Raw genomic sequence first — 144179 nt, forward strand, 5'->3', positions numbered from 1 at the left:
AATCCCAATAATGGTTTAATACGTGTTTGACGCAAATTTCCCTACGTAAAAAAACTCCTCCACTCAATTTAATTATAATTAATATTTATTAATTTTATCATATTTTTAAATATCATGAATTCAAAAAAATTTTAAAACTCACGTGACAGTGACAAAGGTTTTTAACTTAAAAAAATATAATTTTTTTTCTTATTTATTACTCAGATCTATCACGTCAGTTTAAAATTTTTTTTAGATTTATTTGTTTCTCTCCTTATTGCTTCCCTAAACAATTAACATTTTAATAGATTAAATAAGAAAAAAAAAATTGACCAGGCCAATTTAAAATAAATTTTTGTTAAAAAATTATATGCTCAGATGAATGGAGACGAAGTGTCAGATATTTTATCATAAAACAAATAATGTTAGAAAATAGGGACGTATTGTGATGGTGAATTTACAATAATAACCCACGAGAAAAAAGGGGTCAATGTTAGGTAATTGTGTAAGACTCGAGGGTAGGGCAGGGGAATATGGCTGTATGTAAAGTAAGCGAAATGTCATGCATGGCCTGGTCCCGCCCCCCCGCGAGGGTCATCATCATGCAATGCAATCACGTAACGCTTACTTCTGCAGGGTTTTTCCAAATACACGCGCTTTTGTGGGGGCTTTGACAAGTGCTTTTCTGTTCAGACAAAGCTTCTTTCATTTTCTGGTTTGGTTTAGAAAAGAGTAAAGCTAAACTACCCATAAATAATTAACTAACCTAAGAGACATTGGTCTATGGCCTCCTTTATCATTTACCTCATATTTTAATTAAATATTTTACGTATTTTATTATTGTACTATATCACAGTCCTATAAACATTACTGAGTCTTCAAGGAATAGCTCAATTGGATGTGAACCACACTTCATGAAGCGAAGGTCACTAGTTCGAATCCTTTCTCCCATTCCCCTTTCTTTGTGTGGACATATTTAAAAAATAAATAAATAAATATTACTAATTTTGAAATAAGTAGTTTCATTCACGTAAAAGGCTACCTGAATCCTACATGTTTGGCCGAGCATTCCAAGAGTTTGAGCCTCACTTATGCGGGCTTTTAGCTCTTGCATGAGACTGCCCTTTCGTCGTTGTACGGGATCCAAATCCACAATTACAGCCATATGCATGCTTGGGTGGGCCCATTTGTGGGGCATGTGAATAATCAAACGGCTAAGAATGAGTTGATGATGGGTTTGTTATGTTAAGGTACGTCTATATATATAGTGTGTGTATGTGGATTTGCATGCTTCCTTTATAACAGAAGTAGTCGGCTCTAGGCTATGGTTGCAGTGGGAAAAGATGACGCAGCATCTTCTTTAAGCTTTTTGTGGGGTTCAAGAACAGTCATCTCATCTGAGCAGTGGAAGATCGTAGACGTTGTTTTCTGCACTGTATATGCAGTATTCACAAATGACAAACCCACTCCTGTTTAATCTACTTCTCTTTAAGAAAACAAGGGGCCCCATAATTTACTGCACGAGATCGTTCTCAGACTTCTCACAGTAACCTTCCGTGACATATATATATATATATATATATATATATGTAGAATCACAGTCCAAAATTACTCCCTTCATTCACGGGTCTGGTAAATCAGTTGCGTATAATTTTCATTATGTTCGGTTCTCATGGGGAGAGAAAGAGAAGGACACCATGTTTTTATTAAGTAGACTATTATATAATTGTCATACAATTAAGATGACGTGACATTAAAAATTAATTTTTATTATTATCGTACACAATAATAATAAATAATATGAAATCGAAAATATAGAAATCTCATTATGAGAGTCAAGATACAAATTTACGTGATTTTATAAAGTGCCTACGTCTACAGGAAATCGAAAATATAAAAATCTCATTATGAGAGTCAAGATACAAATTTACGTGATTTTATAAGGTGCCTACGTCTACAGGAGAGTACAGCTATATTTTACATATTAATGATTCAAGATTACAACAGAACATATCGAAAGGAAAATCCTAATTGTACCGAAGTATTTCGCTCTATTTACTCTGCTCCGTCTACTCGGTCAACCACTAATATTTCAGTATTACTTTCTCTTCTTTGAAGAATATGAGCCACTATAGTTCCAATCATCTTTGAATTAATAAAGACTTGTGAAAAAAGAAAAATCCCGTTGATTTTTATCGTTATATCGTTATAAGATTTGGTTTATATATGAAATGTTAGTCGTTGCTTGATGTGATCCATGCAAGTAGGTAGGTGTGAACAAATCTTGGAAAACTATGGAGCATGCAAGGGAGGGAGAGTCAATGCAAAGACAAAAAGGAGACAAACACCGATATAATTAGATAATGTTTGTCTATGATGTGGTAAAAACTAAATGGATGAGTCATGAAGCTAGCTAGCATTGATTGAGTCGGACAACACAATTAACTATGTTGTATTCCTTGTTGTTTCGTTCCTAGGAGAATGCTAACAAGTTTACAATAGTATAGTGAGCATGGGCGGACAGCCACATGGATATATATCATGATTTCCTTAATTATTATTATTATTTTATAACGTAGGAAAACTTTACTCAAATTAATTGTACATCGTAAACGTATACTGTATAACAATCATCACCGTCAATCAAACTCCTACAGGTAACTAACCCCACCTGCCAAAACCAGTTACCAGGTAACCTAAGAGTTTTCACCCCTGACGGACTAAGCAGTTTATCCTCATGTCCAAAGGCAAAATTATTTCTACTTGCCAAAATTAATGAGGTAGAAGGAACACAAAAATGCATTTTATATATGGAAAATGCTATGTGTTTTTCTAGTGTTTTCTTGATATCATCTAAAATGTGATGTAACTTTTAAAATTACCAATAGATTAAAAGTCAATAATAATAATTTCAAATTCAACGATAATTTTAAAAGTTATATCATAATTAGAAGAACATTTGAAAAACACCTAGCATTTTTCGTATTAAATATCTTGTTTTAACATTATTACTTTTTAATGGTATTGTACAAAAGGCTATAGGCTATAGCTTATTTATCGTGCAGATTATCCGGAAAAAGCAGAAACAAAAAGGTAGTCCTGAGAACTTTAGATGGGCATAGATAGGGTAGGCAGCATCAACACCCCAAATATCAATACTTTCTATGGGCCTACATTTCAACATTTAGACTTTAGATGTAACCTTGGGAAGCAAAAGTAAAGGGAGGCCATGCCCCCCCCCTCAACGATCTCCTTTCCGTAGTTGTTGCACTGCCTTGGCGGGCCCGGGAAGAGTCGCCTTTATCCGTGTCTTTTGTTTTATGCTTCGGTTACCGCTTTATGCAGCATTTACATGAAGAATTGAATCATTTTTTTTTATTAATTTCTATTAGTTATTTATAGAGGTAGCTTCACTGAAAATCTATAACATTTATTCAATTTGACAAATTTTTTTTAAACTTCAAAATTTTTCAATTTAGTCTATTGAACTCTTAATTTGAACTCATCCGTTAAATTTAGCCGCTAGAAATACAAAAAAAAAGACAAAAATATCTCTGATTTTCATTTTTTTTAAATAAAAAAAAGTTTTAAAATTAAGGGTAAAGTTAAAACTTTATAAAAAAATTAGGGTTATAAATGTCATTTAATATTTAAAATTTGACCGATGGGTCCAAATTGATTGCAATTAAAAGAGACTAAATTAAGAGATTTTGAAATCTGAAAAATATTTATCAAATCGAATAAAAATTCAGGGGTCTTCAATGAAATTAATTACCCCTTATTTATATGTTTTGCATTGTAATTTTTGTTTTTGGATTGTCAATCCAAATCTTTTTTGGTGTTTTAATTCATGTGACGTTTTCTTATTTACTTTAAAAAAAAAAAAAAAAAAACCCAAAATGATCAGTAGTTTCCATGGGCCTACATGTGAACATATATGTAGACTCTAGAGGTTAACCGAATAACCTTGGGAAGTAACAAGTAAAGGGAGGCCATGCCCTGCGGCTGAAATGACGTGGGTCTACTCTACCACAAATGTTTCGCATGAGGAACGGCCCGTAAATCTTGCCGTTCTGTTACGCTGTCTGTAGTGTGGACTGGGGTCCCAACGGCCAACGCACGCCATCCAAATTCTAAACCCCCGAGAAGAAATAAATACTTTTATTACACGTGACGCGACATTAGAAAATATATATATATATATATATATATATATATTAGGACAGTTTTTTTTTTTTTTAATTTAATCTATAAAAATGAGATGTGTCCCTTGAACATATGAGATGTACATTTTTTTTAATAACAGAGACCAAGTTGAAAGAAATTTTATTACAAACTCATGTGCATCTCACATATTATTAAAAAAAAAAAAGACACATGTTATTTTTATAGACTAAGTTAAAAAAAATTATTCCGACCTAATTTAGATGAAAACTTTATCCGATTAGATTATGTGTACAATACAATAATAGAGGAACATAATTAAAATGTCGGCGAACAATGATACGCGATATTTAGTTTACTTCTATGCTTCTTTGGAAGGTTTCACATCTTGCACGTTCTGCACGTGCTTTTTGTTCTCTCCTTAATGGGACAGCACAATAAAACTAAAAAAAAAAAGTTCCTTCTTCATGTGCATCACGGCTCCAAAGTATAATAGATTCGAATTCAATGTGGGGCATGGGGCATGTCTGCATGCGACTGGTTCTATGCAAAATCCACACCCATAATGAGGATGTCCGAAAGGCTAGGATCCACGTGCTTTTGAATAGTTTAGAATGTGAGTCTTGCAACTCTCGTCTCTTTGTTTGAATTTTAATAAAATTCGGTATCCCAATAGTAAGGGTTATTCCGATCCTCACATATTAACAAACTGGTAAACCTTTCACATTAGTTCGTTTGTTTAGGATCCACGTGCTTTGAATAGTTTAGAATGTGAGTCTTGCAACTCTCGTCTCTTTGTTTGAATTTCAATAAAATTCGTTATCCCAATAGTAAGGGTTATTCCGATCCTCACATATTAACAAACTGGTAAACCTTTCACATTAGTTCGTTTGTTTAGGATCCACGTGCTTTGAATAGTTTAGAATGTAAGTCTTGCAACTCTCGTCTCTTTGTTTGAATTTCAATAAAATTCGGTATCCCAATAGTAAGGGTTATTCCGATCCTCACATATTAACAAACTGGTAAACCTTTCACATTAGTTCGTTTGTTTAGGATCCACGTGCTTTGAATAGTTTAGAATGTGAGTCTTGCAACTCTCGTCTCTTTGTTTGAATTTCAATAAAATTCGGTATCCCAATAGTAAGGGTTATTCCGATCCTCACATATTAACAAACTGGTAAACCTTTCACATTAGTTCGTTTGTTTTTTTTGTTTTCAAAAAGATTAGCCAATTTAAAACTTTTCTAGAGGCATTAGTCATATATGATGGCATGTAGCGACACGTACAATGGTCCCTCCTAGCTTGGACTTGCATCCGCCATGTTATTTATCATTCAATTCACAATGTCGACAGAGGAAGAATAGTATATATGTATGACCTCCATTGTGGTCCAGCTGGCTGCTACGTACTCTTCACGCGGTTGGGAATTTCCACAATGAATGCCATCACACGAGTGTGTATATATATATATATATATATATATATATATTGTGCGTGTGAAAGCAATAAGGTGTTTCATGAATGCCCGACAGGCGACGACCCTCTGTTCATAAATGCAGACTGGTTTCCTAAGTGCAATGTAATAAACGAGTGATTAAGACAAGAAACTACTATGCATGCATGAAATCATGGTCTAGTTTTTCCTTCTTGATTGCCTGTCCTTTAAGGAATTATTAGGGTTGTTTTTTTTTTCCTAAGCAATATAGAGGATAGGGATAGAAGGGAAAAAGGCAAACCTAATTTTTAAGCCCATTTATATATAAGTAATTTAATAAAAAAAATTCAAAACCAGTGGCCATAACCCTTCTGCGCAAGCCCCTTGGTTCGGTCTAGCAGCCGGCAAATGCCTTACTCCAGCTAGTAGAGAAGGCTACTAACTTTAAATGGTAGATGTCATGACTTGTTTTCGTGATCTTTTTATGAATTAGTAATTATATTCTTAACATTCATTTCACACTATTGATGTAACATGTTTTAAGTAGCTGATACCTTTATTAAGCACCTAATAAAAAAAATAACTTAAAACACGTCACATTTTTCGTATGAAGAGTAAGATTACTCTCTACGCGCCATTGCTCATTAAAAAAAAAAAAAAAAATCCGGACTCAAAAGCAAAAGCAGTGAAAGAGGGAATCAAAATGGGCAGTTTTCACATGCAAGTAAGCTTTTGCGTGAAGTCAAAGTGCCACCACAAAATAGAGCACTTCAAGTTATTTGGAATCATACGTTATTTGGAATCATGCTGGCTTCCTTAAGGTTGCCCCTTGACTAGCTTATAGTTGGTCTAAGTTGATCCCTTAACCAAAATGACAGTACACATTCATACCATATGACTGTGATGCATTACCGACCCAGCATGAGAAGCTGTCTCCAAATCATAGCAGTAACAAACCCAAAAGTGAGGACTAGAAATATAATATTAAATTGTCGAGATTTAGCATCGCTACACAATTAGGTTCAAATCTGTTAGCCTAATTAAGTTTTTGGATCGAGTGGTATCCTGACATACTATATAATAATCACGTCAAAAGAACTCAATAAAAAATGAAAATCTTTCTAACCGTAGTATTAGAGTCGATGGTTCAGTAAGGCGTGTTTAACACAACGTGCATGTGGTGGACTCCTATTAGTTTCTTGATCTGTGTTACCCATGTAGGGTAGACTAAATGAAGCACATTTAAATAACTTCCGTTCGAGAAAAGTGTAATGATGTTCGAGAAAAGTGTAATGATGCAGCGATCTTAGTGAAAAACAATTAAATCCCATGTTAAAAACACAGCATAAGAATGAGAGGTTTCTTTTCATTTTGGGTTTGCTTTGTTTATGATGAGTCATTAGACTCTTTCGGCTATATATAATTGAACCTAGGACAATTGCGGTCCCCTAAAGTCTAAACTCAGTACATATTAATAATACTTCATAACAATTATCTTTATCTATCTTAAAGCCTAATTAATGGTAGAACATGTCCTTTCCAAGGAGAATGTCTTGGTTTAACCCATTAACAATGGTGGAGATATGTGTGGTCAGAACGTTCATTTCTTCGACCAAATGATCAAGAGTACATAATTTTCACATAGTGAATATATTGTCACATCATATAAAAATTTTAAATGATGTGACACAATATACCAAGTTAAATGTAACAAAACAAAATTTAAACTGTAAAATCAAATGGCAGATGTGAGTAAATTTATAAAGAAAGAAAATGATGATTCACCTTTATTTTTACTGTATACTTAAAAGAACTACGCATCAATTTTTTTTTTTTTTTTCCCCAACAAATCATGGACCGTAGATTTTGTTTGTGAAAGATAAAGATGTACCATCAAGTCACGAGACCATAACTATGATTCTTGTGAGACCCCAAAAACCTAACTGGCAACCAGTAATTACTTTTGTGAAATTGATAGAGAGATCATGTGATCTCAAACGTTGATGTGAGCTCAAGTGACATACAGCCTAGTTGATATTGTTCATGATACAGATCCAATCACATGCTCAAAATATGCTATGGGGTTCTATACAGGCAGAACAAAATAAATAATCCCCAATAAATTTCTTTTGAAAAAGTATCAGTGGACTGTCAAATGAACTCCATGAAAATATTAAAGAGAAATGCTACATATACTTCCAAAGAATAATGCTACACTTACTCCCACTTCTTTATACCCATTTTCTCAAACCCATAAGTGGCTTTTAAAACCACTATTGGATTGAAATCTAATAAAAATCTATCTCATATTCAATGGCGGTTTTAAAAGTCACTCGAGTGTGAAAAAATTGTGTAAGGAATTAAGAGTAAGTGTATCATTATTCACTTCCAAAAGCTTACTTTCTAACTTGGCAGTAAAAATCATTATTGAATTTTCGATGAGTTAATTTGTATATAATATATTAATGGTAAATATTTTTACTGCCACATCTGGTAATAAGCACTTGAGAGTATATGTAGCATTTCTCATACTTTAGGAGAAAATAGGGTAACTAAACCTTGATCCACAGTTATTTGAAGTTTATCATAGGCCATCGGTGCCTTCTGGTCACACTTGTACGTTCCTCTTCCTCTGGCCAGGACCTCACCATCTAAGTCTATGATCCCTTCCTTTGTTGGGTCGTCAGTTTGGAGACCAGGCTCCAAGATGAATGCCTTCACCTGTATGTTGTTGCAAGATACACAAGGAACAGTTAACAGAAGACAAAAATACTTTATCTATATATATCACCGAAAACCTTTCTCTCTCCACAAGTTGAGCAAATAATGGAGATTTGTTTGACATCATAAACATCTGCTCAACGGTCAAAAAGAAAACATAATGAAAACCAGATTAAAAATGTCTTATTATTACTTACCTTGAGGTAAGTGACATAGGGTGATCTGACATGATTTCCAGTGTTCATTTTCATCATCACTGATGATAGCAAGGAGAACGGTGGACAATCCTTAATAAGAATCAAGTCCAGATAACCATCCGAGAACTGCACATCAACAGGCAAAAGATAACTCAAAATGTCATTTATGCTCATAATGACAAGTACATTATTAGACATAATTATGCCATCATGAGTATTTAGAAGATATTTCTAAAGCAAACGCTGAGCAGCTTTCCAAAAAAAAAAAAAAACTAAGGGAGGGAGGAATGCCACATTGGTTAGGAAGACTGCTTAGAATTTCTAATGAAATACAAGGGTAATTTTTTGCTGACATATGTGCATGTGTTAAGCAATAAGCACCTTGTTCATAAGAATCTCAATTTAGTAAGAAAGTCATCTAACTGAGAACATAGGGATATAGAATCCAGAAGATGCTTCTCCTAAAACCACTGTGATGAAACTCTACCTGATCTTTACTAGATATCCCTTCACATAAAGTCCTCCAAAAAAACAAAGGGCATTCTACACTAATCTCCATATGGCCACTTAAGTAATTCAGTAATGATACATATGCATGCAGGTCCAGGTCACACAGTCAATGGAGAGAGAGAGAGAGAGAGTAATGATATATTGCAATATAGCAAAACTAAAAAGGCTGAAAAAACAAACAAACAAATTTTAATTCAGTAATCATATGACTTTACCTTGGCATCAGGGGCTGCCATGATGTCTTCACCCCCCCAAGGTACATTATGAAGCCAAATTGAGATAAATGGTCCATTAATAGTTCTCCAATCTAAATTCTCCAAGTCAATATTAGGTCCTTGATAACCATAATGTCGAACCCTAACAGGCTCCTCTTCACTTGGACTGCAGCTAGCTTGCTTGCCAGTAGATATGCCCTGGTAATTGGTTGACTCTCCAAAAGCTTCAAATCCAGGTGCAGGCACAAAAGAAACGCATCCATTGTAATGCCTCAAATGAAAAATTCGTTGAAAAGCCTAAATAAAAGAAACAATTAGCATTAGTGCCTTGATGCTGATTACTATTAAAACAAGAGAGTATAATCCAACCAAGCCATCTTTACATAGAATCGGCATTGTTATCACATCTTCCTCAATTAGGTGCCAGACATTGTTTACTACATGCATATTCCAACTACACCGCTGGTGGCACTAGAATATTTGATCACGTGATTAAAATTCATCATTTCCTATAACCCTAGGCTTTTAGTATTACTAATAATTTATCATGATATCGAAACATGTAATTCTGAATTCAAATATTGACTTCACTTAACCTCCCATTTAGAAAGTTAATATTCCACATATTGGGTTCTACTCATTGAAGTGTAAGCCTAACATAGAGGGGAAGTATTAGAACATTTGATTAAGTAATTAAGATTCACTATTTCTTATCAGATTAGGCTTTTGCAGTAACAGGTAATTTATCAACTTAGATGATACAAATCCACCAATAATGCTTACATTTTGCATTCTTACATTATATTCCCGTGTAATAAAAGAAAGGAAGATTAATAACAATGGAAAATATCCATGAGAAAAAACTAAAATGTATGTGTGAAACGAAATTTTGTTCAGTTTCTTAGTTTTCCTATTAGAATGAAGCTGTAGCTTATCTATGGCCATTCAAGTGTGTCAACGCAGCTATGAATCTCTCATCTGCATTCAACAAGGAATTACCTTTAGAAGGAAAACAAAAAAGATCAACTTTACAAATCTGCTCAGCATAAATAATTATAATGATACATAAGCCAATTTACATCCTCAAAGCCTTAATAAGTACTGCTCTCTTATAAAAACTATCACCATGGTAGCAACTCTAGAAATGGCTTTATTATAAACATAATGATGACTCTTTGCAGATACTATCAAGTTCTTAAAAACAGTAATGCAACTAATTCAACTAAATATTTATTCTGTTCAATCTGCTTGTAACTTTAGATTGCAAAACTAGATTAAGTGCAGTGACTAAAGACATAATGGGATAACAAGTCATATAGAAATACACACAAACAGACCAGCAGTAGAATAACCCTAAAATGATAAATGAGACATCACTTAAATCATACATAGAAATTTATACGAGCACTTCCCATCCACCTATACTTTTCCGATTCAATATCGATATCCGCCACCAGACCTGAAATAAAATAACATTTTGTAAGAAAAAACATGGAAATATTACAGGTAAGTAGTCCTAGTCAAATCCAGACAATTGCATAAAAATTATGCAAGTAAAACCCAGAGCATATTTTAGAAAGATCATATAGAACTCCACTTAAAATATAATAAGGTAATGGTATTTCCCCATACCCCACGCGAGCATCAATACACTAAAAATTTTGGTTTCTCCTTGTGTAATGGTAGCTACATCCAGTGAGCACTTGTGGCCTGACAATAATTAAAGCAGACAACATAAAATTTGTTAACATGATGAGAACAATGACAAAAGGAAACACAAATTAAAATACTGACAGACACCAATTGTAACCTCGGATGATGGCAAGAACAGCATTAGGTGCTGTACAATGATCACCAACTGAATCCATAAGGGATTTTGCCATGCCATTTCCTGTACCTGCAAGCAAAAACATTTGTCAGATATCAAAACTAAAAGAAGTCATTGATAACGTTCTATATATTAAATAAACAACCACCAGGCCCTCCTTCACTTTGAACAACAATGAGAATCCAATGGGAGGATAACTTGGTGGAAGATAATGATAAATATTGAACTCTCCATTAATTTGGTGGAAGATAATGATAAATATGCAACTCACCATTGTTCCTGCTCATTCATAATTTAGCTAATCACCACATAATATTACCCTTCAAAGTATTGGATAAATGATGAAGGTCCAAATTAAGAACAAATTAGAAATAAATCTTCTTATTTGGACAAGAAAATTTGAAGAAAGACTAAAATGGTCCATTCTCACTAACAAATGAAAATCTTGACGAGTGCAGATTTTTGTAAGTATAAAGTCCATGGCAGGGAAGGACCACAAAAGTTTACTGTATAAATCAGTCCCAAAAGATGATTAAAACAAATTAGCATTAGAATCTATCAGTTAAATAACTTATCCATTGCTCTACAGGTGAACTATCTCGAACAGAAATCAAAGGCCAATTGTGGCCTCCTAGATCAGAGAGACTCAGATTCAACTACATCACAGCTATAACCCCAGGTCCCAACAGCATCCACAACTAGTTGAGTCCTACCAGTGGAGTGTGTGTTAGACTTTTCCCACAAATAGATTATTGAGATTGTACATTATCAGAATACCTACTGATATGTGAGTGCCATTAAAATTTAACCCGAAAGAGGAAAGGAGGGGAGAGAAAGGACAACAAAGAACATTATATGAAAATACTATACCATTCATCAGATGATAACTTCATCTACCACGCTTGCCTACCATAGTCCAAATATCATTAAGAAAAACAATGCCAACAAAAAGTAACAAAAACATAAAAAGATAGAACAAACCTGCAGGAACTACTCCAATAGGCATCTTTATTGCAACATCCCAATCCTCTCTTTCGAGCAGCCCATTAACTACCTACTAAATAGTAAATAGTACAATGCTAGTGAGAGCAAGAAAAGGAATGGAGGTCAAAAAGATGCCGAGTTGGCCAATTAGAGAATTAAGTTGTACTAGAAGTGCTAGAAAGTAAACGCGATTCTTGTAAGTTACATAGGCCTTTATAAATAGTGCATTTAAGCCACAAATGCCATAGCTTTCATTGAAGTCAATACATAGACAATGTGATATCGATAAACAACCTGACAATAGCAGCATCACATTATGACATGCCTTTAGGCTTGTGGGCATAACCAAAAATTCAAAAGGTCAAACCCCAACAGTATCCAACAATAAAAAGTCAAACTAATATGGTTCCTTATAATTTTCTTTTAATTTATCCGCCTAACTGTCAAGGAAAAAACAATGCAAGGGACTGATGGCTATGGATAATGAACCATGACTTCAATCCATGAACACAATTCTTAATACAAGAACTTCAATGGCAGGAATACCAGAACCTAGTCAAATGAGAGTCCTTAATAACAAAGTCCTTGAATGCATGTAATAACATATAATCAATTTTTTGAGATTATAGATTGTGGTCCAGATTGTACTATTAATATATTCCAAAAATAGAAGCTCTTACCGCCTTAAATAATGAAGATATGTCTGTTTAAAATGCAAGTGTACAGATGAAGTCACAGACTAGCTGTTCACCTGCAGCCTTTTCTTATAGATAGATCTTAAACATACCTTTGCAGAGAGAGCTGGCGGCCATCATAACTCATTCTTTTAAGGGATAGCTTCCACAACCAATTAATGGCATTCTATGAATTTATCAAGTAGAAAATATAATACATTCTCGTAGCAACTAACCAAAGTCAACCTACCTCAACCAAGATTCCATCCCCACTAACACAAACAATGCCGTCGTACTTGGAAAGATCAAGTGAATTAGCAACTTCTTTTGCGTGAAGCTGATATTGGGTTTCTGAAAGATTGAATTGAGGGAAGGAAACCAAAAAATAAAAAAAAAAGGCATGAGGAACAATCCTAAAGTATGGATTAATGATCAATGTACACAGTTTAATGAATAATCCAAACCTTGCAACGTAATTTGGATATCAGCATCTTCCAAAAGAGCTTTCACATGATCGACAAAAATCTTGGACGCATATTTTTTTCCACCAAATGGGTTCACAAACACAAATAGCCGTTTAGGCCGTCCTGTTAAAAAGAGAAACAGATTATGCTATCCTGAAGGGAATCCCGATACAACAATGTGATCAAACAACCCACAATGAAATTCAAAAATGCAATAGACATTAAGCTCCATTCTGTCTCCCGAAAAGGAAGAAAACAAAGTGTGAAATCTTTTGACAAATTGGGGTTCGAGTAAAAAAAAAAAAACTATTTCTGTCTAAGCCGAATATCAAATTGCACAACTTCGAGCAAAGCTTAAACAGACTGAATCATCACAAAATGTTTAATTTCGCTCCTAACAGAGTTGGAGGGAAAATAAAGGAAATTCAAATCCTATAACGAAGCCAAAAGGCCATAACTTCACAAAATTTTGAATTCCTTTACTTTTCCTTTCCTGCATTTTCCCATCCCCAAACAAAACACAAACCGAAACCAAACCAAACAAAAAAAAAACGCGAAATTTACCAAGCGAGTCAATGTATTCACGGAGCTTCTCGCACCAGAGCCTAAGCGAGTCCTCGGACAAGGGCTCGAACACGTAGTCCTTCCTCACCGGACGTCCACTGCTCTCAAACATGCAGATTTTACCTCCGCCCTGCACAACCGCTCTTATCCTGATCTTCGGGCCCTCTGTCGCGAACCCGAGCACATCCTTCTTCACCGTCAAACACCGTTGCCATCCCTCCGTCCACCTCAGCCTGCCGTCGCTGGTGAGCGTCAACGGCGTTATGTTGCCGCTGACGAGGACCTGCTCCGATAAGATGGGCGGCGTGTTCTCGGGTCGGTCCATTTTCAGCTTCAAAATTTGCGTCTCTCTGGTTTTGTTTTATAGTTGATGTGACTGGGGCGGGAAACGGTCCGTTTCGGTTCGGGTTGGGTGGAGAGAACCAGGTTGTTGACTGGAACAAGAAATGAGTTGAAATCTTGAACGATCGAAGTTGTAGGCCAGGTGCAGGTTGGGTTTTTACTTCTGGGTTGACTTTATAATCACGCGCCTTTGGCCGGATGGGAAGATAATTTATTTGTTAAGCTTTTTATTTAAGAAATATGAAAATTTTAAATGAATTTCAAATTCTCTCGTAGGGTGAAATTCAAATTTTAAATATGAGAAAACAACTTTTTTTTAAAATAAAAAATAAAAAATAAAAAAGTAAAAATTTAATTTTAAAAAAATTATTGAAGTATTTTAAAAATTTTGAAAAATATTTAGAAGTTTGAAAGGGCTTTTGTCTCCCCGAACCTCTTAATAGTTCTGCACCAAATGAATGGTTACGTGGTTATGCATAAGACAATTCAAGCATAACCACATAACCATTCATTGAGTAAGTGTAGCATTATTCCTCACGCGTAGATTTGAGAGTAAGGATTTTTTTGAAAATTATTCATGATATATGCTTTTAACCTTAATTGCAAGAATCAAGTATGAAATTGTCTTAGCCCTAATGGCTACAACATGCTATTATTCAATGGTTACTATTTATAGGGAAACGGAGATAATACAAAATGACATGGTTGATAAAATCAAATCATAATTAAATACATCTGGTTTGATTTTATCAATTACAATTAATGTTAATATATTCATGTAATAACAAATCTCACACAATATATTATAACATCCCCTTAAACTGAAATAAGTTGACAACAATTGGCGGCGGAGGGAGTTGGGCCTCTAACAACAATATGCCGAAAAATCTTCAGAATAAGGCCAACTATGAATTAAGATGAAAGCCAACAAAATGCTGAAATAAAGGCATCTATAGGCCTAAAATGACAATGCAACAAAGCCCAAATATATTTGGCAAACAAAGGGTCAAAAATCGGTATGGGTCAACAAATGACAATAGACCAAATAATGACTGTGCTAACAAATAGCTAAAAGATGGTCAACTCTGTCTTTTTTTTGGGTTAATTTCTAAATCCAAGGATCCTTATTACATTGCAGTAAACACGATAAGAAAAACACTTTAGAATGCAAGACAAGCAAACCCAATATGTCGATTATCCCGATATCGACATCTCATAGACGAGTAGTAATTTTTAGTACACTGAGGTACTTGAATAATAAGTACGCTAATATTAAAATATTATTTTATTTACTATTTAAATATTATTTTAATAATATTTTAACACTGGCATGCTTATTATTTAAGCACGCCAGTGCGTTAAAAATTACTACTCCCCATAAAAAAATACTTGCCACGGCAGTGGGCAGCAGCAGATCCTCATCACCGGCGTAATTCGAGGGATCTCAACGTCAATGAAATCATCCGCTCGTTCAACTGCCGCATACCTACAGAGGAATCACGGCCTGCATGTGGCAACATTCTCGATCTGCAACATCGGTCAGCCCCGATGAGGAAGAAGATGACAATCTCATTTGAGCTGGGCTTTATTTTCGTAAGCGTTGAAGCAAGGAACAACGCTTTAGGTAAAAGAAACAAAACAAGAATCCACATGCTATTAACAGCAGCAAAATATATAAATTTTTAATTTAACTATTCATTTTTTTTTTTTTTTTATACCCTTAACAGATTATTTATATATTTTTTAAAAATAAATATTAATAATAATAAACAAAGTTTATAGTGTGAATAATAAATTGGTTAATCACCTTCACTCTAAAAAAAAAAAAATCTAGAACTTAACTATTATGCTGAAAGGAAAAGAAGCCTCATATGAAAAATGCCGGTGAACAAAATACAAATAAAAGCATAAATAAAATATGAAATAGAGATAAACGATGCTTACGTGTTCACATATAAAGCCAGAGCTACATTACGTTTTTATTCAATGGATCATTTTACAATACAAATTGTCTCTATTTATAGGAAGAATGAATTTGAGAGAATACAAAATAGCAGGGTTGATAAAATCAAATCAAATATATTGAATTATGATTTGATTTTATCAATTAGAATCAATTCTAGTATATTTTCATTCCCATAATATCAAATCTCATACAATATAGTATATCAAGAATAACACTCAAAGTCCCAAACCAAGTTGAATTTCTGGTGAAATATGATAGAATATGGACGAAAACTAAATAAGTAGGAGGGTATTTTAGGTTTATTCTTTTATATTGGAAGAGGGGGTAAAACTTTAAAAAATAATAATAATAATAATTAAAGGGGATACAAATATTATTTCAGGAGGACAAAAGTACCATTTTGGGATGACAAATTTATAAAATAAATATACTTTTTGACAAATTTTGAAAATTTTGGGGAACATTGGGCCTCACCCCAAGGCCTTGGTACGCCCCCAACTGGTTCGGGTTGGTGATTTGGGTGATGTACAGTGCAGCCTTTTAATATGTGTAGCCCATCATCCAAAACCCATTCATTTGTTGTAGGGTGGACCTAATAATAATCTTATAATACCCAAACTAAACCCACCCAAATCACCAACCCGAACCGGCCTATTTTACCACAAGCCCTGCAATTTAGCGTAGCAGCGAACTCAAGTACACCAGCCACAGCAGCGAGCTCTGAGGCTGCAATGGAAGGATTAATTGAAGTCGCACGCCCCCGAGGCCGGCACATAAAGAAGAGGGCTCTCAAGAACAAAGCTGTCGCAGTCACTTTCGATGAGAAAGATCTTAGGTACTATGTTTAAAGCAAACCCGAAATTTGCTTCTTTTTTTTTTTTTTTTTGTGAGGTTGGAGAATTAGTATTGTTAGTTTTTGTTTGATTTGGGGTTTTTGGCATGGGAAGCGACTTTGTGGGTGGGTTTCATAAGAGGAAGAAGAAAAGGAGAAAGGAAGCACAGAAGCAGCAAGGGGAGGCGCAGAGGCGAAAGCGTATTGAGCAGCGAAAAAAGGTTACTTTTTGCATTAAGTTTCGGGGTTTTTTCTTTTTTTCGAAGTTAGATGCTTTATCGTGTTTTTGGGTAGTGAAATTAGTCATTTAAGTTTTTATATAAGTTGTATTTTGTTAGAATATACGCAATGAGCCAATATTTTCATGCAAAAGTGGTTCAGATTAAGTACTAATTAAGAAATCTGTGTTATTTCGTCATAGCGATGTGTTACGATACTTCACTCGGGTTAAAGGTTTAACTAAATCAGTACCCAACAATCTTAGAGCTTTTTGGATCAATGGTTTAGCCTTAACAATTGGGATGACATCATAGGTGTGTTGAAATCATGTATGAGCATAGTGTTAAGTCATTGAATACGGACCAGAGTTGCTAAAAGAAAAACGGCTACTATAAGGTCAATGTCGATAGAGTGAGCCGTTGTGGACTACGGATTTGAAAGTGGGATAGAATGGTACGATCTTAAAGGGTTAAGGATTTAACCAAATCAGTATCTAATAATCCTAGGGCTTTGGATCAATGGTTAGGCCATTCACACGATGTAGCCACATTGAGATGTAATTTGATGTATAACATTGACTTATTGTCAATCGAATGTCCAAATCATTCCTTGCTTTTTAGGTATAAACATTTTAATACGGTCAAATCTGCTATTTTTGTTAGGGAGATTTATGTGGAGTGTATGATTTTATTGAAATATATTCATCCATAAAAAAACAAAAGAAACAATTGAGAGTAGAAGTGGTATAAAAAAAAAATGAGAATTTGATATAGGCAGAGACATGAACTATACAACCCGACACTATATACCATTCACAAAACTTAACTTTGTGCCTGAATACTTTCATCTGTAAACCCACTGTCACATTTCCATTAAATAAGAGTTAGTAGAGTATCAAGCCATGATGCCCACTTTGCCAGATGCTGTACATTTGGCAACTGTTCAACTTATTAGGAGCAACATAATGCGAGGGTTTAAACCCTAGGGATTTTTGGCTGTTAAAAGCCTCAAAACATCTTCTTTTAATGGAAAAGTTCCTTGGAGGATATTGACATAGAAGGCAGAGGGGAGAGGGTATTCATTAAAAAAAACAGGGAAGCGGGCCAGGAAGGTTGTGACGGATTAACTTAGTGGTTGGTCCTTCCTGCCAATATTCATACATCTCATCATGGTTTTCAAGATTCCTTCTTATCTTTTTTTACGTGTTGTGCCATATATGTATCACTCGTGGCATTGTGGATTATTGGTATTGTTTGATAATGTGTTTTGGGGGACTTTTTTGTTTTGTTTTTAGTTTAAAAAAATGTTTTGATGCGACATATAGATGAAAACTGTTTAAGTATTTTATAGTTTGGGTTGTTTGATAATGTTTTTGTTTTGAGAGTATAAAACAAAAGACAAGCTTTTTTTTTTCTTTAATTTTTTAATTTATTTTTTTTAATAACAAACATAGCCATCAAATTGTTATAAATTGGCTTATGTAGTTTAATTTAGGTTTTAATAGTCTTTTTCTTTTCTCTTCTTTTTTGTGGGTAAGTAGGTTTTAAATTGTTATATCTCTACTATATGTTACAGAGGAAACTGGAAAGAGAAATGGTCTATGGTGGAGCTCCACCAGCCACTGGTTCAGCACTTGATGAGAATGATGACTGCCAAGGAGAGGATGAGGAAAATGAGCCAATTCCATCTATTTCTGGTATTTTTCAAACTCTCCAATCCGCTGGATTCAAACATTTATAAGCTAATTTTGTTTGTCAGTACTCATTATAAAGCACTCATGCCTGCTGGATCCAGTACTTATGGGCTGCCAGGCCACTTGCCAATGATTCTGTGGTCTAAGGGGGTCTACTGATTTAGTAGTATAGTTGTGGATCTAAACTGTGATCACTTCTCTGGATTAAAATCTTAACAGAAGACATTCTTCTGATATTAACAACAAAGCTGGTGCTGAGAGGCACTTTTGAATTGGGAAAATTTGTGAAAATTACGTGCGATAACCACTTCATTGTTATTAATCCAAGGTAAGAGCGCCGGAAGGTGGGGCATGAGTACTTTGATGACTCATTTAATTCCACTCTGGATGCTCTAACTTTCCTCTGTGCTGACTCGGAGTAAGTGGGATATGAATCTACTGCAATTTCCCCCCCTCAATTATGTATTGTTAGATATGCAGTGGAGTATTCTGTATGTAATACAAGTTTATGTGTTTTACTCCTTTTAACATTTGGGTATTCTTTGAAAGGGACAACAACGTATGACCATGGCAACACGAAAGTCACAGTGACAACAAGTGAGATCTCTCCTGCAGAAGAAACCTTTCCAATTGACAAAACACAGATAGCAGTGCCCCAATTAATTGGAGCTGATAAGAAGCACAATGTGCCTGTGACTAAGAAGCAAGCATTCAAGAGAGTTGCGAAACCAAAATCACGCCCAAAGCCTCAGAATAAAAGAGACAGAAAGAAGGGAAAGAAAAAGAACAAAAAAACAAGATAGCCGTCTGTCTGGATCATCCTGATCATAAAATTAAAATTAATGAGCTTTGCTGTGCAAGGTTTTGGTATATGATAGCTAGCTGAGCTGCCAACCTTATTTTATGTATACTGTTTATCACGGGATTTTGTGTCGAAGAGTGAGCCTAATTCCACTCTTGGCTTTTCTGGGAACCTTCACAATAGTGTTTGGTATAATGATAGCTGAGCTGCCGACCTTGTTTTATGCATAATGTTTATCATGGATTTTGTTGTGAAGTGAGCCAGCCTAATTTCACTCTTGGCTTTACTTGGAACCTTCACAATAGTGTTGTAGTGGATTATTTCTCCCCTTTACCGTATCATGAAAATATGGTTATAGCCGTATGCTGCTGCTGTTCTTTTGCCGAGTTGTTTGTCCTCTATATCCGCATCGGGTGTTTGATCTAATTTAATGTGTGTCTTGTTGCCCTCTGCATTAGTCACTTTCCAAGAATCTCTTTGCACACGTTGCACTTTCGTCCAAGCCCTTGGGAATAGGATTCCTCAATTTCAAATGAAATAGACACTCCATGATATAAAATTGGTGCATCTAATTATATACATGACGACACGACAATGTTTGTCATCTAGTCTTTTTAAAAACGACAATGTTTGTCATCTAGTCTTTTTTAAAAATTAAATATATCAATTTGAAATCTTGCTCATAAAATAAAGATGATCCTTATCCAATTGATTTTGTTACTAGGGTATGTTGACATTATTCCTCTTTTCCCCGCTTTGAATTAAAAAAAAAAGAAAAAAAAAGGGTTTGTTGACATTGGAGTCTAGAATTATTATTATTATTTTTTTAGAGAAAATCAATTTGATTTCATTAATAGTGGTCAAGAGCATAAAAACTCTTATAATCACATAACATACAGTTCTGCAAAATTATAGTTGAAGTTAAAAGATTACACGTCAAAAAATCGAAAATATAACAGATCTTACAATGAAAAACCAATCTATGATGTCAAACATCCGCTATCCTAGCCCGATATTCAGATTATAGAACAAATCTGCTAACGCAGACTCCTTCCAGGAGCACAGGAAGTCATTTCCCAGGTATGAGCAAAATACTCATACCCAAACCATTCCCCTCTCGACCCGAAAGCCAAAAGCATTATTCACGTCCTTGGCCCAATGGCTAAGACCATAAAATTAAAAATAAATAAATAAATAAATAAATAAATAAACAAAAACCCCCACAAGCAGCAATGGAGAAGCACAGCATCGTAGACATCCCTTTGAAAGACATGTTTTGGCTGAAGAAAACTATCAAATCTAAGTTTGAAGAGACTAGATCTTGATTTAGATCTACGAACTAGATCTAAAGCTACCCGCCAGAAATGGAGACCGGTGGAGCTGAGCACTGCTACCATGAAAGGGGATGAGGGAAGATTTAGATCTAGATCTTCTCTCCTCTTAAAGTTTTTCTTAATGTTATTTAGATAAAAAGAAAAAAATTATAGAGAGAAGGCAGTTTGTTACTCCAACTACCCCACCGAAAACCTAAATGTTCTTGAGTCTAGAATTATTAGGCGGGTATGTTTGGTTCTATCCCCGGTTACGTATAATGTTTCATGTGAGAGGACATTTAACCCTTATCTTCTTTGGGTAGTAGTTAGAGTAAAATGGGGTTGGGCCTGGTCCTATTTCGTCGTTTCAAAGGTACTTTTTGTTTATTTTTTAGTAATTACAAAGCATATGGAAATGGAAGTATAAATTTATCATGAATAATCAATTATTCATAGAGGATGATTTTAATTACCTATACTTTTTATCTGGGCAATTACTGGATGAATTTTACCTATACTTTTTTCCAGTCAAAACAGTGACATGAAAAAAAAAAAAGGAACAACGAGGGGTCAAATGCTTGTGCCGCAAAGACGCCTGGAGCGTTATAGTGGACCACGTGGGGTTGTGACAGGTGACATTAGATTCATTCATTCATGCCCTATCTTTCGTCGGCCAATCGCTGCTGTGCCTTTTGCTCCAATCTTATACCTCGAGTAAATCTCGTTTTCCATCGATAATAATGCAGAGGATCTTTTCTGTGCTTGGGACCTTTTTTTATCTTTTTCTTTTTTCGTCCAGCAAAGGTTGATGATTACGTGGAGTGATGATGATGGATCTTTTCTGTCCCAAAAAGACGAGGAGGGGAAACCACGACCCCAGTAATGAGTAATTTTAGAAGGTTTATTATCGTAGTTATTAAAATTATTATTAAGTTTATAATTGATTATTATTAAGTTTTGATTTAAGAGTAATTTTAATAATTATATCATTTTTAGAAGGATACAAGTATGTCATTTATAATTACTCCTGTACTTCGGGTATATTGTCATTGTTTTGATGATTTGGAGGGTAGATTGTCGCAATTGATAATTTGAGATGGTAGTTTGAAGGGGTTAAGAGAACTTTACAATTTTTTTTTTTATTTTTTTATTTTTTTTTTATTGAATATGTGAAATTACCATTAAATTTATGTGTCATCTAGTTCATAAATTTAATGGTGTGTAACATGACAAATAATTTTTACTTTTACCATAACACACTTTATTTTGTACTATTCTTTAGATTTTATGAAAATAACAGTTAAAGTAGATTATTGCATCGCAGTTATATCTTAGGGTCTATTTGAGTTTGTGATTTTAAAAAGTGACTTGAAAATATAACTTTTAAAAACGCAGTTAAGCATTTGGTAAAATCACTATTTGACTTTTAAAATCGCAATTTAACCTTTAAAATGATGTGTTTTCAAAAAAGTACCTCATTACTTGTAATTTGAAAACGCATATATATATTTTTTAAAATGCAGTCTTAAACAAATCATTTTCTGCAATTTGGTTTAAAATATCATTTCCAAACACACCCTTAAATCTTAATAAAATGATAGATAAATATCATTTAAATTGTTATGTCAGCATGTAAATTATTATACTTACTTAAATAATTGACTTATAAACTATATTAAGGCGTGGTAGTATGATGTAAACTATATATATATATATATATATTAAAAACTGTACTAGTTCTACCCTTTGGCCGTTGTGTTCTACCACATTATCCATGTTAACCGGTCGAAGGCGTGTGTCACAACGAAAATATCAGAGAATGCTTTCCGAACAGAAAGAGAAAGGAAGAAAATGTATTTTATATTATATATTTGGGTCGGAAGAAAAGTAAATTTGAAATTTGATTCCTTAATCTTTTCCTTCCTCTTTATGGGACATTTCTCTTTCCTTGTCCTTTCCGCTTTCGTTTTCTGGGTTAGGCCAACGAAACCAACAAAAATCTCAAATCCAACGGCTGCCATTACCAGCGCACACTCGCTCCCCAGTCCTGACCCACACACAAACACCTCCTATCACCATCCCCGACATGTACGGTCATATAAGAAATTGAATATATTCCCAAGCTTTATCAATCCAACGGCCCGGATCCCCCGATTCCCTGCTCAGGAAGATCTCAGCCCACCGTCCAACCACCACTAAGAGATTCGCCACTGTTGAAGCCGTCACTGTGTGCACTCGGACAAACAAAATATATATAGAGAGAGAGAGAGAGAGAGAGAGGGAGAGCCACCTTCCGAGTCAGATTGCCAAAAAGCGTTGTATCAGCGAAAATTCGCAGACACTTCGGCGAAGCTTCTTGGATACTCAAAAACCACAAGGCTCTCCTAATTTTTCTCCCAGGCTTTTCACTTTTCGCGCTCGCCTTTTACTTTTCTTTCATTGTCTTTTGCTTTCTCATCCACTCGAATCCGAGACAAAGTTTTGTTCTCCCTTGGATTCCCAAACCTCAGTTTGGTTGCAGGGAAAGCGGAGGAAAATAAAAAGAAACGGAGTGCTCGAGTGTGTTTCTTTTTGTTGCTTTCTAGCTAGAGTTTGAAGGTTGAAGTCAAAGTAGTAAGTTTACTATTATTTAGTTGGAAAGGCTATTGTTTATTGTTTTGTTAGACTTTCTCCTTTGGATTTCAACCTGCGTTTGGTTGCTGAGAAAGGAAAGGAAAAGAAAAGAAAATCGAATTCTCGAGTGTTTTTGGGTTTGTTTGTTTCTAGAGAGTGAAAGTTGAAGTCGAAGCAACAAGTTTGTTATTATGTAGTTGGAAAGGTGGTTGTTTATTGTTTTGTTAGAGTTTCTCCTTTGGATAAAGCTTTGGTTGCTGAGAAAAAAAAAAAAAGAAAGAAAGAAATTGCGTTCTCGAGTTTCGCTCTTTGTTTGTTTGTTTGTTTTTAGAAATAGAGAGGAGTTTTGAGTCAAAGTTTTGTAACTGGAAAGTTCATATTGTGTAAGTTTCTTATACTTTCCCAACAGCCAAACAGGGCGGTTAGTTTGGTGGCATTGAAAATGCAAACGAGGTATATAGAAAGATCAAACAGTATGGTGAGGGAGAAGCGAGGTTTGGATTCAACTTCAGCTGAAGAAGGCCAGCCTGATAGGAAGCGACCTGCTTTAGCTAGGTATATCTTTTTCTCTTTCTCAGAAACTGAAATTTCTATTCATCTTGTTCAAATTTTGCTTCGTACTTTTGTTAAATTGGTTGCGTTTTTAGCTGAAATACTGCGTTGGTTTGGAGTTCTTGGTGTGATCTTTTGGCCTGAAGGGTTTGTTGCTTCTATGGTTCTACTTCAACAAGAAATGTAAAGTTCGTTCATGGTAACTTAACCAAGAAAACATTTTCATCAAATTAATTGGACTCTATGAGTTGTAGCAAAAATAACTTGGCTCTAGATTGGTTGTTAATTATAAAGTAATAAAAAGCTGTAAACTTTGTTGATAATTTTGATCTTGGCAATAAGTTGGTATTGTGAACTTAGAAAAAGGGTTATATGTCGAACTGATTTTGACGTTATAAGTAGCTCATGACTCATCAGAATAGAGCACCAAATCATGCTGCTTTCAAGGTTGTGGTGCTGGATGTGCCAACTGTATAACATAGGGGTGTCTGAATTTATTCTGTTTTAAAATTTTGAATTTATATTTGATTATTTTGTAATATTATGTAAAATCGGTTTACCTAGTTTTTTTTCAGATTCTTTATGCTTCTAATATTATATTTTTGGGTTACACACACACACACGTGTGTCTGTAAAACATCATTCCTTATCTACCTGAAAGTATCAATTGAATTTTGAACTTCTACTTTTGAACAGAAATATTTTGGAGTTTTTTTTTTTTTCAATTGTTATAGTTGAGTTTCTTTCCCATGCAATGTTGATGGCCTTCAGATAAGTTAATTGAAAGTTTTAATTTTGATGCAGTGTAATTGTCGAAGCCCTAAAGGTGGATAGTCTCCAGAAACTTTGTTCGACATTGGAGCCTATTCTTCGGAGAGTTGTATGATAAATTAACTTTCTTCTGGATTTTGTTACTCTCCATGAACGATATAGGATATCTTCCTTATTGTGTTTCATCATGAAGTGATTAATTGAATCAATCAGCTGCCCAGTCAGTTTGTTAAATGGCCTTCTTTTAACCTATCCAGGACAGCAGAATAAAATTATTTGATATTTATTTCTCTTAAAGGCTTTAATAAATATTTTTTTCAATACATCTCACACAAAAGCAAATGATATATTAATTTATACTTTTTTTTTGCATGATTTTAATGTTTCTTGCATTTACCGCTGAACAGGTTAGTGAAGAAGTGGAGCGTGCTTTAGCAAAACTAGGCGCTGCCAAACTTACTGGGAGGTATTATTATCATTGTTCTTCTCTTTGTTGCTAAGCTCGCTAAAGTAGTAATAAAATATAATTTTACTTTTTGAATTCTCAGATGAATTCTGTATTTGGTCTGTTGATAAAAAATAAATGTTCTCATTCATAAAATAAAAAATAAATGTTCTTGTTATGTGTGACTATCAACACTGTTCTGTTGTATCTTCAACTGGATGAAATGAAAGATCCAGTATTAGGCTTTATTTTGTGCTTCTGTGTTCTGGGTTGTGTCAGCATCATCACTCCATGGTTGTTGTAGATGGGGTCAGATTACCGCCAAAAAAAGGAGAGAGAAAAACAATTCTAAATATTAATATTTAGCGGATGGAAAAAATGTAAAAAACAAGATAAAGAAAAGCAGAAACCTCTTAGTTGGCATCTTAATCCACTAGCCTTATTTGCTCTTTGTTTAGTGGATTTTTGATCCTGGAGGTTTACTTCTTGATTGCTGAAATTTTAGCTCCATATCATATATTGTGGGCTCTCCAACCCATGGATTGCTTTTGTCCTTGGTTCATGTTAAGCCCCTCTCTTGCCACCAACTGGTCTTAGCTCTTGCTATAAATTGGCATGGAGGGGTGATGTGAGGCTTAGATCCTGTAGTGTAATAATCTGAAAACTTGATTGATCATGACATGCTTTTGAGCCAAATTTCACTGGGTCTGGATCTGAATATTTGTTAGCTACATAATTTTCTTTTTCAGCTTTTCTCCCATTTATCTGTTAATCTTGGCTTTTGACCACATCTAACTTTGTTGCAATAGTGTGATTGTTTGAATTACTAATGATGCACCCATGTTATTACTTTATCGTCTAATGATTGTGAAAATGCAGGACTTCTCCTAAACGTATAGAAGGGCCTGATGGGAAAAACTTGCAACTACTCTTCAGTTCCAGGCTGTCGCTTCCTCTTTTTACTGGTGGAAAAGTAGAAGGGGAGCAAGGTGCTGCAATTCATGTTATTTTGATTGATGCAAATACAAGGAACACTGTCATATCGGGTCCAGAATCCTCGGTGAAGCTAGATGTTGTTGTGCTTGAAGGTGATTTCAATAATGAGGATGATGATAACTGGACTCGAGAAGATTTTGAGGGTCATGTAGTGAAAGAGCGCGAAGGAAAGAGGCCACTTCTGACTGGGGATTTGCAAGTGACACTGAAGGATGGTGTAGGAACACTAGGTGATCTAACATTTACTGACAACTCAAGCTGGATAAGGAGCAGGAAGTTCAGGCTAGGACTTAAGGTTGCCACAGGCTATTGTGAGGGCACTCGGATACGTGAAGCAAAAACAGAAGCATTCACTGTTAAGGATCACCGGGGAGAGTGTGAGTTCATAATTAGCACCAATAGTTTTATTCCATACAACATGCACGTGTCTGTTGGAACAATTGTAAATTTGTAACTTTTTATTTTACAGTATACAAGAAACATTATCCACCTGCATTAAATGATGAGGTTTGGAGATTGGAGAAAATTGGCAAAGATGGGTCATTCCACAAGAGGCTGAACAAAGCTGGAATTTATACAGTTGAAGACTTCCTGAGACTTGTGGTTAGAGACTCGCAGAGATTGCGGAATGTAAGAATGCTGATTTGCTTGTAAAATTCAAATTCGTATATTGCAGTTTCCACTTATTTTTTTATTCTTATGTTGCAGATTCTTGGAAGTGGCATGTCGAATAAGATGTGGGATGTTCTTGTAGAGCATGCAAAAACTTGTGCTCTAAGTGGGAAACTTTATGTGTACTATCCTGAAGATGAGAGGAATGTTGGTGTTATTTTCAACAATATCTATGAGTTCTGTGGCTTGATTGCCAATGGAGAATATCACCCAGCTGATTCTCTTTCAGAAAATCAGAAGGTAATAGTTTATCTCAGTCTTATACAATTTGGATGGTCATTTTGATTTGTATTCCATCTAGTGGTTCACTAATGTTACTCTCAAGCATTGTAATCCGACTAATCTTTACTGCTCCATAATTTGTCTATATTGGTATCTTTTTACACATTGGAGGAATCTATTCAATTGTGGAAGAAGTTAATCCATAAGCAAGTTTTATTAGAATGTACATAACAATAATTACCCTATCTTCCCCAATTCCAACTTTCATGTCATGCCCTTTCTAGTTTCCTATGGGCTTGTAATACTATAGAATACCAGGTTTGGAATATTTCTCCTTTATCTCTAAAAGGGGAAAAAAACTCAGAACCGTAAAATATTGGGTAAAATTTTCTAGGTTGTGGGAAAAAGGATGAAGTTTGGAAACTGAGATTGATTTTGTTTCATGCAGGTCTACGTGGACACCTTGGTGAAGAAGGCATACGACAATTGGATGCATGTTATAGAGTATGATAGCCAGTCACTTCTGAACTTTAGGCAGAATAAAAGTCCAGGTGCTTCTCAAACTGAGGTCCCAATGAACTCACAAGATTATTCAAACCTGTTTGATCAGCAGTTCACCCTGCCAAGCCTACCCGTTCCAGTTCCTTCAGAGCATCCTTCTGTGGATTCAGCAGGCCTTACAGTTGGAGGTATATAAATTTTGTTATAAATCATAATAATTTTTTATTACATTTTGGTTGGTGGGTATATGCATAACAATTACAATAGTGTTACACTGTTTCAACAAATGAAAAAAAAATAATAATTCGAAATGTTTTAATTTGGCTCACTTATTGATTTTTTTTTTTTAAAAAAAATTTAGAGAGGTGGCATGACATGAAGAATACTGAGCTATTTGATGTGTATATACAGTATTAATTGCTCTTAGCAACCCTTTTAGAATGACTTTTCATTGTGGATGTCGGTGTCTGTTTTTAAGCCTTTCATTATGCCTATAAGACCAAGCTTGTGCCTGCATTAGCTCTTCTATTTGGTATCTGATATATGCTCTCTCTCTCTCTCTCTCTCTCTCTCTAGGATACAATGATAGCATGGCAACCAGATTCTCGCTACAGTCTCAGAATGTAAATCTCAATGCTCCTATTCAGTTTGATGGCGCTTCATTTCCTCTACAGAACCCTCTGATCAGTGCTTCCCACCAAGCCCAAATTCCAAGAAGTGAAAATGTACTGGCCCTTGGTACAACACAGCCGTCCACATCGGGCTTCCAGACCACCGTTGGTGCATCCAATCTTTCTTCTTACAGGGGAGTCGAAGACTATTTCCCAGAGGAAGAAATTCGTATGAGAAGTCATGAAATGCTTGAACATGAAGACATGCAGCATCTGCTTCGTATGTTTAACATGGGTGGCCATGCTCATGCCTCGGTTAATATGACTGAAGATGGATATCCTTATTCATCACACATGGGCACCCCTTCTCTGAACTACAACTTTGACGATGACCGTTCTCGTTCATCAGGAAAAGCTGTCGTTGGGTGGCTGAAGCTCAAGGCAGCCCTGAGATGGGGCATCTTTATTAGGAGGAGGGCTGCTGAGAGACGGGCTCAGCTTGTTGAGTTGGATGATTCGTAGACGTGGTCTGAGAAGCAAAGCTGATCCGGTTTCGATGTAATATTCTTTTTCTTCCCTGCCTGCCAATTCCTATCATGCTGAAGTTTGTAACATGACAAGAAATGGTCATGGCTTGGTCAAACAAGAAAAAGATTGTATTCCTGGGCTTTAGATTGATGGGTGGAGGCTGTGGAGCTTGACTCTGAGCTAACCAGTTTCCTGTATACTGCTAGCCTGTACAGTAAGCTTCCATCTTCTGTTAATAAGTACTCATAAAATGTTGTCCTCCCAACATTCTTGTCCTGCTAGTATCATAGACCAACAGAGCTGAGCTGTTTCTACCGAAGATGTTTGCCGACGTGGCGGTGATAGAAGATTTTAGCAAGGAATCTTCCAAAAGGTGAGAGTTAGCATTGGTCATTTTGAATACATTTGGAAATGACCAGGGTCCGTGATAGGTACATTAATTGTGTGTTAGTTTGAATAGGAAATGTATCTTATGCTCTTAATTGTAGTATGTTGGTTGAAATCCAACATAATTATTTTACCTTGTATGTTGTCGCCTTGTGACAGGAGAACAATAAGTTAATTGTAGTGAATTAGTGATAAAATTGCCGGATCATGTTTTGTTGACTCCTTACTGACTGTTATGTGCTGGGCTACCTGCATGCTTGCTCTGATTGGTTTGGGAAAGTTTTCATAATTATGTTGCACCAGAAGGCTTTATTATTAGAATATATTGTGTGTTAGTTTGAATAGGAAATGTATCTTATGCTCTTAATTGTAGTATGTTGGTTGAAATCCAACATAATTATTTTACCTTGTATGTTGTCGCCTTGTGACAGGAGAACAATAAGTTAATTGTAGTGAATTAGTGATAAAATTGCCGGATCATGTTTTGTTGACTCCTTACTGACTGTTATGTGCTGGGCTACCTGCATGCTTGCTCTGATTGGTTTGGGAAAGTTTTCATAATTATGTTGCACCAGAAGGCTTTATTATTAGAATATATTTTCTAACAAATAAAAGAAATATTATTGAAGGAAGATATATTTTCTAACAGAGCAGAATTTGTTTCCTCGGGGTGAAATGAGTTCATGCTTGTTTGTTGAACTTAAATCAGATGGAACTTAACGATCTATTTGCTTACCTCTTTTCTCTCTCTAAACACTTGAGAAAGCTATGCTTATATATCATCTCTTCTTGGGAAAGCATCATATCGGATCTCTCAAGGCTGTAGAATACACAATTCATAAATCAAGTAATTGTTTACCAAAAATTATTTCACAAATATCATCATACCATCCAATTCTATATCCATATGGATTAATTAAATTAAATAATGCTGAAGGTCTCTTTCACGTTAACCAAAAAGGAAGAAAATAATAGCCCATAGTCGATCGAAACTACATCTATAAAACAAAATTGATCAAATCCATACAATGTGTTTTTAGTTTTGAAGTACAATAATTAAAGATTAAAAGATATAAAACAAAAAGAAAAATATAAATAGATAATAAAATACGCTGTTATTCTGTATCTGAGACCTCATCTTCATCTTCCTCTAGGATGTAAACCAACGCCCGTTTTCTTACAGCAAAAACACAAGCAACACCTCGGGATGCTGTTACATTCAAATAACAAGGTCAGGACACTTACACAACCCATTCAAACATATCTACAACACTTGAATCATTGGTCACCATATTGCTTTTCAAATATTGAAATAATCACTCAACTATATCTTAATCCCAACTCATTGAATAAGTACATGAATCTTTCCCATTTAGAACACTTCCAGTGTACACAAGTACTTTCCTCTTTCTCATAAAATTTCTTATTACTTATCACAAGAAAATGAATCCTTTTCCATCATTCAATCCTACATGAGGCCTTGCGTCAAAATTATATTAGTGAAAACATTACAACGAAAGGCTTCGACGACATGTGAGGTTATAGTTGATAAATTTAATCTGAATGATTGACAAAATTCAAGAGAGTTCACATTAATAGAAGAACCACACATATAAAATAATAAGGTCCCACACAAACGTAATAATCCAAGATTCTGTAGCATTTTCGTGGAGGAAACCCCAAGAGTCAGTCATCATAGCGTCACTATTTCAATAGTAGTGAATATGATACCTTGAGTGACAAATAACAAGCTATCTGCATATTTCACGTGTAGGTGTTCTTGTTTTAACTTCTGCTATAAATCAGCCTAAAGATAATACTAGAACTTTTCTATAAGAAACAAGAATAGAATCTACTACCACATTGCTGCTATAAACTAGGCCTACATCTTACATCAATTATACCTTTCCTATTGAAAAGAAGAATATTCATTTCAAAATCTAGAACAATGCAAAAGAAATTTTACTCAAGAGTCAAGATGTTCACATGCATCGTATATAATTAGATATGTCAATCATAGAAATATCAGAAATACATAGAAATTCAATCAGTCAATTATACTATGGCAAAATAGACAGACTTCTTAAGGTTTTCAAGTAGTCTCTTCTTCCAGGTGAATCTAAAGTTTGATATCATATATATATATACACAAACACATACTTATATGCTCACAGCTTTAGGATGGCACTGACCCACTTGGTTTTCCGACAACCCATTTCTGACTTCTGACCCAACATGAGTCGGAAACAAAAAACTATCACTGACTACCAAGCCAACACGTGTTGGAACCAGATAATTTGAGTCAGATTGGAATAAGCGGGCCATGCTGGTTCCTCAGTTTATTGCACAGCCCTATTCACTAGCATGTGCAAACATACTCATACATGTTAGATCATTGAATTAAATTAATATTCTAACACTCTCCATCGTGTATGGACTCATCAAATGAGACTCAACACGTGAAATTCTCCAGGGAGGTCAATTACAGAGCAGTGTTCAAACGTAGGACCAATATTTTGGTACCAAGTTAAATCACCGGTTGTCTTAAAGACTTAAGTTGATAAAAAAAAAATGATAAATGTAATCATTTAACTAAATCAACATTCTAACAATACATACACACACACACACACACACACACACACACACACACACATTGAGTCGTATCATTAGTCCAAATAATTAATGCATCATCATGGTCATTGGTCCACCTGATAGAACCCCTACCAGGTTATTGTTCTTCAAAAAATTCGAAATGCATAATAAACCAATATGAAATGAGAAACACTCACTGCTAACTGCCAAGGGAGCAATTACAGAGTGAGGAATACTGCGAACTTTTTCATTCTCCATTTGCAGATTGACAGCAGAGCCCTACACATACAAATTTGCAGAGAAGTTGGTATTTTACCAAAAGCAGCTTAAGAAAATTCTTGAGAAAAGAGCGGCACATAAAGCAATTTACCTTCAGATATTTTAATTCTTACAAAAAACCAACATATTGGAACACAAGTTAAAAAGAACAAGCAACTAAAAAAGAAGAGGATATTGAGAGAAGAAAAATGAGATACTCAACTTGAGAGAATTAAAAATAAAGAAACAAGAAGTTAGACAGATTGTGCACAGGAAAAAGGTGTTGTCACATTGTAAGGACAGGAGTTCAAATAAACAGAGGAAGAAATCCAAAGAAATATTAAATCTACAAAAACTGAAAAATCTATAATGACATTGAGATGCACCAAAACTGCAAAACCATGGCATCTTTCTACAAGTATTCAATCCAAGAAATGGTGATGAAACAGGTAAGCTAAATTACCTTGAGTTGGTGCAACATCCAATTCTCTACACTGCTGGATCTTGAGATAGATACAAATGGAAGGTCACTTGCTTGTACAATCATCATACAGGCATCCCCAGAGCTTTCAGAAGAGGTAGTTGTTTCATTTAATAACAAAACAATTTGACTTTCCTGTTTTAACAAAATGAATTACACCCAAAAAAAAAAAAAAAAAAAAAACAAGAGAATGCACATGGAAATTCTAGGTCTTTACCTTATATAAGGAAAGATCCACACAATGATAACCATCAGGAACACACAGCAATGCAGCTTCCAATGAAGCATAACCCTTCTTTACATTGATCAAGTCATTCATAAACCCTCTTACTATACCTATAGAATTTGCAATCTCTGGAAAAGACTCATCGGGTATTTGGAAAGATATATAATCAATAAACCTACTTTCACAAGTCTGATAAGATGAAATGGGATGGGAGGCTTCCTGTGGATGTTAAAGAAAATATAAGACGATTACAATGCAGAGTGATATTCATTCATAAAAGTAAACAAAATAAACAAATCTGGTTGCTAACCTAGGATACAAATGCAGAGTGCGCGTCAATATTAGAAGTTCTTATAGTCTAGAGCATTTTAAAGAATGATTAGATATGTAAACACATAGAACCTACATCTGCTTTTACAGGATAAACAATGAATAAATCACCGAATGACCATACAATTTCAGCCCTGACTAGATGTCATGAAATACACACAGAAAAACAGTACCTCATAGTATGATATTGATGTAGGGACAGCAAAAGAAGTAGATGTTGGGGTAGATGGAAGAGGGAACAGCGGCAATAGATTCTCACAAAGTATCTTTTTGGATATTGTACTAAAAGGCATTAGAAAAGCTTCCCTGAAACTGAAATAATAAAATCATTAATGAAGCAATTCCAAATTTATGTAAACTGCAAAAAGTAAACATCCGAAAGAGATTAATTGTGTGTGCATGCGTATAGCAAAACATAAGATAGAAGCCTACAATTTTTCCTTTTTTTTTTTTTTTTGTGGGGGGGGGGGTGTGTTTGCTCCCCCCTTTTAACCCTTTTCCAATAATATTATTACTGGTAAAAATTTTTTTTAAAAAAAAGGTGTTCAAAATTCATTGATATATACTTTTATGGCTGGAAAACTAATAACATATTCAGTTGTGCTTCAGCACTAAACAATGATTTTATCACATTTATGGAATAAAAAATTTGTTGATAACATAGTGAAAAAAAGTTCCTTTTTGCCTTGAGAAGCCACTAAAACAGGGCCTGTTTTGTCAAATTTTAAAAAGCATTTTTCATTTTTCAAGCTCTGAAACTCTTTTTAAATATCAATTAACCAAACGAATTTTCCAGATTTCCAGATGTGGCCCCCACCACTAACACACTTTTCAAAACAAAGTACAAAACTCTTCTCAAAATTCAAAACACTTGCAAAACATAAAAAACAAAATAATAATAATAAACTATAGTAAAAATTTAAAAGCAGTTACGGTGGTGTTGTCATTGCTTGATAGTGGCAACGGCCATGGTCACCATGTGGCGGCCCCGCTATGGCCACCTGATTCAGCTGGCGACCACCATGTCATCTCTAATGGCTGCCGCGAGCCACCATACAGCAACCCCCGTCTAGAGGCCACCATGTAGCAACCCCACGGTGGCCGCATGATTCATTTGGAGGCAGCGCCAGATCGCCGCCATAGTGGAGACATGTTTTTACACAATTTTTTTGTATTACTAGATAAAAAATATTACCAATTTTTGTATCAAAAGTACACTCCAAAACTTTACAAAAACAACTTTGATGTTGTGAACCCCACCCACATACAACGCATTTTTCAAATGTGATCCCCACCAAATCAATTTTCAATTTTTACACTTTTCAAAACTCTTTTCAAAATCCAAAACACTTCTCAAAACTTTACCAAACGGGCCCACATTGTCTGGTGCTATGTTGAATATATTTGCCATCTTGATGATAAAAAAAAAAAAAAAAAACCATTTATAGAAGGAAGGAATGACTGTTAATTAAATGATTAAATCAATCATTTCCTATCAGCTTAAACTTTTTGAATAAGTGATAATTTAACAATGAAAATGAGGAAATAAAGAAATACCTAGACTCCATCAACTGAAATTCCTTTGCTAGCGTCCTCCGTAGATATTCACAATCTAAAAATCCCCCAAAATGAACTAATTCCTTGGCATTTTGCATTGTTTCCCTAAGGAATTTAGACATTAGATCGTTTGAAAACCAACATTGATACTACATATACATCGACATATATGAAAACATGCATGCAAGTAATCATGTATACAAATATGCACACAAACATCTGCAGAAAAGAATTGCTTCATTAACAAACAACCAAAAGAATTGCTTCATGTTTTAAGACACGCATGCAAGAGAAAAAGTATTTTCTCTTGTCAACACAAAAACACACTTTTCAGAAAACAGTTACCAAATGAAACACTTTTCAAAACACAATACTTTACAAAAAAATTCCACACCACATAATTTTTTAGAAAAATTCCACGCCTTATAAGAATATTTTGTGAAAAAAAAAAAAACTTATTTCAGGTGTGGAGGCTGACTTATTAAAAAAAAAGAAAAGAAAAGAAAAGGTGGCCGAACAACAAGCTTCAAATGAGGAGGGGTGGATGTGTGGCCACCCCAACCAAATAGTGGTGGTCGCACGGCCACCCTATCTTGGTCAGAGGTGGCCATCCCTCTCCTCCATTGAATGTGGTTGTACAACCACTCTTTTTCTATATATATCAAAGTAATCAAGATATCATTAAAAGCGAAAAGTGCCTCCATACACACAAGAAGTATACAAGAGAAGCCGCCTAGTTAGAAAGGGCAAAAAGAACAAGAAAATCATGATAACTAATCATCAAAGGAAAAGCATAAGCAGTTGTCCAAAGATACAAAGTGTTAAAAAATAAAGGCTCAATCTTCTCCAAATATATTATAAGGAAGAGGTTAGCCTCCACACTTGAAAAACAAGCATGTGTTTTTTTCCTCAAAATAAGCATGTTCAAAGTTTGTTTCTTTGAAAACATGAAACACTTTTTGAAAAATTTTAGAAACAATTTTCTTTTGTAGACCCCACAAACAACATTTTTTTTTTTTTTTTTTTCAAATTGAACACTTCTCAACCTTCTATCACATCAAAACATTTTCAAATCAAGACACCAAAAACACTTTTCAAAAATTTTAACAAACATACCCCTAGTTTTTCTATAAGTAGTTAAGAGAACTCTTTCTTGAACATGTTCATCACTAACCTTGATTTAGAATGAGCACACTAATAATCTCAAATGTCAACACATGCAATTGCCTTGTAAGTTTTATGTAAGCTGAAATAATAATAAGCACAAAAAGATGTATAATGATGGATAAGGCAGTAAATGAAATAATTTTAGGACAGATTAGATTGTCGATGGCTGAAAATTGAGATTAGATTGTCAGTGGCTGAAAATTGACTTACAATTCAATTTCAATGTCACAATCTGCTTCAGATAGTTCCAGCAACTGTCTAACAGGATCTTGATCATATAAAAACTTTAGAAATATCACAAGAAGTTCACTGCCAAAATAATAATTCAGTAAAATGAGTGCAAAATATGTGCCGAAATGGAATAATAAGGAAAACCAGAAAGGTGAACCTGTCATATGGTAGAAGCTGATCACTAGGTTCTGACATTAGCAGCTTTATACATTTTAGAAGCCAGTTGAAGAAATTTGAAAACTGAAAGAAAACACATCAGAAATCTAAAACAAGAAATATATAAATCCAAGAGGATTGTCCTCTTATTTATTTTACCCAGTTTCCACAATTATCTTCCTAACATCCAACAATTAATATACACCTTTTTGGTCAAACAAGTTACATTATTTTAATTTCATAAGGAGCAATTCTTGCTTCTTAAGATGTCCATTCAATGCAACCTTCTTGGTGAAAGGAACACATAATGTACGCTTATAAAATATATACAAGGAAGAAGCAAATCTGAGAACAACTTGCAGGATTTCAAATAGAATATGGCATGAACATCCAGAGAGAAGGCAAGAGAGATTATTACAAAAATTGTCTCGAGGCTTCATTGACATGTTGGTAATATATTTCTATGGATATATGATAAGGGAGAGAGGAAGGGAAAGAAGACCCCACCACTGGCTAAAATCAACTCTGTCCTCCTACCCCTTAAAGCAGAGGCAATGAACAACTACTTTCGACTCACCTAAAACCAAATACACTTAACCAAGCCTCGTCAAACATTACAATTATGTCATGTAACTTAAGGAACAATTCTATTTTATCTACTTTTTGTCACATAATTATGTCATCCATTTCTAATCTCAGTTTGTTTCTTAGGAGTTGAAGAAGATGATCAATTTCAACAAAATAGCAGCATATTCTGTCAAAGATTATGACTACAATTTTGTCAGAAATATATAGTTGGGAAATATGGAAGAAAGAGAAGAGCATTTGAACATCAATAGCAGTTTCCAAAAATAGAAAAAAAGGATCCTCAGAAAAGCATACCTGCTGCACCACAGATGAAAGCACTCTCATAAACCGTTCGACTTGTACAAGTAACATACCAGCTTTTTCTGTCGCATCATTGATGAGAGTCTCATCCAAACCAACACCCTGATAGCGTGCACGCCATCTTGAAAGGCCCCTCAGTTCTCCCATCCTAAATCCAACAATTTCTGCAGCAGGCTGGGAAATGGAAATTTATCTTTTAGTTTCCAATCAAGGCCTTGGTATGAAGAACATGACAAACAAAACTATTATCAGCCACACAATTTCACCAAATAACAACTAGCAACAAATCTATAATTTTTTTTTTTTTTTTTTTTTTTTTAAAAAAGGGAATGCAAATTAATTACTATGTAAACCTTGCTTAAGAAGGCTGTAATGTAATCAACTTCAGCTTTTAGGTAACAAGTTATTTCGCACTCGCATGTCAGCTTTTGATAATAGTAGGTCATCAAAGAGATTTATCTGGTTTTAGGATGGTTATATTTCTTTTGGTCTCTGAGCTTATTTTCATGAAATTAGCCTTTTCCTGCAACAGAATAAAAGAAAATTACCTATTATATCTTTGCCCTATAGAATTCGCCATACAAAATAACGTATTTTGACACCTTTATTTGAGTTTAATCCATGCATTTAACCAACTCAATTCATAGGATTGCTTAAATACCAATAAAAAAGAATCAGATAGCATACAAATATCGGTGAAAGTGAATGGGAAGTACAAAGTAACTAGTTGCTTGTCATGTAATAATGCACCTGTAGATGATCAAGGACAATGCGCTGAAGTTCTTTTCCGGCACCACAGACAGCTTTTGACACACGTTTGACACCCTGTTAAGTGATTAACTTACTCTATCAAAATTTCATCTAAAATTATTTTAGATGAAATCACTCATTCATCTAAAAAATAAATCAAAATTTCCTTCTAAAAAGTTGACACAAGGCTGAGCATACCACTTCCCCAAGAGAGTTAACTAGAAATTGATGAACTGCTGGACTGGTCCGTGCACCACCTAAAAGGCTCAGAAACTCCTCTTGGGGAGATGAGTCAAGTCCTATATACAAATCATAGAAACCATTGAATGGCAGAACAGAACAGAAGAGATATGAATTACATTCATGAACTGTGTTTTTTGTTATTATTAGCAGTTACCGTGGTCGACAATCAGAGTAGACAAAGAATCAAACTTCTCATGAAAAGTGTGCATAGCATCATTCCACTGCTTACACATTACTGATAGTGATGCCCGTATAACCTCAGTCAAATCCTCAATATTGGATGCTTGTTGAGCTACTTGATGTAGCTCATTTCTCCTACAATGAGGAACAGATAGAGTGAGAGAGAGGGAGATGGGGGGACAGCTAGATTCAAGAAGGACAAATGTATAGCATCATTATATCAACTTCATGGAGCCCAAAAATTTGAATCTATGCCAGCAACTAGAAACCAATTGAAATAGTGAACAAGAAACAGGAGAGAGAATCCAATGTAAAACAAAAGAGGAGTTTTAGGACAATATAAAAACCTATCAACAATCCAATTTCTACTGCAAAGTTACCTCTTCCAAAATATAGAAGTATCGAGCATTAAGCAATGCAAGCCATGCATACCATGTCCAGCCAGTTTCCTGTTTCTTGTTTCATCGCTACCTTCAACAAGTTCTCCCGAGCACATAACTATCAAATGACAAAGATCTTTTGATAAAGCAACCTAATGACAAAATATTGTAACAAGATCAGCTTGCTCTTGTAAACAACTGGGAGCTTATCTGTAAGCAACTTCGAAAATGAAAAGTGTATAAGAGGGTTTTCTTATGACGCACTACTAAAACAAAAAATCCTACATAACTATTTATTCAATAGAATACGAAATGAGTGTCATAGCTGGACTTTCCATCTAAGGAGACTGAGAATTCATTACCCATGCTTATGAAGAAAAAACCAATTACATTCATTTGATTGCTTATTTTATTATCAGTTCCTTTCTTTTTCTTAGATAGATAGCCAATTATAGAAGAGGTGATATATGAAAGAGAAACTTAGAGAGCGATCAACTTCAATCCAAGCCAATCACTAATAATTAAATTTTGATAAAACCTAAAGATATATGATCCAACTCCAATAGCTACTTTCTACCAGAAACTCAAACCCCAGTGCGTTCCTCCTTCAAATTTACAAACAAATTTGTTTTCTATAAGTGTCCCTGACTGCTCCAGTTTTCTGTTTTCTATGCTACATCTACACGCTATATTATCCATATTCATGCCAATGTATTCATCCTTAAAAGTTCTTCCTTTTCCTTGAGAGGCAACATTACATGAACACTTAGTAGATAATTCCTTGTTCAGGATATTGCCCCTAAACCCTTTACAACACTATTTTTTACGCACCAAGAGCGAGAAGTCCCAGAAACTGCAAATTAGTATTTACAAAAAGGCATTAAGCACAGTTTCTTTGTTACTTTGAATCTTAAGCTACTTAAATTCCCAAATTGAGGGGAAAGGGGCCAGGCCAAAGCAATAACCAAAATAGCATTATGATCTCAAGCAATGCCTGCACTTATGTATATAATACCAGCACGAGAACCTTATTTAAAATGTGATGACGAGAGTGGTCACAGAAAATGAAATCAATCAGTGTAGACAACACAAAGTCATACTTTAAGACTTTCAGTTGTGTGGACATTGTTGGTTCTGACAAGCAGACAGGCAATCTATGCCAATATTTTATTTGATCAGAATCTGTTCACTAAAATCCTTGCTAGCAGAAACCAAATGGTGTGTCACAACAGCTCATTAACTTTGGCAAGGAACTGTCATGAGTTATTTATGCATCCACTCTTGTATCATGTTACTTTGTTCACTTTCTTCACCTACAAAGTCGTGAAAGAGTTGTTTTCCCATGAAGTCTTACCTTGCTTAAAAAGCTGTTTCTTTTATTTATTTATTTCCATTTCCATTGTTCCTTTTTTTTTTTTTTTAATGATAAGTATTTGCATTGTTCTTGCTCTTATAATGAGTAAAATAACATAATGGCATGTGGTTAATTGCCCTCTGATTCTCAATGAGTGCAGGAAAGGACTCTAATCTTCCCAAAGTTCTCTTGTTTGGACTTCTAGTGCAATCGTAGTTGCGGCAATGAATGCAGTTTGACTTGGTTACAACCCTCTCGGGAGAAAAAAAGTTGGCATGGTAGAGAAGGGCTAAAAATTCCTCATTCCTAGGTACATGTTTCTCATCAATATTATATGCATGAATCCAATTTGGTTAAGAATTAATTAAACAACACAATACAAATATTTGAAATATTCAAAAACATCTTATTATCAAATGCATACTGGAAAGATTTCAAGGCCATAAACATGAAGGATAATATACCTTGTAAATGGAAGCATTAAGAAGTCGGTAGGAGGCTTGAATATCGACAAGAGGAGTGGGGGAAAAAAACTTGTGTATGTTCTGTACATGCACAAGCATAAACAAGTAACATAAGAAGATAAAACAGGCTATTAAGTGACACATCAAACATAAAACTGAAAAGAATATATTGGAATGACTTATTAGCAAAAAGAGGGACAAAAAAAAAAAAAGAAAAGAAAAAATAACCTAGAAACTTAGTCCAAACTCAAGTAGTAACTGAACTATTGGTCCAAGGATTTGTACCCATACCATGAGGTTCAGACAAGAATAAGAACAGCAAGAATACATAATTGGATGGCCCAATAACTAACAAGACATCATTTTTTCCTTTTCTTTAAATCCACAAATTCAACTTTCCCAAAGTTCTACATATCCTGCTATTTGATTCCAGGACCCTAAGCCAAAGCAAGTTTATGCAGCAGGGAACCAGAGCCCTTTCACAAGTAAAAACCAACTCTTTTAACAATTTGGAGGACTGAGAGAACATATTAATAGGACCCTGGGTAGAAATGAAATATGCATTAACAAAAAGAAAATAATTACATCAAAGCAAGAACACTTTTTAAGGATTGTACGGTTAGACTAGGAGATTGCATGCTCAACACCTTGAAACCATATGACATGACCCTTTATGAGAGTCATCAACAAGGATCGGTGAGTGTCATCAACCCCATAAAAAGAGTTGCTAAGGGTCATCAGCCTATTGGTTACTCAGCATGGTTAAGAAGTAATTTCAGAGAAAGATAATAACTTACAATTTTGCCTATTGGAAAAATGCCAAATATGCTAAAGCAAATGCTTCCATCCTTGTCTCCACTGCACAGAATATTAAAGCGTTGTTGTGAAGAATTTGACATCTCTCGGAATGAACCTTCATTGTCATCCATAAAGCCAGCATCTCCAGATATGACTCCAGGCATCCGAGGAATGGTTGGAGTAGGAGGGAAGAAACGAGAAGTGCGATCTTCATATGTCGATAGGTTACCATTGTCATCCTGAAACCCAATTTGAAAAAGGGGATGGAACTGAAAATATTTTTGTGACCAAATAAGAAGTAGATCTCCACCCCCCGCCCCCCACAATTTAAAGAGAGAGAGGAAAAGGCTTCAACGTGAAAAGAGAACAAATAAAAGAGTCGGCAAATATTTCTATTAATATGAGATAAATGGCTTCAATTAATAAAATTAGCATGAATAACAAATTGATATGCTAAATTTTCAAAGTTTCACAAGCTTCCATGGCTTAACTACAATTTCAAACTTAATAGAGTCTATTGCAAACTTACAAGTTCAAAAAATATATTCTTAGTAAGCATCCAACCCAAAGTTCTGCAAAAGGTATATTTCCCACTAAGAATTTTAACAAATGACACTGTCAAGTAATCCATTTTATCCACTGAGCTCAAAATGGTACATGGAATGCAAATAGATAGACAAAAGCATACCGTAATCAGACGTCCATCCTCCACCCAGTTAAGACAAACAACAGCAACAGTGTGGGACTTTAAATTTCTCAACAACCTTCCATTCTGCTTGACATTAAAGAATAACTGGTATTAGCGAAGGTATAAGCAATGAAATATATAAATTCAAGTATAAATTTCTCTGTTGTACACACTCACAAACACATTGTTATAATGAGAAGATAAAGTTACCAACAGGCAAGAAATATGCACTAAATTTAAGAGTTTACACATCCATCCCATTAGTCAAATATATACTCACATTTCTACAAGTTAATAAAATAAATTACCTCATGTCTGCATTAAAAAAAAATATTATTATTATTATTTTTTAAATTACGAGAATGAGAAGATATATGTCTACAAAATAGAAGCAACACAAAAGTATAGCAAAATGATGCTGCCAATTTAGCAAAATTTAAATCTTTATTTATAAAAATCGCAGCCTCGATATAATGATTGGTAGAATGTAAACAATAAAATAAGTAAATTTTGGCTCTACCTCAGCTGCTACCATAAATGCAAAATCTTAAGGCCGTAGTGTAACAATGCAGTAAATCTCCAGAATAGTTACAAGAGAGAGAGAGAAAAAAAAAAAGTCATGTACGTAATGTGCCTATTTCAACATAGAAAATTATCTCAAGAACTCTATGAAAATCAAAACCTACGGAAACTCTATCTAGTCCTTACACAACATGACTGCAAAAATGACTAATTTATAAATGGGTCATCTTAGAGATTAATGAACCTTTTTTTTAATTTTACAACTGACAACCACGTTGTGTGTCAATTGGCTAGATTGGATATTAGAGTTATGTCAACAGTACTCATAAAGCAATCATGAACTACCCAAGCTCGGTTACAAGGCACCATAACGACTTTCGAGCTGATATGAAACAGGAAAAGGACCAGAAGCTGTATGTATAAGCAGACAATCTATGCAACTAACTTTAGTTTAATGATTATGCAGTTCAACAACCAGAGGCAAATCCGAAAAGCAAATGAAAAAAAAATAGAAATAATCTCACAAAATTATTTATTGCCTACCACATGAAAAATATAGATTTCAAATCTAGGAGTTAGAGAAAGTAACAACCAACTAATGAGTACCAATAGCAAGTTCGAACAATAAAGTAAGGCTACTAACTTCAACGTCGTGCAGTGAGACTGTTCCATCTTCAAGCCCAACAGCTATGGCTTTACCATCAGGTCGCCAACATAATGATGTTATGCACCTTCCTAGAAAATGTTTTAGAAATTCAGTAAGTACACTACTAAGGCACTTTTCGCAAATGTTGAAATCCATCAGCAAAATTTGAACTCAAAATACAAAATAAGAATATATATATATCAGAGCAGCATACCATATACACATACAAATATACATATATACATGTGTGTGCTGAAGTAATACCAAATTATGATCAATTGAATAGGAAACTACAACAATCAACCAATTGAACGACTTAATTTGGATTGTGAAATTTGCAATAGATTAATACAAATCGTGGAAATTGAGTTAGGCAAAAGAGAGAGAGAGAGAGAGAGAGAATCACCAGGAGAAATTGTCCACAACCTCTGCCAATTGAAACGATGCAGCAAAATCTTGGAGTCTTCCGTAACCATGGCCAGCAAATCCTTCTCGGGGTTCCATTCCGAAATTTTTATCTGCCATTGTAAATCCCCGAATTAGAAAATGCACGCACACATATACACACAGCACAGCACACATGTACAGCCACATTGAAAACCTGAGAGGCAACTGGTTTGTCGAATTGAAGCTGAAAAGGAAGCACACGCTGGGAATCGTCCGTTTTCATGGATGAAACTTGGAAAAGGTGCTCGATCAGAGATCAGTAGTTGAATCAATGAGACTAATAAATTGCGAAGAACATATAAAACCCTAGAAGATTAAGCCACTACCACACTGCCAGTAGGACGACGCCGTTTGGGGGAGGAGAAATGAGAGAAATGCAATGCAAGTGCGCATGAAGTGAAAGAAGAAGAAGAGGAGGAGGAGGAGGAGAGCTTAAGCGGTGGCGATTGCCAGGAGCTGCTGGTGTTGGAAGTGTGAGAAAGAGGGCGGGCTTTTTGGGTTTCAACTTTTAATAGATGAGTTGAATGGTTTATTTTACTAAAGGAAATTTGGTCATTCACATGATGAGATTGTTAATGTTTTGGTAATTTGAGGGCATTGCTATAATTAAAAATTTAGGAAAATATTATCAATTAGATGATAATTTGATGGACACGTGAACTTTACTCTTTTTTTTCTTTCACTCTTTATATTTTATTTTATTTTTTATGTGATAGTTTAAAGGGATAAGTAGACTTTACCTTTATTTTATTTTGGGTAAAGTCTATTTAACCTCCTTAAACTATCACCACAATAACAATCTACCTCCAAACTATCAATTACGACAATTTACCCTCAAAACTACCAAAACAATAATAATATATCCCCAATTTTTAAAAAATGATGAAATTACCCTTACTAAAATAAAAATAAAAATATTAAATTTTAATTTTTTTTCAAAATTTTAAGGGTATTTTTGTCTTATTGAAAATTATATAAGAGTAATTTCGTCATTTTACGAGCATCGGAGAATACATTGTTATTGTTTTAGTAGTTTGAGGAGTAAATTGTCGCAATTAATAATTTAAAAGATAAATTATCATTGAAATCATAATTTGAGAGAGTTAAGTAGACTTTACCCTTATATTTTTATTCATGCCAACATAGCTTAAAATTAAGTGACAGTTTTCACAACACTATTTTATAATATGAAAATTTATATATATATATATATATATATATGTATGGAACCAGAATTTTTCGTTCAAGTAAAACTTAAAATTATTTTTTATTATTTATTTTTATTTTATTTTATTCACGGTTTCAATTTTTTTTTTTTAATACACACTCACAAACAAAATATCTTTTCACAATTTTATTTAAAAATGAGCATTTAAACTGCAAAATTGCAAGACCCAACGCGCTCTAAGTTGAGTATGTAAATTAGAAATGTTTTTTTTTTTATGCTAAAAAGAAAAATTAGTTAACCAATTCGAACAACGAAACATGAACCATCAATGATTATCTTTCTTCATTGCTTCTTATAAATGAATCATAATAAACAATATTGAATGATTTTTGCCTTCCCACATTCAACATCAGACCCATTTGTGTTCATGGGACTGCACAGAATCTCATTCAAATGGATAGAATTTCACAGTTATAATCATTTTTAAATGAGAGGAAGCAACAACTCCAATTACCATTCTAGCCAACAAAGGTCGGCAAGAAAATTTCAAGAATGACTACCATCCTTGGCAGAAGGTTTTAGATATAGGTCGTCCCTGTAAGTTGAATACAATGGAAGATCAAGAGCTTGCTCTGCGATTCTCTCGTGCTTGTGAATCTTTGCAACCAGGCTTTCGAGGGATGGAAAGTTTGCCTATTACATTTCACACCAACGTTCAACAGTTGATTCAACATAAGAGTGGAAGAAGCACAAGATTATGGGTCGTTTGGATTTGTAATTTTAAATCGAGTGACTAAAAAATATGATTCAAAAAATAACTTCAAAATGTGTAATCTAAAAACACAGTTAAATGTTTGGTAAAATTACAGTTTAGTATTTTAAAATCATGTATTTTTTTAAAAAACACACCCCTTCCTTGACTTGAAAACGCATAGCTATACATTTTTCGCGAGCTTGTTTAAAATCACACTTTTGACCTTTTGAAATTGCAAAGCCAAACCGACTAGCAATGGGACAAAAAATTGCAAAAGAGTAATTGTATATAATATTATAATAGCACCTCAGGTCGTATATAACCAACCACAACAAGACGCAAATCCTCCCCACAGAAATCTTCAGCAAAGTCATGAAGCAACCATGGCTCTTGCATTATAAATTAGAGTTAAGCAGGAAAAAGAAAAAAAAGGAAGAAAGAAATTCAGAGGCTACAATTTGTGTCTCGTTACACTCACTATAGTCTTTTCTGGGTTGTTAAAATATGGGTTCCAGCCAATGATCATGATCATTTTTTAAACGACTCTATTTGATACTCAAGCCCAACCAAAATATACCCCTGAGGGATGTTCTGAAAGGAGATCGAGTTGAATAGCCCTCGGTGGATAGATTAGCTGAAAATATAGAAAACTTTTTAGACTAACACAATGCCACAAAATTATCAAGCAAAAGAGGTTGAAATAGTGTGGATATATGTATAACGTGTAATAACCCCCAATAGAGACTGGTGCGATTCAATTCAACACTTTGTTCGTTCGGGTTTCATTGTTGATAACTTGCCAAGTTGCTATACATAAACAGAATTTCAGGCGAACCACTAAAAGTTGCAGCCAATAAATTCACGATGGTGTTGAGAAGCATTAGCTTTTAGTTAAACTTAGCTGCGAAGCCGAGGTATACTAGTGTTTTTATATACATAACTAACGCTAGGCAGAATTAAAATTGTTCTAGAGACGTATAATAGCAGCATAAACTAAGAATATTTGAAGATTAAAAAGGAAATTCAAGAAGATAGAAAGTAACAAATAGGAAATAGAATGACTCTAATTGAACTAAATAAGCAAACATATAATTAATTCTGAAAGACTTAAATTTAATTGATAGTTCAAACTAAATTGAAAAATAACAAAGACTAGTTGCATTTATATAGGCTAGGCACCTCCTAATTTAACAAGAAAAAGGAAAACCACACCTAATTGGAAAAGAAAAACTTAATCATAATAGAAAAGGAAAAACAAAATCCTAATGGAAAATGGAAAAACCAATCCTTATTAAAAAGGAAAATTAAAAATACAAGTATAATTAAAATAAAAGCTATGTCGATTTTTTCCTGCCTGCATCAATTGCAAAACAACTCGATCCATCCCCTACAGGAAGGATATAAAGATACAGAAAAAATCTTCTGCCCATGCTCCTTTTTATTTTTTATTTTTAAATAAAAAGCCATTGGATTGACCAGTTTATTCAGACGAAATTTCTGCTCTTTCAAAACCAAAATATTGGAAGTGATCCCCTATGCCAAGATGAGCCATTAATAACCAGACAAATGTGATAAGCTCTCCTCCTTTGCTTAGTTGAGCAACATGAGCATTGGCCTTGCAATGGCTTGCAGCATAAGACAACAATTCCACCCACACTTCACTCATTATCTTCCATCTCTTCTGCCCCTCCAACTTTCCTAGCTCTTTAGCAAGAATACATGCATCAAACAACACAGATTTGCTTCTGTTTCCCTTCACCTTAGCAGGTTTCACAACAGTATTTACTTCAAGGATTCTAGTACAAGCCTGTTTATGTTCTTGATCTTGTTCTTGTCCTAGGTCGACCTTTTCGTTGAAGAATCTTTTGGCATCGGCAAGGGTATCGCGGAATGTTCTTTGGCCAATACCTGCTACACCAGACATCATAGTGGGCTGCATAACAAGAAGATATAACATATAATCTGAAAGGATTTTACAAAATTCACGACGATTACTAGTGTCTTCATCACTCTCATTGATTGTATGGGTATGATAGCAGAGATCTGTAGCAATATGTCATAACATAAGGCTCTCATCACAATCAACGTGGGCAATATAATCCTCAAACTTGCTACTCTCAATGCCAATAATCCCAGAAATATTTTGTAGAACCCTATATCCTCGGGTTGAACGTATCCTCCTCGCATTTTCAGGATTACGTGCGAAATCGGAGTACTTTTTCAGCTCATCAAAGATGAAAACCCATAGCTTTTTTGTTAATGGTTTCATGGAAACGTATTTCATCCGATCATAGAAATCCTTGAGGCCCAATTTTTCACTGACATAAATTAATATCCGGCCAAAAAAATAATTAAGGGGTGTAAGGTTCTTTTTTGAACGTTCTTGTAGACTATAATCTATAAAATTGTATGTATCCAATGATTCATGCCACCTCCGGAATAGGATTCGTCTAGCCCGTCCCCAGCAACTCATTGATTCTATATCTTCCCCCCAGTTTATCTTCTTGAGATGGAGAAAGTAAATGTTTATTACTCTCCATCTTTTATTCCTCGACAACTGCAGGGTGGAAGCAAGAGCAACAGTCCAATCAGAGAAAGCCATCATAAAGAGAGCAATTGTATCCAAGGCTATGGCACCAAAGAGAAAGGTATAGGTAATTTCAACGTCAATCTTGCCAAAACCATGCTTATCTATTGAATAGAAGGTTGAAAGAGCTGCAACAACCGCACAACTGGATATAAACCGGGCAAAGTATCCAAATATTGAATGTATCACGACAGCCTTCGTATAGAGTACTGTATACAAGAAGTTGAGTTCAACTGCTACGACGTTCAAAACAACTTCTGCGCTTCCCCCACCGAAAAAATCTCGGCTGTCCCGACGCTCATGGATATTAAAGATGTGATCCACAATGAGACCCTTGAACATTTTGAAGAAGTGATAAGCAAGTCTCACCTCTACAGCAGTAGAATCGACATCGGGTGGTATAAAGTTGCTCATGGGTACTATTCGGCCAGCTTGGGGTTTGTTATAGAATTTTCTTCTTTCAAATTCCTCCATTAACTCTGCATAGTTAAGTCCTGGTTCAGGCGCTTGAAGCATGGATTTTCGAAATGTATTCAGGTTTGCTTGAAATAAAGCATATGTTCGCTCACCATACTTGATGGTTCCAGCGACAAACAGAAGGAGAGTAGGGACCCATAACTTGTTACTGGGAAGGGATTGGCCAAAGATAATAGTAGAAGTCACAACCTGGCTTAGGAGCCCAACCAAGTGCCTTAGCCAGAGAGCATTATCCTCCAGAGCAAAAGCAGTTACGGTATCTGGACCACCAAGGTGTAACAAAAGAAAGGGAGCCCAAAACACCAGAATGTCAGCATGATCATCAAATTTTTGAGTATATTTTTGACGGCTGGAAATAAGTCCCAATGCAAAGATAGCAGCCCAATCGGCCAGCAAGTAAGCTACCCAAATCAGCGAGATTACCATCACATTTCCTGTGCGTTTTCTAAATGGTGCAAACAGAATTAGAATGATCTGTAGTGAGAGACTGAACAAAACGAAACCTTGGATGCTCCATTCATCATACAACTTCTTGATGGAGTTAGACATATATATCCTTCCCTTGGTAATTGTTTAATTTTCTTTCTCCTTAATTTCTAATTTCACCCCTGTTGATGACAACTTTAAGTGTTAGTTTTTAAGTTGCTAACACAAAAGCAGGAGGTAGATAGATATAGATTTATATTATGCTATTTTGTACGACAAGTCGAATAATATATAGTCGGTCAGAGTAATAGATTATTTTGTAGACTGTTATTTATACTACTATGTACTACATAATTTAATAATGTGATAGTGAAAATTAATCATTGGATCAGTACTTTAAAAAAAATATGAAAAGTTGATTTTCACTATAATGTTATCTCAGTTGTATAACAATTTATTTACTCAATTGTTTATAATAGTCAAAAACATGATTATTACTCACTATAATAGTTGGTATATGAGTTGACTGCATAATATAACGGTTCAATTATGGACAAAAAGTTTGTTAACAGCTTTTCTATAAGAATAGTTGTATCCACACAAAGACTAAAATAAATTATAAAATTGACAACGGTGAAGACTAACTCTAGGGACAAATTATAAACACAAAGATTGCATAAATACGTACATTGAGGGCAGGTAAAAGGTAGCTCTAATAGAACATAAAAAGGAAACATCATATGGTCAACACATGATTACTCATTGTAATAGTTGGCATAAGAGTTGACAGTATAATATAGAGTAATTTTAGGGGGCCTACTTGTGTCTTACTAGTGTCCTACTAAGAATGATGTAGCTATTAAAATCACCATTGAGCTTATGATTGATGAATTTTGATCAAATGGTGATTTTAATAGCCATATTATTTTTCGTAGGACACAAGTGAACCTTCTAGAATTACTCGTATAATATAATGGTTTAACTATAGATCACCAAAGTTTGTGGACAGCTTTTCTATAAGAATAACTGTATCCAACGAAAGACTAAAATAAATTATAAAAATGACGACAACGGCTTACATTGAATGAACAAACTTTTAAACATGTTTGTAAAATCTTATATAATTACATTCAAGGACGTAACATGTTTATTTGTAAGACAATAAAACTTTATATGCATTACAATCGTATTACTTCGGCAACTTTATGGACAAACTATAAATACAATTAATTAAATGATTCGGGTTATGGTTGAGTTATATAGTTTTATACTTATTGTTCGATATGACTCAAACTTGACACTAGGGCTAGCAATTTTTTAAACAATCCGCAAACTCGACATGAACCTAACACGGAATTAGATGGTTTAGATTAAGAAGTTTGACCCGTTTAATTAAATGTATCGGGATATAATTGATCTATATTGTCTTATATTCATACATCAACAAAACCCAAACCCAATATTTGATAGTATTTTTTACCTTTATAATTGTTCTGGAAGCAAATTGAGCACTCGGTGAAAGTAATAATAATAACACTAATAATAATAATTTAGCTGACTAAGAAATGTTAGAAACTGGGCCCACATGCCATGTACAATTTAAGTATACAAAAATTAAGCTGTCTATGTCAAAAAAAAAAAAAAAAAAGAGGAGGTGTTCAGTAATTTATCACAAATTATAATTATTTGTGGAATTATAATTGAAATAGATTTTATTCTGAATTTTTATTACTTAATGAGATGAATAATTAAGAAAAAGTTTTAATTGATCGTCCGTATATGACCTAGCTAGCCTATGAATACAGAAACATGTTTATTCCATGTATGAGGTATTAGTGGGCATAGCTTAGAAGACACCTCTTTGACTAAAAATTAAAAAAAATTATTCATAGTTCATGTTGCTTAAGTTATTTGTTTCGCTCAAGTATGAACGTAGGTAATTTTAAATCTTTTTCCATTGCATATTTCAACATATTATTGTTTTGAATATTACAAGAAATTGTTTGTCTTTAGGATGCTATTATCCACCCAAGAAATCCTGGGATTTAACTAGTTTTTGTCCAAAATAATTGGGTCTTTGGTTTAAATTAGGTGTCAGAACATTTGCATTGAGTTAGCTAAAATAGATTGCAATCTAAAATTTAGATAAAACTCTCCTACATTCAATTAGTCATCTCCACTTTGTAATTTCGTCCAACTTCCATTTATAAATTGACAGAAATTCATGTCAATACCCTTAAAAACTCGACACATATCCTTAAAAAAAATTTAAAGAAAAAAAACCAAAATTATTAAAAACATTAAAAATTAAAAAAAATGGTGGCTGGAGCCACCCCAAAGCCACTTTTTTTTCTTTTTTTTTTTAATTGTTTGTTTTAATTTTTTTTAATAATTTTAGTTTTTAAATTATATTTTTAAAAACATGTGTCGAATTTTTAAGGATATTGTCATTGATTTCTGCTAATTTATGGATGAAAATTAGAATGAAGTACTATATTTGTTTTTAGCCATAAGCAATGTACTACCTGCTATACAAAATGAAACCTAGGTGAGTAAAAATAAAGTAGTTAAACCACACCGGTGTAAAATGTATTTAACCCTTTATAAAATAATAATAATAAAAAAAATACTTAGTTAAAATTTAGAGAAAAATATGGGAATGCTTGATAAGATTTGAAGTTTAAAGGCTTGTGGCGGAATCTAAGTCTCATGTGCTTCTTGTAATCGAGGTGACCTTTATAGTTTATACTATATCAAGTTAAATTGTAGGACCCTCTTTAGCCATGTGATGTACAAGGGTGAAACATACCTGCCACCAAACTGAAAGGGAATGGATAAAGATATCAGAGTTCCCTTGACGTTCTTGGAAGCAAGTTCTCGGCTTCGGTATTGAGGCGGTCGACAAGATTTGGGATAGTGGACTTGCTTGTTTCCTTACTAACGGTCGGCTGGGATGAAAATGCTATTGTTTTGGAAAAAAGAATCACAAATGGAAGAGATCGAGAGGTGTCAATGTCACACAAAAATGGGAAGCCAATATCTGATGTGTAAGTTAAAATCAAAACTGGGATTTATAGATGTTTTTCGTCGAGAATAATTGGGACTTCAGGTTCAATATGTCATTCTTATTCGCAAGTTTAAGGGCTTTGTCATGGAATTTGAATCTCAAGCACATGAAGCAAACTCGTCTCTATATGCTTCTTGCAATTGAAGTGAGGTTTATCCTATACCAAGTTAAACTCATTGATGTGTGCCCTTTTGGAATCCATGTTGTCAAAGTTTCTAGGGATATTTCAAGCTTTTACTATAAATTATTTATAAAATTGACTTAAGAGTCCATAATTTGTAAAATGATTAATCATTTTCACTCTTCACACTTCACAGGAGAGAGAAGAGTTTAATCATTTCATCAATTATATCAACATTGTAAGTGGCTTTTAAGAAAAATTGTAGTATCCATTCTTATCTTACAATTGGTTCAAAGTATAATTAAACAAGAATAGTGTTTGACATGTATCCATTCTAACGTCTTTAGCACAACTAGAATACAACCTTTTCACTTTATCCTATTCCCTCGTATCTTCGTACCTTCTCCCTACTCTCATAAGCAAGGCATTATTTTTTGAAAAGTGTCAAAAATTATTGAAACATTCCTTCGAAACTTAGAAATCGTAAAAACGTACCTTCGAAACTTTGGACTAGTTATTTCACGTTACCACATCTTCATGTTCAAACTATTTTTTACTCATGGCGATTCTTGCTATTAGAGCAATAGGCACACAATCAACAACTATTGTTTGCTTTAACTAAATACTGTTCTGTCAGAAGTCTAGGGGGTTTGTTGAACACCCTCCCACTGCACCCTCAAATACCATTCATGTATTATTTATTATTTATTTTATTTTATTTTTAAATATATCAACATCAAAATATTCTCACTTTTTATATCACATTATTTACTTTTTATTACTATTTAAACAAAAAAATAACTATAAAATAAAACTTTTTCACTTTTTATACCAATTATTACTCTTATTTATTTTTTTATTTTTTGCCAACTCATAAATTAGGCGTGTATGCTGTTTACCAAATAATGCCTATGTATTTTGCAACAACTGAACGCAAAAAAAAAAAATAAATAAATAAAAAAAAAATAAATAGAGGAAAGGCTTAAAGAACAAGAAGTGGATCATGAACTCATGATCAAAAAATCTTAATTCGTAATCTTCAAAACATCAATCTCCCTGAAGGAATTTCCAAGCCCCTTTGATTTTAGAGGATCTCGCGGAATGTGCCTTTGATATGGTCCCCTATGGCGGTCGAGTTTGCTTGACAGAATCGATCGTTGATCGGCTTCAAAGAGCCAATTGTGAGGCTGAGCCTTGCCCACAAGATGGGCTCTGGAGGCTTGCCCATGCGCCTATTTGGCAGCCCATTCTCCAACAGTTTATAATTATTTCCCCTTCCAAATGAAGGGAAGCAAGAACTCCAATTGCCATTATAGCCAACAACGTCGGGAAATGTTTCTATTAATATGAGACAAATGGCTTCAATGAATAAAATTAGCATGAATAACAAATAGATATGCTAGATTTTCAAAATTTCACAAGCTTCCATGGCTTAACTACAATTTCAAACTTAATAGAGTCTATTGCAAACTTACAAGTTCAAAAAATATATTCTTAGTAAGCATCCAACCAAAACTTCTGCAAAATGTATATTTCCCACTCAGAATTTTAACAAATGACGCTGTCAAGTAATCCATGTTATCCACTGGGCTCAAAATAGTACATGGAATGCAAATAGATAGACAAAAGCATACAGTAATCAGACGTCCATCCTCCTCCCAATTAAGACAAACAACAGCAACAATGTGGAACTTTAAACTTCTCAACAACTTTTCATTCTGCTTGACATTAAAGAATAACCGGTATTAGCGAAGGTATAAGAAATGAAAAATATAAATTCTAGTATAAATTTCACGGTTGTACAACCAACTAATGAGTTAGAGAAATCTAGGAGTTAGAAAAAGTAACAACCAACTAATGAGTACCGGCCAATAGCAAGTTCGAACAATAAAGTAAGGCTACTAACTTCAACGTCGTGCAGTGAGAGTACTGTTCCATCTTCAAGCCCAACAGCTATGGCTTTACCGTCAGGTCGCCAACATAATGATGTTATGCACCTTCAATTCCTAGAAAATGTTTTAAGAATTCAGTAATTAAGTACACTACTAAGGCACTTTTCGCGAATGTTGAAATCCAACAGCAAAATTTGAACCCAAAATAAAAAATAAGAAATAAGAAACTTTTTTTAATTTTTTTTTTTTATATATATATAATCAGAGCAGTATACCATATACACATACAAATATAGATATATACATGTGTGTATTGAATTAAGTAAAACCAAATTATGATCAATTGAATAGGAAACTACAACAATCAACCAACTGAACGACTTAATTTGGATTCTGAAATTTGCAACAGATTAATACAAGTCGTGGAAATTGAGTTAGGCAAAAGAGAGAGAGAGAGAGACAATCACCAGGAGAAGTTGTCCACAAGCTCTGCCAATTGAAACGATGCAGCAAAATCTTGGAGTCTACCGTAACCACGGCCAGCAAATCCTTCTCGGGGTTCCATTCCGAAATTTTTATCTGCCATTGTAAATCCCCGAATTAGAAAATGCACGCACACATACACACAGCACAGCACACATGTACAGCCACATTGAAAACCTGAGAGGCGACTGGTTTGTCGAATTGAAGCTGAAAAGGAAGCACACGCTAGGAATCGTCGGTTTTCATGGATGAAACTTGGAAAAGGTGGTCGATCAGAGATCAGTAGTTGAATCAGTGAGACTAATAAATTGCGAAGAACATATAAAACCCTAGAAGATTAAGCCACTACCACACTGCCAGTAAGACGACGCCGTTTGGGGGAGGAGAAATGAGAGAAATGTAATGCAAGTGCGCATGAAGTGAAAGAAGAAGAAGAGGAGAAGGAGGAGAGCTTGAGCGGTGGCGATTGCCAGGAGCTGCTGGTGTTGGAAGTGGGAGAAAGAGGGCGGGCTTTTTGGGTTTCAACTTTTAATAGATTAGTTGAGTGGTTTATTTTACTAAAGGAAATTTCGTCATTAGGACATGGTTAATGATTTGGTACTTTGAAGGGATTGCTACAATTAAAAGTTTAAGGAAATATTATTAATTAAATAGTAATTTGATGGGTACCTAAACTTTACTCCTTTTTTTTCTTTTTTTATTTATTTATTTATTTATTTATTTTATTTTTTATGTATAGTTTGAAGGGATATGTTGACTTTATCATTATTTTATTTTATTTTATTTTTATGCATGCCAACAGAGCTTAAAATTAAGTGACAATTTTCACAACATCCTTCTATTTTATAATATGAAAAATTATATATATATATATATATATACCTGCAGATGGACGTACGGATTAGAGAGGCCTAAGGAGAGGAGCAAGACAGAGAGAGGTCGGAGTACTGCCGGAGGGAGAGAGTGATGGCCAGAGTATCGCCAGAGGGAGAGAGTGGCGGGCTTTTAGCTTGTTGGGCTTTTTTAGGGTTCAAATTTGACCTAGCTAGAGAGAGCGAGTGAGGGAGAGAGCGAGCCGTGAAAGAGAGAGCAAGCTGTGAGAGAGAGAACGGTCACCGGTGGCCGGAGGAAAAAATGGGAGGGGTCTGTGCGCGGGAGGAGAAAAGAGAAGGAGGGAGAAGGCGATGAAAAGGCATGATGCAGGCGCGCATTCTCTAAGTAAATTTATGACGTGTCCACATTTGACATGTCATAAATTATTGACGTACCATATGTGGCACGTCAACTCTTTGTGGCACGTCAATAATTTCTCAGCATGTAACGCATCAATAATTCAATAATATTGAATTTTTAATGAAATTTCTTAATTACTTCTAATTAATATTTAATGTGTTGACCAGGTGAGAAAATCAAAACTAAACAAACCATGAATATTGAGTTGTTCAACGCAGAAAAAGAGGGTCAATTATTTGGGTCAACCAAATTAGTTGGGGTGGTTTGAATTTAAAGAGGGGTCCATTAATTTTTTTTTAGTTTATAGAATATACTGATCATCCGACCAACTATACTTATAATAATTAAGAAAAATACTAGATTTACAATTATTTTGAAATTCATTTATATTTTTTCCTCCTGAATTAATTAAGGAGGGAAGAAGGTCTGTGCCCTTTGGTCGGATTCATAATTAATATTTAATTACCCAATAATATTGAATTTTTATTAAATATTTAATTACTTCTGAAAAATAAATGGGTTCTATTTTGCTCACTTGGTTTTTAAAAATATATATAGTTTTTTTTTTTTTTGATAAATGAAGACTTTATTGATGAATCACTAATCAGGAATACAAACAACTCCAAAATGAACAACAACTCTGTTGCATTCTAAACCACCCTCATGTTCCCTGATAATCAAATTTCTCCCTGATGGAATATAGACCATGATGTGCGCCACCCTAAGGTTACCCAACATCATGACCCCCGTCAGGTTCTGCGAAATCTGATAGGGAACTAGCTCGCCTAGCATTTGCCTCTGAGAAATCTAGAATAGCAATATTGGCTTGTTGAACCAATGCATCCAGATGACTAAACAGACCTTCATGGACCAGCGCATTCCTCCTATGCCACACTCTCCGGGCTATCCCTGCAAACAAACATAGTTCTTTTGGTTCGCAGCTCGTGAATAATTCCTCCATCACCCTCGCAAAAGTTGGACCACCTAGGGAGCTCTTTTGGAACTTTTTCAGGCTGGCACTCTAGACGTCCCTCACCGATGGGCAATCCCACAAGATGTGGAAGTTGGTCTCATCTTCTCGCCTACACACTGGACACAGCGCATCTCCTTCAATCTTCCTTCGGCATAAGTTCACTTTGGTGGGCAGGATCTCATGATAGGCGCGCCAAAGGAAGTTCTTCTCCACGTTGGGGATTTTAAGACCCCATAAGGTACCCCACAACTTCTTTAAAAATCCAGTATGGGAGCTGCTCGCCTGCTTCTGTGTTTCCTTCCGCATGGCCACATGATAAGCACTCTTTACACTAAAGAGACCAGTGGAAGTTTCCCTCCAGATGACAGTATCAGTGCAGTATAATCTTACAGGTATGGACAGAATGGCTTCCACCTCTCCCGGGACAAACACCCTCTCGAGCAACTCTTTGTTCCACCTTTGAAGATCTCGATCAATGAGTTCCGCCACCTTTGCTCCCGGTTCAAGGATCCGAGGGGTCGATTGTATAGCGAAAGTAGTTGGAGGGGGGACCCATTTATCGCCCCAAATCTTCGTATTTTCTCCATTGCCAATCCTCCAAAACAGGCCCTCTTGCAACAGTTCACATGCACCTACAATGCTCCTCCAGGCATAGGATGGTTTGTGCCCCACTTTTGCCTCAAGAATAGAACTGTGAGCATAATATTTTGCCGACAAGATGCGAGCGACTAGGCTGTCCGGCTCTCGCCATAACCGCCAACATTGTTTAGCAAGGAGAGCCTTGTTAAAACATCTAAAGTCCCGAAACCCCATCCCTCCTTTAGACTTAGGAAAGCCCATCTTGTGCCAACTCATCCAATGTACGCTTGAGGCGCCCCACCAAAACTGTTGCATGAGAGAGTTTAGTTGGGAACATAATGTATTAGGAAGCCTAAATACACTCATACAGTAGGTGGGAATTGCTTGTACCACCGCCTTGAGTAAAATTTCCCGCCCCGCCTGGGATAAAAGTTTGAGTTTCCAGTCTTGCAATTTTTTCCACACCCTATCAATAATCCCTTTAAATTCTTTAGTCCGGGACTTACCCACCAAGGCTGGCAAGCCGAGATAGGTATCATATCTCTGGGAGCTTGGAATTCCCGCCACCTCAAGAATTTTCTGTCTCATATCTCCAGGGGTATTGTGGCTGAAAAAAATGGCTGTCTTGGAATGATTCAGTTTTTGTCCCGAGGCTCGTTCATAGCTGTGGAGAAGGCTAGAGATACGATTCCAGTGACCCAAATCTGCTCTACAAAATAGTAAACTGTCGTCAGCAAAAAATAAGTGATTTAGTCGAGGTCCCCGTTTAGAAGTAGGCACCCCTTCTAAGTCACCCTCTCTATCCGCCTTTAACAGTAACGAACTGAAGGCCTCAGCATAGATTAGAAATAAATAAGGAGACAGAGGGTCGCCTTGTCTGATTCCCCTGGTTGGCACAATCCTACCCGAAGGTACTCCATTAACCAAAGCTTCGTAGTGTGCTGAAGAGACACACATCATGACAAGTTTTATCCATTGGGGTGTGAAACCCAATCTCCCCATAACCGCCTCCAAGAATCCCCATTCCACCCTATTGTAAGCCTTACTCATATCTATTTTAACTGCCATGTACCCTTTCTTACCCCGCATTCGGGTTTGCATGGTATGGAGGGTTTCATACGCAGCCAAAATATTGTCTGAGATCAGGCGTCCAGGAATAAATGCACTTTGATACTGTGAGATAATGCTAGGTAAAATCTCTTTTAACCGATTGGCCAAAACCTTCGTCAAAATCTTGTATAGTACATTACACAAGCTAATCAGTCTAAATTCCGAGACACAAGTGGGGTTTAATGTCTTAGGAATAAGAGCTATATACGTAGCATTTATCGAACTATCCAGGACAGCATTATTGAGAGAGAAAAGTATAGATTTGCAAACCTCAGGGCCCACAATGTCCCAATTCTTCTGATAAAAGCCCGCATTGAAACCATCAGGACCTGGAGCTTTTAAATGGGCCATTTGGAAAAGAGCCGCCTTAATCTCGTCCTCCCCAAACGGTTTCATGATCGACTCGTTCATTGATTCCGTCACCCTCTCCTCTACCGACTCTAAACATTCGTCAAAACATGCAAAACCCCCCGTGGTAAATAAATTTGCAAAATAATTTTCAAAGGCTTGTGTAATTTCCTCCTGAGTCTTCCATAAATCTCCTCTTTCATCCCGGATTTGATTGATTTTGTTTACCTTTCGTCAGTAGTTCGCACATGCATGGAAGAATTTGGAGTTGCAATCTCCAAATTTGAGCCATTCCATTTTTGCGCGCTGTTTCCACTTTAAATTTTCTTGCTCTAGCTGGATTTTCAACTCCTTTTGGATTGCAATTGCATGCCCACCATCCGGATCATTTTCTCCACCTTGAAGGTCTGCCAGTTTTCGGCATTGCTCCCCATATATTCTGTTCGGTTTTTTGACTTCTTCCCGCTGCCATTTCATCAAGGACCGTTGACAAGCTGCCATCTTCTTCGTCAGAGAGAGCCACGGGTCTGTATGGTTAATGTTTCCCCTCCACGAGTTTTCTATGATTTCACGACACCGGCCATTTAACTCCTATCCTGCCTCAAATTTAAAGTTTCGAGCTCCCCTCTGAATGGCTGGCTGTTCGTTTAATCGCATAGATAGTGGAGAGTGATCCAACCAGATTGAAATCCCAACCACCACTTCCACTCCTTGAAATAATTCACACCAACCCTGGTTTGAAACTGCTCTATCGAGTCGTTCCTTGGTATAGTCAGTCCCTTCACGACCATTATTCCAAGTGAACCTAGGCCCCTTGTAACCCAAATCCGACAATCCACACACTTATAGAGTATGTTGGAAATTTTCCATTAGCCCCCGTCTACGTCCGTTTCCACCAACTTTTTCCTCTAGACAAATTATTTCATTGAAATCCCCAAAACACAACCACGGTGAAGGATCCATCGTAGCTATGTATTGAAGTAAGGTCCATGCCTCGGGTCTTTTGCTAGGGTCGGGATGACCATAAAAGCCCGTAAGCTTCCACGGAGTAACCCTCGGAGAAGCTAGAACCTTGGCATTAATGTGCCGACAACTGTAATTCAGAATTTCTACCCCTGATTTAGCCATCCACAACAAAGCCAATCCACCGCTTCGGCCAACACAGTCCACCACCATCATATGGTCAAAGCCCAGTTGAACTCTCGCCTGTTCCATCTTATTTGCCCTTAGCTTTGTCTCCATTAAGAAGACTATTTCGGTTTCTTTTCCTTTACCATCCGGCAAAGTTCCCGAACTGTCCGAAGGTTCCCAAGCCCTCGGCAGTTCCAACTGAGGAGATTCATTGCGGTCGGCAAGGCTGAGAGCCAGCCACCACCATTCCCGATCCATTTTTTCCATTGTTAACATTCCCACCAATTGGCTTCACAAGACGTCCTTCTCTCAGACGCCCCTTTTTTGCCACGTCCTCCACTCCACCATTGGAATCCCGCACCTTTTGTTTACCCAGATTTTCCCCACTGGAGACTCCAGGAGGCTTTAACCATCCATTGTTTTGCCAAGTATCATCACTTGCACGCCGCATAATGTGACACTCATCAAAATTGGCCGTTTTCATTTTTTCCTCCACATCGGCCATGGTAAAAAAGTTATTTCCCGACAGGGACCTTGTTTCTTTACCCCCAGCTCCCCTCCATCCAGCTGAATTACCATTTGGCCCCTCCCCTGCATTTAGTTGCTTCTCTTTTTGTGCTAGCTCAACCATAAAAACTGTTAAATGGTGCGGATCCTGGTCATAAGTGTGTTCGCGCTCCCTTCCTTTCTTATCCGCCCTTATCTCCTCTGCTGGCAGATTTTCATTTATTTCTCCCGAAAATTTTTCATCCCTGTTTCCTATCTTCATGCCGTCTTGCATGTTGTCACCTCTCCGATTCCCTCTCAGATTTTCCGGTCCCCGCTGTCCTCGGCGATGCACCTTTGGAAGGAAAGTTGGGCTCCGGGCTGCGCTCCTGAGTTGTTCGGTGCCCTCGCGCCGCCGTTCTTGACATCTCGGCGCCCCCCTCCTCCATGTTTGAAGACTTTTCCTCCCCTATCGGGCTTCTATTCCGTGGCCTCCTCCTGCTGGGAGAGAATCTATGACCACCCTCTTGTCTGCCATATCCTCCCCTATTTTTCCGTCGGGATTGAGGCGGGTCTCTGCGTTCTGGTTCCTGTCCAAGCCAGCCTCCGAACACCCTTTTAAGGGATGCTGCTCTGAGCCAGGGACCAAACTCAATAGGGGTGTTATGTTTTCTTGCATCGTTTCTCTTTGGACAACATGTCGCCCCATGTTTGATCCTACCACAACGGAAACAATATTTAGGGAGTCTTTCATATTGAAAAGTAATCAACATGGCAGTCCCATTGATGTTAATAATGCGCCCTCGCATCCAAGGTTTGGTCAAATCAAGATTGATTTTGACTCTTAAGAATTCACCCCATCCCATCCCTCCTTCATCCATGTCCACCTCTTCAACCTGCCCTATTGTTGACCCAATCTGATGACCAACATTGAGACTCATACATGCCAGAGGAAGGTGTAACATTCGTACCCAGAAGGCTGTTCTATCAAAACGATATTTTGCCAGGGGTGTTAACCCATCATAGTCCTCCACTGCGAACAGATTGCCCTCAAAGACCCATGGCCTCCCCTCCAGAACTCTTTTCTTATCCCTCTCAGTCACAAAATCTACCAGGAATAGATTATCCCCCAAGATTTTGAAAGAGGGGGTGCCCGCTGGCTTCCAAATTCGTAGTGGGGTGGCTCGTAAGGTCTCCTTACTCACCAGATGATTTGCGATTACCTTTCCCACCAAACAATTCTTACCTCTCCTGGTTCCTTCCTCCCACACGTGGTTTTGGATTTCAATTGCAGTGCCCTCCACCTCCGAAAAGGAGAAACTCTCCCACATCCTCTTGAGATCGTCCTCCATCTGTGTCTCGTCCATCACCGATAAAAGAAATTACTTCCACAGCTGCGGAGGAGATCCTACAGCTTGGAAAACAATCCTTCTACTCTAGGTTCCCGAGTCCCAGAGAGAAAACCCATTTCTTCACCAAGTGATACTACTATTGGAACAACAATAGCAAAATCTTGTTATCTAAACATAATTGAACCTACGTTGTAAATCAATATACTCCGTGAAGCAGTCCAAATTAATTAAGTTGGTTATTAAAATAATTCAACGATATAAAAATATATATATAGTTACTTAAGACTAGAAGAACCCCTAGCATTTGCCTATTTTTGTAATACATATATAATATTAATGGTTGATCCAATAACTACATACATAAATTAGCTATAATGAAACCGAGTAATCAAACTATATAATTATAATATGTTGGGAAGAAAATGATAGTCACATTTTCTCGATCTACATTGGGTGAATTTGCAAAAAGATAGACATCAATATAGAGATGTGCAATTAGAGGATGTATATATGTGTAGTTATATATTTCATGACCCAAGCTAGCTATATATACGAAAGGTCTAAATTAATAAGTCGGACTTTTGTTTATTAAGTGTTGTCAATCTGTAATTTTTTCAACGTTCTAGATTTGATTTTGAAAAGGTCTAAATTAATAAGTAGGATTTTTGTTTAATAAGTGGTATACCCTATGTGTTCAAATTAATAAGTAGGATTTTTGTTTTAAAAAATATATGATATTTGAAGACCTAAAAATTCAATTTAATCTCTATATATGCAATAAGTTATTGAGAGTGACTTCTATAAGGAGGTGGTGTAAACCTACTCCTTTGTGCCCACCACGAGTATTAAGTGATACTTCAGCATTTTAGAATAAATCTAAATTTAAGAAAAAAAACACTATCATACTAGATTATTCCACCTAAGCGTTAAAAAATCAATTTTTTTTTTTTTTTTTTTTTTTTTTTAAAAAAACAAAAATTGATGGGGTGACTGAGCCCGGCCACCCCATGGCCTAGAGGTGGCCCGCGCAGGCGACATCCAGCCCATATGGGGTGGCCGCGCGGGCCACCCCTAGGCCATGGGATGCCTAGGCGAGCCACCCCATGGGTGGAGGTGGCTGCGCAGGCCACATCTAGCCCATCTGAAGTGGCTCCCCGACCACCCTAAATGGGCTGGGGGTGGCGGTTGCAAATATTCTTAAAAAAAAAAAAAAAAAAAATTGAATAAACCTAAATAATCTGGTATTTTTGTTCTTATTTGGGTTTGTGCAATAATCCTAGGTGACAGCTTCTTATTGGTGGGCACAAAAAAGGTAGTTTACACCACTTCTTATAAGTTATACTCTAAGTTATTTAGTTCGATCTAATGAAAACAATCATTAATTAGAGAGAGAGAAAATAAATAAAAATAAAATAAACCATAAACAATATATCATTAATTTGAACACATAGGGTATACCAATTAATTACCTAATATATATATATTTTTTTGAAACACATAATAAATATGAATTAATGATATTATAATTAATCTTATTAATTAATAATTACAATTTACTGATTTATTGACGTGTCAAAATGCCACGTCAATACATATTGACGTGGCAACATGGCATGTCAATAATTATTGACGTGGCAACATGACCCGTCAATAATTATTGACGTGACATTGACTTATCAAAATGCCACGTCAATAAATATTGACGTGTCAAAATAACACGTCAATAATTTATTGACGTGCAGAAATGCCACGTTAATAACTATTGACGTGGCATTTTCGCACGTCAATAATTATTGACGTGAGAAAATGTGCCACGTTAATAAAGTTTTTATTGACATGTCAATAATTATTGACGTGCGAAAATGCGCCACGTCAATAAAGTTTTTATTGACATGTCAATTTCACCACGTCACTAATTAGTGACATGACATAAAGTGTGTTACTGTTTGCTACTTCAAAAAACCCCCTTTTTTTTTTTTTCTAGTGTCAGACCCATTTGTGTTCATGGGACTGCATAGAATCTCATTCAAAAGGAGAGAATTTCACAGTTGTAATCATTTCCCTTTTAAAATGAGAGGAAGCAACAACTCCAATCACCATTATAGCCAACAAGGTCAACAAGATGTATTTTGAAAATTTAAAAAATGACTACCATCCTTGACAGAGGGTTTCAGATATGGGTCGTCCTTGTAAGTTGAATACAATGGAAGATCAAGAGCTCTCTCTGCGATTCTCCCGTCCTCGTGAATCTTTGCAACCAAGCTCTCAAGGTATGGAAAGTTGGCCTACTACATTTCAAACCAACATTTGGATTTGTAGTTTCAAAACGTACAAATTGCGTATAATAAAATCATAGTTTCACCTTTAAAATCATATATTTTTAAAAACGTACTAGCAAGGGACAAAAGATTGCAAAAAAGTAATTGTATATAATAGCACCTCAGGTCGTACATAACCAACTACAACAAGACGCAAATCTTCCCCATAGAAATCTTCAGCAAAGTCATGAAGCAACCATGGTTCCTGCATTTTAAACTAGAGTTAACCAGAAAAAAAGAAAAAAAAAAAGGAAAAAAGAAATTCAGAGGGCTACAATTTATGTCTCGTTGCACTCACTCTAGTCTTTTCTGCGTACGTTGTTAAAATATGGGTTCCAGCCAATACTAATGACCATTTAAAAAACGCCTCTAGTTGATATTCGAGCCCAACCAAAATATACCCTTAAGGGATGTTCTATTGAATAAAGAGAAATGATTGAATTCATTATATTTTAACTATCTCTATAGTGAATGGATGAATTCACTATTGAATTTGTGTAGGCTTCACATGAGTCAACAAATCTAAGAGTTAATCTATTAAATTTGTATGTTGAAATAAAAAATAAAAATTAGGAAAAATATTAACGTGAATAATTTTTTATAAATAACCCTCGGTGGATATAGATTAGCTGAAAATATAAAGAACTTTTTAGATTAGCACAATGCCAAAAATTATCAAGCAAAAGAGGTCGAAGTAGTGTGGATATATATAAATAAAATGTATAACAACCCCAATATTGGTGCGATTCAATTCAACGCTTTGTTCATTCGGGTTTGATTATGTGTATAGATGTGCTGCATTGCTGATAAGTTCCTGATGTAGACTACAATGCTTGGGAGTATATGAGGAAGACCTGAATGGATGATTGTGTGAAGACGCTCCGAAAGATGGTGACACACGTAGCAAAAGAGGTAGTCCCTGAACCTGCGATCGATCGCACTCAAAGTGCGATCGAGCGCAGTGAACTTGATATGGAGAAGCCCTTGGAACTGCGACCGAGTCTGCGAACGAGCGCACGTTCGAGCGCACAAGTCCCTGGCAGTGCGATCAATCACACTATACCTGCGATCGAGCACACTCGGGGAATTCTATGTTATTTTTCCGCTGTTATTTGTTTTAAACCGACTTAGTTTACTTATTTTGCTAGGATCAAGGTTGTGGGAGTCCTAATTCCGTTCTTTACTAGTACTAGGGCTCTTGAGGCTATAAATATATGATTATAGCCTCTTGAAAAGACAGTTTATGTTATTTGATCAGTTTTCATTCAATAAGAATTACTCAGAGGAGTTTTCTTCGTATTTTTCCTTGAAACCTTAGATAGTCTCTATAGTTTTGAGAAGAATTCTCAGATCCTTGATAGACTCAAGATCTAAGAATTATTTATCCTTCTTCTTGTATTATTTTACTTGCTTCCACTTAGTCATGTTGCATCAGTTCCCAAGTTGCTGTAAAAAAAATTTCAGGCGAACCACTAAAAGTCACAGCAAACAAATTCATGATGTTGTTGAGAAGCATATGATTTTAGTTAAACTTAGCTGCGGAGCCAAGATAGATTAGTGTTTTCATATACATTACAAACAACTCCATCCCTACCGAAAGGAAATAAAGATACAGAAAAAAATCTTCTGCCCATCCTCAATTTTTTTTTTTTTTTTAATAAAAAGCCTTTGGACCGACCAGTTTATTGAGTTGACATAGACGAACTTATTTGTACTCTTGATTGACCAGTATATTCGAAGTGATCCCCTATTCCAAGATGAGCCATTAATAACCAGACAAATGTGATAAGCTCTCCTCCTTTGCTTAGTTGAGCAACATGAGCATTAGCCTTGCAATGGCTTGCAGCATAAGACAACAATTCCACCCACATTTCACTCATTACCTTCCATCTCTTCTGCCTCTCCAACTCTCCTAGCTCTTTAGCAAGAATACATGCATCAAACAACACAGATTTACTTCTGTCTCCCTTCACAAGAGCAGGTTCCACATCAGTATTTACTTCAAGGATTCTAGTACAAGCCTGTTTATGTTCTTGATCTTGTTCTTGTCCTAGGTCGACATTTTTGTCGAAGAATCTTTTGGCCTCCGCACAGGTATCGCGGAATCTTATTTGGCCAATACCTGCTACAGCAGACATCATAGTAGGCTGCATAACTAGAAGATATAACATATAATCCGAAAGGATTTTACAAAATTCACGATGATTAGTGGTGTCTTCATGACTACTCTCCGTATGATAACAAAGTTCTGTAGCAATATGCCATAACATAAGGCTCTCATCATAATCAACGTCGGCAATACAATGCTTAAACTTGCTACTCTCAATACCAATAATCCCATCAATATTTTGTAGAACCCAATATCCTGGGTTTGAACGCAACAGCTTCTTATTGGCATGAAGACTTGCGAAAGCGGAGTACTTTTTCAGCTCGTCAAAGAGGAAAACCCATAGCTTTTCTGTTAATGGTTTCTTGGAAACGTATTTCATCCGATCATAGAAATCCTTAAGGCCCAATTTTTCACCGACATAAATTAATATCCGGCCAAAATAATTGAAGGGTGTAAGGTTCTTTTTTGAACGGTCCTGTAGACAATAATCTATAAAATTGAATGTATCCAATGATTCATGCCACCTCCGGAATAGGATTCGTCTAGCCCGTCCCAAGCAACTCATTGATTCTATATCTTCCCCCCAGTTTATCTTCTTGAGATGGACAACGTATCTGAAGAGAGGGAGGAGGCGTCTGAAGAGAGGGAGGAAGTATCTGTATATTCCTTTCCGACTTTTTCTTTTATTCCTATTGTAAGAAATTGGAAACACCTGCTGGGGGGAAGCAACAGCAACAGTCCAATCAGAGAAAACCAGCATAAAGAGAGCAATTTTATCCAAGGCAATGGCACCAAAGAGCAAGGTATAGGTAATTCCAACGTCAATCTTGCCAAAACCATGCTTATCTAATGAATAGAAGGTTGAAAGAGCTGCAACAACCGCACAACTGGATATAAACCGGGCAAAGTATCCAAATACTGAATGTGTCACGACAGCCTTCGTATAGAGAACTGTATAGAAGAAGTTTAGTTCAATTGCAACGACTTTAAAAACAACTTCTGCGGTTTTCACACCGAAAAAGTCGTGACTTTGCCAATGGTCATGGATATCAAAGATGTGATCCACGATGAGAGCCTTGAAGATTTCGAAGAAGTCATAAGCAAGTCCCACCTCCGCAATAGCATCGAGATCGTGATGGTGTCCATAGCGTCTTGTGGCCATACCTCCTGGTAGCTTGCTTATCAGAGGTCGGCAGTTGGCCTCTTTTATTGCAGAGTATGTCTCCATAAACTCTGCATAGTCAATTCCTGGTTCAGGCGCTCGAAGCATGGATTTTCGAAATACATTCAGGTTTGCTTGAAATAAAGCATATGTTCGCTCACCATACTTGATGGTTCCAGCGACAAACAAAAGGAGAGTAGGGACCCATAACTTGTTACTGGGAAGGGATTGGCCAAAGACAATAGTAGCAGTGACAACCTGGCTTAGGAGCCCAACCAAGTGCCTTAGCCAGAGAGCATTATCCTCCAGAGCAAAAGCAGTTACGGTATCTGGACCACCAAGGTGTAACAAAAGAAAGGGAGCCCAAAACACCAGAATGTCAGCATAATCATCAAATTTTTGAGTATATTTTTGACGGCTGGAAATAAGTCCCAATGCAAAGATAGCAGCCCAATCGGCGAGCAAGTAAGCTAGCCAAATCAGCGAGATTATCATCACATTTCCTGTGCGTTTTCTAAATGGTGCTAACAGAATTAGAATGATCTGTAGTGAGAGACTGAACAGAACCAAACCTTGGATGCTCCATTCATCATACAACTTCTTGATGGAGTTAAACATATTCTTCCCTTGGTTGTTTAATTTTCTTTCTCCTTTCTTTCACCCTGTTGAAGAGCTAGAACTTCGAGTGTTAGTTCTATTTGGTACAGAAAATGACTATTTCATTAAAAAAAAAAAATTATTATTATTGAGAATGTAAAATGGAATAACTATTTATATTTCTTAGGTAGTTTGGTGAGAATACATATAACATATATAACAAAATAAAATAATAATAATAATATTTTTTTTAAAAAATAAAAGTATACTTTGATAGATAACCCAAATTTTTAGGTTTTATGGAAAAACTAATGTGTATGGACGAGACAAAATTTAGAGGAAGGTAATTAAGATGAAGTATGAGATTGAATGCATATTTTTAATCAATTTCATATCTAATGAGAATTGAATAGCAAAAAAAAAATATCTCATGGGAATTTTCTGATGCCTCTCCAAATTAGGGTTCAAAGAAAGTACACTATCCCTGTGTCTTGATTTTTGTTTCTCGATTGAAATGACGCAACTATTGATAAAAGAGTAAGAATAAACCGTACATAGGAACAAACATAATGAAATCCATAGAATTGAAAATGTGATGGCTTTCGTCGGCTGTGAGATGAGAGTAGTGTGATAAACAAACAAATGAAATCAGGAGGTATATATATATATATATATATATATATATATATATATATATATTGTTATTTTGAACCACAAGTCAATTTATATATAGTCGGTTAGAGTGATATGTTATTTCGTAGAGTACTGTTAGACTATTATTGCACAACTTAATAACGTGACAGTGAAAATTAATCATTGGATTAATACTTCAAAAAAAAATGAAGGATTAATTTTTATTGTCATGTTATGTCAGTTGCATAACAATCATATAAGAGTCTAATAAATAAAATTACTAATCATGATAGTCAAAACATGATTACTCAGTATAATATATAGTTGGTATAAGAGTTGACCGTATAATATAATGGTTCAATTATGGACACCAAAGTTTGTTAACAGCCTTTTCTATATATATATATATATAAAGAAACAATAGTATAAGAGTCTAATAAATAGAATTACTCAATTATTTATAATAGTCAACACAAGATTACTCAGTGTAATAGTTGGCATAAGAGTTGACAGTATAATATAGAGCAATTTTAGGAGGCATACTTATGTCTTACTTGTGTCCTACTAAGAAGCTTGTGATTAATTATTATTAAAATTTGATCAAATTATGATTTTAATAGCCACATTATTCTTAGTAGAATACAAGTAGGCTTCGTAGAATTACTCGTATAATATAATGGTTTAATTATGGACACCAAAGTTTGTTGACAGCTTTTCTAACTGTATCCAACAAAAGAATAAAATAAATTATAAAAATGACGACAACAGCTTACATTGAATGGACAAACTTTTAAACTTGTTTGTAAAATCTTATATAATTACATTCAAGGACGTAACATGTTAATTTGTAAGACAATAAAACTTTATATGCATTACAATCGCATTTCTTCGCCAACTTTATGGACAAACTATAAATACAATTAATTAAATGATTCGGGTTATGATTGAGTTATATAGTCTTATACTTATTGCTCGATATGACTCAAATCTGACACTAGGGCTAGCAATTTTTAAAACAACCTGCAAACTCGACATGAATCTAACACAAAATTAGATGGTTTGGATTAAGAAGTTTGACCTGTTTAATTAAATGTGTCGAGATATAGTTGACTTATGTTATCTTATACTCATGTATCGATAAGACTCAAACCCAATATTTGATAGTATTTTTTTCCTTGATAATTGTTCTAGAAACAAATCGAGCATTCGGTGAAAGTAATGATAGTAATAATAATAATAATAATTTAGCTGACTAAGAAATGTTAGAAACTGGGTCCACATGCCATGTACAGTTTAAGTATACATAAATTAAGCTGTTTATGTCAAAAATAAAAATAAAAAATAAAAAAATAAAAATTAAGGTGTTCAGTAATTTATCACAAATAAATAATTGTTTGTGGAATTATAATTGAAATAGATTTTATTCTGAATTTTTATTACTTAATGAGATGAATAATTAAGAAAAAGTTTTAATTGATCGTCCATGACCTAGCTAGCCTAGCTATGAATACATAAACATGTTTATTCCATGTATGAGGTATTAGTGGGCATAGCTTATATATTTATTTTGACAAAATTAGTGGGCATAGCTTAATTAGAAGACACCTCTTTTACTAAAAAAAAAAAAAAAAAAAAAATTATTCATAATTCATGTTGCTTAAGTTATTTGATTCGCCTAAGTATGAACGTAGGTAATTTTTAATCTTTTTCCATTGCATATTTTAACATATTATTGTTTTGAATATTACAAGAAATTGTTTGTCTTTAGGATGCTATTATCCACCCAAGAAATCCTGGGATTTAACTAGTTTTTGTCCAAAATAATTGGGTCTTTCGTTTAAATTAGGTTTCTGAACATTTGCATTGAGTTAGCTAAAATAGATTGCTACCTAAAATTTAGATAAAACTCTCCACATTCAATTAGTCATCTCCACTATGTAATTCCGTCTAACTTTCATTTATAAATTGATGGAAATTCATGTCAATACCCTTAAAAACTCGATACGTGTCCTTAAAAAAATTTTAAAGAAAAAAAAACTAAAATTATTTAAAACATTAAAAATTAAAAAAATGGTGGCCGGAGCCACCCCCAATGGCCTTGGAAGTGGCTTGGATACCCCAGATCGACCAATCTGAGGGTGGCCGAACCACCCCATGGCCTTTAGGGGTGGTTCAGCCAACTCCAGACTGGCCAAGGATGGCTCGACCCACCATTTTTTTTTTTTTTTCAATTGTTTGTTTTATTTATTTATTTTTAATAATTTTAGTTTTTAAATTATATTTTTTATATTTTTAAAAACACGTGTCGAATTTTTTAGGATATTGACATTGATTTCCGCCAATTTATGGATGAAAATTAGAATGAAGTACTATCTTCGTTTTTAGCCATAAGCAATGTACGTACCACCTGTTATACAAAATGAAACCTAGGTGGGTAAAAATAAAGTAGTTAAACCACACAGGTGTAAAATGTATTTAACCCTTTATAAAATAAATTAAAAAAAAAGTACTTAGTTAAAATTTAGAGAAAAATATGGGAATGCTTGATAAGATTTGAAGTTTAAAGGCTTGTGGCGGAATCTAAGTCTCATGTGCTTCTTGTAATCGAGGTGACCTTTATAGTTTATACTATATCAAGTTAAATTATAGGACCCTCTTTAGCCATGTGATGTACAAGGGTGAAACATACCTGCCACCAAACTGAAAGGGAATGGATAAAGAGATCAAAGTTCCCTTGACGTTCTTGGAAGCAAGTTCTCGGCTTCAGTATTGAGGCGGTCGACAAGATTTGGGATAGTGGACTTGCTTGTTTCCTTACTAACGTACGGTCGGCTGGGATGAAAATGCTATTGTTTTGGAAAAAAGAATCACAAATGGAAGAGATCGAGAGGTGTCAATGTCGCACAAAAATGGGAAGCCAATATCTGATGTGTAAGTTAAAATCAAAACTGGGATTTATAGATGTTTTTCGTCAAGAATAACAAGCACACGAAGCAAACTCCTCTCTATAAGCTTCTTGCAATTGAAGCGAGGTTTATCCTATACCAAGTTAAACTCATTTAATGTATAAAGATGATACCTTCCCCCGAAAATGAAGGCAAGGAATAAAGAGAAGAGTTCTCAAGTACATAGGCCACCTTTTGTGGGAAAATGATCCTCTCCATTTCAAAATCCCTCTATTTTCTCTATTTGGTGTATTTTGAAGAGTAGTGTTGTCCAAAAGTTTTAATAATGGTAGTGCATTAAATGCAATACTCTTCAAAATTCACTAAATGGAGAAAATGGAGGGATTTTGAAATGGAGAGGATCCTATTCCACCTTTGTGAACTTCATTCTTAGAAAATTGTTATACTAACTACTTACTTAATGACACTTGTTAGCTAGCATGGGATTGAATGGTATTAATGTTTTTTTTAATAACACGTTAATTACATACTAACACTTATCAACAAGCGCTACAAAAAAAAGAAGCTCTTTTTTGCTGTTTATTCTAAACGTCATAAATTTTATTTTTATTTTCGTTTCTTTATAAAACGCCATCATAAAAAAAAAAAAAAAAATGGCATTTATGCAAATATGTCAGCTATAAAACAAAAATTTCTGGTGTTAGAGTTAAACGTACGCCAAGAATGGTTAAATAAACATTCTTGCTACAAGTTCAATTATTTAAAGTATATAATATTATATTAAAAATCAAGAAACAAATTAATCACATTGAGTTCACTAATTGATGTGTGCCCCTTTGGAATCCATGTTGTCAAAGTTTTTAGGGATATTTCAAGCTTTTACTATAAATTATTTATAAAATTGACTTAAGAGTCCATAATTTGTAAAATGATTAATCATTTTCACACTTCACACAAGAGAGCAGAGTTTAATCATTTCATCAATTATATCGACATTGTAAGTGGCTTTTAGGAAAAATTGTAGTATCCATTCTTATCTTACAATTGGTTCAAAGTATAATTAAACAAAAATAGTGTTTGACATGTATCCATTCTATCGTCTTTAGCATAGCTAGAATATGACATTTTCACTTTATCCTATTCCATCATATCTTCCTACCTTCTCCCTACTCTCATAAGCAAGGCATTATTTTAAAAATTGTTAGAAATTATGAAAACATACCTTCGAAACTTAGAAATATTCATAAAAATGTACCTTCGAAACTTTGGACTAGTTATTTCACATTGTTACCATATCTTCAGGTTCAAACTATTTTTTTACTCATGATGGTTCTTGCTATTAGAGCGATAGGCACACAATCAACAAGTATTGTTGGGACTTTTGTACTCATCAAGTTGCTAAATGGGCCGCTTCCCACTTTGTGTTCGGAAGCATTCCCACTTCTTCTCATTTTCTTAGTTTTATTCGTGTAAAGAGTGACTACAAAGACCCTCCTTTGTATTGTTTTTTTTCCTTTTCCCGGTTTCCTTTATTTGAATAGAAAAAAAAAAAAAAAAAAATTGTTGGGACGTTGGCTTTAACCAAATACTACTCATTCAGAAGTCGGTGGGTTTTTTAAACATCCTCCCACCACTAAATACCATTCACCTTTTTTTTTTAATTAACAACAAAATCTTCTCACTTTTTATATCACATCATTCACTTTTTATTATTATTTAAACAAAAAAAAATTACTACAAAATAATTTTTTTTCACTTTTCAATACAACTTCACTTTTTTATACAAATCACTACTCTTTTTTTTTTTTTTTTTTTTTTTCACCAACTCCTGAACAAAGGTCGGCAAGAAAATTTCAAGAATGACTACCATCCTCAGGGCCGGCTCCATGTATTTGGGGGCTTTAGGCAAAATTTTGAAGTTGGACCTTATTTTTTTTAATATTTAAATATTAATTAAATAATATTAATTTTAATAATATTATTATATTTTTATAATATTATTATTATTTTCATTCTCATTGTTATTTCATGACTTTTAAGTTTAACTTTTAAGTAGTTGCCCAAAAAAATTGATGTGACATATTTGTTTTTTTGGGTTAATTGGTCTTATTTTACAATGGGCTTATTATATTGTGGTCTTATTTTAGAGGCCTTAAATTTTTATGAGAAAAAATTTTGGGCCTTATTTAAAAAAAAATAAAAAATAAAAAATATGCCTTAAGTTAAAATAAAATTAAAAAATTTTGGGCCTTACTAACTGGGGGCCCTAGGCGACCGCCTCAGTGGCCTAGCCATTGAGCCGGCCTTGACCATCCTTGACAGGGGGTTTCAGATATAGGTCGTCCCTGTAAGTTGAATACAATGGAAGATCAAGAGCTCGCTCTGCGATTCTCTCGTCCTTGTGAATCTTTGCAACAGGCTCTCAGGGGATGGAAAGTTTGCCTATGACATTTCACACCGACGTTCAACATAAGAGTGGAAGAAGCACAAGATTATGGGTCCGTTTGGATTTGTAATTTTAAATCCAATGATTATAAAATAGGATTCAAAAAATAACTTCAAAATGTGTAATTTAAAAACACAGTTAAATGTTTGGTAAAATTATAGTATAGTATTTTAAAATCATGTATTTTTTTAAAAAAACACACCCCTTCCTTGACTTGAAAACGCATAGCTATACATTTTTCGCAAGCTTATTTAAAATCACACTTTTGACCTTGTGAAATTGCAAAGCCAAACCGACTAGCAATGGGACAAAAAATTGCAAAAGAGTAATTGTATATAATATTATAATAGCACCTCAGGTCATTTATAACCAACTACAACAAGACGCAAATCCTCCCCACAGAAATCTTTAGCAAAGTCATGAAGCAACCATGGCTCCAGCATTATAAACTAGAGTTGACCAGGAAAAAGGAAAAAGGTAAAAAGAAAAAAGAAATTCAGAGGCTACAATTTGTGTATCGTTATATTCACTATAGTCTTTTCTGCGTTGTTAAAATATGGGTTCCCCAGCCAATGATCATGACCATTTTTTAAACGACTCTTTTTGATACTCAGGCCCAACCAAAATATACCCCTAAGAGATGTTCTGAAAGGAGAGTTGAATAGCCCTCGGTGGATAGATTAGCTGAAAATATATAAAACTTTTTAGATTAACACAATGCCACAAAATTATCAAGCAAAAGAGGTTGAAATAGTGTGGATATATGTATAACGTGTAATAACCCCCCAAAGAGACTGGTGCGATTCAATTCAACACTTTGTTCGTTCGGGTTTCATTGTTGATAAGTTCGCAAGTTGCTATATATAAACAAAAGAAAAATTACAGTTTACTCTCCTAAAGTTGACAGCGTTTTTCAATTCAAATATCAAAGTTTTAATTTTTGCAATCTATCCCTACAAAGTTTCAATTTTTTCCAATTCGACTAATATTATCCCATAATTTCCATATTGCCCATGATTTATTTATTTATTTTTTTTATTTTTTATGAAAAAAAAAAACAAATTTGGTAGTGCAAAAATGGTCAGATGGCCAAAGGGGTGGCTACGACCACCCCAATTTTTTTTTTTTTTTTTTTTTTATAAAAAAAATAAAAAATAAAAATGAGGGGCAATATGAGAAGTTTTGGATACAATTGGTCAAATTGCAAAAATTTGGAACTTTGGAGGGGTGGACTGCAAAAATTAAAACTTTGGTATTCAAATTGAAAAACGATGTCAACTTTGGGGGGGTAAACTATATATATATATAATTTTCCCATAAACAAAATTTCAGACAAAACACTAAAAGTCGCAGCCAATAAATTCACGATGGTGTTGAGAAGCATTAGCTTTTAGTTAAACTTAGCTGCGAAGCCGAGGTATACTAGTGTTTTTATATACATTACTAAAGTTGGGCAGAATTAAAATTGTTCTAGCAACGTATAATAGCAGCATAAACTAAGAATATATGAAGATTAAAAAGGAAATTCAAGAAGATAGAAAATAACAAATAAGAAATAGAATGACCCTAATTGAACTAAATAAGCAAACATATAATTAAATCTGAAAGACTTAAATTTAATTGATAGCTCAAACTAAATTGAAAAATAACAAAGACTAGTTACATTTATATAGGCTAGGCACCTCTTAATTTAACAAGGAAAAGGAAAACCACACCTAATTAGAAAAGAAAAACCTAATCATAATAGAAAAGGAAAAACAAAATTCTAATGGAAAATGAAAAAACCAATCCTTATTAAAAAGGAAAATTAAAAATACAAGTATAATTAAAATAAAAGTTATGTCTGCATCAATTGCAAAACAACTCGATCCATCCCCTACAGGAATGATATAAAGATACAGAAAAAATCTTCTGCCCATCCACCTTTTATTTTTATTTTTTATTTTTAAATAAAAAGCCATTGGATTGACCAGTTTATTTAGACGAAATTTCTGCTCATTCAAAACCAGAATATTGGAAGTGATCCCCTATGCCAAGATGAGCCATTAATAACCAGACAAATGTGATAAGCTCTCCTCCTTTGCTTAGTTGAGCAACATGAGCATTGGCCTTGCAATGGCTTGCAGCATAAGACAACAATTCCACCCACATTTCACTCATTACCTTCCATCTCTTCTGCTCCTCCAACTTTCCTAGCTCTTTAGCAAGAACACATGCATCAAACAACACAGATTTGGTTCTATTTCCCTTCACCTTAGCAGGTTTAACAACAGTATTTACTTCAAGGATTCTAGTACAAGCCTGTTTATGTTCTTGATCTTGTTCTTGTCCTAGGTCGACCTTTTCGTTGAAGAATCTTTTGGCATCGGCAAGGGTATCGAGGAATGTTCTTTGGCCAATACCTGCTACAGCAGACATCATAGTAGGCTGCATAACAAGAAGATATAACATATAATCCGAAAGGATTTTACAAAATTCACTACGATTACTAGTGTCCTCATCACTCTCATTGATTGTATGGGTATGATAGCAGAGATCTGTCGCAATATGCCATAACATAAGGCTCTCATCATAATCAACGTCGGCAATATAATCCTCAAACTTGCTACTCTCAATACCAATAATCCCATCAATATTTTGTAGAACCCTATATCCTCGGGTTGAACGTATCCTCCTCGCATTTCCAGAATGTCGACGTGCGAAATCGTAGTACTCTTTCAGCTCATCAAAGATGAAAACTGTTGGTTGCCGACAAGGTTTTTCCCTACTTAAGATAAGATTTTGATTAAACAAAATAGAGCAAGTCATACAAAAGATTTATCTAGATGGTTCTCCATCCATCTAGAAGGTTCTTTACAAAGATTATTCTAGATGATTCTCCATCCATCTAGAAGGTTCTCTTCAAAGATTTATCTAGATGGTTCTCCATCCATCTAGAAGGTTCTCTTCAAGATGTATCTAGATGATTCTCTATTCATCTAGAAGGTTCTCAATTTGTCTTCATCATCTAGAAGGTTCTACCTTGGAGGCCAAGTTCATTCATCTAGAAGATTCTAACTTGGGGGCTAAGATCATCTTCTAGATGCTTCTAACTTTGGCTATAAATAGCCAAGGGGTCTTATGCTTCAAACATGCTTGAAGATGCTTGAGGAAGATCAAGAACAACACACACAAGAAGAGAAGTCAAGAGAGCCTCAGTTATACTCCAGAGAGAGAGTTAAGAAAAGAGTGTCTTAATACACCACTGAGAGTGTATATTAGTTTCAACAGAGGTTGTTTCTCTCTGTATTGTTTTACTCCTGTATTAACTCAAGTTTTGCATAACTTGAGTAAACACCACTGTAACAAGTTGTTTATAGTGGATTGATTGGAGTTACTTCCGTGGATGTAGGCCCACTGCCGAACCACGTAAATACTGTGTGTTGATCTCTTGCATTTATCATTCTATTATTATCTTGTGGAGTTTGCACAACCATTGAGTCAAGGGTGTGGCCATCCCTAACAAGTGGTATCAGAGCCAGGCTTACGGTAATACGGTACTATTCACTGACGCCTTTCATTTGAAGATTGTTGTGCAATTTTAATGGAAGGTACAAGCAGCAGAATGATAAGCCTGAATGGCAGCAATTGGCTGCTTTGGAAAGGCAAGATGTTGGACATACTTTACTATAAAGATATGTATGCTCCAATTGAAGGTGACACAGCCAAGCCAAAGGAGACTTCAGATGCAGAGTGGAAGAAATTAAATTTACAAGTAGTTGGTCTTATTCGGCAATGGGTGGATGACAAAGTCTACCATCATATTTCCAATGAAACCAATGCTTGTGAATTATGGAAGAAGCTGACAGCAAGATATGAGCGAAAGACAGCCGTAAACAAAGCCTTCTTGATTCGACAACTTGTTAACTTGAAGTTTAAGGAGGGTGCTTCAGTTTCCGACCATCTGAATGATTTTCAGAGTATCGTAAATCAACTGAACACTATGAAGATGACTCTTGATGAGGAGCTACAAGCTTTGATGCTCTTGAGCTCTCTACCAGATAGCTGGGAAACCTTGGTGGTGTCCTTGAGTAACTCAACTCCTGATGGCAAGATGACCATGGAGCAAGTTACAAGCAGCATGTTCAATGAAGAAACCAGAAGACAGGCTGCTGGGACAGACTGTGCACAAGCTCTCGTCACAGAGAACAGGGGCAGAAGCAAAAACAGAGGTTTCAAGAGTCATGATAAATCCAAAGCAAGGTCAAAGTCAAGAGGGAGGTCCATTGAAAGAAGAAAATGTTATCATTGCGGCAAGGAGGGTCATATGAAGAGAAATTGCTATGCTTGGAAGCGAGAACAAAATCAAGCTGACTTCAGCCAAAGGAAAGATGATGAAAAGAATACAACTGCCACTTGCTCGGGGCAAGATGTGGTAGTTCTATCTTATGGCGCTGGGGATTGTTTGCATGTTGCGGGTAATGATGAGGAGTGGGTTGTAGACACCGCTGCCTCTTACCATGCTACTCCTAACAAGGAGATCTTCACATCATACAAAGCAGGTGACTTTGGTATGGTAAGAATGGGCAACACTAGCAACTCGAAGATAGTTGGGGTTGGTAACATCCGTGTTCAAACCAATGTCGGGTGTACATTGATTTTGAAGGATGTTCGACATATTCCCGACCTGCGTCTCAATCTCATATCTGGGAATATCCTTGATAAAGAAGGGTATGAAAGTTACTTTGGCAAAGGAGTTTGGAAGCTCACCAAAGGATCTTTGGTGGTGGCTAAAGGCAAGTCTTGTTGTTCATTATACAAGACACATATGAAGGTGTGTCGTGATGAGCTGTTCGCTGTAGAAGATAGTTCATCTCCAAATTTATGGCACAAAAGGCTGGGTCACATGAGTGAGAAAGGGCTGCAGATTTTGGCAAAGAAGTCGCTCATTCCCATTGACAAAGGTAAAGCTCTTAATCCATGTGAACATTGTTTATTCGGGAAGCAACATAGAGTTTCTTTTGCAACATCTTCACAAAAGAAATCTACTATTTTGGAGAGGGTCTACTCAGATGTTTGTGGACCTATCGAAGTTCCAACCTTGGGTGGCAATAGATATTTTGTCACATTCATTGATAATGCATCAAGGAAAGTGTGGGTCTATCTATTAAAGACAAAAGATCAAGTCTTTGATATCTTTCAACAATTCCATGCCATGGTTGAAAGAGAGACTGGAAAGCAATTGAAGTGTCTCCGTACTGACAACGGAGGAGAATATACTATGAAGAAATTCAGAAGCTTTTGCTTAGAGCATGGAATAAGGCATGAAAGGACTGTGCCAGGCACCCCACAACACAATGGTATTGCGGAGAGGATGAACCGCACCATTGTAGAAAAAGTTAGATGCATGCTCAAAATGGCTGGATTAGACAAGTCATTTTGGGGAGAGGCCACTCTGACGGCCTGCTATTTAATCAATCATTCACCTTCAGTTCCTTTGGGTTTCGACATACCGGAGAGAGTATGGAGTGGAAGAGATGTCTCATTTTCTCATCTGAAGGTATTTGGGTGCAAGGCTTTTGCACATGTTCCAAAGGAGAACAGGTTGAAGCTTGATGACAAGGCACTTCCCTGTATTTTTCTGGGTTATGGAAATGAAGAATTTGGATTCAGGCTATGGGATCCGATCAAGAGGAAGATTGTCAGAAGTCGAGATGTGGTCTTCTATGAAGACCAATTCTATGGTGATGCAGATAAACCTGAGAAGTCTAAAGCTGCGATTGAAGATATAGTTGATTTATCTTCCAGTCCTTCTCAGCATACTCCAGACGAGGAAGTTCTGCATGATGCTACAACAGAATTGACTCCCAGTGATGAGCCAGAGTTGCTTGATAATAATGAAGATACTGAGCAGGGGGAGCATCCTCATGATCAGGAAGATTCAAGATCTCAGGTTAGAAGATCTACGAGAGAGCATAGACCGTCATCCAAATATCCTACTTCAGAATATATTTTGCTTACTGAAGAGGGGGAGCCAGAGAGTTTCCAAGAAGTACAATCTCATAAGGATAAAATCTGCTGGGTAAAAGCCATGCAAGAAGAGATGAATTCCCTGCAGAAAAATGATACCTATGAGTTGGTAGAACTTCCTAAAGGAAGAAAAGCATTGAAGAACAAGTGGGTGTTCAAGCTGAAAAGGGATAGCAGTGGAAAGCTAGCAAAGTACAAAGCACGGTTAGTAGTTAAAGGCTTTGCACAAAAGAAAGGCATTGACTTTGATGAGATCTTCTCTCCAGTTGTGAAGATGAGTTCTATCAGAGTCATTCTTGGTCTGACAGCTAGCTTGGATCTTGAGCTTGAACAATTGGATGTAAAGACTGCATTCCTTCACGGTGATTTGAAGGAAGAGATTTACATGGCGCAGCCCGAAGGTTTTGAAGTAAAAGGAAAGGAGCACTTGGTTTGCAAATTGAAGAAAAGTTTGTATGGTCTCAAGCAAGCACCAAGACAATGGTACAAGAAGTTTGACTCATTCATGGTGGGTCACGGGTACAAGAAGACCGAGGCAGATCATTGTGTTTATTTCAAGAAGTTCGATGAAGGTAACTTCATTATCCTTTTGCTATATGTTGATGATATGTTGATAGTAGGGCAAGATGCAAAAATGATTAGCAACTTGAAAAAGGAGTTGTTCAAGTCCTTTGACATGAAGGACTTAGGGCCAGCTCAACAGATTTTGGGTATGCAGATCATACGTGACAGAAAAGCCAAGAAGGTGTGGGTGTCACACGAGAAGTATGTTGAACGAGTGCTTGAAAGATTCAACATGAAAAATGCTAAACCAGTTAGCACGCCACTTGCTAATCACTTTAAGCTTAGTAGAAACTCATGTCCTTGTACAGAGGAAGAAAAGAAAGCAATGGAGGTCATTCCTTACTCCTCAGCTGTTGGGAGTCTTATGTATGCCATGGTGTGCACACGACCAGACATTGCACATGCTGTAAGTACTGTCAGCAGATTTCTCTCAAATCCGGGCAAAGATCATTGGGAAGCTGTGAAATGGATCTTTAGATATTTGAAGGGAACTTCCAAGTTATGCTTAATGTATGGTGGTTCCAAACCAGAACTGGTCGGCTTTACTGATTCTGACATGGCAGGGGATTTAGATAACAGAAAATCTACTTCTGGATATATATTTACCTTTGCAGGGGGAGCTGTCTCATGGCAGTCAAAACTCCAGAAGTGTGTTGCATTATCAACTACAGAAGCGGAATACATTGCCGCTACAGAAGCTGCCAAGGAAATGCTATGGATGAAGAGATTTCTTCTTGAGCTTGGAGTAAAGCAAGATGAGTATGTGGTATTTTGTGATAGTCAAAGTGCTATAGACTTAAGCAAAAATGCTACTTATCATTCTCGGACGAAGCATATTGATGTGAGGTATCATTGGCTACGTGAGGTGATAGACAAGAAGCAAATGAAGCTTGAAAAGATCCATACAGAAAAGAATCCCTCTGATATGTTGACTAAGGTGGTTCTGACTGGGAAGCATGAGCTATGTTCCCAGTTAGCCGGCTTAAACTTCCTGTGAGTGAAGTTAGTCGTGGCTTGCTCCTCTAAGTAGGGAGGGGGAGATTTGTTGGTTGCCGACAAGGTTTTTCCCTACTTAAGATAAGATTTTGATTAAACAAAATAGAGCAAGTCATACAAAAGATTTATCTAGATGGTTCTCCATCCATCTAGAAGGTTCTTTACAAAGATTATTCTAGATGATTCTCCATCCATCTAGAAGGTTCTCTTCAAAGATTTATCTAGATGGTTCTCCATCCATCTAGAAGGTTCTCTTCAAGATGTATCTAGATGATTCTCTATTCATCTAGAAGGTTCTCAATTTGTCTTCATCATCTAGAAGGTTCTACCTTGGAGGCCAAGTTCATTCATCTAGAAGATTCTAACTTGGGGGCTAAGATCATCTTCTAGATGCTTCTAACTTTGGCTATAAATAGCCAAGGGGTCTTATGCTTCAAACATGCTTGAAGATGCTTGAGGAAGATCAAGAACAACACACACAAGAAGAGAAGTCAAGAGAGCCTCAGTTATACTCCAGAGAGAGAGTTAAGAAAAGAGTGTCTTAATACACCACTGAGAGTGTATATTAGTTTCAACAGAGGTTGTTTCTCTCTGTATTGTTTTACTCCTGTATTAACTCAAGTTTTGCATAACTTGAGTAAACACCACTGTAACAAGTTGTTTATAGTGGATTGATTGGAGTTACTTCCGTGGATGTAGGCCCACTGCCGAACCACGTAAATACTGTGTGTTGATCTCTTGCATTTATCATTCTATTATTATCTTGTGGAGTTTGCACAACCATTGAGTCAAGGGTGTGGCCATCCCTAACAAAAACCCATAGCTTTTTTGTTAATGGTTTCTTGGAAACGTATTTCATCTGATCATAGAAATCCTTAAGGCCCAATTTTTCACTGACATAAATTAATATCCGCCCAAAATAATTGAAGGGTGTAAGGTTCTTTTTTGAACGTTCTTGTAGACAATAATCTATAAAATTGTATGTATCCAATGATTCATGCCACCTCCGGAATAGGATTCGTCTAGCCCGTCCCAAGCAACTCATTGATTCTATATCTTTCCCCCAGTTTATCTTCTTGAGATGGAGAAAGTATATGTTTATTACTCTCCAACTTTTTTTCCTCGACAACTGCTGGGTGGAAGCAACAGCAACAGTCCAATCAGAGAAAGCCAGCATAAAGAGAGCAATTGTATCCAAGGCTATGGCACCAAAGAGCAAGGTATAGGTAATTTCAACGTCAATCTTGCCAAAACCATTCTTATCTATTGAATAGAAGGTTGAAAGAGCTGCAACAACCGCACAACTGGATATAAGCCGGCCAAAGTATCCAAATATTGAACGTATCACGACAGCCTTCGTATAGAGTACTGTATACAAGAAGTTGAGTTCAACTGCTACGACGTTCAAAACAACTTCTGCGCTTCCCCCACCGAAAAAATCTCGGCTGTCCCGACGCTCATGGATATTAAAGATGTGATCCACAATGAGACCCTTGAACATTTTGAAGAAGTGATAAGCAAGGCGCACCTCTACAGCAGTAGAATCGACATCGAGTACTGGTATAAAGTTGCTCTTGGGTACCATTCGGCCAAATTGGGGTTTGTTATAGAATTTTATTCTTTCAAATTCCTCCATTAACTCTGCATAGTTAAGTCCTGGTTCAGGCGCTTGAAGCATGGATTTTCGAAATGTATTCAGGTTTGCTTGAAATAAAGCATATGTTCGCTCACCATACTTGATGGTTCCAGCGACAAACAGAAGGAGAGTAGGGACCCATAAGTTGTTACTAGGAAGGGATTGGCCAAAGATAATAATAGCAGTGACAACCTGGCTTAGGAGCCCAACCAAATGCCTTAGCCAGAGAGCATTATCCTCCAGAGAAAAAGCAGTTACGGTATCTGGACCACCTAGGTGTAGCAAAAGAAAGGGAGCCCAAAACACCAGAATGTCAGCATGATCATCAAATTTTTGAGTATATTTTTGACGGCTGGAAATAAGTCCCAATGCAAAGATAGCAGCCCAATCGGCCAGCAAGTAAGCTACCCAAATCAGCGAGATTACTTTCACATTTCCTGTGCGTTTTCTAAATGGTGCAAACAGAATTAGAATGATCTGTAGTGAGAGACTGAACAAAACGAAACCTTGGATGCTCCATTCATCATACAACTTCTTGATGGAGTTAGACATATATATCCTTCCCTTGGTAATTGTTTAATTTTCTTTTTCCTTAATTTCTAATTTCACCCCTGTTGAAGACAACTTTAAGTGTTAGTTTTTAAGTTGCTAACACAAAAGCTGGAGGTAGATAGATATAGATTTATATTCTGCTATTTTGTACGACAAGTCGAATTATATATAGTCGGTCAGAGTAATATATTATTTTGTAGACTATTATGTATACTACTATGTACTACACAATTTAATAACGTGATAATAAAAATCAATCATTAGATCGGCACTTAAAAAAAAAAATGAAAAGTTGATTTTCACTATAATGTTATCTCAGTTGTATAACAGTTTATTTACTCAATTGTTTATACTAGTCAAAAACATGATTATTACTCACTATAATAGTTGGTATATGAGTTGACTGCATAATATAACGGTTCAGTTATGGACAAAAAGTTTGTTAACAGCTTTTCTATAAGAATGGTTGTATCCACACAAAGACTAAAATAAATTATAAAATTGACAACGGTGAAGACTAACTCTAGGGACAAATTATAAACACAAAGATTGCATAAATACGTACATTGAGGGCAGGTAAAAGGTAGCTCTAATAGAACATAAAAAGGAAACATCATATGGTCAACACATGATTACTCATTGTAATAGTTGGCATAAGAGTTGACAGTATAATATAGAGTAATTTTAGGGGGCCTACTTGTGTCTTACTAGTGTCCTACTAAGAATGATGTAGCTATTAAAATCACCATTGAGCTTATGATTGATGAATTTTGATCAAATGGTGATTTTAATAGCCATATTATTTTTAGTAGGACACAAGTGAACCTTTTAAAATTACTCGTATAATATAATGGTTTAACTATAGATCACCAAAGTTTGTGGACAGCTTTTCTATAAGAATAACTGTATCCAACGAAAGACTAAAATAAATTATAAAAATGACGACAACGGTTGAATGGACAAACTTTTAAACATGTTTGTAAAATCTTATTTAATTACATTCAAGGACGTAACATGGTAATTTGTTAGACAATAAAACTTTATATGCATTACAATCGTATTACTTCGGCAACTTTGTGGACAAACTATAGACACAATTAATTAAATGATTCGGGTTATGCATGGTTGAGTTATATAGTTTTATACTTATTGTTCGATATGACTCAAACTTGACACTAGGGCTAGCAATTTTTTAAACAATCCGCAAACTCGACATGAACCTAATACGAAATTAGATGGTTTGGATTAAGAAGTTTGACCCGTTTAATTAAATGTATCGGGATATAATTGACCTATATTGTTTTATATTCATACATCGACAAAACCCAAACCCAATATTTGATAGTATTTTTTACCTTGATAATTGTTCTGGAAGCAAATTGAGCACTCGGTGAAAGTAATAATAATAACACTAATAATAATAATTTAGCTGACTAAGAAATGTTAGAAACTGGGCCCACATGCCATGTACAATTTAAGTATACAAAAATTAAGCTGTCTATGTCAAAAAAAAAAAAAAAAAAAGAAAAAAAAAAAGAAAGAAAGAAGGAGGTGTTCAGTAATTTATCACAAATTATAATTATTTGTGGAATTATATTTGAAATAGATTTTATTCTGAATTTTTATTACTTAATGAGATGAATAATTAAGAAAAAGTTTTAATTGATCGTCCGTATATGACCTAGCTAGCCTACGAATACATAAACATGTTTATTCCATGTATGAGGTATTAGTGGGCATAGCTTAGAAGACACCTCTTTGACTAAAAATTAAAAAAAATTAGGGTTAAATACTTTAAACCTCCCTAGGGTTTGGTAACTTTATTTTTTTCTCCCTGGGGTTTCATTTTTATCATAGGAGGTCCCTGTGGTTTTGATAAGTGACCAAATTAGTCCATCCGTTAGTTGACCGTTCGTTGACCATTAGGACTGACACGTGGACCAATCAGACGTCGACACGTGACACATATATTAATTTTTTAATTTTTTTTTAAAAAAAATTAAAAAAATATATATATATTTTTTAAATTAAAAAAAATGTATTTAAAAAAAAAAAAAAGAAACGGAAAACATTGGGGGTGGCCGAGCCACCCCCTTGGCCATTTGGGGGTGGCTCGGCCACCCCCAATTGTTTTTCTTTTCTTTTCTTTTCTTTTTTTTTTTTAAAAAAAAACATTTTTTTTTTAAAAAAAAAAACATTTTTTTTTAATTAAAAAAATTAAATTGGTGCTACGTGTCAACATCTGATTGGTCCACGTGTCAGTCCTAACGGTCAACTAACGGTCAACTAACGGATGGACTAACTTGGTCTTTTATCAAAACCCAGGGGGGTCCTGTGATAAAAATAAAATCCCAGGAGGGTAAAAATAAAGTTACCAAACCCCAGGGGAGTATTTAGTATTTAACCCAAAAAATTATTCATAGTTCATGTTGCTTAAGTTATTTGTTTCGCTTAAGTATGAACGTAGGTAATTTTAAATCTTTTTCCATTGCATATTTCGACATATTATTGTTTTGAACATTACAAGAAATTGTTTGTCTTTAGGATGCTATTATCCACCCAAGAAATCCTGGGATTTAACTAGTTTTTGTCCAAAATAATTGGGTCTTTGGTTTAAATTAGGTGTCAGAACATTTGCATTGAGTTAGCTAAAATAGATTGCAATCTAAAATTTAGATAAAACTCTCCTACATTCAATTAGTCATCTCCACTTTGTAATTTCGTCTAACTTTCATTTATAAATTGATAGAAATTCATGTCAATACCCTTAAAAACTCGACACGTGTCCTTAAAAAAAATTTAAAGAAAAAAAACTAAAATTATTAAAAACATTAAAAATTAAAAAGATGGTGGCTAGAGCCACCCCCAACAGCCTTGAAAGTGGCTTAGATACCCCAGATTGGCCAGTCTGGGGGTGGCCGAACACCCCCATGGCCTTTAGGGGTGGTTCAACCAACCCCAGACCGGCCAGGGACGGCTCGAGCCACTTTTTTTTTTTTTTTTTTCAATTGTTTGTTTTAAATTTTTTTAATAATTTTAGTTTTTAAATTATATTTTGTATATTTTTAAGAACACATGTCAAAATTTTAAGGATATTGACATTGATTTCCGCCAATTTATGGATGAAAATTAGAATGATAGCCATAAGCAATGTACCACCTGCTATACAAAATGAAACCTAGGTGGATAAAAATAAAGTAGTTAAACTACACAGGTGTAAAATGTATTTAACCCTTTATAAAAAAAAGAAAAGAAAAAAAAGTACTTAGTTAAAATTTAGAGAAAAATATATATGGGAATGCTTGATAAGATTTGAAGTTTAAAGGCTTGTGGCAGAATCTAAGTCTCATGTGCTTCTTGTAATTGAGGTGACCTTTATAGTTTATACTATATCAAGTTAAATTGTAGGACCCACTTTAGCCATGTGATGTACAAGGGTGAGACATACCTACCACCAAACTAAAAGAGAATGGATAAAGAGATCAGAGTTCCCTTGACGTTCTTGGAAGCAAGTTTTCGGCTTCGGTATCGAGGCAGTCGACAAGATTTGGGATAGTGGACTTGCTTGTTTCCTTACTAACGGTCGGCTGGGATGAAAATGCTATTGTTTTGGAAAAAAGAATCACAAATGGAAGAGATCGAGAGGTGTCAATGTCACACAAAAATGGGAAGCCAATATCTGATGTGTAAGTTAAAATCAAAACTAGGATTTATAGATGTTTTTGGTCGAGAATAATTGGGACTTCAGGTTCAATATGTCATTCTTATTCTGTCATTCTTATTCGCAAGTTTAAGGGCTTTAATTTGTTGTTGAATTCAAATCTCAAGCACCCTCTCTATATGCTTCTTGCAATTGAAGCGAGGTTTATCCTATACCAAGTTAAACTCATTGATGTGTGCCCTTTTGGAATCCATGTTGTCAAAGTTTCTAGGGATATTTCAAGCTTTTACTATAAATTATTTATAAAATTGACTTAAGAGTCCATAATTTGTAAAATGATTAATCATTTTCACTCTTCACACTTCACACGAGAGAGAAGAGTTTAATCATTTCATCAATTATATCAACATTGTAAGTGGCTTTTAAGAAAAATTGTAGTATCCATTCTTATCTTACAATTGGTTCAAAGTATAATTAAACAAGAATAGTGTTTGACATGTATCCATTCTAACGTCTTTAGCACAACTAGAATACAACCTTTTCACTTTATCCTATTCCCTCGTATCTTCGTACCTTCTCCCTACTCTCATAAGCAAGGCATTATTTTTTGAAAAGTGTCAAAAATTATTGAAACATTCCTTCGAAACTTAGAAATCGTAAAAACGTACCTTCGAAACTTTGGACTAGTTATTTCACGTTACCACATCTTCATGTTCAAACTATTTTTTACTCATGGCGATTCTTGCTATTAGAGCAATAGGCACACAATCAACAACTATTGTTTGCTTTAACTAAATACTGTTCTGTCAGAAGTCTAGGGGGTTTGTTGAACACCCTCCCACTGCACCCTCAAATACCATTCATGTATTATTTATTATTTATTTTATTTTATTTTTAAATATATCAACATCAAAATATTCTCACTTTTTATATCACATTATTTACTTTTTATTACTATTTAAACAAAAAAATAACTATAAAATAAAACTTTTTCACTTTTTATACCAATTATTACTCTTATTTATTTTTTTATTTTTTGCCAACTCATAAATTAGGCGTGTATGCTGTTTACCAAATAATGCCTATGTATTTTGCAACAACTGAACGCAAAAAAAAAAAATAAATAAATAAAAAAAAAATAAATAGAGGAAAGGCTTAAAGAACAAGAAGTGGATCATGAACTCATGATCAAAAAATCTTAATTCGTAATCTTCAAAACATCAATCTCCCTGAAGGAATTTCCAAGCCCCTTTGATTTTAGAGGATCTCGCGGAATGTGCCTTTGATATGGTCCCCTATGGCGGTCGAGTTTGCTTGACAGAATCGATCGTTGATCGGCTTCAAAGAGCCAATTGTGAGGCTGAGCCTTGCCCACAAGATGGGCTCTGGAGGCTTGCCCATGCGCCTATTTGGCAGCCCATTCTCCAACAGTTTATAATTATTTCCCCTTCCAAATGAAGGGAAGCAAGAACTCCAATTGCCATTATAGCCAACAACGTCGGGAAATGTTTCTATTAATATGAGACAAATGGCTTCAATGAATAAAATTAGCATGAATAACAAATAGATATGCTAGATTTTCAAAATTTCACAAGCTTCCATGGCTTAACTACAATTTCAAACTTAATAGAGTCTATTGCAAACTTACAAGTTCAAAAAATATATTCTTAGTAAGCATCCAACCAAAACTTCTGCAAAATGTATATTTCCCACTCAGAATTTTAACAAATGACGCTGTCAAGTAATCCATGTTATCCACTGGGCTCAAAATAGTACATGGAATGCAAATAGATAGACAAAAGCATACAGTAATCAGACGTCCATCCTCCTCCCAATTAAGACAAACAACAGCAACAATGTGGAACTTTAAACTTCTCAACAACTTTTCATTCTGCTTGACATTAAAGAATAACCGGTATTAGCGAAGGTATAAGAAATGAAAAATATAAATTCTAGTATAAATTTCACGGTTGTACAACCAACTAATGAGTTAGAGAAATCTAGGAGTTAGAAAAAGTAACAACCAACTAATGAGTACCGGCCAATAGCAAGTTCGAACAATAAAGTAAGGCTACTAACTTCAACGTCGTGCAGTGAGAGTACTGTTCCATCTTCAAGCCCAACAGCTATGGCTTTACCGTCAGGTCGCCAACATAATGATGTTATGCACCTTCAATTCCTAGAAAATGTTTTAAGAATTCAGTAATTAAGTACACTACTAAGGCACTTTTCGCGAATGTTGAAATCCAACAGCAAAATTTGAACCCAAAATAAAAAATAAGAAATAAGAAACTTTTTTTAATTTTTTTTTTTTATATATATATAATCAGAGCAGTATACCATATACACATACAAATATAGATATATACATGTGTGTATTGAATTAAGTAAAACCAAATTATGATCAATTGAATAGGAAACTACAACAATCAACCAACTGAACGACTTAATTTGGATTCTGAAATTTGCAACAGATTAATACAAGTCGTGGAAATTGAGTTAGGCAAAAGAGAGAGAGAGAGAGAGATAATCACCAGGAGAAGTTGTCCACAACCTCTGCCAATTGAAACGATGCAGCAAAATCTTGGAGTCTACCGTAACCACGGCCAGCAAATCCTTCTCGGGGTTCCATTCCGAAATTTTTATCTGCCATTGTAAGTCCCCGAATTAGAAAATGCACGCACACATTCACACAGCACAGCACACATGTACAGCCACATTGAAAACCTGAGAGGCGACTGGTTTGTCGAATTGAAGCTGAAAAGGAAGCACACGCTAGGAATCGTCGGTTTTCATGGATGAAACTTGGAAAAGGTGGTCGATCAGAGATCAGTAGTTGAATCAGTGAGACTAATAAATTGCGAAGAACATATAAAACCCTAGAAGATTAAGCCACTACCACACTGCCAGTAAGACGACGCCGTTTGGGGGAGGAGAAATGAGAGAAATGTAATGCAAGTGCACATGAAGTGAAAGAAGAAGAAGAGGAGGAGGAGGAGAGCTTGAGCGGTGGCGATTGCCAGGAGCTGCTGGTGTTGGAAGTGTGAGAAAGAGGGCGGGCTTTTTGGGTTTCAACTTTTAATTGATTTGGTTGAATGGTTTAATCAACGGTTCGAGTCTTCGAGATGAGCGAAGGCCAACATAGTTTTTATTATTATTATTATTATTATTATTATTATTTTTTTTTTTTTTTTTTATGTATGCTAACGTAGCTTAAAATTAAATGACCAGTTTTTCGACGACATCCTTCTATTTTATAATACGACAAAATTATATATATATATATATATATATATATATATATATATACACACGGGTGGAACCAAAATTTCTCATTGAAAAGAGCAAAAGTATGAATGAGGAGTCAAAACTTATAATTTTTATTTATTTTTTATTTTTTATTTATTTTAAAATGCACTAGCATGTTGCACAAAAATTTAAATTTTTTCACTTTTTCAACTTTTTATTTTTTCTTTTTTGATACACACTCACAAACAAAATACCTTTACACAATTTTGTTTAAAAATGTGCGTTTAAACTGTGAAATTGCAAGACCAACGCACCCTAAGCTGAGTACGTAAATTAGAAATATTTTTATTTTTCTGCTAAAAAGAAAAATTAATTAACCAATTCGAAAAATGAAACAAGAACCATCAATGATTATCTTTCTTCATTGCTTCTTATAAATGAGTCGTAATAAACAATACAAAATGATTTTTTTCTTCACACATACAACATCAGACCCATTTGTGTTCATGGGACTGCACAGAATCTCATTCAAAAGGAAAGAATATCATTTCCGTTTTCAAATGAGAGGAAGCAACAACTCCAATTTACCATTTTAGCCAACAAAGTCGACAAGAAAATTTCAAGAATGACTACCATCTTTGACAGAGGGTTTCAGATAGGGGTCGTCCCTGTAAGTTGAATACAATGAAAGATCAAGAGCTCTCTCTCCGATTCTCCCATCCTCGTGAATCTTTGCAACCAGGCTGTCAAGGGATGGAAAGTTGGCCTATTACATTTCACACCAACGTTTAGCATGAGAGTGGAAGAACAACAAGTTTATGGGTCCATTTGGATTTGTAATTTTAAAATTAGCAATTCAAAAATGTATTTTTAAATGTGCAATTTAAAAATGCGATTTTTACAAACGCAATTAAACGTTTAGTAAAATTACAGTTTAGTCTTTAAAATAAGGAGAAAGTCCACATACCCCCCTCAAACTACCACTCAATTGACAATGTTCCCCATAAACTTTCAATTGTGACAATATCCCCTCCAAACTACCAAACTGTAGTGCCCCAGAATTTTCAAAGCTATTTAAATAGATTATTTTGATAATGATGTTATTTTAATATCCATTGTAGCTAAGGATTTTAATTCTTGGGAAATTTATGAGAGTGGTAATTAGAGAATGGTAATTGGTGAAATAATAGGATAGTAAATGGTAGGTATAAGGATGGTAGAATAAGAAGGTAGAATAGTATAGGATAGGTAGAATAGTATAGGGTAGATAGAATAGTATAGGGTTGGTGAAATAGTAAAATGAGGGTATAATTGTAAATTGAAGATAGAATGAGGGTATAATTGTAAATTGAAGGTAGAATAGTATAGGGTTGGTGAAATAGTATAGGGTTGGTGAAATAGTAAAATGAGGGTATAATTGTAAATTGAAGATAGAATGAGGGTATAATTGTAAATTGAAGGTAGAATAGTATAGGGTTGGTGAAATAGTATAGGGTTGGTGAAATAGTATAGGGTTGGTGAAATAGTAAAATGAGGGTATAATTGTAAATTGACGGTAGAATAGTGTTTGATTTTCTCCTATAAATAGAGCTCTTCTCCTTCAGAATTTTCACCACTCATCTCCTCTCCCATCTCTTGCATATATTCTTCCTTCTTCCGCTTTTTACTTGGTCTTTCTTCTTTCTAAGAGTGTTTACTCAGAACAGAGAGAGAAAGGGCGAGACCAAGCGCTACAAGAAAGAAAGAACACAAGAGATAGCGGACTTTAGAAAGTAGTTTCAAAAGATATACTAGTGGTGTTAGTCATATTGGAGCAACTGGATTCCTTCATACCACTTTTAGCTTCAGTCTAGAGGTAAGTAAATTCACTACCCTTTCTAAAGTTACTTCATGTCATGCTATTTATTCATTCTTGTATCAAACTGTAAATGATTATTTTATTTACGTATTATGAAGTTATGTTGCATGCATGAAGGATTTCTAAAAGAATTATCTAGAAAGTTTCTATTTATTTAAACGCTTTATAAGTACAACAAGTTTATATTTGAAAAGGTTTCCATTTTGAGAAAAGAAAGTTGAGAAATGATGATGATTATAAGACAGAAAAATGATGATAAACCCTCCTACATGTTGCCCTAAGATGCATCAAAAGAAGTACAAAGAAAAGTACAAGAGATGAGATAAATGTTTATGAAATGAGGGCACATGTATGGAGGAGAGTATTTTTGGCCCCAAGATAAGTAAGAATGAGAAGAGTTCGGTACCGATACTCGGATGGAGGCGAAACCACTGAAGGAGGCTATGCCAGAAGGTGGTATTCCATCAACAGACCGTTGAGTGCACCAAGAAAAAGAGTTAATTGACGGTCGGGCATGGCTGAGGCCACAGTTCAGTGCCATGGTCACAAGGACCCGCAACCCTCGTGCACAGGGGTAATAGTGTACATGGGCCCTATTATGAGAAAATGATACTATATTTTCAACAATGATATGCTATGATGATTTACAAAGATTATTTATAATGATGCATTATGATGATGATTTATAAAAATGATTTACAACGATGATCTATTACTAGATGTAATAGTATGTATATGTTACGGGAGATGCAACCGTACATACAGATATTATTATGGCTATAATTATATTTATTTGCGAAAATGATTTTCAAAACTGATAACAAGGAGTAAAACTATTTATGGTCGTGGATGTTACTTGCTGGGCCCCCTTTGGGCTCATTCAGTTTTATTTCTTGTTTTCAGGTAGAAAGGATGCTGGAATAGGAGGCCGGAATGGGGACGGGAATAATTATTAATTTTCAAAGTCTTTTCATATCAGTGATTATAATAATATGATATTCCGCAACTAAAGTTTAATGTTTTCTAATTTCGCTTGTAATAAAATCTCTTGAATAATGTTTTATACATTTTTTTGTATCTTTCAAAATCAAGTACTTTGATAGACCTTATAGATCTTTGCAAGAACTTTTGTTGTAAAAGAAGAAAAGTGGCAAACTCAGTCTTAACGGGCTGGGGATGTTACAATTTTGGTATCAGAGCAAAGGTTATAAGGTTCTGGCAGACTTTTGAAAAAAAAAAAAAAAAAAAAATTTGGGGGGTTAATGAGAAGCCACATTCCGGCCAAGTAGAGTGTGCATTGTTGTGTGGTCTCTAATAAATGATGCATGAGCATTTTTCTAATGGTTAATTTTTTGGTTATAAAAAAAAAAAAAAAACCAAAAATCATCTTAGTGTGATTAATTTGGAGGATTTTATTATTGTGATCATGTTAATGACGAAGATGAATTTTTATTTTATAGATAGGTTGTGATCTATAGTATCTGCCTATTTGGATTTGCGGCAGTTTTCTAGAGTATCGATTGATAATGGTATATTTTAAGGTGTCTCGAGGATTTAGAAAATATTATTGATCATGATTTAAAATTGTATGATGATTTTATAGATTTAGGTTGCGTGATGATTTGTGTAATTAACTTGTTGACAAAATGGTTTTATGGATTTAGGTTGTGAGACAAATTGTGTAAGTGACTTGGTAATGAATAGTCTTATGGATGTCGGTGGTGAAAGGATTCTTGAACTGAATTAATGATATAATAGTTTATATGAGTTTTTGGTAATGGCTAAGGTTTGGTTGATGACAATAATGATACTATGATTGATGTTGTAATATATGGATTGATGAATAAGGATTAAGTAGTGGCATGAAGTGAATGCCTAAGTATTGCAGGGATGAATGCAAATGAGGTATACCCTAGAATCTATAAGATATTTTGATATATAAAGTTGTGGTTTAAGGATTTTGATATTTTCAAATGATTGTGATGACTTTAAGGTACAATTCATGAAATCTTTGAGGTGATTCTTAGAATTTGAGGTGTTAGGTTTTCTGTAATTGAGGTAAATTATATTGAAGTGATGCTTAAAGTTTTGAGGATGAATTGATGCTCCTAGGTTGTGGATAATATTTAAATTTTGAGGCATTAGTGGATATGAAATTATGAGAAATTTTAGTTACATGCCAAAGCTTTTGATATAATTTTCTTTTACTAAGTAAAGATAATGGATTATTATTCTTGAGGTAAATTGAAGCATAAAGGTAAGAGTTGAAAGACAATATAATACAGTGATATAATATAGTGACATGATCTAAATTTCTCTTATAAGATATATGTTCAATGATATTAAAGTATTTTAGAGGTTGATAACATGTGATGGTGCATACTTAGATGTTTTATTGAGTGATTAACTTGTTAAATAGATTGTTTGTTTAAAGGAAGTTATTACAATGACAGAATGATTTCATAATGAATATGGAATGAGCACTGAATGATTACGAAAAGAAATGTTTGGAGAACAAGCTCCTTATAATATTACATACCAGTGTCCATAAAAAAAAAAAAAAAAAAAAAAAGGAATTTGTTGCATAAAGAGACACGTGGTAATGATGAGCAGATGATTCCTCAGAGCTGCTCCAGGAAAATTATTTCTGCATAGAGAAAACCTAGTATGAGCAGAATCGTATATATTTATATAATTGAAGTATCAAAGAGAATATTTATTTCTAATGAGGTACCTGACTAGAGCGTGTGCGGAGAGACTTGCAACACCCCTGAACATTGACCCGGAGTTTTTCGTGCTGTCGCTGGAGACGTTCGGTATTCTTCTCCATTTCTAGCACCTTTGGTCCCAAGTATTCTGCGTAGGATAACATCATCTTTTTCAGCTGAGTATTCTCCTGCTTCAAATCCACGTGTTTTCGTTTGTAGTATTTGAGCAGTCGCTATAAGACCCCGATTTGGTTTCTTGAGACTTTCAGCTCAACATTTCTGGCACTCAAACGTTGTGCCATGTCAGAAACTGAAGCAGCACCTTGGATACTGAATGCCAATGAATTATTAATGGCATCAGTATCCGACCTATCCGCTAAGAATGTTTGATCCCGTGGAATTACAAAACCTTTGGCCACTGCTACAGCAGTAGAATCATGGAGCATGACAGAATCGTGAATAGTGATAGGACGATTGTCAAAGACAAAAGTTGGCTGCCATACGTTAGGATATGCAGCAGGTTCATTAGGGTGTATAACAGGTACGACAGGATGAATAGCAGACACTTCAGGAGGAACAACAGGCACATCCGGTTGCACGTCAGGCATAACAATGGGTTGTGCTGCAGGAGCAACATTCAAATCGAAGTTGTTAACGGATGATGATGATGCTCCCATATTTAGGAGAGTAAGGAAAAATAGTTGAGAATACGAAGAATTTGGGAGAGATGAAGTATTGAGAAGAGACTGAGCGTCAGAAACTGAAGAGAATTTTTTGAAGTTTCTGGAAGTAGCAGACGAGTGGCTTTAAAGAAATTTTTCACTTCAAGTGAAATAAACAGTAAACAACAAAGCGTTAGGCGACCTCGGGCCGCGATGGAAATTTTGTCAAAAGATCCCGTGGAAGTAGGATCTTGTCTCCTGTCATAAATTCGACTGAGCTCATTTTTCAAACCCACTGTTCAATCAACGACTTCGAATACCATGCGTGGGCAACTGAATGAATTGTCATGCCAACGCGCACCACGCGCTCGTTCGTTATCCAGAAACCCTTCATATAAATTCACACCTCTTTCTCCATTGCAACGCATGCCTTCTGATCATACTCCTTCACCTGAAATCTTCTAATGACCTTCCATACAATGAAAGCTCGACTTTTCCTCCTAGTTGAGCGTATCCTCAAGAGAAAAATGCAGCCTCACGACTTGATTCACAAACCCAACTCCTTATACTCTCAGTAGTAAACCATTGAAGCAAGATTATAGTTGATCATGTCCTGCGGAAGCAAGATTATCCTTGATCATGCTTCTCAGGCTAAATATCTCTCTTTTCTTCTCAGTCTTCATAAATGACAGAAGAGAGAGAGCATCCGATGTGGGTATTTTGAAAGTCTCACATACATGCCATGTCCTGAAATGCTTTTCAAATCTTCATTTCTAGAAAGCAACAGGACTATCTTTCTCTCTTTTCTCTTCTTGACCTTGCAAGACCCAAGGGAGAGAAATTATAGCATGTGTACTTTGGAACTTCCAGCCTGGAAACTTACCCATATCCTACTTTGCTTGCTTATCAATTTCATCTCTAGAACGCAGCAAAACACAATATGTATTAGTCAAGAATGGATGAGAATCTTACATTTGATGTAATCGTGTATTTCGTTTGAGTTGAAATCATAATTACGAGTTTCTATTGTTGAGTTATGATTTATCAAGTAAAGATGTAGTACTAAAAGATTTTCGCTAATATTGTAGCATCGACACAAAGTTGGGATGAGAAAATAGAAACGGTTGTGTATTTAGAATGAATCGAATTATGATGTCACTCCTGAGGTATATTCATGTAATGATGTTTGAATGTTGGTGCTATTTACTTTTACAGGTTTATGATGGTGAGAAGTTAATAATTATTAGAGCATCATATTAAAATTTCGTATGCATGATTTGGAATACTGAGATACTAAAGAGAATATAGGCAGGAATGATTTTTACACCTTTTTGATAAATTGATTAAATTAGATCGAGAAAATTATTGCAGGCTTGAAATGAGGACTATGATGTTTGGAGGTATAAACTATTGATCACATGATTTATTAATTTGATGTTTAAACCTTGATTGTAGACTGTTGATGAATAACTCGATTGTTGTTATTGAGGTTGGAAAGAAACAATGGAAAAGATTTTGAGGTAAGATTTTAGTATGAATTGATGAATGATTGCAGAAATTGAGACTTTAGACTGTGAATAAGATTTACTCATAGAAGAAGGAGATGGAATTTCAATATGATAAAAGAGAGTAAGCTTTGATGAAGGATTGAAAGGAATATTATCTGAATCCCTCAACTTGAAGATTGGACGATAATATTATAGGTTTTAATTTCGAGGACGAAATTCTAATAAGGAGGGAAGATTGTAGTGCCCCAGAATTTTCAAAGCTATTTAAATAGATTATTTTGATAATGATGTTATTTTAATATCCATTGTAGCTAAGGATTTTAATTCTTGGGAAATTTATGAGAGTGGTAATTAGAGAATGGTAATTGGTGAAATAATAGGATAGTAAATGGTAGGTATAAGGATGGTAGAATAAGAAGGTAGAATAGTATAGGATATGTAGAATAGTATAGGGTAGATAGAATAGTATAGGGTTGGTGAAATAGTATAGGGTTGGTGAAATAGTAAAATGAGGGTATAATTGTAAATTGAAGATAGAATGAGGGTATAATTGTAAATTGAAGGTAGAATAGTATAGGGTTGGTGAAATAGTATAGGGTTGGTGAAATAGTAAAATGAGGGTATAATTGTAAATTGAAGATAGAATGAGGGTATAATTGTAAATTGAAGGTAGAATAGTATAGGGTTGGTGAAATAGTATAGGGTTGGTGAAATAGTAAAATGAGGGTATAATTGTAAATTGACGGTAGAATAGTGTTTGATTTTCTCCTATAAATAGAGCTCTTCTCCTTCAGAATTTTCACCACTCATCTCCTCTCCCATCTCTTGCATATATTCTTCCTTCTTCCGCTTTTTACTCGGTCTTTCTTCTTTCTAAGAGTGTTTACTCAGAACAGAGAGAGAAAGGGCGAGACCAAGCGCTACAAGAAAGAAAGAACACAAGAGATAGCGGACTTTAGAAAGTAGTTTCAAAAGATATACTAGTGGTGTTAGTCATATTGGAGCAACTGGATTCCTTCATACCACTTTTAGCTTCAGTTTAGAGGTAAGTAAATTCACTACCCTTTCTAAAGTTACTTCATGTCATGCTATTTATTCATTCTTGTATCAAACTGTAAATGATTATTTTATTTACGTATTATGAAGTTATGTTGCATGCATGAAGGATTTCTAAAAGAATTATCTAGAAAGTTTCTATTTATTTAAACGCTTTATAAGTACAACAAGTTTATATTTGAAAAGGTTTCCATTTTGAGAAAAGAAAGTTGAGAAATGATGATGATTATAAGAAAGAAAAATGATGATAAACCCTCCTACATGTTGCCCTAAGATGCATCAAAAGAAGTACAAAGAAAAGTACAAGAGATGAGTTAAATGTTTATGAAATGAGGGCACATGTATGGAGGAGAGTATTTTTGGCCCCAAGATAAGTAAGAATGAGAAGAGTTCGGTACCGATACTCGGATGGAGGCGAAACCACTGAAGGAGGCTATGCCAGAAGGTGGTATTCCATCAACAGACCGTTGAGTGCACCAAAAAAAAGAGTTAATTGACGGTCGGGCATGGCTGAGGCCACAGTTCAGTGCCATGGTCACAAGGACCCGCAACCCTCGTGCACAGGGGTAATAGTGTACATGGGCCCTATTATGAGAAAATGATACTATATTTTCAACGATGATATGCTATGATGATTTACAAAGATTATTTATAATGATGCATTATGATGATGATTTATAAAAATGATTTACAACGATGATCTATTACTAGATGTAATAGTATGTATATGTTATGGGAGATGCAACCGTACATACAGATATTATTATGGCTAGAATTATATTTATTTGCGAAAATGATTTTCAAAACTGAGAACAAGGAGTAAAACTATTTATGGTCGTGGATGTTACTTGCTGGGCCCCCTTTGGGCTCATTCAGTTTTATTTCTTGTTTTCAGGTAGAAAGGATGCTGGAATAGGAGGCCGGAATGGGGACGGGAATAATTATTAATTTTCAAAGTCTTTTCATATCAGTGATTATAATAATATGATATTCCGCAACTAAAGTTTAATATTTTCTAATTTCGCTTGTAATAAAATCTCTTGAATAATGTTTTATACATTTTTTTGTATCTTTCAAAATCAAGTACTCTGATAGACCTTATAGATCTTTGTAAGAACTTTTGTTGTAAAAGAAGAAAAGTGGCAAACTCAGTCTTAACGGGCTGGGGATGTTACACAAACATTGTCAATATTCCCCCAAATTAATGACGAAACTACTTTTAATAAAATAAAAACAAAAAATATTAAAACTTCTAGAAAAAACTTAAAACTAACTACAACAAAAATTCCAAGGGATGGCCAAATTATATATATATATATATATATATATATAAATCAATTTTTTTTTTTTTTATAAAAATTGAAAATTTTTGGGTTTTTCTTTTTTTTTTTTTAATTTTCTTTTTATTTCTTTTAAATAAACATTTTCGTTTTCAAAAAAAATATATATCGTATTATAAAACAAAATTTAAAAAATTTTGGTTTTTATATTAATGGGAAATCATATATAAAATCCTTAGGTTAACGCGCTTTTATTAAAAACTCCCTGGGTATTTTTTTTTGAAAATTTAGTCCCTAGGTCACTTGAAACTACTAAAAAACTCCCTATTGTCAATTTTTGTTAACTGCCGTTAGTCCACTCAAAACGCCCCGTTTCATCTTATTAAAATATTAATTTATTTAATTTAAAAAAAATAAAAATTTGAAGGGTGGCCAGGGGTGGTCGTGCCACCCCTGGCCACCCCCCAACCCCCAATGGGGTGGCTCGGGGCCACCCCAAACCACCCCAAGGGTGACTTGGGGTGGCTCGAAGGCCACCCCAAACCACCCGGGGGTGGCCGCAAGCCAACCCAGGGGTGGTTTGCCCACCCCTGGGGTGGCTTACGGCCACCCCTTAGGGGTTGGGGGGTGGCCAGGGGTGGCTGGCCACCCTTCAATTTTTTTTTTTAAAAAAAATTCAATTAATAAAAAATTAATATTTTAATTAGATGAAACGGGGCGTTTTGAGTAGACTAACGGCAGTTAACAAAAATTGACAGTAGGGAGTTTTTAGTAGTTTCGAGTTACCCAGAGACTAAATTTTCAAAAAAAAATACCCAGGGAGTTTTTAATAAAAGCGCGTTGACCTAATGATTTTTTATATGATTTCCCTATATTAAAATGTCCGTTAAAAAAAATCATTTTAAAAAATTAAAAAATTTCGTTTTAATTTTTTTTTAATTAAAATTTTCGCTTTAAAAAAAATTAAAAACTATTTTTACTTTTATTTTTTTTCAAAATTTTTTTGGTATTTTTATCTTTTTCTTAGCCTTGAAAGGGTCATTGACAATATTTTGGTAGTTTGGAAGGACATTGTCATAATTGAAAGTTTGGGGGGACATTGTCAATTGAGTGGTAGTTTGAACGAGGTATGTGAACTTTACCCTTAAAATAATGCATTTTAAAAAAAACACACCCATTTCTTGACTTGAAAACACATATTTTTCTTTGTTTTCAAATGCAATTAAAAAAAAAAAAAAAAAAAAAACTTCCTAGCTATACATTTTTCGCGAGCTCGTTTAAAATCGCACTTCTGACCTAAAATCGCAAAGCCAAACCAATTAGAAGGGACAAAAAATTGCAAAAGAGTAATTGTATATAATATTATAATAGCACCTTGGGTCGTTTATAACCAACTACAAGAAGACGCAAATTCTCCTCATAGAAATCTTCAACAAAGTCATGAAGCAACCATGGCTCCTGCATTATAAACTAGAGTTAACCAGGAAAAAGAAAAAAGGAAGAAAGAAATTCAGAGGCTACAATTTGTATCTCGTTACACTCACTATAGTCTTTTCTACGTTGTTAAAATATGGGTTCCAGCCAATGCTTATGGCCAATTTAAAAACGCCTCTAGTTGATACTTGAGCCCAACCAAAACATACCCTTTTAAGGGATGTTCTGGTTGAAGAGTTGAATAAAGAGAAATGATAGAATTCATTTTCTTTTTAACCATCTTCATAGTGAATGGATGAATTTACCATTGAATTTGTGTAAGCTCTACATGAGTCCACAAATATAATAGTTCATCTATTGGATTTGTAGGATGAGATGGAAAAAAAATGAAAAAAATATTGACGTGAATTATTATTTTATAAATAACCTCGGTGGATAGATTAGCTGAAAATATAAAGAACTTTCTAAATTAGCACAATGCCACAAATATCAAGCAAAAGAGGTCGATATATATATATATATACCTATTTGCCCATAAAATTTGTGAAGAATTAAGTAATAAAACTTGAACTATAGAATACGATAATCTCACCTACGGAGACATCATAAGTACAATAAGTAAAATATGATTAAAAATGTATATAGATATGAAGATAAATAAAAACTTGAACAAAGAAAAAAGAAAAGCAAAATATGAGATGGGAAATTTTTGTGAACAATATAGTTTACCTCATATACCACCTTCCAGAAGAAAACATAAGGATAAATATATAAAAACTAGAAAACATTACAAAAGAGTCATAGAAAAAAACAAAAACTTTGAACCAAATGAATATTACAAGAAAAATAAAACAGTAAGAAAATATTACAAAAAACCCAAAAACGAAAAATATGACAAAAATAAAGTAAAATGCTTCAAATGTGGAAAGACAGGCCATTACAAAAATGAGTGCAAAGTAAAAGATACAATCAACGAATTGAGAATTTCCAATAAAGAGAAAGAAGATTTGTATAAAATCCTAGAACTCAGAAGTTCAGATTCTAGTGAGAATGAAAACGAAATTCTTAACACCTCAATAGATTATGAGTTATGCTAAATTTCTAGTAATTCAGAAATAGAACTAGGTTGTAAAGATTCATGTTGTAAAACAAAACTTAAGTTAAATGTATTAAGTAAACATGAAGAAATGCTAATCGATTGAATAGAAGGAATAAAAGACCTAGAAACTAAAGCCAAATACCTTAAAAAATTCAAGAGTAATTTAATAAAAAATTAAGCCAAAAATGGACCAACAAAAATTACAGAACTACAAATTAGTATTGATAAAATCCTCAACAGATTTAAATCAAAACAAAGGGAAGTAACCATCCAAGACTTACACATGAAGTCAATCAAATCAAAATAGAAATAAAAGATTTAAAAGCCAAAACAAAGAGTTGGAACAAAAGTAATGATTTCAAAGATTAATTCAAGTTGATTGCAAAAGCGTAAAACATGTTTTAGAAAAAGATGTTCAAAATATAGCAAGTAAACAAATTTTGCCAGATTGTAATCAATTTTAAGTATTTTTTATTTTGAAATTGAATACATCAAAGGAGATCAAAATTCTATACCTGATTTCCTCACCCGTGAATTTTTGTAGGGAAAAGATGGTTGAAACGCCACACTCCAATAAAAACAAAAATAAAACACCTTCAATAAAGTCACAACCAAGTCATCATATAATCCTGAGCCCAGGAAATGTAAACCCTTATGAAACATGTTCACCCATTAACATGTTGAATAAGTTTCAGGTTCTTGGTTCTCCAAGACCTGCTTTTTCATCAACTTTAGCTTCTCCAAGCCACCCGGATCCTTTCCAGTTGGTAGAATATCCTACAACAACCATTACCCCTACCCAACAGAACTCTTCAAAATTCATACAGCAGCAAAAATTCTATACCAGCCAACCAATTACCCATATCAATAGATCTAGGTTTGTCCAAAAAACCTATACAGAAAACCTGTTCTTTGTAGAACATGACAAGCGTCACCTCAAGAATCCTTTGGATCTTGAAAAAAATTATTTCCCTCCTAAATGAAATTTTACCCATCTAAATTCATCAATTTCTATAGAGACATTTTACTCCAAACAACATCAATTACCAAAGACTTAGTCCTAGACAAATTTGATCCGGAACAAAAAAGAATAATCTTTGATAAAATGTACATCACAAAGATCATTTTAGCAAAAAGAATGGGGCAACCACCCATTTGATCTCAAAGTCCTACAAAGCCATCAAGTTCAATACATCTACTTTGATTACATTGAAGCATGGTTAAAAGTACTTCTTTATCAAAACAATAATAATAGTCACTCCTGGTATCTTTGTTTTGATAACAAATTCAACAGCCAGCTCCCTTTATGGTTCAACAGTTGGTGGCAAAATCATGGGATTACCCCTGAGATTTTACCTCCAGAGCTTGCAGATGCATTAAAGCAGTTTTCTACAGCCTACAGAGTTAATGAATCAGAAAGTCAATTTCCCTCCTTGCTCTATATGGCACAGAAATTTGCAAAAGAAATAGATATGTCCGCTGGTGGGACAAATTCAACATTCAGAAAATACTTTCCTCAATACAGAGAGAATTCCCATCCTTCACTGTTTAAAGCCAATTCCTGGCAAATAAATCACATTTACAGACAAAAATTGCTGCAGCCATGGCTCAAGACCCTTTACCAAGAAGGGTCTTAAAGCTGAAGGGATTGAGGACCAAGGAGAACAAAGCCCAGCTTCGTCCTCCTCTTTAACAAACCAAGTACAGCCTCTTTACCAAGAAGCCCAAGACCCTTATGATCTTGGTGAGGATTGAAGTCTGAAAAGCCCAAATACAGCAAGCACTGTTCATCACTGTTTTGGCGGTCATTACTGTTTGTCGGCCATTACTGTTAAGCACTGTTCATAAACTGTTAATAACTATTCATGTCGGCCATTGTAACGACCTCGATTTTAAAAACTCTCATATAAACAATATTAAATAGATTAAAGGAATAAATGAATAAATTAGATCAATGATATGTGGATTAATGATATTGAATAAACTATTTAGTGTTACAAGTATATTACATTGATTTTTGACATCTTTTGTATATCCATTCAATTCTAAAATTTAGCTTCACTAATATGTTTATGAGCATAATTAAACACAATCTAGTAAATAAATTATTTATATTGGTGTTTAGTGAAGTTAGAAATTAATTTGAAGCTTTGCAGTTTTTAGCCTAAAAAGCAGTGTCTTAATTTTCATACTGTCTAAATGGGATTAAAACTGCTAAAGAAAGATACCAAGGCTAGCCACCTTTGTTGAAAGCTTAAAGTCTTCTAGTAATGATGATTATAGTAAATATCATGATTATAATGATTTAATAAAGCAAGTGGCCAAGTGGGAATGCAAATAGTTAAAGCCTAAGTTGAATTAGAAACCTTGTATAGGCCAAAAATAGACTCAAACGAACTCGGATGAAGTCGAACCAAAAATATAAAATGTTTGTCTCGAAGTCCTCTATCTACTCTCAAAATTTCATGTTAATCAGAGTACGTTTGGACATTGAAAAATGGATCGGAATACGCTGCCCTCATTTTGGACGAAAATACTATTTGGTATAGAGTATGAAATATGGACTAAGTTCATTCTTATGGTTAAATACATCTCAACCCTTAGATCAAAGGTTTAAAAATAAATCCTAACCATTCATTCTCTTATAAATAAAGCCTAAGCTATAGTCACTTTCACTTGCTTTTTATTTACAATCTTAGAACAAATAAAATTGTTTGCTCCTCCTTTCATTTTATTTTTTTAGTTCTAGTCAAATACCATATAGCCTAGATCTTTCTTGTAGTGTTCAAGTGTTTTTCTAAAACTAGCTACCTAGAGAAGATTTGGTGGAGTTTTACTTCTAAGGATTATTGGGTAAGTGTTTCTTGTATAAATATCATGATTTATTGCTTTTATTACTTGTCCTCATTTAATTGTTTAAAGACCCAATAAAGTGTAAAATGTAAAATAAAGTAATGGATACAAGTGAATTAATAATAACGAGTTAGTGGACAAAATCAATTAAGGACTTATAATATTATCTATATATTATTTACTTTATAGTATTTACATTCAGTCATTTCTTTTATGTCATTTAAATTTCTGTTCATATTTCTGGCGGTAAGGACCATTTGATCTCATCCCCGAAATATGCATTTAACAGTTACATTCAGTCATTTCTTTTATGTCATTTAAATTTCTGTTCATATTTCTGGCGGTAAGGACCATTTGATCTCATTCCCGAAATATGCATTTAACATTTACATTTAGTCATTTCTTTTATGTCATTTAAATTTCTGTTCATATTTTTGGCGGTAAGGACCATTTGATCTCATCTCCGAAATATGCATTTAACATTTACATTCATTCATTTAACTAGTTATAAATGACTATCTTAGATTAATATAATAAAATGAGTAAATAAAGATGAAGTGACGGATAATAAATAAATATAAAAAGATGAGGGTCTTTAAACAATTTTATTATTGGAGGATGAACTAAGTATTGTTTGTATGTATGTATTATGTGCAGAAGTGGAGCAGAATACTACACTAAGGAGTGTAAGTATGGATATACTTTCTGAGTACTAGCTTTGTTTTATTGTTATAGGAATTCTTATTTTGTCTTATTGATATAATTTTACAATACAACTGCTGCATAATGTGTCTAATAAAATGGGCTGATAAGATAGCCACCTTAAGAACAAGCTGGGTGGATTGCCGCGAGGAACTGTCGGTATCTCAGTGGATGGGGGTATATAACCGTCCAAAAGGCCTAATATATAACTAAGCTGGGGCGGTGTAGTTGCCAGCACCAAACAGGTAAACCTCTAAAGTGTGAGGGACATAACGGACGTAAGCGGGCTGAGAGCTCATGAGAAGAGGTTTGAAGAAAGATTATCATAAAACACAAACTAATCTGTCATTACGCTGCATTCACAACTCATTCATTATTATATATTTTAGTCTTTAATCTTATTTGTTCAAACTAGTCTTTTTAGTCTTTATATCTAGGAAAATAGATTACTCACTTGTTTGCCTATGTAAATATGATAACGTCATCTTTACATAGATCTTGATGCAGGGATAGAAAGTGAGGACGATGGTCCTTTTACTGGTTTTGATGGTTGATAGACCATCTGCTGCAGGATTTATGCTTACTCTATGGAGCAAGTCTCATTTATGTTAAAACGCTTTTATTATGTATGGTGATGTGTGTAAACTTAATAAATATTACTATGTTAATTTAGGTGCCGTCTGTGGCATATATTTGGTACACCTAGTGTGTACATATGTTGTAATGAAAACCATGTTTCTATTTTATTTAATAATATATCACCTCGAGGTATTTCAGTCAGCTTAACTGTGTTGTGTAAGTTATTCCTAGGTCATAGAAAAAGAAAAAAATATACATACTCCGCTGTAAGATTGTATTTTCTAAAGTTGCAGCGTCACGACTTCGATATTTGCTAGTTCAAATATCGGGGCGTTACAGCCATCACTGTTCATCACTATTCATGTCGGCCAGCACTGTTCATCTCGACAAGTCACTGTTCATCTACAGTATTCAACTTTTTATTTTTCAATTTATAGCATCCTTCGCTCATGTATCAGCAATGCGGTTCTTCCGGATTTTAGAACACTCTTTTCTCTTCTCCCTCTCTGAACATGAGTGAAATCTCACAAAATGTATGTCACAATTTCATCCATGTCTTACAGAATGTTTCATTTAATGAAAGGTTCTTCAAGCTAATTTTACAGCATCATATTTTCGTAAGTACTTATTTTCATATATCATATTTTCATTATGTATATTCTTGAATTTATGGTTCCAATTGAAGTGTCTTCAACATTTCATATTCATATTTATGTTTATGTCTTTGTGTATCCTTCTAGATATTCTGTTCATATTCAGCCTAGAATCTTACAAGCAGTCTCTGTTTAAATACATCACTATGTCTTTAATTCTTCTGCTTATGTTAACTCGTTCTGTGAGTCCCCTCCTGGTATCAAAGCCATGTGTGTTTGATCTATTCATCTTGATATCCATTCATATATTTATTAATTCATGAAATCAGAATTGTAAAACAAGTATATTTTCAGATGTTATCTTTAGCTAAACCTTTGAGTTCTATGGGATGTACGCTTTGTGCTGTCAATGTGCCGTCAGCGCAGTTAGGCTGGGTAGGCTTGTAAGTCGGGAGGACACACAGTAGGATACACAAATAGTTATTATAGAACACTTAAAGACCCGTTAAAGAGAAGCATTTAGAAGTAGAAAGTCTTTAATTTTGTTGTCTTGTTCTTAACAAATATTTTGAATTATATCTAGATTGTTTAGATCCACTTCTTCTATGAGCTCTAGATCTAGTTTATCTTCTTTACCTGATATAGTTAATGAAGAAGAATATAAGATTCCTGAAGCGAATATAGATTCACATGATTGGAACATACCCAAGGTCCCAACCAAAGAAATTTATAAATCAAGTTTTTCACCATTGTCATTTAGTAATGATTGCAGCTACACAACCCAACATCATATCCATTTATGAAAGGGGTCTAGAGAGAGAGAAAAACCTGGATTGTGGTCTGTGGAAGAGGAAGTGGCGCAGTAGCCCATGGTCTGAGGATGTGGAGCGGTGGCGTAGATGAGAGACGGAGAGAGAGCAGACCATAGAGACCAGAGAGAGCGAGAGAGAGAGAGAGAGCAAAGCTGCAAGAGAGTCGGAGAGAGAGCAGTAGAGACGAGAGAGAGGAAGGAGGGACAGTGGCGGCAGAAAACATAATAGAGAGTGAGAGAGTTAGGAACTTAGGGTTAGGGTTTTTTGGTTTTATACTCATGCAGGTAGGATCGGGACAGGGCGGGTACCCTCAAGAAATAAATTCATATACCCGCAACCCACCCCGCCCCACACGGGTTGGGTAAATCCTACCCGAACCCGCAAAAATAAACATAAAAACCTCGCGGGGAAGGGCGGGTCGAGTTTGAGGGTTGGGCGGATTTTTGCCCACCCCTACCAAAGCGTTAAATCTAAAAAATAAAGAAGAAACCTGTCTTGAAAAGGTCAATATATAACATGCTAAAAACCTTGAAAATGTCAAAAACGAAGCCTCGGCCTCTAAAACTATCAAAGTCATTATAAAAGATAAACAAATAATCACATATGAAACAAAAAGTGAAGCACAAAGTTCAGAATTTGAACAAACTACAGATCATGAAATACAACAAATTGAACAACAGTTCAATGAATTCCAAGTTAATAGAATCATTAGACCAACAAGTAACACCCACAATTGGTATTCTAGGCCTACACCACCAGACATTCAATATGAAGAAAGAAATGTTTTTAACCAACTCTTAGTCTTTTCTGATAAGATCTATTAATAGAATCTTGATGGTTTATCTGAACAAGAAATTTTAAACAAACTACAACACATGCCAATGGTTACTAATAATTACCTTACTAATCCAGAAAAAACTAATGTAGAAATTGTAGATATTTTAACCTCAGGATTTATAGGAACTTTAAAAGCTTGGTGGGAAAAATACCTAACTGAAGCAAATCGTAATGAAATAAAATATGCAGTCTAGAAAGATGAAGAATAAATCCCAATTTATGATTAAGCACATAACAGAGGAATCCCTGATGGAATTAATGTTTTAATTTACACCATAATGAAACATTTTATAGGAGTCCCTAGTAATGTTACAGCTAGAATTCATGACCAACTAAGTAATCTTAGGTGTCCAACCTAAAGTGATTTTAGATGGTATAAAAATGATTTTATGTTAAGAGTAATGTTAAGAGAAGACTGTAAAAATGCTTTTATATATATATACCCCCCATTAGAGTCTGGTGCAATTCAATTCAACATTTTGTTTGTTCGGGTTTGATTATGTATTTATCATCGGATGAACTGCATTGCTGATAAGTTCCCAAGTTTATGTAAAAAAAATTTCAGACGAACGACTAAAAGTCATAGCCAATAAATTGATCATGATGGTGTTGAGAAGCATTTGCTTTTAGTTAAACTTAGCTGCGGAGCTAAGATATACTAGTGTTTTCATATACATTACAAACAACTCCATCCCTACCGGAAGGAAATAAAGATACAGAAAAAATCTTCTGCCCATCCTCCAATTTTTATTTTATTTTTAATAAAAAAGCCATTGGATTGACCAGCTTATTCAGTTTACTCTCCTAAGAGTCCTGCACTTCCAAAATGGTGGAAGTCAATCCCTATGCCAAGATGAGCCATTAATAACCAGACAAATGTGATAAGCTCTCCTCCTTTGCTTAGTTGAGCAACATGAGCATTGGCCTTGCAATGGCTTGCAGCATAAATCAACAATTCCATCCACACTTCACTCATTAGACCCCATCTCTTCTTCCCCTCCAACTTTCCTAGCTCTTTAGCAAGAATACATGCATCAAACAGCACAGATTTGCTTCTGTTTCCCTTCACAAGAGCAGGTTCCACATCAGTATTTACTTCAAGGATTCTAGTACAAGCCTGTTTATGTTCTTCATCTTGTTCTTGTCCTAGGTCGACCTTTTTGTCGAAGAATCTTTTGGCCTCGGCACAGGTATCGCGGAATCTTCTTTGGCCAATACCTGCAACAGCAGACATCATAGTAGGCTGCATAACAAGAAGATATAACATATAATCCGAAAGGATTTTACAAAATTCACGACGATTAGTAGTACTGTCTTCATGACTCTCAGTATGATAACAGAGTTCTGTAGCAATATGCCATAACATAAGGCTCTCATCATAATCAACGTCGGCAATATAATGCTTAAACTTGCTTCTCTCATTACCAATAATATTCCTATCAATATTTTGTAGAACCCAATATCCTAGGGTTGAACGTATCCTCTTCGCATTTTCACGATCTGTTAAATAGGAGTACCTTTTCAGCTCATCAAAGATGAAAACCCATAGCTTTTCTGTTAATGGTTTCTTGGAAACGTATTTCATCCGATCATAGAAATCCTTGAGGCCCAATTTTTCACTGACATAAATTAATATCCGGCCAAAATAATTGAAGGGTGTAAGGTTCTTTTTTGAACGTTCTTTTAGACAATAATCTATAAAATTGTATGTATCCAATGATTCACTCCACCTCCGGAATAGGATTCGTCTAGCCCGTCCCAAGCAATTCATTGATTCTATATCTTCCCCCCAGTTTATCTTCTTGAGATGGAGAAAGTATCTGAAGAGAGGGAGGAAGCATCTGAAGAGAAGGAGGAAGCATCTGTTTATTCCTTTCCATCTTTTATTCCAATTGGAAGTAACAGCAACAGTCTGATCAGAGAAAGCCAGCATAAAGAGAGCAATTGTATCCAAGGCTATGGCACCAAAGAGCAAGCTATAGGTAATTCCAACGTCAATCTTGCCAAAACCATGCTTATCTAATGAATAGAAGGTTGAAAGAGCTGCAACAATCGCACAACTGGATATAAACCGGGCAAGGTATCCAAATACTGAATGTATCACGATAGCCTTCGTATAGAGAACTGTATAGAAGAAGTTGAGTTCAACTGCTACGACTTTCAAAACAACCTCTGCGGTTCTCTGACCGAAAAAACTTTGGCTCTCCCGACGCTCATGGACATTAAAGATGTGATCCACAATGAGACCCTTGAACATTTCGAAGAAGTGGTAAGCAAGTCGCACCTCCCCAATTGCATCGAGATCACGTTCATGGCGGATATCGGCTATACCTCCTGGTAGCGTGTATATCGCAGGTTGGCGGTTGGCCTTTTCTATTGCAGAGTATTTCTCCATAAACTCTGCATAGTCAGGCCCTGGGTCAGGCGCTTTAAGCATGGATTTTCGAAATGTATTCAGGTTTGCTTGAAATAAAGCACACGTTCGCTCACCATACTTGATGGTTCCAGCGACAAACAAAAGGACAGTAGGGACCCATAACTTGTTACTGGGAAGGGATTGGCCAAAGACAATAATAGCAGTGACAACCTGGCTTAGGAGCCCAACCAAGTGCCTTAGCCAGAGAGCATTATCCTCCAGAGAAAAAGCAGTTACGGTATCTGGACCACCAAGGTGTAACAAAAGAAAGGGAGCCCAAAACACCAGAATGTCAGTATGATCATCAAATTTTTGAGTATATTTTTGACGGCTTGAAATAAGTCCCAATGCAAAGATAGCAGCCCAATCGGCCAGCAAGTAAGCTAGCCAAATTAGCGAGATTACCATCACATTTCCTGTGCGTTTTCTAAATGGTGCAAACAGAATTAGAATGATCTGTAGTGAGAGACTGAACAGAACGAAACCTTGGATGCTCCATTCATCATACAACTTCTTGATGGAGTTAAACATATCCTTCCCTTAGTTGTTTAATTTTCTTTCTCCTTTCTTTCTCCTGTTGAAGAGCTAGAACTTCGACTGTTAGGTCCTATTTGGTACAGAAAATGACTATTTCATTAAATAATAATAATTACTATTGAGAATGTAAAATGGAATAACTATTTATATTCCTTAGTTTGGTGAGAATATATATAACATATATAACAAAATAAAATAATAATAATAATAATAATTTTTAAAAATAAAAAATAAAAGTATACTTTGATAGATAACCCAAATTTTTAGGTTTTTTTGGAAAAACTAATATGTGTATGGACGAGACAAAATTTAGAGGAAGGTAATTAATTAAGATGAAGTATGAGATTGAATGCATATTTTTAATCAATTTCATATCTAATGAGAATTGAATAGCCAAAAAAAAAATATATATCTCATGGGAATTTTCTGATGCCACTCCAAATTAGGGTTCAAAGAAAGTACACTATCCCTGTGTCTTGATTTTTGTTTCTCGATTGAAATGACGCAACTATTGATAAAAGAGTAAAAATAAACCGTACATAGGAGCGAACATAATGAAATCCATATAATTGAAAATGTGATGGCTTTCGTCGGCTGTGAGAGTCGTGCTAGATAGAGATGTGATAAACAAACAAATGAAATCAGGAGGTCTACATATATAAATTATTATTTTGAACCACAAGTCGATTTATATATAGTCGGTTAGAGTAATATGTTATTTCGTAGACTGTTAGACTATTATTGCACAACTTAATGACGTGACAGTGAAAATCAATCATTGGATCAAAACTTAAAAAAAAAAAATGAAGGATTAATTTTTATTATCATGTTATTTCAGTTGCATATATATCAATCATATAAGAGTCTAATAAATAAAATTACTGATCGTGATAGTCAAAACATGGTTACTCAGTATAATATATAGTTGGTATAAGAGTTGACTGTATAATATAATGGTTCAATTATGGACACCAAAGTTTGTTAACAGCCTTTTCTATATATATATAAAGAAACAATAGTATAAGAGTCTAATAAATGGAATTACTCAATTATTTATGATAGTCAACACAAGATTACTCAGTGTAATAGTTGGCATAAGAGTTGACAGTATAATATAGAGCAATTTTAGAAGGCCTACTTATGTCTTATTTGTGTCCTACTAAGAAGCTTGTGATTGATTATTATTAAAATTTGATAAAATTATGATTTTAATAACCACATTATTCTTAGTAAAAAACAAGTAGGCCTCGTAGAATTACTCGTATAATATAATGGTTTAATTATAGACGCCAAAGTTTGTTGACAGCTTTTCTATAAGAATAACTGTATCCAACGAAAGATTAAAATAAATTATAAAAATGACGACAACAGCTTACATTGAATGGACAAACTTTTAAACATGTTTGTAAAATCTTATATAATTACATTCAAGGACGTAACATGTTAATTTGTAAAACAATAAAACTTTATATGCATTACAATCGCATTACTTCGCCAACTTTATGGACAAACTATAAACACAATTAATTAAATGATTCGGGTTATGATTGAGTTATATAGTCTTATACTTATTGCTCGATATGACTCAAACCTGACACTAGGGCTAGCAATTTTTAAAACAACCCGCAAACTCGACATGAACCTAACACAAAATTAGATGGTTTGGATTAAGAAGTTTGACCTGTTTAATTAAATGTGTCGGAATATAATTGACCTATATTGTCTTATACTCATGTATGGACAAGACTCAAACCCAATATTTGATAGTATTTTTTACCTTGATAATTGTTCTAGAAACAAATCGAGCACTCGGTGAAAGTAATGATAATAATGATAATAATAATAATTTAGCTGACTAAGAAATGTTAGAAACTGGGCCCACGTACATGCCATGTACAGTTTAAGTATACATAAATTAAGCTGTTTATGTCAAAAAAAAAAAAAAAAAAAAAAAAAAAAAAAAAAGGTGTTCAGTAATTTATCACAAATAAATAATTATTTGTGGAATTATAATTGAAATAGATTTTATTCTGAATTTGTATTACTTAATGAGATGAATAATTGATCGTCCATGACATAGCTAGCCTATGAATACAGAAACATGTTTATTCCATGTATGAGGTCTTAGTGGGCATAGCCTATTTATTTATTTTGACAAAATTAGTGGGCATAGCTAAGAAGACACCTCTTTTACTAATTTTTTTTTAAAAAAAAATTATTCATAGTTCATGTTGCTTAATTAAGTTATTTGATTCACTTAAGTATGAATGTAGGTAATTTTAAATCTTTTTCCAATATTGCATATTTTAACATATTATTGTTTTGAATATTACAAGAAATTGTTTGTCTTTAGGATGCTATTATCCACCAAAGAAATCCTGGGATTTAACTAGTTTTTGTCCAAAATAATTGGGTCTTTGGCTTAAATTAGGTGTAAGAGCATTCCCAGCAGCTACCCGGTCATATTCCCTAAGTTTAAGGATCTAAACTACTTTTTGCTTCCCTATATCAATTTGCACCCCAATAGCTTCCCTTAATGCTTCCTTATACCATTAAAATATTATTATTTTTATTTTACCTTTTTTATATTTTATTCATTTAATTTAACCTTTCTTTCTCTCTCTCATCTCATCTCATCTCCGTCTTCTTCTTTCCTTTCTTTCCCTTCCAGCAGCACCAACTTCCCTCTCTGCCTCATCTCCATCTCACTCTCTGCCTCACTCTCTTGATCTCCTTGAATGGTGAAGTCTGGTGAGCATATATGATTTCTCTCTCTCCTCTCATCTCATCTCCATCTTCTTCTTTCCTTTCTTTCCCTTCCAGCCGCAGCACCTATTTCCCTCTCTGCCAGCATATATGAGAGCCTTGAAGTTTGGTTTGATCGGTCTGGGTTTTTGGGTTTCTGTTGGGTCTTGATCGGTCTGGGTTTTTGCTGCATCTATTTCCCTCTCTGCACCTTTTTTCGTTTTTTCATCTCGCCGGAAGAAGGCTGGTTCGTTTATTTGTTGTTTAATTTTGGGTGTAAATCTTTTGAGTGGCTGTGAGAGTGAAGATGGAGTATTGAAGATGGAGATTTGCTTTGTGTCGAGATGAAATGCAGAAGAGGGCGGAGAAGATGAACGGAAAAAAATAGTGGGCGTGAAAAGATGTGAGAGGAGAGAGAGTTTTTTTTTTTTATGATTATAAAAAGGCAAAGGAACGCTACAGTGGAACCCAATACATTGGGTTCTACTGTAGCATCTGATGGTTTAGGGAACCATATAGGGAATCTGTTGTGGGACGTTTTTTACGATTTTTTGGACATATTCCCTAAACATAGGGAACAGACCCCCTTATAGGGAGTCTGCTGGGAATGCTCTAAGAACATTTGCATTGAGTTAGCTAAAATAGATTGCTATCTAAAATTTAGATAAAACTCTCCTACATTTAATTAGTCATCTCCACCCTGTAATTCCGTTTAACTTTCATTTATAAATTGACGGAAATTCATGTCAATATGCTTAAAAACTCAACATGTGTCCTTAAAAAAAATTTAAAGAAAAAAAACTAAAATTATTAAAAACATTAAAAATTAAATAAATGGTGGCTGGAGCCACCCCCAACAGTCTTGGAAGTGGTTTGGATACCCCAGATCGACCAGTTTGGGGGTGGCCGAGCCACCCTCATGGCCTTTAGGGGTGGTTCAACCAACCCCAGACCGGCCAGGGACGGCTCAAACAACTTTTTTATTTTTATTTTTTTCAATTGTTTGTTTTAAATTTTTTTAATAATTTTAGTTTTTAAATTATATTTTTTATATTTTTAAAAACACGTGTCGAATTTTTAAGGATATTGACATTGATTTCCGCCAATTTATGGATGAAAACTAGAATGAAGTACTATCTTTGTTTTTAGCTATAAGCAATGTACCGCCTGCTAGACAAAATGAAACCTAGGTGGGTAAAAATAAAGTAGTTAAACCACATGTGTAAAATGTATTTAACCCTTTATATATATATATATATAAAAAGTACTTAGTTAAAATTTAGAGAAAAATATGAGAATGTTCTATAAGATTTGAAGTTTAAAGGCTTGTGGTGGAATCTAAGTCTCATGTGCTTCTTGTAACCAAGGTGACCTTTATAGTTTATAATATATCAAGTTAAATTGAAGGACCCCCTTTAGCCATGTGATGTACAAGGGTGAAACATACCTGTCACCAAACTGAAAGGGAATGGATAAAGATATCAGAGTTCCCTTAACGTTCTTGGAAGCATGTTCTCGGCTTCGGTATTGAGGCGGTCGACAAGATTTGGTATAGTGGACTTGCTTGTTTCCTTACTAACGGTCGGCTGGGATGAAAATGCTATTGTTTTGGAAAAAAGAATCACAAATGGAAGAGATCGAGAGGTGTCAATGTCACACAAAAATGGGAAGCCAATATCTGCTGTGTAAGTTAAAATCAAAACTAGGATTTATAGATTTTTTCGTCAAGAATAATTGGGACTTCAGGTTCAATATGTCATTCTTATTCGCAAGTTTAAGGGCTTTGTCGTGGAATTTGAATCTCAAGCACACGAAGCAAACTCCTCTCTATATGCTTCTTGCAATTAAAGCGAGGTTTATCCTATACCAAGCTAAACTCATTTAATGTACAAAGATGATACCTTCCCCCAAAAATGAAGGCAAGGAATAAAGAGAAGAGTTCTCAAGTACATGGGCCTCCTTTGTGAACTTCATTCTTAGAAAATTGTTATACTAACCACTTACTTAATGACACTTATTAGCTAGCATGGGATTGAATGGTATTAATGGTTTTTTTTAATAACACGTTAATTACATACTAACACTTATCAACAAGCGCTTGAAAAAAAAAAAAAAAAAAAAAAGCTCTTTTTTGTTGTTTATTCTAAACGTCAGAAATTTTATTTTTATCGTCGTTTCTTTATAAAACGCCATCATAAAAAAAAAAAAAAAAAAAAAAGGCATTTATGCAAATATGTCAGCTATAAAACAAAAATTTCTGGTGTTAAGAGTTAAACGTACGCCAAGAATGGTTAAATAAACATTCCTGCTGCAAGTTCAATTATTTAAAGTATATAATATTATATTAAAAATCAATAAACAAATTAATCACATTGAGTTCACTAATTGATGTGTGCCCTTTTGGAATCCATGTTGTCAAAGTTTCTAGGGATATTTCAAGCTTTTACTATAAATTATTTATAAAATTGACTTAAGAGTCCATAATTTATAAAATGATTAATCATTTTCACTCTTCACACTTCACATGAGAGAGAAGAGTTTAATCATTTCATCAATTATATCAACATTGTAAGTGGCTTTTAAGAAAAATTGTAGTATCCATTCTTATCTTACAATTGGTTCAAAGTATAATTAAACAAGAATAGTATCCATTATAAGTTATAACGTCTTTAGCACAACTAGAACACAACCTTTTCACTTTATCCTATTCCATCGTATCTTCCTACCTTCTCCCTACTCTCATAAGCAAGGAATTATTTTGAAAAGTGTCAAAAATTATTAAAACATTCCTTCGAAACTTAGCAATCATAAAAACGTGCATTCGAAACTTTTGACTAGTTATTTCACGTTGTTACCATATCTTCACGTTCAAACTATTTTTTACTAATGGCGGTTCTTGCTATTAGAGCAATAGGCACACAATCAACAAGTATTGTTGGGACATTGGCTTTAACCAAATATTGTTCTGTTAGATGTCTAGGGGGATTGTTAAACACCCTCCTACCCCCAAATTCTATTCATCTCTTTTTTTAAAAAAAAAAAAAAAAAAAATCAACATCATAATATTCTCACATTTTATATCACATTATTTACTTTTTACTACTATTTAAACCAAAAAATCACTATAAAATAAAACTTTTTCACTTTTTTTATACCAATTATTACTCTCACTATTTTTTTCGCCAACTCATAAACAGTGTTTAAGCGTGGTATGGTGTTTACCAAATAACCCCCCTATATTCTGCCACAACTGAATTAAAAAAAAAAAAAAAAAAAAAAGCTTAAAGAACAAGTAGTCAGGATCAAAAAATCTTAATTCAAAGTCTTCAAAACATCAATCTCCTTAAGGAATCTCTGAAAGAGGTTTGCTACAATGCATTCCCTCAACCATCTCCCCACCATCTTCTCTCTTCGAAGCCCCTTTGATATGAGAGGATCTCGCGGGATGTGCCTTTGACTTGGTCGCCTATGGCGGTCGAGTTTGCTTGACAGAATCGATCGTTGATAGGCTTCAAAGAGCCAATTGTGTGGCTGGACCTTGCTCACAAGATGGGCTCTGGCGGGCTTTAGGCCCATGCGCCTATTTGGCAGCCCATTCCCCAACAGTTTATAATTATTTCCCCTTTTAAATGAAGGGAAGCAAGAACTCCAATTACCATTATAGCCAACAAGGTCGGCAAATGTTTCTATTAATATGAGACAAATGGCTTCAATGAATAAAATTAGCATGAATGACAAATTGATATGCTAGATTTTCAAAGTTTCACAAGCTTCCATGGCTTAACTACAATTTCAAACTTAATAGAGTCTATTGCAAACTTACAAGTTCAAAAAATATATTCTTAGTAAGCATCCAACCAAAAGTTCTGCAAAAGGTATATTTCCCACTCAGAATTTTAACAAATGACACTGTCAAGTAATCCATTTTTTCCATTGAACTCAAAATGGTACATGGAATGCAAATAGATAGACAAAAGCATACCGTAATCAGACGTCCATCCGCCTCTCAGTTAAAACAAACAACAGCAACAATGTGGGACTTTAAACTTCTGAATAACCTTCCATTCTACTTGACATTAAAGAATCACTGGTATTAGAGAAGGTATAAGCAATGAAAAATATAAATTCAAGTATAAATTTCACCGTTGTATACACTAACAAACACCTTTTTTGTTTTTGTTTTTGTTTTTTTGATAAGTAAAGTTTAAAGTATAGATTTCAAATCTAGGAGTTAGAGAAAGTAACAACCAACTAATGAGTACCAATAGCAAGTTCGAACAATAAAGTAAGGCTACTAACTTCAACGTCGTGCAGTGAGACTGTTCCATCTTCAAGCCCAACAGCAATGGCTTTACCGTCAGGTCGCCAACATAATGATGTTATGCACCTTCCTAGAAAATGCTTTAAAAATTCAGTAATTAAGTACACTACTAAGGCACATTTCGCGAATGTTGAAATCCAACAGCAAAATTTGAACCCAAAATAAAAAATAAGAAATAAGAATTTTTTTTTAATATATATATATCAGAGCAGCATACCATATACACATACAAATATAGATATATACATGTGTGTGTTGAATTAAGTAATACCAAATTATGATCAATTGAATAGGAAACTACAACAATCAACCAACTGAACGACTTAATTTGGATTCTGAAATTTGCTACAGATTAATACAAGTCGTGGAAATTGAGTTAGGCAAAAGAGAGAGAGAGAGAGAGATAATCACCATGAGAAGTTGTCCACAACCTCTGCCAATTGAAACGATGCAGCAAAATCTTGGAGTCTACCGTAACCACGGCCAGCAAATCCTTCTCGGGGTTCCATTCCGAAATTTTTATCTGCCATTGTAAGTCCCCGAATTAGAAAATGCACGCACACATATACACACAGCACAGCACACATGTACAGCCACATTGAAAACCTGAGAGGCGACTGGTTTGTCGAATTGAAGCTGAAAAGGAAGCACACATGGGTGGAACCAAAATTTCTCATTGGAAAGAGCAAAAGTATGAATCATGAGGAGTCAAACCTTATAATTTTTTTTTTTTTTTTAATGTTTTAAAAATGCACTAGCATGTTGCAAAAAATGTAAATTTTTTCACGTTTTCAACTTTTTATTTTTTATTTTTTGATACACACTCACAAACGAAATACCTTTACACAATTTTGTTTAAAAATGTGCGTTTAAACTATGAAATTGCAAGACCCAACGCACCCTAAGTTGAGTACGTAAATTGGAAATATTTTTATTTTTCTACTAAAAAGAAAAGTTAGTTAACCGATTCGAAAAACGAAATAATTAAGAACCATCAATGATTATCTTTCCCATTGCTTCGATCTTATAAATGAGTCGTAATAAGCAATACAGAATGATTTTTGTCTTCGCATGTACAACATCAGACCCATTTGTGTTCATGGGACTGCACAGGATCTCATTCAAAAGGAAAGAATTTCACAGTTATAATCATTTCCCTTTTCAAATTAATGAGAGGAAGCAACATGCAATTCCAATTACCATTCTAGCTAGCCAACAAGCTTGGTCGGCAAGAAAATTTCAAGAATGACTACAGAAGGTTTCAGATATGGGTCGTCCTTGTAAGCTGAGTACAATGGAAAGTCTCTCTCTGCAATTCTCTCGTCCTTTCGAATCTTTGCCACCAGGCTCTCAACTCTCAAGGGATGGAAAGTTAGCCTATTACATTTCACACCAACGTTCAACATAAGAGTGGAAGAAGAACAAGATTATGGGTCCATTTGGATTTGTAATTTTAAGATGAGCGATTCAAAAAATTACTTCAAAATGTGCAATTTAAAAACGTGATTTTTGCAAATACAGTTAAACGTTTGGTAAAATTGCAATTTAGTTTTTAAAATCTAGGCTTGTCAATGCAGGCGGTTAAAAACCGCCCGCTAACCGCTAACCGCTTAACCGTATTAACCGCTAACCGCCTAGCTGCTATAACCACCTAGCGGTTAGCGGTTATTGGGTTTACTAACCGCTAACCGCCTTTTAATAAAATATATTTTTATAATTATAATTATAAAAATATTTATACATATAACATAATCACTTGATCATTAAATCACAATTTTTTTTAAAAATAATTAAATCACAATTTGAGTATTAATATATTATCACTATAATTTATATGATTATATCATATAAATCACTTGATCATTAAATCACAATTTTTTTAAAAAATAATTAAATCACAATTTGAGTATTAATATATTATTACTATAATTTATATGATTATATCACATGATCAATTAATCATTAAATCATTTGATTATATAATAACAAATTATGCATATATAATATGACATAACTCATAAGTATACAAATTCATACTAATACAACAATTAAATATCTAGAGACTTATTTCCAATGTATGTTATAAACTTATAAGTCTATATATGTTATAAGGACTTATATAAGTCTACATTTGCATATGAATAATATAAATGTATAATATCAATACTTAATCATATGATTCAATGACAATTCAAATACTTTATTCAAGACTTCAAGTGAATCATATTATTAATGTACAATAATGATATGATTCGTATAATATCAAATTAAGTAATTGACATTGGATTAAACAATGACCAATGTGTTACTTATAAACACAATTTAAGTATTAATGTATTATCATTATATGTTATGACAGTTGTCTGAATTCTGAACTTTTTTTTTGTGTTGTTTTTTTTTAAAAAAAAAAAAAAAAAAAAAGTTAACCAGTTATGATTTAATATTTAAGGAAATTTTTTTTAAGTACAAGTAAATGTAAATTTTGGGTAAAATATTTTAAATTTTTCAATATGGGCTATTTTTATAGCAATTGGGCCCAAGAAGACACTAAAAAAAAAATGAGGGTAAAAAAAAGCCCAAAAAGGCCCAAAAAAGAAGAAGCTCAAAAAACCCTAAAGAAAGCCCAAAAAAAAGTCCAATTTTAAAAAAGCGGTTAGCGGGCCGTTATCTATTTCACTAACCACTAACCGTTAACCGCTAAGCAGTTAGCGGTTGCGGTTAGTGAAATCTACTAACCGCTAAGACGGTTACAGTTAACGGTTATTGGCAATAACTGCTAACCGTAACAGCCTTAACACCCCTATTAAAATTATGCATTTTTTAAAAAACGCACCCCTTTTTTTACTTGAAAATGGATTATTTTTTTGGTTTTCAAACAGAAATTAAAAAAATAAAAATAAAAAATAAAAAATAAAAACAAAACAAAACAACTTCATAACTATACATTTTTTACCTTGTAAAATAGCAAAGCCAAAACGATTAGCAAGGGGACAAAAAATTGCAAAAGAGTAATTGTATATAATATTATAATACATAGCACCTCGGGTCGGATATAACCAACCACAAGAAAACGCAAATCCTCCTCATAGAAATCTTCATCAGCAAAGTCATGAAGCAACCATGGCTCCTGCATTATAAACTAGAGTTAACCAGGAAAAAGGATAAAAGAAAAAGGAAATTCAGATGCTACAATTTGTGTCTCGTTACACTCGCTATAGTCTTTTGACTCTTTTCTGGGTTGTTAAAATATGGGTTCTAGCCAATGCTCAAGACCATTTTAAAAACGCCTCTAGCTAGTTGATACTCGAGCCCAACCAAAATATACCCTTGAGGGATGTTCTGAAAGGAGAGTTGAATAACCCTCGGTGGATAGATTAGCTGAAAATATAAACTACTTTTTAGATTAGCACAATGCCACAAATTATCAAGCAAAAGAGGTCGAATTAAGTAGTGTGGATATATATATACATTACAAACAACTCCATCCCTACTGAAAGGAAATAAAGATACAGAAAAAATCTTCTGCCCATCCTCCAATTTTTATTTTATTTTTAATAAACAGCCATTGGATTGACCAGTTTATTCAGTTTACTCAAAAAATGTCTAATCTTTCACGACCAGTACTATGTTGGAAGTGAACGACCCCTATGCCAAGATGAGCCATTAATAACCAAACAAATGTGATAAGTTCTCCTCCTTTGCTTAGTTGAGCAACATGAGCATTGGCCTTGCAATGGCTTGCAGCATAAGATAATAATTCCACCCACACTTCACTCATTACACCCCATCTCTTCTCGGTCTCCAAAGTTTTTAGCTTTTTGGCGAGAATACATGCATGCATCGAACAACACAGATTTGCTTCTATCCCCCTTCACAGCAACAGGTTCCAGATCAGTATTTACTTCAAGGATTCTAGTACAAGCCTGTTTATGTTCTTGATCTTGTTCTTGTCCTAGGTCGACCTTTTTGTCGAAGAATCTTTTGGCCTCGGCACAGGTATCGCGGAATCTTCTTTGGCCAATACCTGCTACAGCTGACATCATAGTAGGCTGCATAACAAGAAGATATAACATATAATCCGAAAGGATTTTACAAAATTCAAGATTAATATTAGCGCTGTCGTCATGACTCTCCGTATGATAACAGAGTTCAGTAGCAATATGCCATAACATAAGGCTCTCATCATAATCAACGTCGGCGATATAATGCTTAAACTTGCTACTCTCAATACCAATAATCCCATCAATATTTTGTAGAACCCAATCACCTCGGGTTGAACGTATATTGTGAGAATAATGTTTCTTTTTCAGCCCATCAAAGATAAAACCCCATTGCTGTTTTGTTAATGGTTTCTTGGAAACGTATTTCATCCGATCATAGAAATCCTTAAGGCCCAATTTTTCACTGACATAATTTAATATCCGGCCAAAATAATTGAAGGGTTTAAGGTTCTTTTTTGAACGTTCTTGTAGACAATAATCTATAAAATTGTATGTATCCAATGATTCATGCCACCTCCGGAATAGGATTCGTCTAGCCCGTCCCAAGCAACTCATTGATTCTAAACCTTCTCCCCAGTTTATCTTCTTGAGATGGAGAAAGTATCTGAAGAGAGGGAGGAAGTATCTGAAGAGAGGGAGGAAGTATCTGATTATTCCTTTCCTTCTTTTTCTTTTATTCCTATTGGAAGTAATTGAAATGATCTCCTCACGCTCATGGGTGGAAGCAACAGCAATAGTCCAATCCGAGAAAGCCAGCGTAAAGAGAGCAATTGTATCCAAGGCTATGGCACCAAAGAGCAAGGTATAGGTAATTCCAACGTCAATCTTGCCAAAACTATGCTTATCTAATGAATAGAAGGCTGAAAGAGCTGCAACAACCGCACAACTGGATGTAAACCGGGCAAAGTATCCAAATATGGAACGTATCACGACAGCCTTCGTATAGAGAACTGTATAGAAGAAGTTTAGTTCAATTGCTATGACTTTAAAAACAACTTCTGCGGTTCTGTCACCGAAAAAATCTCGGCTCTCCCGATGCTCTTCGAAATTAAAGATGTGATCCACGATGAGACCCTTGAACATTTCAAAGAAGTGATAAGCAAGTCGCACCTCCGCAATAGCATCGAGATCGCTTTCATGGCGTTTCAGGACAATACCTCCTGGTAGCAGGTGTATCATTGGACGTTGGCGTTTGGCCTTTTCTATTGCAGAGTATCCCTCCATAAACTCTGCATAGTCAGGCCCTGGGTCAGGCGCTTTAAGAATGGATTTTCGAAATGTATTCAGGTTTGCTTGAAATAAAGCATATGTTCGCTCACCATACTTGATGGTTCCAGCGACAAACAGAAGGAGAGTAGGGACCCATAACTTGTTACTGGGAAGGGATTGGCCATAGACAATAATAGCAGTGAGAACCTGGCTTAGGAGCCCAACCAAGTGCCTTAGCCAGAGAGCATTATCCTCCAGAGAAAAAGCAGTTACGGTATCTGGACCACCGAGGTGTAACAAAAGAAAGGGAGCCCAAAACGCCAGAATGTCAGCATGATCATCAAATTTTTGAGTATATTTTTGACGGCTGGAAATAAGTCCCAATGCAAAGATAGCAGCCCAATCGGCCAGCAAGTAAGCTAGCCAAATCAGCGAGATTACCATCACATTTCCTGTGCGTTTTCTAAATGGTGCAATCAGAATTAGAATGATCTGTAGTGAGAGACTGAACAGAACGAAACCTTGGATGCTCCATTCATCATACAACTTCTTGATGGAGTTAAACATATCCTTCCCTTGGTTGTTTAATTTTCTTTCTCCTTTCTTTCACCCTGTTGAAGAGCTAGAACTTCGAGTGTTAGTTCTATTTGGTACAGAAAATGACTATTTCATTAAAAAATAATAATTATTATTATTGAGAATGTAAAATGGAATAACTATTTATATTTCTTAGTTTGGTGAGAATACATATAACATATATAACAAAATAAAATAATAATAATAATTTTTAAAAAAAAAAATAAAAGTATACTTTGATAGATAACCCAAATTTTTAGGTTTTATGGAAAAACTAATATGTGTCATGGACGAGACAAAATTTAGAGGAATTAAGGTAATTAAGATGAAGTATGAGATTGAATGCATATTTATAATCAATTTCATATCTAATGAGAATTGAATAGCAAAAAAAAAAATCTCATGGGAATTTTCTGATGCCTCTCCAAATTAGGGTTCAAAAAAAGTACACTATCCCTGTGTCTTGATTTTTGTTTCTCGATTGAAATGACGCAACTATTGATAAAAGAGTAAAAATAAACCATACATAGGAACGAACATAATGAAATCCATAGAATTGAAAATGTGATGGCTTTCGTCGGCTGTGAGAGTAGTGTGATAAACAAACAAATGAAATCAGGAGGTATATATATATTGTTATTTTGAACCACAAGTCAATTTATATATAGTCGGTTAGAGTAATATGTTATTTTGTAGACTATTAGACTATTATTGCACAACTTAATAATGTGACAGTGAAAGTCAATCATTGAATCAACACTTAAAAAAAATGAAGGATTAATTTTTATTGTCATTTTATTTCAGTTGCATAACAATCATATAAGAGTCTAATAAATAAAATTACTAATCATGATAGTCAAAACATGATAACTCAGTATAATATATAGTTGGTATAAGAGTTGACCGTATAATATAATGGTTCAATTATGGACACCAAAGTTTGTTAACAGCCTTTTCTATATATATATAAAGAAACAATAGTATAAGAGCCTAATAAATAGAATTACTCAATTATTTATGATAGTTAACACAAGATTACTCAGTGTAATAGTTGGCATAAGAGTTGACAATATAATATAGAGCAATTTTAGGAGGCCTACTTATGTCTTACTTGTGTTTTATTAAGAAGCTTGTGATTGATTATTATTAAAATTTGATCAAATTGTGATTTTAATAGCCACATTATTCTTAGTAGAATACAAGTAAGCATCGTAGAATTACTTGTATAATATAATGGTTTAATTATGGACACCAAAGTTTGTTGACAGCTTTTCTAGAAGAATAACTGTATCCAATGAAAGACTAAAATAAATTATAAAAATGATGACAACAGGTTACATTGAATGGACAAACTTTTAAACATGTTTGTAAAATCTTATATAATTACATTCAAGGACGTAACATGTTAATTTGTAAGACAATAAAACTTTATATGCATTACAATCGCATTACTTCGCCAACTTTATGGACAAACTATAAACACAATTAATTAAATGATTCGGGTTATGGTTAAGTTATATATCTTATACTTATTGCTCAATATGATTCAAACCTGACACTAGGGCTAACAATTTTTTAAACAACTCCCAAACTCGACATGAACCTAACACGAAATTAGATGTTTTGGATTAAGAAATTTGACCCGTTTAATTAAATGTGTCGGGATATAATTGACCCAAACCCAATATTCATGTCTTATACTCATGCATCGACAAGACCAAACCTAATATTTGATAGTATTTTTTACCTTAATAATTGTTCTAGAAGCAAATCGAGCACTCGGTGAAAGTAATAATAATAATAATAATTTAGCTGACTAAGAAATATTAGAAATTAGGCCCACATGCCATGTACAGTTTAAGTATACATAAATTAAGCTGTTTATGTAAAAAATAAAAAATAAATAAAAAAATAAAAAAATTAAGGTGTTCAGTAATTTATCACAAATAAATAATTATTTGTGGGATTATAATTGAAGTAGATTTTATTCTGAATTTGTATTACTTAATGAGATGAATAATTAAGAAAAAAGTTTTAATTGATCGTCCATGACCTAGCTAGCTAGCCTATGAATACAGAAACATGTTTATTCCATGTATGAGGTATTAGTGGGCATAGCTTATTTATTTATTAGAAGATACCTCTTTTACTAAAAATGAAAAAAAAAAAAAAAAAAAAAAAATTATTCATAGTTCATGTTGCTTAAGTCATTTGATTCGCTTAAGTATGAACGTAGGTAATTTTAAATCTTTTTCCATTCCATATTTTAAGATATTATTGTTTTGAATATTACAAGAAATTGTTTGTCTTTAGGATGCTATTACCCACCCAAGAAATCCTGGGATTTAACTAGTTTTTGTCCAAAATAATTGGGTCTTTGGTTTAATGGGGATGGATGTGGCGGATTAAGGTTGACCTATATTGTCTTATACCCATGCATCAACATAATTCGAACCCAACGCGCGATAGTATTTTCTACCTTAATAATTGTTCTATACGCAAATGGAACACTTGGTGATCAAAAAAGAAAGAAGACAAAAAAAAAAAAAAAAAAAAACCGTATTAGCTAAATTACAAATGTTAGATATTGAGCATGCATGTCACGTATGGTTTAATTAGCTAGACATAAATTAAGATGTTCAGTAATTTATCACAAATAAAAAATTATTTCATGTCAAAAAAAATATATATTATTTGTGGAATCATAATTGAAATTGATTTTGTATTATTTAATGGAAGGAATAATTAAAAAAAAGTTTTAATCAATGGTTCATGGCCTAGCCTATAAATACAAAACATGTTTATTCTAAGGTATTAGTGGGCATAGCTCACAAGACACCTCTTTACTAAAAAAAAAATTCAAAGTTTCTATTGTTTAGGTTACATGATTCGCTTAAGTTTTTTTTTTTTTTTTTTTTTTCCACTGCATATTTTTACACATTATTGTTTTGAATATTACAAGAAATTATTTGTCTTTAGAATGCTATTATCCGCCCAAGAAATACTGGGATTTATAGCAGTTTTTGGTCCAAAATAATTTGGTCTTAGGTTTAAATTAGGTGTCAGAGCGTTTGCATTGAGTTAGCTAAAATAGATTGCTATTTAAAAGCCTACAATCAATTAGTCATCCCCACACTAAAATTAAGTTGAGATAAAAGGAAAATTTAGAGAGCCACGTAACTCAATTTAAAAGTTTTTTTTTAAAAAATTTAAAAAAAAATCTCTCCCTCTCACTTTTTCTCTCTTTCTCTTAATAAAAAAAAATAAAGAAAAATATTTAAATAGTATTAAGGGTGATAACTGATACGTACCTGCCAACAAACCGAAAGGGAATGAATATCAGTTACTGAGACGGTCGACAAGATTTGGGACAGCTAGCTTGTTTCCTTATTAACGGTCGGCTGGGACAGTGAATAATGATATCTTATGTGTACGTAAGTTGAAATCAAAGCTGAGATTTATAGATGTTTCTGTCCAGAATAATTGGGACTTCAGGTTCAATATATCATTTAAAATTTGCATGTTTAGAGGCTTTGTTACGGAATCCAAATCTCAAGCACGCCAAGCAAACTTCTTCATATATGCTTCTTGTAATTGAAGTGAGCTTTATACTATATTGAGTTAAACTTATTTAATGTAGAAAGATGATATATTTCCCCAAAACTGAAGGCAAGGAATAAAGAGAAGAATAATCAAATACATTGGCGCAAACTTATTCATATATGATTCTTGTAATTGAAGTGAGCTTTATACTATATTAAGTTAAACTTATTTAATGTAGAAAGATGATACATTTCCCCAAAACTGAAGGCAAGGAATAATTAAAGAGAAGAGTTATCAAATACACGGGCCACCTTTGAGAACGTCATTCTTAGAAAAATGCTATACTATAACAACTTAATGACAAGTGTTAGCATGTAATTGAAGGGTACTAATTTTTTTTTTTTTTAGCAACATGCTAATTACATACTAACACGTATCAACAAGTGCTACAAAAAATGATATTTTCTACCATTTTATTATAAACGTCATAGATTTTATTTTTATCGTCGTTTCTTTATAAAACGCTAGTAAAAAAAAATTTAGCATATATGCAAATATGTCACTTATAAAACAAAAAACAAAAATGTCTCTAAAGGGTAACTCAATCGACTGGGAACCAAGCCTCATAAAGCAGAGGTCACTAGTCTTTTTTTTTTTTTTTTACATATCCGCAGAGAAGGGAGGATTTGAAATAGTGACTTCCACTTTATTAGGCGTGGTCCTAGCCGATTGAGCTACTTCTTGGGACGAGGTCACTAGTCTTTAGTATAACTAGAATATCATCTTTTCACTTTATCCTCCTTGTATCTTCCAACCTTCTCTTTACTCTCATAATCAAGGCGTTATTTTGGAAAGTGTTAGAAATTACAAAAACATACCTTCGATTCCTTAGAAATCATAAAAACGTACATTCGAGATCTTAGACTAGTTATTTCAAGTTGCCACCAAACATTCATGTTCAAATTACTTTTTACTTGGATGTAGCAAGTACCTTGTCAGAGCTCTGATCTCTATCTCTCTCTTTCTCTCTCTTGCTGAGAGAGAGCTACTGAAAACCTCGGGTTTTCTTCCATCTCCTTGGTGAGAGAAGCCACCTCCTTTGTGAGGTTCCTCTGGGGAGGAGATATGGAGTTCTTCTCCATTGTCCTCCATCTTCTCTTTTTCTTTTTTCTTGTTTTCCTTTTTTTTTTTTTTTTTTTTTTTTGTGATTTTTTGTTGTTGTGCTTTTTGACTAGACCAAGAGCTCTTGCCTCCTTCATACTCTTCGCTTAGCCTCCGTATACTTTAGTAGATTTATCCTTTAGTGGAGACCTCTGTAACCGGATTTGTGTTGATGTCTCTCTTTTTTACAGTTCTCGACTTGGACTCTAACAATGCTTCTTCCACTTCAATCTCCTCTTGGTGATTCACTGATTGTTGCGGTTTTCAAAGTGTGGGTTAAAATAAGTTCACCTAAATATGTGTCATTTTTGCTTCTGTTACTGCTACATACTGCCATATATGAGAGGACCAGGACAATAAATAGAACCCACCATAAAAGAGATTCAAAATATAACTTATCTTGACAATAAATAGAACCCACCATTCCATATTGATAGTGAATATCTTATATATTCAATGCTAACCATATTGATCTCCCGAAAAAAAAAAAACAATTCTATCCATAATGAGTATGGGGAACTCAAAAACAAAATTCTCTTTTGGTCCTATCTAATCAACTTTCAGTTGTATGAAGTTTCATATTTTATTATGGAGAAACCTCCCTGAATTAACAACCATGAAACAAGACCCTTCAATAATTATCTTTCTTCCTTGCCACTTATAAATTAGTCGCAATAAACAATACATAATGATTTTTGTCTTCCCACAGACTACATCAGAACCATTTGTGTTAATGGGACTGAATTGAATCTCGTTCAAAAGGAAAGAATTTCATGGTTATAATCATTTCCCTTTTCAAATGAGAGGAAGCAACAACTCCAATTACCATTCTAGCCAACAAAGTCAAGAAGTATTTTGAAAATTTCAAGAATGACTACCATCCTTAATTGACAGTGGGTTTCAGATAGGGGTCGTCCCTGTAACTTGAATACAACGGAAGATCAAGAGCTCTCCCCGCAATTCTCCCGTCCTCGTGAATCTTTGCAACCAGGCCCTCAAGGGATGGAAAGTTGGCCTATTACATTTCACACACCAACGTTCAGCATGAGTGGAAGAATAACAAGATTATGGGTCCGTTTGGATTTGTAGTTTCAAAATGTGCGATTTGAAAAATAACTTCAAAATATGCAATTTAAAAACGCAATCTTTACAAATGTAGTTAGCATTTTTAAACCGCAATTTTTTTAAAACGCACTTTCAAACAACATATTTTTCGCAATGTTGTTTAAAATCGCACTTTTGACATTACCAAATCCGAAAGCCAAATGGACAAGCAAGGGGACAAAAAATTGCAAAAAAGTAACTGTATATAATATATGTCACCTCAGGTCGTATATAACCAACTACAACAAGACGCAAATCCTCCCCATGCATAGAAATCTTCAGCAAAGTCATGAAGCAACCATGGCTCCTACATTATAAAAAACTAGAGTTAACCAGGAAAAAGAAAAAAAGGAAAAAAGAAATTTAGAGGCTACAATTTGTGTCTCATTACGTACACTCACTATATATATATAGTCTTTTCTGTGTTATTAAAATTTGGTTTCCAGCCAATGCTCATGACCATTTTAAAAACACCTCTAGTTGATACTCGAGCCCAACCAAAATATACCCCTAAGGGATGTTCTAAAAGGAGAGTTGAATAACCCTCTGTGGAGAGATTAGCTGAAAATATAAATAACTTTTTAGATTAACACAATGCCACAAAATTATCAAGCAAAAGAGGACGAAATAGTGTGGATATATATATAGATATATAATGTATAATAACCCCCAATAGAGACTGGTGCGATTCAATTCAACACTTTGTTTGTTCGGGTTTGATTATGTGTTTATCATTGGATGAACTGCAATGCTGATAAGTTCCCAAGCTGCTGTAAAAAAAATTTCAGGCGAACCACTACAAGTCACAGCCAACAAATTCATGATAGTTGTTAAATATATTGGATAATATATTAGAAGCGGAAGAAAGAGAGAGAAAAGAGAGAGAGTGAAAGCACACAATGGACTACATTGTATTAACTCTTATAATAATAATGAATACAGAGGCCTCTATTTATAGAGAGGCAAGTAACCTAATAGATTAAGGAAAGGTAAACCTAGTAGAATAAGAAAAGGTAAACCTAGTAGACTAATAATACCTAAAGAAGTAAATAACAAGTAATATTCTTAACATCCCCCTCAAACTCAATGTGTAAACTTGAGTTTGGATAAACGAAAAGGGAAAGAAAAAGGAATTCGCCGAAAAAAGCTGCTTGTGCCGAAACAATTGCCGAAGTAACGCCATAAAAGTTGTTAGAGACCCGTGGATTCTGCCTGAATTTGAGCAATGCATTTAAGCTGGAGCTTGGTTCACTTGGTTATAATTTGACTTGAAAACCATATACTAGTAATGAAGTAGCACACCTGGTTGGCTGAGAAAAGTAGGTTCAGTTAAAAGGGGCTTGTTTGGCCCATAACCCTTGGACTGTCTCGCCTGATCGGCTGAGCTAAAGTCTGACCCAAAAATTCTAGCTAGTAGACCGTCTCGCCTGGTCGGCTGAGATAAGTAGGGCCGGTTGAAGAGGCTAATCATGTCTAAAACCCTTGGACCGTCTCGCCTAGTTGGTTGAGATAAGTAGGCCCGATTGAAGAGGCTAATCATGTCTGAAATCCTTGGACCGTCTCGCCATGTCGGCTGAACTAAAGTCTGACTAGTAGACCGTCTCACCTGGTCGGCTGAGATAAGCAGGGCCGGTTGAAGAGGCTAATCATGCCTGAAACCCTTGGACCGTCTCGCCTTGTCGGCTGAACTAAAGTCTGGCCCATCTAACAAGTAGACCGTCTCGCCTATCCGGCTGAGCTAAGTAAGGAGAAAAATGGCCGGTTGAAGAGGCTATTCAGTGACCGGTGATGGGGGCATTTGACAAGGCATAAGTGGGCCGGTTGAAAGGGGCTTCTTTGGCCCGAAAACCCATGGACCTAAGGAAAGATTGGTCTGACCCGAGAGTGCCATTCGCAAGAAGAATGAACCGGATTGAATTGCGCCAAAGAACAGGCTATAAAACCGAATTGAACAAGCATAAACCAACTTGAACCGCATAAAACAAACGCCTAAATTTGAAGAAGAGTCTTGTTTTCTGCCATATAGAGATGTCAAAAGCAAAAATAGACCACAAATTTGAAATCAAGACGAAAAATTGAGTAGGAAACACCTGGTTAACTTCTTTTTTTTTTTTTTTTTTTTTTTTTTTTTTTTCAGTGGTCAAAGTCAAAGTCAACGGTCAACGATTGAAAAGGTCAACGATGACGTGGCACTAATGACGTGGTAAGGTCTGACTTGATACTGATGACGTGGCACACAAGCTGGCGTGGCTATGATGACGTGGCAATTAGGGCTGACGTGGCTCTCTGAAAGGATGACACGTGGCTGCGGAAAATAGAAGAAATTCACGGGCGCGTGTGATACACGCGCTTCACTGGCGGCGGAGCTATGGCGCGTGAATCCCACGCGCAGAAGCTTCTACTGGCGCGTGGAGGCGCGTCCAACGTGGTATGGCGGCGTTCTTAGTGGCGATGTGACCGTCGTCGACGGATATATGGAGCGGTGGGCGAAACCAAGCTGATCCACCTCACCTGGCGGCGCGTGGAGGCACTGCAGCGGCGCGTGGACTGAGAGCAGCACCTTATGGCAGCGCGTGTCGGCGCGTCATGGTGTCTTTGGCAGATATCTCGACAGATCTGGACTCGTCTGGTCTTTATCTGGTGATTGACGGTACCGTTGTTGTGATCGGAGCTTTGTAGAGGTCCGTGGCGGAACGGCCGTGGTGGAGCAACCGAAACTTGAGGCGGCGCGTGGAGGCGCGATGGGACTGAGTGAGGCGGCTCTGTGACGGTTGGCTTCCGGGCTTTCAAGCGGTATAGTGATCTGCTGAAAACTTCGAGGAGAAGATAGAGAACCGTGAGGGACAGAGGGATGGATGCGCCGGATAACATTGGCGGCGCCGGAAAATGTCAAGGACGTTTATTGGAGGCCACAGAAAGGTGGCTTTGATACCATGTTGAAATATATATAGAATATAAAATACTAAAATATAAAAGAGAAAGAAAAGAGAGCGGAAGCGGAGAGAGACGTATGGGTTACATCTTGTATATTCACTATATCAATCAATATTACATAACTCCCTATTTATAGAGAGACAATGAGTAGTGACCAAGAAACCCAAATTAAACCCTAAAATATATAAGGAAAGAAATAAACCCTACCTTACAAATTAAATAACAGAAATATAAAATATTCTAACAAAGGAAATAATATATTCTAACAAAGGAAATAATATATTCTAACTTCCCCCCTCAAACTCAAGGTGTAAGCTTGAGTTTGGAAAAGAGAATAAATTGAAGGCATCTAAAGTCGATGGTTGGATCAAGACAATGCCGGCGAGAAAGGCTGAAAGTGACGGCCGGAGAAATACCAGAGAATAGAGACAAGTTGCTAAAAGAATCCGGTTAAGGGCCAAGCCGCAACTGACAATGACGGTCGAAGAATGAAAACTAGTCATTAAATCCCTTGAAGGGCCAAACCACATTGTGCCAGGGTTCGCCAATAACAAAGACGAGAAAGGCTTAAAGTGACGGCCGGAGAAATACCGGAGAACGTAGACAAGCCACTAAAAGAATCCGGTGAAGGGCCAAGCCGCAACTGACAATGAGGCAGAATAACAAAAACTAGCCGTTAAAATTCCCGTGAAGGGCCAAAACCGCATTGTGCCAAGATTCGCCAATGAATAAAGCCGTGGATCACAACAAAATTAAGAGATCATCAGAAGAGAATGCTAGAAAACACCATAGAAACATCATAAGACTTTTATTGAAAGCCACAGAAATAGAAACGTGGTTCTGATACCATGTTAAATATATTGGATAATATATTAGAAGCGGAAGAAAGAGAGAGAGAGTGAAAGCACACAATGGACTACATTGTATTAACTCTTATAATAATAATGAATACAGAGGCCTCTATTTATAGAGAGGCAAGTAACCTAATAGATTAAGGAAAGGTAAACCTAGTAGAATAAGAAAAGATAAACCTAGTAGAATAATAATACCTAAAGAAGTAAATAACAAGTAATATTCTTAACAATAGTGTTGAGAAGTATTTGCTTTTAGTTAAACTTAGCTGCGGAGCCAAGTTATACTAGTGTTTTCATATACATTAATTACAAACAACTCCATTCCTACCATAAGGAAATAAAGATACAGAAAAAATCTTATGCCCATCCTCCAAATTTTTTTTTTTAAAAAAAAATAAAAAGCCATTGGATTGACCAGTTTATATATTCAGTTTAGTCAATTGAAATCATTTTTTGACATGACATGTCCGCACAAAAGAGGGAGGGAGATTCGAACTAGTGACCTCCGCTTCATTAGGCGTGATCCTAACTGATTGAACTACCTTTAGGAGATAGTCATGGATCGAAATCACTGGGACTATCAGTTTGAATTTCCTCTTGGAGACTGTGAATTGAAATCTTTGAAACTTGTGTAGCAGTATATTGGAAGTGATCTCCAATGCCAAGATGAGCCATTAATAACCAGACAAATGTGATAAGCTCTCCTCCTTTACTTAGTTGAGCAACATGAGTATTGGACCTGCAATGGCTTGCAGCATAAGACAACATTTCCACCCACACTTCACTCATTACACCCCATCGCTTTTTGTACTCCAAATTTCTTAGCTCTTTTGCGAGAATACATGCATCGAACAACACAGATTTGCTTATGTCTCCCTTCAGACTAGCAGGTTCCAAATCAGTATTTACTTCAAGGATTCTAGTACAAGCCTGTTTATGTTCTTGATCTTGTTCTTGTCCTAGGTCGACCTTTTTGTCGAAGAATCTTTTGGCCTCGGCACAAGTATCGCGGAATCTTATTTGGCCAATGCCTGCTACAGCAGACATCATAGTAGGCTGCATAACTAGAAGATATAGCATATAATCCGAAAGGATTTTACAAAATTCACGACGATTACGATTGTCTTCATCACTCTCATGGATTGTAGGGTCATGATAGCAGAGATCTATAGCAATATGCCATAATATAAGACTCTGATCAAAACCAACGTCGACAATATAATGCATCAACTTGCTGCTACCCTCCGCAGTCCAATCATTATTTTGTAGAACCCATTCCCCTCGGGCTGAACATATTCTCTTCGCAGTGTCAGGTGACTCAGGTTCATCTGCGAGATCGGATTTCTTTTTCAGCTGAACAAAGATGAAATCCCATAGCTTTTTTTCAAATGGTTTCTTGGACACATATGTAATCTTATCATAGAAATCCTTCAAGTTGAAGAGAGAAAAACACATACGACAAAAACTAGCAAAGTGACTACGATTCTGTTTTGTACCTTCCTCCAGACAATAATGTATCAAGTTGTATTGATTTAGAGATTCAGACCACCTCCGAAATAGGATTTGTCTAGCTTGTCCCAAGCAACTCATTGATTCTATATCTTCCCCCCAGTTTATCTTCTTGAGATGGAGAAAGTATCTGAAGAGAGGGAGGAAGCATATGTTTATTCCTTTCCATCTTTTATTGCTAGTGTGAGTAAATGTATACACCTGCTGGGTGTAAGCAACAGCAACAGTCCAATCAGAGAAAGCCAGCATAAAGAGAGCAATTGTATCCAAGGCTATGGCACCAAAGAGCAAGGTATAGGTAATTCCAACGTCAATCTTGCCAAAACCATGCTTATCTAATGAATAGAAGGTTGAAAGAGCTGCAACAATCGCACAACTGGATATAAACCGGGCAAAGTATCCAAATATTGAACGTATCACGACAGCCTTCGTATAGAGAACTGTATAGAAGAAGTTGAGTTCAACTGCTACGACTTTCAAAGCAACCTCTGCGGTTCTCTGACCGAAAAAATCTCGGCTCTGCCAATGGTCACGGGTACTAAAGATGTGATCCACAATGAGACCCTTGAAGATTTCGAAGAATTGATAAGCATGTTGCACCTCCGCAATAGCATCGAGATCGCTTTTATTGGAGGTCATGGCTCTTTCAGGTGCCTCCTCGATCCAAATATTAGGTTCGCGGTTGTCCTTTTTTATTGCAAAGTATTTCTCCATAAACTCTGCATAGTCAGGCCTGTTAGAAATGGGTCTTGGGCCTAACTCAACCCAAAAGCTAGCTCAAGAGTTGAGGTTTCCCCTCACCTTATAAATGGACAATCTCCTTAATACCCAGGCAATGTGGGACTTCCAACACGCCCCCTCACGTGTGGCGGGAGGACATCCAAGCCAACACGTGCGACAATGGGTGACGGCCAACACGTGCGACAATGGGTGACGGTGGGCCACAGCCAATTAATTGGGTTAGGCTCTGATACCATGTTAGAAATGGGTCTTGGGCCTAACTCAACCCAAAAGCTAGCTCAAGAGTTGAGGTTTCCCCTCACCTTATAAATGGACAATCTCCTTAATACCCAGGCAATGTGGGACTTCCAACCTGGGTCAGGCGCTTTAAGCATGGATTTCCGAAATGTATTCAGGTTTGCTTGAAATAAAGCATATGTTCGCTCACCATACTTGATGGTTCCAACAACAAACAGAAGGAGAGTAGGGACCCATAACTTGTTACTGGGAAGGGATTGGCCAAAGACAATAATAGCAGTGACAACCTGGCTTAGGAGTCCAACTAAGTGCCTTAGCCAGAGAGCATTATCCTCCATAGCAAAAGCAGTTACGGTATCTGGACCACCAAGGTGTAACAAAAGAAAGGGAGCCCAAAACACCTGAATATCAACATGATCATCAAATTTTTGAGTATATTTTTGACGGCTGGAAATAAGTCCCAATGCAAAGATAGCAGCCCCATCGGCCAGCAAGTAAGCTAGCCAAATCAGCGAGATTACGATCATATTTTCTGTGCGTTTTCTAAATGGTGCAAACAGAATTAGAATGATCTGTAGTGAGAGACTGAACAGAACGAAACCTTGGATACTCCATTCATCATACAACTTCTTGATGGAGTTAGACATATCCTTCAATTCCCTTGGTTGTTTAATTTTCTTACTCCTTAATTTCTTTCACCCTGTTGAAGAGCTAGAACTTCGAGTGTTAGGTCCTATTTGGTAGACGAAATGACTATTTTATTAAAAAAAAAAGAATAATTATTATTGAGAATGAAAGAATGTAAAATGGAATAATTATTTATAACATTCCTTAGTTTAGTGAGAATACATATACTCTAATTATAATGACTATTGACAAGAATGAAAAATATTTTACACCTAAACAAATGGAGCCTTATGAGCCTAATTGTAACAAACATATATAACAAAATAAAATAATAATAATACTTTTTAAAAAAAATTGAAAGTATTCTTTGATAGCCCACCACATAACCCAAATTTTTAGGTTTCATGGAAAAACTAATATGTGTCATGGACGAGACAAAATTTGTAAGACAATAGAACTATTATGCATTACAATCGCATTACTTCGAGAACTTTATGAACAAACTACAAACACAATTAATTAAATTATTCGGATTATGGTTGAACTATATAGTCTTATACCTATTGCTCGATATGACCCGAACCTGATACTAGAGCTAGCAATCTTTTAAACAACCCGCGAACCCGACATGAATCTAACAAAAGATTAGAGAGTTTGAATTAAGAAGTTTGACCTGTTTTACCTTGATAATTGTTCTAGAAGCAAATGGAGCACTTACTAATAATAATAATAATAATAATAAGTTTTAGCGGACTAAGAAATGTTAGAAACTGGGCCTGCATGCTATGTACGGTTTAAGTCGACATAAATTAAGGTGTTCACTGTTCAGCATGTCAAACAAAAAAAAAATTAAGGTGTTTAGTAATTTATCACAAATAAATAATTATTTGTGGAATCAGAATTGAAATATATTTTATTCTATTACTTAATGAGAGGAATAATTAAAAAAAAAGTTTTCATTGATCGTCAATGACTTAGCTAGCCTATGAATACAGAACATGTTTATTCCATGTATGAGGTATTAGTGGGCATAGCTTAGAAAACACCTCTTTTACTAAAAAAAGAAATAAAAAATTTAAAAAAATTCAGAGTTTATGTTGCTTAAGTAATTTTAAATCTTTTTCCATTGCATATTTTAACATATTATTGTTTTGAATATTACAAGAAATTGTTTGTCTTTAGGATGCTATTATCCACCCAGGAAATCCTGGGATTTAACTAGTTTTTTTTTTGGACATGTGCATTGAGTTAGCTAAAATATAGATTGCTATCTAAAATTTAGATAAAACTCTCCTACATTCAAGGAAAATTTAGAGAGACGCTGTAATTCAATTTAAAAGTTTTTTACTTTAAATAATTCTCTCCCTCTCACTTTTTCTATCTTTCTCTTAAATAAAAAATGATTAAATAGTATTAAGAAAGATTAAAAAATTCGGATATGGAGTGCATTTAAAAATCTTTAAGTAATTAAAAAAAATGGTTAAACATATTTTACCCTATGTGATGTGACTACTTCATTCTATCCACTTAGGTTTCATTTTGTAGCGTAGATGGTACCTCGCTTATGGTTAAAAACGAAGATGGTACTTCCGTCTAACTTTCGTTTATAAATTGACGAAAATCTATGTCAATGCCCTTAAAAACTCGACATGTGTGATAAAAAAAATTTTTAAGACAAAAACTAAAAAACTAAAATTATTAAAAACATTAAAAGATTAAAAAAAAAAAACAGAAAAAAATGGTGGCTAGTGCCACCCCAACTTGCAAAATGGAGATGGTTTTGCCTTGGAAGTAGCTTGGCCAACCCAAATCGGCCATCCTAGATCAGCCAGTATGGGATTGGCCGAATCGCACCTAAGGGAGGGGTGGTTCGGCCACCCAAGGGTAACTCTCAATTTGTTTTTTGGGTTTATGCCTTTTAGGAGTGGTGGTTCAGTTACCCATTTTTTCAATTTTTTTAATAATTTTAGTTTTTAATTTTTTTTTATTTTTAGAAACACGTGTCGGATTTTTAAGGGTATTGATGTTGATTTCCGCCAATTTATGGATGAAAATTAGAATGAAGTGCCATCTTCGTTTTTAGCCATAAGCATTAATGTACCACCTGCTATACAAAATAAAACCTAGGTGGGTAAAAATCAAGTAGTTAAACCGCATAGGTGTAAAAGGTATTTAACCCTTTATAAAAAATAAAAACAAAACAAAACCAAAATATATATAGATATATACTTGGTTAAAATTTAGAGAAAAATATGGGAATGCTTGAACCACAAGTTGGTCTGGATTAAGATTTGAAGTTTAAAGGCTTGTGTGGAATTTAAGTCTCATCATGCGGGGTGGCCTTTATAGTTTATACTATATCAAGTAATTAATTAAATTGTAGGACCCTCTTTAGCCATGTGATGTACAAGGGTGAAACGTACATACCTGCCACCAAACTGATCGAAAGGGAATGGATAAAGAGATCAGAGTTCCCTTAACATTCTTGGGAAGCATCGGTACTGAGGCGATCGACAAGATTTGGGATAATGGACTTGCTTGTTTCCTTTGTAACGGTCGGCTGGGATGAAAATGCTATTGTTTTGGAAAAAGAATCACAAATGGAAGAGAGATGTGTCAGTGATCACACAAAAATGGGAAGCCAATATCTGATGTGTAAGTCAAAATCAAAACTGGGATTTATAGATGTTTTTCATCGAGAATAATTGGGACTTCAGGTTCAATATGTCGTTCATATTCGCAAGTTTAAGGGCTTTGTCGTGGAATCCTAATCTCAAGCACACCAAGCAAACTCCTCTATATATGCTTCTTGTAATTGAAGTGAGCTTTATACTACACCAAGTTAAGCTCATTTAATGTATAAAGGTGATACCTTCTCCCAAAAATGAAAGCAAGGAATAAAGAGAAGCTAGAGCTAGCTAGTTCTCAAGTACATGGGCCACCTTTGTGAACTTCATTCTTAGAAAATTGTTATATATACTTAATGACACTTGTTAGAAGAGTTTTTTTTTTAATAACACGCTAATTACATACTAACACTTATCAACAAGTGTTAAAAAAATAAAAAAATAAAAAAATCTCTTTTCTGTCGTTCATTCTAAATTACGTCAAAACTTTTATTTTTATTGTCGTTTCTTTATAAAAAGCCAGTCATAAAAAAGTGGCATTTATACAAATATGTCATAAAACAAAAATTCCTGGTGTTAAGAGTTGAACGCCAAGAATTGTTAAGTAAACATTCCTGCTGCAAGTTCAATTATTTAAAGTATGTAATGTTATATTAAAAATCAAGAAACAAATTAATCACATTGAGTTCACTGATTGATGTGCCCTTTTTGAATTTATGTTGTCAAAGTTTCATAATATTTGACCGAGTGTTGTTAGGGATATTTTCAGCTTTTACTACAAATCACTACAAAAATTAAGCAAAATAGGGATGTTTACAAGGTGACATTTTTCGCCCAAAAAGTGTCTCTATTTAATTAGGGATGTTTGCATAGTGGCATTTTGCAAATGTCCTATATATAGTGACTAGAGTAAAATTTAGGGACATTGGAACAGCAAAAATGTTTCTACAATGTGACATTTTTGCAAAAAGTTCCCTTTTGGAAGGGAACGTGTGAATAGTGAAATGTCACCTTCTATCCTCAGGGGTGGCTTGCGGTTTGACAGCAAACCGGCAGCCATCCAGCCTTTTAAAAAACAAAAAATTAGTGTTATGTGTGTGAGTGAAAGAGGAGAAATTTTGAAGTTTTTTGATGTGGATGGTTGTTATAAACGCAAACTTCAAGCGCCAATATTTTTAAAATTAGGGACGTTTGAACAGTAATACTATTCACACATCCTGATTTTTGAAAATGGACATTTGAACAATAAACCGACTCAAATTAGAAACGTTTTCCAAAAATGTCTCTATTCCAAACGTTACTAATTGAGTTTTTTTTTGTAGTGAATTCTTTATAAAATTTACTTAAGAGTTCATAATTTGTAAAATGATCAATCATTTTCAATATTCACACTTCACACAAAAATATGGGTTTAATCATTTCACCAATTATAGACGGTTATATTAGCATTGTATGTGGCTTAATAGAAAAATTATAGTCCCTAAGGGATAGCTCAATCGGTTAGAAACCACGCTTGATGAAACAGAAATTACTAGTTCGAATCCTCCCTCCTCCTCTTGTGTGGACATGTCAAAAAAAAAAAAAAATTATAGTACCCTAAGCATCTTATCTCATAATTGGTTCAACGTATAATTAAACAAGAATAGTGTTTGCCATGTATCCATTCCAATTTCTTTAGTATAACTAGAATATCATCTTTTCATTTTATCCTCCTTGTATTACTCTCATAATCAAGGCACTATTTTGAAAATTGTTAGAAATTATAAAAACATACCTTCGAGACCTTAGAAATCATAAAAACGTACATTCAGGATCTAGCTTGGACTAGTTATTTCACGGTTATTATCATACCTTCACGTTCAAACTATTTTTTAGGGAACTTAGACTTTTTAGGGTTCGTTTGAGTTTGGAATTTCAAGAAGTGCGATTAAAAATAGTGATTCTAAAATGTGCGATTTGAAAACATGATTTTTTAAAACATAGTTAAACATTTAACAAAATTGCAATTTGGCCTTTAAAATCGTAGTTTAGCCTTTAAAATTGTCTGTTTTCAAAAAATCACATCTAACGCACCCTTAAATTATGAGAGAACCTAAAACCTTTTTCAAATACAAGGTTTAAGATTAATTTTGGGATTAATAACTTTTTTTAGTACTTGGGTTTGCAGTTTTTTATTTTTTCCCGTAGGTTTTCAAAACAGTTAGAGATGGTACTTGACCTATGGGAAAAAACCAAATTAATACCTCCATTAGTTTCCGTTACCCTCCATCACATGTATCACCATATAAAAATGCCACGTGTCCTAAAAATTAAAACTAAAAAATAAAAATAAAAAAACTAAACCTAAAGTATTTTTATTTTTTTTTTAAATTTGAAAATTTGAGGGGTGGCATTTTGGCCATTAAGGGTGGTTCAGCCACCCCCAAGGCAGGTCTAGGGGTGGCCGAAACCACCTCCAAAGCCCTTCCCACCCCTAGAGGCCATGGGGGTGGCTTCGGCCACCCCATGCGGCCCCTTTGGGGGTGGCCGAACCACCCCAAGGACTAAAAAGGGGGTGGTCGAATCACCTCTAAAGCCCTTGGGGGTGGCCGGCCACCCCCATTATGGCCATAGGAGGGGCTTTGGCCACCCCAGGCCAGCCGCAAGGGGTGGCTTCGTGGCCAAAATGGGGGTGGTTCGGCCACCTCCAGGCCGGCCTTGGGTGGCTCAAGCACCTTTATTGGCCACAATGGTTAGGTACCATTTCTCACAGAATCTAACGGAGATATCAATTTTGTCTTTTCTCATAGCTTAAGTATCATTTTTGACTGTTTTGAAAACTTATGAGGAAAAAAATAAAAAACTGCAAACTCAAATACTAAATAAGTTATTAACCCTTAATTTTATGCTCTCTCTTTATTAATTGATCGCCCTTTAAATAGAAAAATTACAACAATTTGTAGATATCTTCTAGGTATTCGAAGATACACACTACCTCTACAATACTCAACTAAAAGATAAATACTAAGACTCATATAATAATTATAAATACAACTGATTAGGAAAAAAAAAATTATAAATACAACTACTAGTTTTTTCTCTTTCTTTCCCTTCTTCTTTCATTTTTCATTTAATGATCAGAAATTCTTCGTAACAATGTGGCCAATGGCCATCGTGTGACCACCTGATTAATTGGTCGGGATGTTTTGAAAATGAGTTTGAAAAGTCTTTTTTTTTTTTTTTTTACATGGATCGTTGACATAGCAGAGTATTCACTATTCAGGATTGAGAAAATTGTAATCTGTGCAATTACTGAGGGGATCACAACTCACAAGATATAATAGTGTTTTCACATACATCACAAACATCTCCATTCATACAAGAAGGAAATAAAGATATTGCAACAAAATAAATTGCTCATCCTCCTTTTTTTTCTAAAAAAAAAAAAAAAAAGTTGATTATAATGAAAAGAAGCCATTGGATTGACTAATTTATTCATGAACTACTTACCCATTTTCTCTTGTAGGCCCCTCAAATATTTGGATTTGATCCCCTATGCCAAAATGAGACATTAATAACCAGACAAACGTGATAAACTGGCCTCCTTGGTTTAGTTGAGCAGCATGAGCATTGGCCCTGCAATGGCTTGCAGCATAAGACAACAATTCCACCCACACTTCACTCATTAGCCTCCATCTCTTCTGGCATTCCAACTTTCCTAGCTCTTTGGCAAGATCACATGCTTCATACACCAGAGATGTTTTTCTTCTGCTCTCAGGCAACTCATCTGTAACTGCTTCATAGATTGCCATAAAATTTTGTTTATGTTCTTGATATGGTTCTTGTCCTTGGTTTGTGCCGATAAAAATGTTTTTGGCATCGTTACAGGTATCACGGAATCTTTTTTGGCCAATACCTGCTGCAGCAGCCATCAAAGAAGGCTGCATAACTAGAAGATATAACATATATTCAGAAAGGATTTTACAAAATTCACGACGATCAATACTTTCTTCATGACTGATCATCTCCTTGTGATGGTGGAATACTTCTGTAGCAATATGCCATAATATAAGGCTCTCATCATAACCAAAGTCGGCAATATAATGCATCAACTTGCTACTCTCATCAGTCGATATCCAATTAGTATTTTGTAGAACCCAATCACCTCGGGCTGAATATATCTTCTTACCCATGTCAGGATCATCTACGAGATCTGATTTCCTTTTCAGCTCATCAAAGATGAAAACCCATAGCTTTTTTGTTAATGGTTTCTTGGAAACATATTTCATCTGATCAATGAAATCCTTAAGGCCCAAGTTCTCAATGGCAAAAAGTTTCCATGTACGGCGATAATATTGAAACTTTGAAAGGTTCTTTTTTGGACGTTCTTTTAGAAAATAATCAACCAAGGTGAATGCATGTAATGATTCATGCCACCTCCGGAATAGGATTCGTCTAGACCAACCCAAGGAACTCTTCGATTCTATTT

The 144179-nt window shown here is 34.9% G+C and overlaps 9 protein-coding genes and 2 pseudogenes across 10 annotated transcripts in view; 2 read left to right on the plus strand and 9 right to left on the minus strand.

The window, feature by feature from the left end:
• Positions 1–7523: 7523 nt before the first annotated feature.
• On the minus strand, positions 7524–14259 carry SPHK1 (sphingosine kinase 1). Its single transcript, XM_059583812.2, has 10 exons — positions 13737–14259; positions 13173–13295; positions 12955–13059; positions 12032–12100; positions 11033–11119; positions 10855–10932; positions 10611–10681; positions 9223–9519; positions 8498–8623; positions 7524–8300 (listed from the first exon to the last, which is right to left on the minus strand). Exons 1-10 carry the CDS (start codon positions 14059–14061, stop codon positions 8106–8108), a joined length of 1476 nt encoding a protein of 491 aa, XP_059439795.2. The 5' UTR covers positions 14062–14259; the 3' UTR covers positions 7524–8105.
• Positions 14260–16705: 2446 nt separating this feature from the next.
• Positions 16706–19953, plus strand: LOC132171380 (ribosomal RNA-processing protein). The gene is made up of 4 exons (XM_059582681.2): positions 16706–16879; positions 16992–17097; positions 18671–18791; positions 19338–19953. The coding sequence occupies exons 1-4, from the start codon at positions 16776–16778 to the stop codon at positions 19589–19591; spliced, it is 585 nt and encodes a 194-aa protein (XP_059438664.1). The 5' UTR covers positions 16706–16775; the 3' UTR covers positions 19592–19953.
• A 3219-nt stretch (positions 19954–23172) lies between these two features.
• On the plus strand, positions 23173–29409 carry LOC132170379 (calmodulin-binding protein 60 C). 2 transcript variants are annotated; one of them, XM_059581342.2, is made up of 9 exons: positions 23173–23516; positions 23926–24071; positions 24873–24948; positions 25247–25305; positions 26164–26657; positions 26750–26910; positions 26989–27192; positions 27623–27863; positions 28252–29409. In XM_059581342.2, exons 2-9 carry the CDS (start codon positions 23959–23961, stop codon positions 28806–28808), a joined length of 1905 nt encoding a protein of 634 aa, XP_059437325.1. In that variant the 5' UTR covers positions 23173–23516; positions 23926–23958; the 3' UTR covers positions 28809–29409. The 2 variants fall into 2 exon arrangements, with proteins under 2 accessions (XP_059437325.1, XP_059437324.1); XM_059581341.2 differs by having other exon boundaries at positions 23173–24071.
• A 773-nt stretch (positions 29410–30182) lies between these two features.
• APC4 (Transducin/WD40 repeat-like superfamily protein) lies at positions 30183–44090 on the minus strand. Its single transcript, XM_059583261.2, has 19 exons — positions 43717–44090; positions 43522–43633; positions 43113–43204; positions 41948–42031; positions 41259–41498; positions 40462–40542; positions 38644–38795; positions 38238–38398; positions 38039–38139; positions 37841–37915; positions 37085–37264; positions 36204–36286; positions 36026–36124; positions 34649–34753; positions 33265–33403; positions 32753–32980; positions 32518–32670; positions 31994–32075; positions 30183–30411 (listed from the first exon to the last, which is right to left on the minus strand). The coding sequence occupies exons 1-19, from the start codon at positions 43783–43785 to the stop codon at positions 30317–30319; spliced, it is 2331 nt and encodes a 776-aa protein (XP_059439244.2). The 5' UTR covers positions 43786–44090; the 3' UTR covers positions 30183–30316.
• A 2874-nt stretch (positions 44091–46964) lies between these two features.
• Positions 46965–53390, minus strand: LOC148589895 (uncharacterized; annotated as a pseudogene).
• A 12359-nt stretch (positions 53391–65749) lies between these two features.
• On the minus strand, positions 65750–67957 carry LOC148589896 (uncharacterized). Its single transcript, XM_088515602.1, has one exon. It carries the CDS (start codon positions 67955–67957, stop codon positions 65750–65752), a length of 2208 nt encoding a protein of 735 aa, XP_088371728.1.
• A 7959-nt stretch (positions 67958–75916) lies between these two features.
• LOC148589897 (uncharacterized) lies at positions 75917–83678 on the minus strand. The gene is made up of 3 exons (XM_088515603.1): positions 82176–83678; positions 77901–78082; positions 75917–76685 (listed from the first exon to the last, which is right to left on the minus strand). Exons 1-3 carry the CDS (start codon positions 83676–83678, stop codon positions 75917–75919), a joined length of 2454 nt encoding a protein of 817 aa, XP_088371729.1.
• Positions 83679–109365: 25687 nt separating this feature from the next.
• Positions 109366–111516, minus strand: LOC132169457 (uncharacterized). Its single transcript, XM_059580490.2, has one exon. The coding sequence runs from the start codon at positions 111514–111516 to the stop codon at positions 109366–109368; it is 2151 nt and encodes a 716-aa protein (XP_059436473.2).
• Positions 111517–122180: 10664 nt separating this feature from the next.
• On the minus strand, positions 122181–127083 carry LOC148589898 (uncharacterized; annotated as a pseudogene).
• A 7442-nt stretch (positions 127084–134525) lies between these two features.
• LOC132169912 (uncharacterized) lies at positions 134526–137104 on the minus strand. The gene is made up of 2 exons (XM_088515616.1): positions 136566–137104; positions 134526–136212 (listed from the first exon to the last, which is right to left on the minus strand). The coding sequence occupies exons 1-2, from the start codon at positions 137102–137104 to the stop codon at positions 134526–134528; spliced, it is 2226 nt and encodes a 741-aa protein (XP_088371742.1).
• A 6092-nt stretch (positions 137105–143196) lies between these two features.
• The window catches only part of LOC148589899 (uncharacterized), a 2115-nt gene continuing 1132 nt past the window's right edge, over positions 143197–144179 (minus strand). The window contains exon 1 of the mRNA XM_088515619.1: positions 143197–144179. This exon is cut by the window's right edge and continues 1132 nt beyond it. Within this exon, the coding sequence (XP_088371745.1) occupies positions 143197–144179 (983 nt within the window).

Source organism: Corylus avellana, chromosome 1 (genome assembly GCF_965113065.1).
Source record: "Corylus avellana chromosome 1, dhCorAvel1.hap1.2, whole genome shotgun sequence".
Lineage (NCBI taxonomy): Eukaryota > Viridiplantae > Streptophyta > Magnoliopsida > Fagales > Betulaceae > Corylus > Corylus avellana.

Coding starts and splice junctions, on each gene's coding strand:
- LOC148589896 (XM_088515602.1), bottom strand. CDS start 67,957: ATGTTTAACTCCATCAAGAAGTTGTATGATGAATGGAGCATCCAAGGT.
- LOC132169912 (XM_088515616.1), bottom strand. CDS start 137,104: ATGTCTAACTCCATCAAGAAGTTGTATGATGAATGGAGTATCCAAGGT. Junction 136,213..136,565: donor GCGCCTGACCCAGGTTGGAA/GTCCCACATTGC, acceptor CATTTCTAACAG/GCCTGACTATGCAGAGTTTA.
- SPHK1 (XM_059583812.2), bottom strand. CDS start 14,061: ATGGACCGACCCGAGAACACGCCGCCCATCTTATCGGAGCAGGTCCTC. Junction 9,520..10,610: donor GTGCTCGTATAAATTTCTAT/GTATGATTTAAG, acceptor TCTTTTATTTAG/GCTTTTCAACGAATTTTTCA. Junction 8,624..9,222: donor TGGCAGCCCCTGATGCCAAG/GTAAAGTCATAT, acceptor GTTGATGTGCAG/TTCTCGGATGGTTATCTGGA.
- LOC132169457 (XM_059580490.2), bottom strand. CDS start 111,516: ATGTTTAACTCCATCAAGAAGTTGTATGATGAATGGAGCATCCAAGGT.
- LOC132171380 (XM_059582681.2), top strand. CDS start 16,776: ATGGAAGGATTAATTGAAGTCGCACGCCCCCGAGGCCGGCACATAAAG. Junction 17,098..18,670: donor GTATTGAGCAGCGAAAAAAG/GTTACTTTTTGC, acceptor TATATGTTACAG/AGGAAACTGGAAAGAGAAAT. Junction 18,792..19,337: donor GCCAATTCCATCTATTTCTG/GTATTTTTCAAA, acceptor ATTCTTTGAAAG/GGACAACAACGTATGACCAT.
- LOC148589897 (XM_088515603.1), bottom strand. CDS start 83,678: ATGTCTAACTCCATCAAGAAGTTGTATGATGAATGGAGCATCCAAGGT. Junction 78,083..82,175: donor GTGGGCCTACATCCACGGAA/GTAACTCCAATC, acceptor GCTTGTGCACAG/TCTGTCCCAGCAGCCTGTCT. Junction 76,686..77,900: donor TCAAGAGTCATCTTCATAGT/GTTCAGTTGATT, acceptor TATCTTAAGTAG/GGAAAAACCTTGTCGGCAAC.
- APC4 (XM_059583261.2), bottom strand. CDS start 43,785: ATGAAAACGGACGATTCCCAGCGTGTGCTTCCTTTTCAGCTTCAATTC. Junction 43,205..43,521: donor GTTGTGGACAATTTCTCCTG/GTGATTCTCTCT, acceptor AACATTTTCTAG/GAAGGTGCATAACATCATTA. Junction 33,404..34,648: donor TTTCAGTTGATGGAGTCTAG/GTATTTCTTTAT, acceptor TTATTATTTCAG/TTTCAGGGAAGCTTTTCTAA.
- LOC132170379 (XM_059581341.2), top strand. CDS start 23,959: ATGCAAACGAGGTATATAGAAAGATCAAACAGTATGGTGAGGGAGAAG. Junction 26,658..26,749: donor TAAGGATCACCGGGGAGAGT/GTGAGTTCATAA, acceptor TTTATTTTACAG/TATACAAGAAACATTATCCA. Junction 26,911..26,988: donor ACTCGCAGAGATTGCGGAAT/GTAAGAATGCTG, acceptor CTTATGTTGCAG/ATTCTTGGAAGTGGCATGTC.